General features: G+C 46.0%; 16 protein-coding genes across 24 annotated transcripts; 10 read left to right on the top strand and 6 right to left on the bottom strand.

Annotated features, from left to right (window-relative positions):
- Window positions 1–1,031: 1,031 nt before the first annotated feature.
- On the top strand, window positions 1,032–4,378 carry LOC112890695. Its single transcript, XM_025957547.1, has 6 exons — window positions 1,032–1,629; window positions 1,722–1,931; window positions 2,013–2,366; window positions 2,453–2,977; window positions 3,067–3,166; window positions 3,909–4,378. The coding sequence occupies exons 1-6, from the start codon at window positions 1,171–1,173 to the stop codon at window positions 4,127–4,129; spliced, it is 1,869 nt and encodes a 622-aa protein (XP_025813332.1). The 5' UTR covers window positions 1,032–1,170; the 3' UTR covers window positions 4,130–4,378.
- Window positions 4,379–5,069: 691 nt separating this feature from the next.
- Window positions 5,070–6,393, bottom strand: LOC112890745 (uncharacterized membrane protein YjcL-like). The gene has a single exon (XM_025957596.1). The coding sequence runs from the start codon at window positions 6,357–6,359 to the stop codon at window positions 5,097–5,099; it is 1,263 nt and encodes a 420-aa protein (XP_025813381.1). The 5' UTR covers window positions 6,360–6,393; the 3' UTR covers window positions 5,070–5,096.
- A 153-nt stretch (window positions 6,394–6,546) lies between these two features.
- LOC112890746 (bax inhibitor 1-like) lies at window positions 6,547–7,981 on the bottom strand. Its single transcript, XM_025957597.1, has 4 exons — window positions 7,739–7,981; window positions 7,238–7,660; window positions 6,919–7,074; window positions 6,547–6,816 (listed from the first exon to the last, which is right to left on the bottom strand). Exons 1-4 carry the CDS (start codon window positions 7,853–7,855, stop codon window positions 6,760–6,762), a joined length of 753 nt encoding a protein of 250 aa, XP_025813382.1. The 5' UTR covers window positions 7,856–7,981; the 3' UTR covers window positions 6,547–6,759.
- A 5,142-nt stretch (window positions 7,982–13,123) lies between these two features.
- LOC112890909 (plastocyanin, chloroplastic-like) lies at window positions 13,124–13,902 on the top strand. Its single transcript, XM_025957785.1, has one exon. It carries the CDS (start codon window positions 13,264–13,266, stop codon window positions 13,738–13,740), a length of 477 nt encoding a protein of 158 aa, XP_025813570.1. The 5' UTR covers window positions 13,124–13,263; the 3' UTR covers window positions 13,741–13,902.
- Window positions 13,903–17,558: 3,656 nt separating this feature from the next.
- LOC112889271 (BTB/POZ domain-containing protein At2g30600) lies at window positions 17,559–23,414 on the bottom strand. 2 transcript variants are annotated; one of them, XM_025955823.1, is made up of 14 exons: window positions 22,817–23,414; window positions 22,460–22,711; window positions 21,496–22,335; window positions 21,078–21,407; window positions 20,738–20,878; window positions 20,040–20,201; window positions 19,092–19,304; window positions 18,957–19,004; window positions 18,807–18,865; window positions 18,587–18,719; window positions 18,417–18,491; window positions 18,259–18,339; window positions 18,095–18,163; window positions 17,559–18,001 (listed from the first exon to the last, which is right to left on the bottom strand). In XM_025955823.1, exons 3-14 carry the CDS (start codon window positions 22,291–22,293, stop codon window positions 17,780–17,782), a joined length of 2,331 nt encoding a protein of 776 aa, XP_025811608.1. In that variant the 5' UTR covers window positions 22,294–22,335; window positions 22,460–22,711; window positions 22,817–23,414; the 3' UTR covers window positions 17,559–17,779. The 2 variants fall into 2 exon arrangements, with proteins under 2 accessions (XP_025811608.1, XP_025811607.1); XM_025955822.1 differs by having other exon boundaries at window positions 20,738–20,965; window positions 22,817–23,412.
- A 322-nt stretch (window positions 23,415–23,736) lies between these two features.
- On the top strand, window positions 23,737–26,720 carry LOC112889758. The gene is made up of 5 exons (XM_025956529.1): window positions 23,737–23,972; window positions 25,102–25,809; window positions 25,901–26,005; window positions 26,076–26,144; window positions 26,260–26,720. The coding sequence occupies exons 2-5, from the start codon at window positions 25,532–25,534 to the stop codon at window positions 26,552–26,554; spliced, it is 747 nt and encodes a 248-aa protein (XP_025812314.1). The 5' UTR covers window positions 23,737–23,972; window positions 25,102–25,531; the 3' UTR covers window positions 26,555–26,720.
- Window positions 26,721–34,166: 7,446 nt separating this feature from the next.
- Window positions 34,167–37,587, bottom strand: LOC112890181 (E3 ubiquitin-protein ligase RING1-like). 2 transcript variants are annotated; one of them, XM_025957060.1, is made up of 2 exons: window positions 36,271–37,587; window positions 34,167–34,607 (listed from the first exon to the last, which is right to left on the bottom strand). In XM_025957060.1, the coding sequence occupies exon 1, from the start codon at window positions 37,288–37,290 to the stop codon at window positions 36,316–36,318; it is 975 nt and encodes a 324-aa protein (XP_025812845.1). In that variant the 5' UTR covers window positions 37,291–37,587; the 3' UTR covers window positions 34,167–34,607; window positions 36,271–36,315. The 2 variants fall into 2 exon arrangements, with proteins under 2 accessions (XP_025812845.1, XP_025812844.1); XM_025957059.1 differs by having other exon boundaries at window positions 34,167–34,591.
- Window positions 37,588–40,916: 3,329 nt separating this feature from the next.
- LOC112889129 lies at window positions 40,917–47,885 on the top strand. 3 transcript variants are annotated; one of them, XR_003228028.1, is made up of 19 exons: window positions 40,917–42,069; window positions 42,452–42,529; window positions 42,605–42,809; window positions 42,887–42,998; window positions 43,252–43,335; window positions 43,419–43,494; window positions 43,579–43,638; window positions 43,726–43,778; window positions 43,855–44,021; window positions 44,130–44,334; window positions 45,268–45,325; window positions 45,501–45,557; window positions 45,707–45,952; window positions 46,530–46,594; window positions 46,678–46,746; window positions 46,848–46,941; window positions 47,046–47,186; window positions 47,275–47,511; window positions 47,707–47,885. XR_003228028.1 is itself a non-coding variant. In XM_025955617.1 (18 exons), the coding sequence occupies exons 1-18, from the start codon at window positions 41,050–41,052 to the stop codon at window positions 47,386–47,388; spliced, it is 2,904 nt and encodes a 967-aa protein (XP_025811402.1). In that variant the 5' UTR covers window positions 40,917–41,049; the 3' UTR covers window positions 47,389–47,885. The 3 variants fall into 3 exon arrangements, 2 of the variants coding, with proteins under 2 accessions (XP_025811402.1, XP_025811403.1); XM_025955617.1 differs by having other exon boundaries at window positions 47,275–47,885; XM_025955618.1 differs by having other exon boundaries at window positions 40,918–42,069; window positions 42,458–42,529; window positions 47,275–47,885.
- Window positions 47,886–48,743: 858 nt separating this feature from the next.
- On the top strand, window positions 48,744–51,497 carry LOC112889212 (U-box domain-containing protein 12). Of its 2 annotated transcripts, XM_025955725.1 has the most exons (5): window positions 48,744–49,219; window positions 49,316–49,432; window positions 49,524–49,940; window positions 50,038–51,130; window positions 51,364–51,497. In XM_025955725.1, the coding sequence occupies exons 1-4, from the start codon at window positions 49,016–49,018 to the stop codon at window positions 51,097–51,099; spliced, it is 1,800 nt and encodes a 599-aa protein (XP_025811510.1). In that variant the 5' UTR covers window positions 48,744–49,015; the 3' UTR covers window positions 51,100–51,130; window positions 51,364–51,497. The 2 variants fall into 2 exon arrangements, with proteins under 2 accessions (XP_025811510.1, XP_025811509.1); XM_025955724.1 differs by lacking the exon at window positions 51,364–51,497 and having other exon boundaries at window positions 48,746–49,219; window positions 50,038–51,350.
- Window positions 51,387–54,852, top strand: LOC112889214. The gene is made up of 4 exons (XM_025955727.1): window positions 51,387–51,523; window positions 53,602–53,877; window positions 54,002–54,401; window positions 54,524–54,852. Exons 2-4 carry the CDS (start codon window positions 53,668–53,670, stop codon window positions 54,541–54,543), a joined length of 630 nt encoding a protein of 209 aa, XP_025811512.1. The 5' UTR covers window positions 51,387–51,523; window positions 53,602–53,667; the 3' UTR covers window positions 54,544–54,852.
- A 310-nt stretch (window positions 54,853–55,162) lies between these two features.
- LOC112889213 (SNF1-related protein kinase catalytic subunit alpha KIN11-like) lies at window positions 55,163–57,541 on the top strand. The gene has a single exon (XM_025955726.1). It carries the CDS (start codon window positions 55,920–55,922, stop codon window positions 57,318–57,320), a length of 1,401 nt encoding a protein of 466 aa, XP_025811511.1. The 5' UTR covers window positions 55,163–55,919; the 3' UTR covers window positions 57,321–57,541.
- Window positions 57,542–58,960: 1,419 nt separating this feature from the next.
- On the top strand, window positions 58,961–72,521 carry LOC112888502. Of its 3 annotated transcripts, none has more exons than XM_025954725.1 (22): window positions 58,962–59,203; window positions 59,352–59,931; window positions 60,420–60,661; window positions 61,240–61,331; window positions 61,452–61,509; window positions 61,616–61,764; window positions 63,245–63,414; window positions 63,496–63,644; window positions 63,754–64,041; window positions 64,426–64,566; window positions 64,799–65,050; window positions 65,209–65,349; window positions 65,423–65,740; window positions 65,907–66,080; window positions 66,652–66,796; window positions 67,184–67,633; window positions 67,707–67,795; window positions 68,072–68,176; window positions 68,262–69,365; window positions 70,151–70,723; window positions 70,812–71,007; window positions 71,359–72,480. In XM_025954725.1, exons 2-22 carry the CDS (start codon window positions 59,376–59,378, stop codon window positions 72,153–72,155), a joined length of 6,189 nt encoding a protein of 2,062 aa, XP_025810510.1. In that variant the 5' UTR covers window positions 58,962–59,203; window positions 59,352–59,375; the 3' UTR covers window positions 72,156–72,480. The 3 variants fall into 3 exon arrangements, with proteins under 3 accessions (XP_025810508.1, XP_025810510.1, XP_025810509.1); XM_025954724.1 differs by having other exon boundaries at window positions 59,009–59,088; window positions 59,134–59,203; window positions 66,652–67,633; window positions 71,359–72,521; XM_025954723.1 differs by having other exon boundaries at window positions 58,961–59,203; window positions 66,652–67,633; window positions 71,359–72,521.
- A 161-nt stretch (window positions 72,522–72,682) lies between these two features.
- LOC112888503 (zinc finger protein CONSTANS-LIKE 12-like) lies at window positions 72,683–74,385 on the top strand. Its single transcript, XM_025954726.1, has 3 exons — window positions 72,683–73,557; window positions 73,682–74,002; window positions 74,118–74,385. Exons 1-2 carry the CDS (start codon window positions 72,884–72,886, stop codon window positions 73,845–73,847), a joined length of 840 nt encoding a protein of 279 aa, XP_025810511.1. The 5' UTR covers window positions 72,683–72,883; the 3' UTR covers window positions 73,848–74,002; window positions 74,118–74,385.
- Window positions 74,386–78,134: 3,749 nt separating this feature from the next.
- Window positions 78,135–79,904, top strand: LOC112888890 (uncharacterized acetyltransferase At3g50280). Its single transcript, XM_025955269.1, has one exon. It carries the CDS (start codon window positions 78,256–78,258, stop codon window positions 79,699–79,701), a length of 1,446 nt encoding a protein of 481 aa, XP_025811054.1. The 5' UTR covers window positions 78,135–78,255; the 3' UTR covers window positions 79,702–79,904.
- Window positions 79,905–80,128: 224 nt separating this feature from the next.
- On the bottom strand, window positions 80,129–85,631 carry LOC112888889 (protein MEI2-like 2). Its single transcript, XM_025955268.1, has 13 exons — window positions 85,301–85,631; window positions 84,708–84,764; window positions 84,486–84,638; window positions 83,708–84,174; window positions 83,399–83,557; window positions 83,155–83,271; window positions 82,910–83,061; window positions 82,381–82,475; window positions 81,379–82,288; window positions 81,206–81,290; window positions 81,039–81,107; window positions 80,730–80,909; window positions 80,129–80,632 (listed from the first exon to the last, which is right to left on the bottom strand). The coding sequence occupies exons 2-13, from the start codon at window positions 84,739–84,741 to the stop codon at window positions 80,504–80,506; spliced, it is 2,550 nt and encodes an 849-aa protein (XP_025811053.1). The 5' UTR covers window positions 84,742–84,764; window positions 85,301–85,631; the 3' UTR covers window positions 80,129–80,503.
- A 613-nt stretch (window positions 85,632–86,244) lies between these two features.
- Window positions 86,245–88,807, bottom strand: LOC112890938 (homogentisate 1,2-dioxygenase). Of its 2 annotated transcripts, none has more exons than XM_025957822.1 (8): window positions 88,495–88,807; window positions 88,164–88,394; window positions 87,951–88,030; window positions 87,535–87,702; window positions 87,285–87,460; window positions 87,098–87,167; window positions 86,853–87,007; window positions 86,245–86,764 (listed from the first exon to the last, which is right to left on the bottom strand). In XM_025957822.1, the coding sequence occupies exons 1-8, from the start codon at window positions 88,671–88,673 to the stop codon at window positions 86,468–86,470; spliced, it is 1,356 nt and encodes a 451-aa protein (XP_025813607.1). In that variant the 5' UTR covers window positions 88,674–88,807; the 3' UTR covers window positions 86,245–86,467. The 2 variants fall into 2 exon arrangements, with proteins under 2 accessions (XP_025813607.1, XP_025813608.1); XM_025957823.1 differs by having other exon boundaries at window positions 88,491–88,626.
- Between the last annotated feature and the right edge of the window lie 22,729 nt (window positions 88,808–111,536).

The raw sequence follows: 111,536 nt of genomic DNA, 5'->3' as shown, positions 1-111,536 counted from the left end.
CCTGGTATATCTAAAATAGATAATGAAAGACTAAACCCAGAGAAGCTATTACACGCTATCTTGCTAGCCTTTCAATCCAATTATGCCCTATTTGTCTCTATCCTTGTGATAGTTAACTTTTGCTAAAGGTATGAGAATTGTATGCAAGTCATCAGTTAAAGGCCATCTGGTAGCTTATCTCAAACTGGCATAGGCTAATAGAACAATAATGTTCCACTCTCACAAATTTCTTACATTATAACTACCTTTGCAAATTAGGTCGTTTAAGGTGCCGATTTCTTACGTTATCAGTGAATGATAGAGTTTCAGTTGTATCAACCTTAATGTCAAATATATCTTGAAGAAATCCATTCTTCTATATTTAAAAGAATGGCAAGGCTTGTCATATCATCAAGCAAATTTGACAAGTAAAAAAAAAAGAAATAACCACTCAAGAGATGAGAACATGACATTTGAGATTGACCCATTATCCACGGTTGAAAAACGATTCCCAGGCAAAATCCAGCCCATGGGCCATTTGTCCATGTCACCCATTGAAACAGTACGAAAAACCCCGATGCAGCAGTAGACGCGAAAAGGCTTCAATCGCTCCACCTGCCGCGCACCGCCCCGAGCGGCTCCACTATGCACCCGGTCGTTGCGCTCGTGCAGCTGCTGCAGCGCGCTCACCCCCTATCCCTGCCGCACGCCGTGCTCGTCTCCGCGGCCTGCCCTGCCGCCTCCACCGCGCCTACCGCCTCGCGCCGCCGCCGCTGTGCTCGCTCCACATGTGCCCGCCATCGCTGGAGAAGAAAACTAATGAACTAAAAATATTAATCTAGATTTTAAAAAAATGTTGAATTAATTCTCTTAAAATGTTAAAATAGGTTACGAGAAATGTTGATTGTAGTAATTGTTTTAAATGCTGCAGTGTGTTTCTGAAATATGTTGAAGCTATTACTTTTAAATGTTGATTCATCTTTCAAAAAATGTTAAATCTAGTTTTTTGAAATGTTGATTTAGATCTCTAATTTGGGCCTAATAGACTTTAAAGTAATATTGGTTAACCAGCTTGCACAAGTTATAGGAGCCCTCCACAAGAACGGGCTGGACAGAGAGGCCCAGTAGAGAGCCTGCCGATGCCGAGCAGAGCAGCCCGTCCTCTGCCAGCGCAGCGCAGCGGGGAAAGCGATGCCGCCGCCGCCGCCGCCGCCGCCGCCGGAGTCTCTGCCCGTCGGGTTCCGCTTCCGCCCAACAGACGAGGAGCTGGTACGCCACTACCTCAAGCCCAAGATCGCCGGACGCGCGCACCCGGACCTTCTCCTCATCCCCGACGTCGATCTCTCCGCCTGCGAGCCCTGGGAGCTGCCCGCCAAGGCCCTCATCAGGTCGGACGACCCCGAGTGGTTCTTCTTCGCGCCCCTCGACCGCAAGTACCCCGGCGGCCACCGCTCCAACCGCTCTACCGCCGCCGGCTACTGGAAGGCCACGGGCAAGGACCGCCTCATCCGCTCTCGCCGAGCAGGCACCCTCATCGGCGTCAAGAAGACGCTCGTCTTCCACAGAGGCAGGGCGCCGCGAGGCCACCGCACCGCCTGGATCATGCACGAGTACCGCACGGCCGAGCCCCAGCTCCAGCAAGGCCAAAACGTACCTATTTCACTCCTCTTACTCCCGCTACATTCCCCCGGGGCTGCTCACAAATCCTTCCCTCCTCTCTAAATATTTATATAATCCACCAGGGCAGCTTCGTTCTCTACCGCCTGTTCAACAAGCACGAGCAGGAACAGGAAGCCTCGGACGCCTCCGACACACCGTCCACATCGTCTCCTGCCTACCCGCGACCCATCACGCCGGCCGTGAAATCTGAGAATTTGAGCCGACTGGCTACCGTGGAAACGGCTCATCTTCTTACAACTGCCTGTACTAACAATGAGCCAACAGCCGCCCAGGTGCACTAGAGTATACTTGGTCCAGATCACGTACCATTTTAATGCAAGCTGCATATTGATTCATGGTGTACCATATCGCAGGGAGGCAATCTTCTTCTGGATGTGTTAGCCCAGCTTCCAGACCTGCAAACTGAGCAAACGTATGATGGATTCCCTACCATCACCTCTCCGATGCGTCCTTACACTGACCATCCTTTTCTTGGCAATGTTGGCGGGCAAGATCTTTCCGCGTATTTAGATAGTATCATTGCGCACCATGATCTGGAAGACTTGTTGGTCTGCCCTTCTATGGCGGAGACGGTTGAGCACCCCACAGGAAATGTTGAGCCCAATCCTACCCCGCTACTTATTCCAAGCAGCAGCTCCTCAAACAACAAGAGATCGACTGAAAATAGCTGGGCAAACGTAGATTCAGAAAGGTTGCTCCTAATCCAGGTTGGAATCATTTTGTCTTAGCTTTTTATCCATCATGAAACTCACATCTCAACTTATCTTACTTGTTTCCTTTTTCCCAAACAAAGGGTGCGGATGGCACAGATGCTGCTGCTTGCTGTTCTTCTGCAACCAAAATATTACAAATCGATATGGGTGATGCTAATCATGACACAGGAGCTCAAACTAACTCATCCTCCAGTGTGTCAGCTCAAGCATCCCACGTGTACAACCAGTATCAACTTCAATCTGCATTCATTCCCGAAATGGAACCACCAAATAGTGGAGCCTTATGCTCTGGTGGCTCATTTACTCCTTATCCCCAACATTTGTTCAACAATATGGTAGGACCGTCCCGGAGTGACATGGCTGATTCTGATGCCTTTAATGGACTTGAAGCCCGGGCAGAACCTTCGATGCCGCAGTTTACAGTTTCAAATTTCACGGATCCACACCAAGGGACTGCGGCAAGAAGAATACGCCTTGTGCACTCTATTCAGAGGGCATCAGTCACTGAGCCTGTACTAACTTCAAATTTGGAGGGTGAAGATGAAGCAGCGTCATGGTATAGCACAGGCAGTTCATCAACCAACAGTAATGAGGATTATGCCAATGTGATCTCCCAAACTGTAGTTTGACTGAAGCTTCCCATAATTCTATTTAATCATGCTAGTATTAACTGGATTAATATGGTCCTGCTCAGGCTGGAGGAGCATTGCATTGTCAAGGTGGAGGGGTGATACCTGCTCAAGTAGTTTCTTCGATTGAAGTTACAGAAGAGCTACAGGATTTCATATTTGACGGTAGTAAATTGTGTTTTCCATTTAAATTGTTTCTAGTGCTCCCTGGTGTTAGTATATAATATTAGTTATAGAAACTATGATTAGAGTATATGGTAGTGAATTGCAATTTCCATTAAATCAGTTCTTGTGCTCCCTGGTGTTAGTATATAACATTAATCATAAAAACTATGATTAAAGTAGTGAGGTGAAAAATGCTATGCATATTCCATGGAGCTGTCGTTCACACCTTGGGGTGGCATTTTCATCTCATTTGTTTGCTGCAAATTACAAGTGTAGCTCATCAGTGGCTTATCTTAGACAATTTGGGCAGTGGGGTCACTTTTGTTTAGCAAAATTTCAGTTGGATCACTTCTTGATACGGTAGAGTCAAAAGGTTACCTTTTTCCGTGGTTCACTAATATTGAAGAGCACGTGACCCGACATATGCCTGTTGCTCTGTATTGCCTTGGGATGCTATTAAGACCTTTCGTAAAGCCTGACCCTTTCTTTAGAATTTTGAAGTAAATATTTAAGGAAGGCATTCCCTGAAATAATGGCGGTAGAGGATGAATGCAGATGTCCGTTTGGTACATGTTCACTTTTCGATGTAGTGTTTTAGTATTAAAATTTTAACAGAGGCAAAATGCAGATGCTTGTCTAGGATACCTATGTGTTAGTAGATGGAGCCATAATCTGTTGGAGCAGATAGACATTTCACACCTGCATCCTGAGCTGTATCTGAGGTTTTGGCCATTTTGTTCAGCTGAATGTTCATCGCCGCATGGAGGCAATCTCAAGCGGAGGCTCAAGCAGGAGTGTATAGAGAGCAGTCAGGGTGTCGGGCAGCACAGCGTCCATGTACCTGGAAGACGACGACAAGAGGCTGCACGAATTGGTTCAGTTGTGCGGTTGCTTTGCCTGGCTCTCGTGGCCTTCCTTGTGTTTGTTGGCCTGGCTGGCCTAGTGGCCTATATGGGAATCTAGCTAGCTAGCTAGCTTACAAAAAGTCACTGCATCATTGTTAGCTAGCTATACCCGAGTTATTCAGTGTGATCACTGCAATATTCTGCTGGGTTAAGATAAGGTTGGAAGTGTTGAGAGAGTTGTGTAAGGTAGCCCATTGATAGAATGAAGCTTGTGTAAATATGTGAATGTTACGTAGAAGCAAGGAAGCTTGTTGACATACCCAGCTGCTTGTGGTTATATGGATCATATATCTTGTGTGTGTGTGTCTCTCTCTCTCTCTATATATATATATATAAGTTTTTTCTACGCTCACATGCAGCTACTCTCATCGTCAGTATATTACCGTGCATACTTATTTATCACTTACTTTGTTCATATACTAATTCTAAGGAAAAATTTAAAAAACATTCCTATTTTTTAAATATATCATGACATTAGTACTAATATATGTATATAAAAATGAGTATATCTATATACTTCATGTACAGTCACATACTACATACTTAAAATATATACCATCACAGATGGTCTAATATGATCATATACACCTCGTATATATCTTTTATTGGGTCAGATTCGTCCTACATCATGATATATATATATATATATATATATATATATATATATATATATATATATGTAAGAGTACCTACAATCGCGTGTAGAATGAATTTTTTTATATACATTCTAAGATATTTTAAAGGATATGTATGAAAATTTTTAAAAGCATCCCTACTTTTTAAATATATCATGATTACAGTATATCCATATACTCCATATATGATCACGTATAGTATGATCACGTAGAATCGCTAAAACGAAAATTTGGAAAAAGGAACCCATTGTATGGGAAATACTACACCTCGTACATACCTTTCATTAGGTCAAATACACCCTACATCAGGAGATACATATGTAGAAGTAGACAAAGATTATATATATATATATATATTATATATATATATATATTATATATAGAACATTACTACATGTGTTTGAGGAGGAGCACACCGAAAGCGATCCCCATGAAGGTGGCGCTGGCGATGCCCAGGATGCCGGCGAGGATTCCCGGAACCACCAAGGAGCTCCAGCCCTTGGCGGTGGCCATCCCGCAGGCGGTGGTCGGGCCGCCCACGTTGGCGTTGGACGCTATCAGCAGCAGCTTCCGGTCGAAGCCGAGCAGCCTGCCGGCGGCCAGAGTCAGCAGGAGGTGCACCGCGATCTGCACGAAGGCGAAAGCGAAGATGCTCGGCGTCGTGCTGAGGACGTTGCCGATGCTTCCATTGGCTCCCACGACGGCGAAGAACACCTGCATCAGGATCATCGCCACCGCCTCGCCCGACGGCGCCAGCTCGCCGATGCGCGAGGGGAACAGTGTTGCCAGCGCCACCACGATGGCTGTTATACAGGGAAGGCTTCCCCCTTGCACGCCCAGCGCGGCCGCCGCCAGTTTTCCTGCCTTGCAGATGCCGAATGCGGCCGCCATGGCCACGGCGGTCAGCTGCTTGTTGCTGGCTTTGTCGTCACCGGCCACCGTCGGCCGATCCGCTGGGATCTTGGCAGCCAACGCAAAGAGGCTTGTGAAGTAGAGCGCGCAGATGATGTTGTCGGCGGCTAGCCCGGCTGCCAGCACGGACGGAGAAACCCCGAGAGCTTCAGAGACGGCGACGTAGTTGACGGCGCCCCCGATGTGGCGGCTCATCAGCGCCGCCGCGATCTTCCAATTGTCCGGCCCCAGCGACCGCATCGGGAACAGCAGGAACGCCACCACCGTGCCCATGGTCGTCGCCGCAGATCCGAGCAGGAAGGCCATCAGCAGCGGGCCGGTGGAGCGGAGCACGCGGCGCAGGTCGGCGCGGAAGAGCAGCAGCGGGATCGCCAGCGGCAGCAGGTAGTCGAGCACCACGCGGTAGGCCGGGGCGTCCGCCGCCACCAAGCCGGCGCTGCTGGCCGCCAGCCCCAGCAGCACGCTCACCAGCGCCCCGCTCAGCGCCTTCCCCACCGGGGTCCGCTTCTCCGACCAGATGCCCAGCGCGGCGGTGCTCAGGAGGAAGGTCCAGTTGCCCCAGTGGTCGGACGCGGGGACGAGGGGCGCGCGTCCATCGCAAGAAGACGCCAATACCGGGCGCCGGCGGGCACTGCCACACCACGACGAGGACGACGGCCGTGCAAGGCCGCATGAGTAGTTCCGGCGGCGGTGAAGGAGCGGAGCGGTGGCTGGGGCGAAGACGGCCGTGGCAGCTGCCATCCCGATCCGACCGGCGGGAGTCAGCCAACGACAGGACAGGTGACTAGGTGAGGGTGAGCTCTTCCGACTGGCAGACTGAATGTTCAAGTAGCCGAGCAGGAACGAAACAACATTGCATCGAATTCAATGCACTGATGGATGGATGGATGGATGGATCGTGGTATGAAACAAGCAAACACTTGGCGGATAGGCCGAACTGAAGATACAGCAATTTCAGCAAATCAACACGAGAGTCAAAACAAGCATTCACTTACACCGAGTAGCCAGCAAGAACACTACACAAGCTGATCCGAGTAGCCAGCCAGAACACTACCCAAGCTGATCCCAGCTTTCTGTCTTTACTAGCACTAGATAGTAGAGTAGATAAATTCAGGACAAACAAAACAGTTTGTTTTTTCATTCAATAGCGCTTCTTCCTCTTCTTTTCCTCTTCGGATTTCTCCTGGGCATTCTTCAGCTGCGAGATTAGAACAGCAGCAGGCAGGCAGGCTTAAGTGAGCAGCAGCCATCATGGATCCATCCTAACTATATATGACACAAGCATACAACAACAACTCACCATGATGACAAGGACTCGAACAAGAACGGCTACAAAGTCGGTGAAGAGAGTGAGTGCGTGCTTGATGTAGTCCATGTCCCCATGGTGTGCCCTCTCGATGATCTCTTGGGTGTCAAACACCATATATCCCAGGAAAACCAGGAGGCCAAAGTAGAGCTGCAAGTAGTAGTACAGTAGTAGTAGTAATGATATATATATCATTATATATATATATAATATATATATATATATATGTAATGATATGTATCTTCTTACTACAGTAGCAACAAGGAAGTAGGAAGTAGTTGTAGGATAAACTGAACTACTGAAGACTACGTACCTCAAAGGTGAAGTAGTAGTGGCCAAAGATGGCAGCAGCAAATTGCAGCCAGAGAAGAATGGAGAGGGCAGAGGAGAGCAAGCCGCCGAGGTATAGGTACTCCCTGCGCTTGGCGATGATGGCGGCAGCCGAGAAGCATCCAAAAGCAATCGCGGTTCCGACGAACGCCGTGACTAGGATCCTCGGGTCCAAGTGAAGGACCAGATCGACGAGCGGGCCCACGGAGGCCCCCTGTAGGAGCGCGGCGGACATGAGCAAGGCGAAGCGGTTCCTCTCCTGATCCTGGGACGGGGGGAGGGAGATGAGGAAGGCGATGGCGGCCAGGCATCCGACGGTGGTGAGGGTGCCGCCGATGTTGAGGACGATGTGGAGGTAGGCGCCGAGCGCGGAGAAGGCCAGCGCGGAGCACAGGGTGAGGTACACCTGCAAGCAAGCAATATGGTAGAGGTGAGAGGCGCCGAAACAGAGGGGAAGGGGAAGGAGGCGAGGCGAGGGACTTGCGTGCTTGAGGTGGGACTGCACGGCGGGGGAGATGTGGCCCAGACGCTTGAGCGAGTCGAAGCCGCCGCCAGCCGTCGTCGTCCTCCTCCTCCTCAAGCCGCCGAACAGGGACTCCATGGCCAGCTCCCTCCGATTGAACCCAGCAGCAGGGAGGACAGGAAACCCTAGCCTTTGGATTGCTTGGTTTGGTGGTGGCGGCCTTGGGGGGTGGGGGTTGGGGTGGGGATTTTCCTTCCTCGAGAGGGGGAGGGGGAGCCGGGGAAGGGGATGGGGAGGTAGACGACGGACGGGACGGGACGACAGCTCGTGTTGACTGACCTGACCTGACCACACCGACCAGAAGCCAGGCCACACACAGCCCGAATTTTTTAAAAAAAAAGTTAGAAAAATTAAATTCGAAAAAGGGCGCGGATTTGCAAATTTTCGGAAAATAGGTAACTCCCACCCGATCAACGAGCGGGAGGCGTGGGTGGGCGGGAGGTTCCAAAACTTTTTCCAGACCCCTCCCGAGAGCCTCTTCGCGAATAAAAAACTTTTCTTATTCGCGAAGAGACCCTGACGCGGCCGCGGGGGCGTCCCACCCGCCCAACGGGAGGTACAGCCCTACAGTGCGTAGGGGCATCCCGCCCGTTGCGCGGGCGGGAGGTCCCCCGGGCTATATAAGCCTCCATCTGCCCCTAAATTTCCATTTTATTCAGCAAAAACCAGGGGAAAACGAAGGGGAGGAGAGGAAGAGAGAAGAGGAAACGACGAAGCTCTGTTCACACGTCGGTTTGGAGGTATATTCTCATTCTAGTCGTATAATTACTTGAAAATAACTATAATCTAGGAAATATTTGTTAGGGTAGTTATATTTTGAATAGTTTTTAGTATTTTCAATTATTTTTAGTATAATTTATATTTTGAATAGTTTAGAATGTGAAAAATATAATTTAGGAATCGCTGAAATTTAGGATCGTTGTGTATTAATACGTAGTATAACTAGTTTATTAATGATTGACAGATATGTCTTGCGAGAAGGGTACTTTCAGTATATATTACGGAGAAAGAAATGTGATTTATGGACCAAATGGGGTAGATTCAAGTGAATTCAACTGTACGGTCAAAGGAATTACCAGACCGCACGAGAGGACATTTGAATCCCTATGCAACTGGTTAATGAGCGGATTAAGGATTAATCAGGAGACACACACTGTGAGTGTTCAGTGCGTCATAAATCGTACCACTCAAGCTTTGATCTGGGAGCTGATGCCACTTGCAAGCAACGAGGACTGTTAACTTATCTGCAAAATGCAAGTCATTGGCAATGGCCGCCGGTACTCCTTGTCAGTGTGCACCAGAAGCCATTGATAAACATTGAAGCTGATTCGGGGGATGAAAATATTGATGAAGAAGTTGACGAGCCAAACATTGAGGCAGGTGGCACCGCAGCACCTCAATGCGTGGCTGATGAGGGGGAGAACATACCCCTTATTGTTGAACAGTTGTAAGACGAAGAACGTGAATTGGATGAAGTAATGAATGCCGATTCGTCTGATGATGACGAGGATGCGCCTGAAGAATGGGTAAGCAGCGATTTCAGTCATCTTGTCGTAGATGAGGGATCCAGCGTGCCTTGGGATTGCAGGGAGAACGAATTTGTCCAGGGTGCGAGGTACCACTCAATTGATGAGGTGAAGGAAGCTGTTAAGTGTTGCTCTCTCTCTTATGCGAGAGTTCACAACAGTCGAGTGCCAGTCTCGTAAGTACGATGTGGTATGTGTGAAGGAGGACTGTCCGTGGCGGGTGCATGCCTATAAGGGCAAATGAAAAGATTATTGGGAATGCTCAATTGTCACTCGTCACACTTGTCATTTGCGTTTGCAATGTATTACGATGTAAGATTGCGATGGGACTTCTGCACGCCCGGAAATTCAAGAACAAGCACCTTATGGATATGTTCGAGAGGCTATGCAAGGAAACAAATCAACAAAAATTTAACAAGCAGTGGCAGAAACTTGATGAACTGACCGGGAAGAAAAGAAACGAGGACGCAGCAAAAACCAGAACTGCACAGAATGAAGCAGAGGCTTTGTGTCCTTTGCCAACAGATACTGCACGTACTCGCAGAAGGTCTGGGTCAGCGGTGAAAACCTTTTCTGAATGGATTGAGAATAAACCGAAGGAGAAGTGGGTTGCTTTACGATACCAATGGTGCAAGATACGGCATAATGACCACCAACTTTGCCGAGGTTTACAATTGGGTGATGCGAGGTGTTCGTGAGTTTCCACTGGTTGCAATTGTGGAATTCATCGTCCACGGGTGTACCGATTATTTTAGGGATCGGTTCACTAAAAATCAGGCATACATGCAAGATTCTGACAGATAGTTTGGGAGCATGATGACAGATTATATGATCAAGAAGGCAGCTAGCGTCCAGCTACACCACGTACGGCAATGTGGTACACAGGAGCTCAAGTTTGAGGTAGTGTTATCGCCATAATTTGACTGGGCCAGAGGATGGGCCGAGAGCAACATGGGCTGAAGGAGATAATTGCGACGGTTTGCGAATCGGCGTATGTGCGAGCGTATTAAGGGCCGGGATGGTCGTGTGTCTAGAAAGAATAGTGTAAATATAGCAAGTTAGAGATTGTATCGTGATCAGTTAGGATTAGTTAAAAAGAGCAAATCTTCGGACTATAAATATGTATCATGAGATTCAATAAATAATCATTCAATTTTCGCAACGAACTCTCGGCGCATCGCCACCCCTTCACCAAGGGTTTCTCCAGGTAATCGACACACTGCTCCGATCATGCTCTGCTTTGTGTTTCTCGTACTGAAGCGCTGTTGATGGCGAGTAATACTAGTTATCTTAAACGATTATGATATTGTATCAGTTCTTGATAGTATATCTATGCTCCGCTTGCTGTTCGTAATCGTTTAGCTGCCCTTGTGCGCGATCCCGGGTGCTAGGGCAGCACCTTGCTCTGTTCTTGGCTAGTAGATCTAATCTGTTATGATAGTTCTTTGTACTACAAGAAATCGGTTTAATATCCGTATGATTAGGCCCTTCAAACGGGTTGAATGTTCCAGCTGCGTGTTTGGTGCTTTATGATGATCTAAGGAGGGATTGTTCCGGGAATCGGCTTGTTAGTTGGTTTTTAGGCCTCTTTTTAGGTTAGCGTCTTGTTATCTTTCATGTTTGTTAGGCTTAACCACACGTAGGATGTTCCGGTTGTATGGTGAAGACTTTTACCATCGTAGATTGGATTAGCTTAGTGATTACGAAGCAGGTTTCTATCTTTTCCATTGGATTCGTACGAACGTTCAAGTATTAGTAGATCCGATCTGTTAAACGGATGCAATCAGCTTCTTTTAGCCGATTCTGAGGGTTACCTGGAGGGCCGATCTAGTATAAGGACAGGTCTGACCCAGTACAGAGGCTCCATCGGCTCTTCTAGCCGATCTTGGGAGTCATTTTAAGAGCCGATCGCAGCTCGGACTAATGTTTGATGTTATTGTGCATGCAGGGAAATAACTGATAACGACTTCTACACCTCCCTGATCAGGTATAGGTCAGGTGGCACGCCTAGCATTTCACCAACCCAGAGCGTGTGCCGGACTTCTGAACCGTTGACCGAGGGACCGGGACCCACCAGCCGTCTCAGAAGCCTCCCGGCTCCTCATGTTGCCTGTCGCTGCTCGCCGGTGGGTTTTGACCGACAATAGGTAGTTCCTAGAGACAGAGCACGACGTGGCATGAGACGTCAGACTCCTGTAAAGGAGTGCATCCTCAAGTTTGATTGTACTTGTTGTTGCTCATACATGAGGCTAAAGTTGCTGCACATATTTTATTCTCATATAATGGCTGCTTGTGCGGATATTGGACATCCTGTTGTTGCTCATGCATGAGACAATTGCCAGCACCTGACAGTATGAGATCTATGGGTTCCGTATGGTTGGATCGTTCACTGAGGCAGCGAATCCTATGATCTATATTCTAGACCCGAGAACAGCTCGGTTTAAGAGAGGGCGCCGTCAGACACGGCGTATTCGTAATAACATGGATGAGTCAGAGCTCTGTACGAGGATACAGCGCTGCAGTGCATGTAATCAGAGTGGACACACGTATAAACGTTGTCCGAACAATGATGCTGGGTCTAGTTCTGCTGAAGCTGGCCCTACATGTGATGCTACAGATGGAAGACCTCCGGTTGCATCAAGGAGTGGGAGACGTCGCCGATCGAGTGCTACTACGACATCAGGCATCGTTTAGTTATAATTTTATTTGAACGTTGTTTGCTCATGTGTAATATTTGCCGCGTTGAGTTTGTATCAGACCTGGATGTGTATTTATAATTTTAACAGACCATTATGTGTATTTGTAATATTTGCCGCATTGACTTTTAACAGATTATTATGTGTGTTTGTAATTATAACTGTGACTTGGCATTTGTATATCTAAACTGTTTTTTCTCATACTATTTTATTTTTAATAGCTTAATGTATCGTACTATCGTAATATTTGGATTCTACATTGCAAAACGTTATCGCTTAACCATCTTCATACGAGTTTTAGATACCGTAATCTTCTTCGTAAAATTGAACTAAATTTTTTTATGTATATAAAAGAGTATGGCGAATAAATTTTATATTTGAAAAAGTATGAATTTTAAATAGTTTGTAAAACATAAATTTCAACAAAAAATAAGAAGGTGGGCACCTCCGCCCGTTGGACGGGCGGGATGCCTCAGGGGCCTCTTCGCGAATAAGAAAAGTTTATTCGCGAAGAGGCCCTCGTGAGGGGCCTGGAAAAAGTTTTGGAACCTCCCGTCCGTTGGATGGGTGGGAGGTCCCCGGCCCCACGTCTCCCGCCCGTTGATCGGGGGGAGGTACCCATTTTCAAAAATTTACGAATCGGCACCTTTTTCGAATTTAATTTTTTTAACCCTTTTTGAAAAAAAATCCACACAGCCCAGCCCACTGTTCGTTCGTTCGTTTCAGCCCGGCCCACTCTGCTGCTGCTTAGCCCATCATACTGCTACTGGGCTGCATGCTTGGCCCATAACTCATCCTGGATTATCTATTCTCCTTTCCATTTTTTTATTTTAAACAAGAAAAAGGAAAAAAAGAAGAGCGAGAGTGAGAAAGAGAGGCTGAGGGACCTGCTGCCATATGGCATTGCTGACATCCACCACACATCATTCATTCAGATGGAGCGGAGCAGATGGAGAAGATGGATGGGAAATCTCATCTGGAATGGAGTGGAGAGGTCTATCTATCCGTGGGCATGCAACGCAAGCACGGCCATAAGGATCGCCGGGATAAGGATTTCTCCCTGGCCACCCGTTGCCTCATCCTCCCCTGCCACCTCCTCCTATTTCTCCCTCCTCTCCACCTGCCGGGGCCTGGCTAGCTATAGGCTATAGCTTGCTCGCTCGCGCTCTCTCTCTCTCTCTCTCTCTCTCTCTCTCTCTCTTGCTTTGCAGTTGCAGTTGCAGCTTTATTTGCTCGGTCTAGTGAGTCTACCACCAACTTAACAATGGCCTCCCTCTCCTCTGCCGCCGTCACCGCCCCTTCCTTCGCGGCTGCCAGGCCAGCCCGCGCCGTTGCCAGCAGGCGCTCTGCTGCTGCTTTCACCGTGCGCGCCTCGCTCGGCAAGGCCGCCGGCACCGCCGCCGTGGCCGTGGCCGCCAGCGCCCTGCTCGCCGGCGGCGCCATGGCCCAGGAGGTGCTGCTGGGCGCCACCGGAGGCGTCCTCGTCTTCGAGCCCAGCGAGTTCACCGTCAAGGCCGGCGAGGCAATCACCTTCAAGAACAACGCCGGGTACCCACACAACGTCGTCTTCGACGAGGACGAGGTGCCCAGCGGTGTCGACGCCGCCAAGATCTCGCAGGAGGAGTACCTCAACGCGCCGGGAGAGACCTACTCCGTCACGCTCACCGTGCCGGGAACCTACGGATTCTACTGCGAGCCGCACCAAGGAGCCGGAATGGTCGGCAAGGTCACCGTCAACTGATATATATATATCTATCTATCTACGTCTGTACTGCTATCGATAGATCATCAGAGTCATCTCGATATGATCCATCCATCTTGTACCAAGTTCCATGCATGCTTTGTATGCATGCTATTATATTGCTTCAGCATATATATATCATCGGCAATTGAATTCGGCATCGCCTACCTTCTGATACTTTTTTTTCTGTTTAACTAAATAATTATATTATTGAAAACTGCATATGGATTATTATAAGCTAAAAGGTTTACAAAATTTTTTGGATGCAATTAGGATCGAAAGACCGAATAAGCTTACCCGATCGAGCCTACCTCATTAGCACAATAATAACTTTCATGAACCAAAGAAAACTCCAGACCAGCGATCTAATATCAGCTATTTAAAGCCCGCTGTAGTTCTATATCTAACAGCAGTGACAGGTGCATTTGTCTTCAGAATTAAGGCCAAGCAATCAGATTGCAAAACCATACTATGGAAACTTTCTTCGAGCGCAAGAACAACAACATATCGTAGAGCAAGAGCCTCTGCAATTTCAGATGAGCTGATGCCATTGCGTGACTTATGATAAGCCAATAGACGTGCACCCATATAATTTCGAAACGCCACCTTAATAGCCAAACTCGAAGAAGAGGCAAAGATTGTTGCATCAACATTAACAAACCAAATTAAGCAACTTGGTTTCAAACAATGTATAACAATCATCTCCACATAAGCAACCACACTTTCTTAACTGCTGTTGTCGAGCAAGCTTTAGCATCAGAATTTCTCACTTCATTTCGGACTTCCCAAATATGCCAACACACTATGGAAACCTTCTTCGAGCGAGTGTGTAGAACAAGAGCCTGCAACTTCAGGTAAGGTGATGCCATTGAATGACATACGATAAACTAATAGTCATGTACCCTTAGAAACACCAACTCAAAGGCCAAACTAGAAGAAGAGGTAAAGATTGTTGCATCAACATTGATGCTAATAAGTATGCCAACGCACTACAGCAACCACTCCTGCTTGTATTTCGTTACATCTATCCAACAGATCAAACATCCACTGGTTTGTATTTATTATGTATCTTCTACCAAGATGTATATCAACCTGACTTTTCACTCCTTTCCAGAAGCAACAAACTAGCACATAACAAAGCAGTGTTCCATTCTTTCAGTTCTGCGCGCCACAGAAGCAACAATCGGAAGTAGCCAAGATATGACGCCGTCTCTGCAGCTGATAACCTGTAGCAAGATAATCATGCGCCGTACGTCACAGTATAATTTTCATTTTCCTTTTTTGAAACAGGGTTCACCCAGCTTTTATAGAAAGCGAATAAGAGTTTGGATACATAGGTTTGCTGGGCCTTTGCAAACTGGGCTAATCAGAAAAAAAAAGGCGCAAAAGACAGACATCAGATGAAATCGTCCTCCAACTCCCCCCAGCTTCTTATCTGTGTTGTCATTTCTTCTAGTTTGTCGAGGCCATCAGCCCTCAACAGTACCTTCCATTTCTGCAAAAACATGTTAGATTTGAACAGTAGGTCAGCGGGACATCGGGGGAACCTCCCCTCAATTGCTCTTTTTGTTGCGTGACGTCCAAAGCGACCACATCACAATAGTAAGTAAGAAAAGTTTAAGGCCATAGTCTCTGCACCCCAGAGGTATCCAGCACTCCAGGAAGTCCTGCATCCCTATAGGAATCCTATCCCACCCCAAGGCTTCTTTGAAGCATGTCCAAACGAATCTAGCAACTATGCATGAGAAGAAAGTATGGTCCCCAGTTTCAGGACACCCACAGATATTGCAGTTTTTGCTTCCTTTCCATTTTCTTTTTTTTTCAGCTCAACCCCTTGGAAGGCCTGCCAAGCAAACACCTTCAATTTCAACGGTAGCCTGCTCTTCCACACTTTTTTCATTGCGGCTGTTGACCACCCCTCTATGTCTATGCGACACTATCCTATACATGGATCGCGTGGTGTACTGTCCAGATTTTTCAAGCCCCCATAAGACCGAGTCTCTGATATTGTTCAGCTGAACCTCCTCCAGCAGTGATAACAGACCCTCCCATTGCCTTACTTCAGTGTTTCTAAAAGATCTTCTAAAGGATATCTCCCATTCCCCTTCACGGAAACAATCACTGACCAAGCAGTTTTTGCTGTTACAGTATTCGTACAACTTGGGATAAGCCAGCCTCAAGGGAACGTCTAATAGCCATACATATTCCCAAAATCTGGTGTTTTTCCCATTATTTACTTTGAAAGTTGCCCCCCAACTAAACAAATGTTTGATCTTATTCACACCCCTCCAAAACTGTGAGCCAGTAGTCCCTTTGCACAGCAGCATAGGTTTATTCCTTAGGCACTTTGCTCTTAACAGCTGGCAGCATGCATCACCCTCATCCTCTTTGTAGAACCTCCAAACCCATTTAACCAGCAAGGCTTCATTTAAAGCCCTGGTGTTTGTGATTCCCAAACCCCCAAAGTCCTTGGGCAAACACACATTATCCCATTTTACCATATGATATTTAAACTTCTCACAATCCCCCCTCCAAAAGAATCTGCTTCAGATGTGTCCATCTGGCTGTGTATAATTTCAGGAATATTGAACATTCCCATCATGTAAGTAGGCATGCTGCTAAGGGAAGAGTTTGTCAGAATAAGGCGCCCCCCATAGGATAGGTGTTTACCTTTCCATGGCTGCAGTTTCTTCCTCATCTTTTCCACTATGCTTCCGAATGCCCCAGCTCCTAGGGATCTGTCACTTATTGGGAAGCCTAAATACTTCATTGGCATCTGACCCATCTTGCAATTCAACATGTTGGCCAGCACATGTTTCTCCTCCTCTTCTGCTCCAAAAACAAGGATCTCACTTTTATGATAGTTAATTTTCAGCCCTGACATCCATTCAAAGCAGTATAAGAGGAACTTCATGTTCTTAACTAATTCTCTGTCAGATCCACTGTATCATCTGCGTATTGCAAATGGGTAATCCCCAAGGAACCAAGTGAGGCACCACCCCTTTTACCAACCCCCGGCCTTTTGCTTTGTCCATAATATGTGCAAGAGCGTCCACTGCTAAGTTGAACAGCAGGGGGGACAGCCTGCCTGAGGCCTCCATGTGTCTTGAAGTAGGGACCATTTTGGCCATTGATGTTGATACACACCCTCCCCCCTTTGACAGTGTCCATGATCCACCCCCTCAATGTCTCAGAGAAGCCCTTCCTAATCATAACTTCTTCCACAAAGTTCCAGTTGATACTATCATAAGCTTTTTCGAAATCTATTTTCAAGATCACTCCAGACATCTTAGAGTGCAGTTCATGGATCACTTCATGTAGTATAACTGCTCCATCCAGAATAAACCTATCTTTAATGAAAGCAGTTTGACTTGGTGAGATAAGTTGTTTTGCCACCCTGGTAAGTCTCCCCATGATTAGCTTGGTGAATATCTTAAAGCTGACATTTAGCAGACAGATTGGCCTATATTGCTTAACATTATTGGCATCATGAACCTTGGGAATCAGTGTTACCACCCCATAGTTAAGCCTGGCTATGTCCAACCTCCTCAGGTAGAAGTCGTTAACCATTGCCATCAGCTCCCCCTTGATTGTTTCCCAACATTTCTTGTAGAAAGTAACTCCAAAACCATCAGGCCCAGGAGCTGTATTGTCTTTCATACTAAACACAGTTTTCTTCACCTCCTCTTCAGTGAAAGGTTTGGTAAGATCATTGTTATCTTCCACACTTTTTCAAAAAAAATTATTTTAAGTATACATATATCTGAGCGTCTGCTTTTGTATCATATGTTTTAGAGAAACAAAAAAGAAAACGACCGTGGAAACAATCTTTGTTATTCATTTGATAAGCTCGATCAACACTGCCAGCATGTTTTCCCTCGAGTATATTTATCTTCAAACAAAAGCATATATACAGCATCTTTTGATATGCAACAAGAAGACAGCGAAATTCAAGCAAGCCCGTATGTCCAGCAGTACAGAGCTATATATGTACACGGTGTAAGTACAAAGCCAATAAAAAAAATGGCACGGTCCTCTTCTAACGGAAGTAGCCGTAGAGCTCGAGGAAGCAAATGCAGAGGTTCCAAGCGTTGGAGACGCTGCCGGCGGCAGGGCCCGTCAGGGCCACCCTGAAGAATCGGAAGGGCAGCAGGGCCGGCGGGCCAACGATGGGCCACGACGCGAACTGCCCGGGATGGCAAATGGTAGCATCACCGTCGTGGACGCGGAGGCTCGTCCAGTTCCGGCCGTCCATGGATCCCTGCGATGCAGACTCATCAGCTTCACTATGTAGTTCAGCCTCTCTCTCCATTCAAGATTCCGCAAGGAATATAATTGAAAGTACTGCAGGTACCTGAAGAACCCAGGACCTCATGAAGGTTGTGGAGCCATCCTGTCTCACCGTGTAGCAGTTGCACATCAGCTGCACAACAATTCGTCACTTCACTACTGTATGTCTTGTATTAGCAAGCAACGCAAGCAAGCCAACTGAGGCACCAACAGATCCCAGAAGCTAACCTGATGGTCCTGCCCGATGTCTACCATCCACCAAGAAAGCTTCTTTCCATCTTCAATACAAGGCCCAGCAAAGCATGTCCCCTAGAGTCGCCACATGCATATCATGCTTAATATTGTTCTCCATTTATCAGCCATAATTCCCAATGATATCATCATACCTGGTAATTCTTTGAAACCAAAGCCTTTGGATCCGTGTGCCTGGAATTCGGGCTGCTTGCCACCACAGTGATATTCTAATTGCAGAAATAGATAGATGCTCATCAGTGAATAAACCAGGCTTATTAGTTACTGCACTGAATCACCTCAAGCACCCCCCCCCCCCCCCTACCTTGGCTAATACAGGATTCATCCATTGATGTTTTCCAAATGATGTTCCGGCATAGTAGATAACACCATTGCTATCACCATCAGAGATATACTGGAGCTCTTTATAGCTTGAGCGCCTGTGCTGAAATCTCTCACTGAAAGATTTAGGTTTCACATACAAATACCAGTCAGCAATACTGTCAATCCTTACTCCAGTCCGATTCAAGTCAACACATACTCACCATTCATATGACGTAGGCGTCCATTGTCCAGCATGAGAGAACTTGATGGCTTCTGCAACCTGTGGTCCAACAAGTAATCAGGTTGTACACTTACAGTCCAGAAACATGCACCAACTGAAAAGATTAAACTCTGGAGCAAGCAACACTAACCAGCTGTCTGAATGCTTGTATGCGGTTCGCCAGATTACTTCTCTCCATCTGCAGAGAAGCAGCAAGCGCTATAAGAATCCATACAAATTATTCAGCACAAGTTGTTTCAGGTATAACACAAAAAGCAACACGTACCCTCTTTAGCATTGGCAGCTGCATCAAAGGGAACCTCACAAATGGCAGTAAAGTACCGACGGCGGAAAGCCTCTTTCCAAAGAGTTGCTCAGGTGTTGAAGTTCTCAAGAGCTTATCTACTGAAGTCCAGTAAAAAGTTTCACAAGTCCCCATGCACCATGTTAAGATGGCATCCAGAACCCTCTCTTCCAATGTTACCGTCATATCGCCATGCTGCAAAATTACTACTAGTATGACCAATGCCAAAAGAAATGCCTCACCACTAGTTTCAGTGTTTTACAAATGGTGTGCATCCTCTTTGCAAGTACATCTTCCCACACTTAGGCTGTAGTTCAACACAGATTCATTTATTTATGTAAAATAATAACTGAAATGATAATATATAAACCAGAAAATCTTAACCATGTCCGAACCAAAAGAACTGGAGAGCAAATTTTACTTCCATTCCTATCCAAACTCATAATTCCTTTTTCCCTGACGTTTAATGAATGTACAGGTTCATTAACAGAGTACGCATGAAGATATATACAATTATTAATAAGGAGATATCAGCATAATTAATTGGCAAGCCTTGCGACCAGAAAAGGTTACCAAGGGCTAAAGCCACAAACTAAGAAAGTCACATTTGTTTGTCAGGAAAATGCAACAACAGAACTGATAAAAGTGAAGGGCTTCAGTGGATACAACTACAAAACCATAAGTTTCTTTTCTCATAAAATTGCCAAGCTTATGTGAGGCGGCTCCTGGCAATCTACTATAGCTTCAAGATATTACACATGGCATTTAGCATTAGACCACTAACATCTTGATTATCTGGTAATGCTGAATCGTGATAAACATCTTAATCTATGTCTCAAGGACACCAATGTATTTAGTGAGTGCAGTAGGATGATGTACCAAAAACAGTTCTCCTCAAAAAAATGTACCAAAAACAGTTATATTACTTGCCTGAAGAATATCCTTAAACGTTGCCTCATCTAACAAAACAAAGTCCGTGCAAGCAGTTGTGCAATAGTCAAAGTGCGTTGCAAAATTCCTCTTGCAAACTTCCTCAAGCAGTTTACAAGATGGGATTGATGAAACCGCCTGTAAGACTGAACATACTGTGTCCTGCAAGAACTTTCAGGGGTCAGTCTACACTGAACCAGCTACAAGTTCACCCAAATTTGCAGAAGCCATTTCCCTTAAATTTGGAATAAAACTAGAAACTAGTCTTGTTGGATGAGCTTCTTCCAGTAGGACACGCGAGCCCTGCATGTATAACGCATGTGGAATGTATTAATATCTCATATACTTTATTTCTGAGACTAATGGCCCCACTACATATTGTCACGACTACCACATGCCACTGCAAGTCTTGAGTAGCCAAGATATAGCTTTTACTAATTGCAAAACGGACAATAGAAAGGCCTGAAACTGTAGCAGAAGTATAAAGACATGAGATATTGCATAAAAATAAAATTTTACTTTCTCAATATGCGGATGACAATGCATGCAGAATGAAGTGTCACAAGTGCCTTTTTAAGAACAACACAGCTATACAAACTGGTGAAAATGAATTACTCATTATAAGCAGTCTTTAGTTCCACTAAGTTGTACCAGCAAGTTTTCTTGGTGTAGTTTCTATTGGAAGAAAACATAGGTACCTCTGAAAGGCATTCCATTATTTGTTTACAGCATTCAAACTGAAGAACAGTGATGGCGAACTGATCTGATAATAGAAGCAGCTGCACCAACACTGATGTAATATCCTGGGTATCCACCTTAAGCTCCCCGTGGTACATAAACTGAAGGAGGAGAAAGAATGCTTCAGGAGGAACATCTTTGAAAAAGACATCGGAGGCACTACTTTCCTTCATCCCGTTTGTGAACATCTGCATGTTTGTGCTCATACTTTATTTATGCAAATATATGCATGATGCATAGCACTTAATGACCCCGAGATTTGAATCTGACGCAGGAAGTAAAAAAGGAAAACGAGTCTACCTTGGCAAGCGGCATGCTCCACAGGCTAAGGATAAGCTTGTGACCCTTGGCAACAAGACCATGTCCATTAACATAGATATTTATATCACTATATTTGCCATTTGCAAGGAACTGTCCAATTTTCTGTGAATTAATTGGGCCTTTGAGAGGGGATGAACCAAATTTGTGATCTTGAAATCCGCTACTTGATAATTTTAAGAGTTTGCCAGATGCAGAAAAATTCTTATCCACTTCCAAAGAGATGATGATTTCTTCACAACACTTCACCAATGGTTTGACTTTAAAATGCGAGCTCAACTCGAGCAGAGAACTTAGTAGCCATTCAGCAATCTGAACAGACAACAAAATGAATGCCTTTCAGTTTCCAGACTTGGTCGATTTTGAGAAAGAGCAGACATAGCAGGTCAAAGCAGCTTACCTGTGTGGAACCTGTGTAGATATACTCAAGAAGGGAGTGGAGAACTGGGTAGGATACTGATGGAAGTTCAATGGTAGCTCCATCCACTAGTTCAAAAGGAAAATCTCCAGAAGCACAGAGGACAACTTTGTGTGCAGGAACAACCTTTCTTTCAGTGCCAACCACAAATATTGCATCAGAGAAGTCCCAACTCTCCAGAAAGTCTGCAAGTAGCCTTTGGTCAGATTCAGAGTCATCTCTTGTGGCTCGTTTCCCACAGCATAACCTTTGCTCCGAATGAACGTAGTGGCTCCAAAGTATGCTGTTTTGGGGAGCTGATGGGAGAATGCTTATGTTCCTGTACCCTACGTGCTTGTCCCAGCTGGATAGGCCGACGTACTGAACATTTGGGTTGGGATCGGGATCGAGCCACTGGAACAGGAGATTGGTGTTGGGATGCCTTCCTCGGCCGATGCTGATTAAGCCGTCGTAGATGCTGATCCAGTAGGCCTGGAAGGAGGAGGAGCAGCACAGGCCGAGGGCAACAACATCAACAACGGTGCTTCCATCCACCTCGATCCTGAGCCGTTTGTTCCTGTGGCTGCCCAAGATGACAGTGTAGTGGCGGCTGCTGTCCATTTTGTAGTGGTAGTGCTGGCTCCCAGGCTGCTGGCGGAACACCAGGGTGACGTCGTTCTGCGCCGATGCCTCGAAGGCGACGCAGCCACGGCCAGGCTTCCCGAAGCGAAGCTCCTCGCCCCAGGCGCACTCAAAGGGGGCAACCGTCAGGGATCTCTTGCTCTCCTCGACAAATCCCATTGCTGTCCGGTGGATTGAATGAACTGAATGGCTCCCAAGATGCTAAAATAAAAGGGCAGAGCAGGGATTAACAGCAATCGAATGGACAAGTACGCAAGGCGTCGAATTGCTTGCTGGACTGAATGGCCGATTTGGAATTGGATCCGATTAAGAAGCAAGGCGATACCTTTCGAGACGAGCCCTTTCCAGGCAAATCACTTGCCAAGAAGATGAAAAGAAGGTCCGGTCCGGTCCAGATGGGAGGTCAAAGGAGCTCGATTGCAGTTTGGTTTGTTTGCAGCTGGAACTCGATTACCGTCAGTCTGTCTCTCACTCCCTCTTTAAGTCTTAAGTCTCCATCCAGCCCCGTTTGATCATGTCCAAAAATAGCTCCGGCTTCTCCTTCTCCGGTGGAGCAGTTTTTTTAGCTACAGATTATCTGGTTGTAAAAACATTCGGTAAAATAGCTTCTCTAGTTATTTAAAATGATGAAATATTCATATTGCCCTTATATTTTCTTTTTTTATATTTCTTTTCTTTTTACCTTTTCTTCCCATTCTCCATCCTCCTTATCCCTCCCCCCTCTAGCTCCAAGCGCCGCTGCTCCCGTCATCGACCGACCGCCTGCTCCTGTCGCCGCCCGGCCTCCCGCTGTGGCCCGTAGCATCATGGGCTCCCGCCGCCACCTCCAGCTTGGCCTCCTCCCGTGGCCCGCAGCGCCATGGGCTCCCGCAGCCACCTCCAGCCCCCCGCGGCTGCTGCTCCCGCAGCCACCCGGCCTCCTGCACCCGCCCGCCCCGCCTCGGGTTCCCACCGCCGGCCGGCCGCCGCTTAGCCTCCCGCACCCGTTCGCCACCTGCAGGCGCAAGGGCTCGCAAGGCAGAGCGCGCGAAGAGGCTGGTGCCACGCGCGAGAAGGCGGAGCCCGGGGCAAAAAGATGGTAGGCGTGGTGGAGGAGCCGCGTGAGCTGGTTTTTTTTTTTCTTCTCCTCCCTCTTCCAGCTCCTCTCAGGCCCCGTTTGGAATAAGGGAAAATTCGTTGGAAGGCCCTGAAGCAAATAACGTTTCCTTCCGTGGCCCTGAAAAACCAAGAGCCCTTCTGTGGCCTCTTTTTTATTTTCATTCCTTTCTATGGTCCTCCCGTTACATCTGTTAGGCCAATCTGTTAGGGTTTGATGGTTGAGGTGAGGAGCCAAAATTCTTGTACCGAAATACCCCTCCCACTCCCACACACAGCCCCGATCCCATCTGAGGCCCTCGTCTTCTCCTCGTACTTCTCCTCGTACTGAGGCGCGCGGAGGAGGATCTGCCAGGGCGCGGCGCACGGAGGGCGGGCGCGGAGGGGCGGCGCGGCGCGCGGAGGGGGGCGCGGAGGGCCGGCGCGCGGAGGCGCAGCGCGCTGAGGGGGCGGGCAGGGGCAGCGCGCGGAGGGGGGCGCGGAGGGGGCGGCCAGGGGCCGCGCGCGGAGGGGGGCGCGGAGGGGGCAGCCAGGTGCAGCCAGGGGCGGCGCGCGGAGGGGGCGGCCAGGCGCGGCCAGGGGCGGCGCACGGAGGCGCGGCGCGCGGAGGGGGGTTACCAGGCGGCGCTCTACCTCGAGGCGCTATCGCGCTTTGTGCTATCCATGCACGACCCCAAGGTGCTCCGCCGCTTTGACCAGTGCCGTCCCTCGCCCGGTAGCTAGTCCCCCTTCTTGCTCCCCAGGTTCGTGGCGTTTCTTTTTCTGTTTCGTCACTTCTTTCGGTCGTGCAAAATCTTGGTTTCCGCATTGGCGGGATAGCAGGTCTATGTAAAAACTTATGAAGATAGTGTTTACGAGCACAATGTAGGTCCATGTAAGATATTTGAAGAAAATGCTGCAAAATATTGCGCAATGGTATCAATGAAGTTGTTATCTGTGTAGTGTAATTCCAGTTTATCTATGACCTTATCATTTCCTGAAACCATCAATGAACTGTACAAGGGAATGGCATCAAGATCCTCACAAGTAGCATCTGTATAGTGAGTGACTTATACTTGGTGAAATTGCAGTGTGACCTCACAAGTAGCATCTTTTATGTCTAAAATTGACGGCAGTGTTCCAGATCTATCAATTTGAATCTAAATATTATTACCTGTTTGATATATTGTTTCAATGCTCTAACATGTTAATGGTATTGTGAAACAATCATTTATGCTTCTGATGGCAGATAACTTAAGTGTGATTTATAGTATTTGATATTAATGCATGAATTGAAAATAGCCGGTTATCAGATTATTATAGGATCTAGAGGCTAGATTAGCTCCCTACTTCAGGATGCGGAGACTGGGGTTGGAACCCTGGCTGGTCCACCCACAACTGTAGCGAGGGTGGAACCACGTTTCCAGTTATCAGATTATCATCAATTGCATTTTGGCAGCTAGAACCTGTACTTGGTGAAGTTGTTGGTTTAGGGAATAACGGTTGCTTCTATGGTTCTACCCTAGTCATGTTTCGTAATTAAGCACATAATTCTACATTATCAATTGCGAAATTGTGGGGGCAAAAACTTTTCAGAATGAGCAATTTTATTAGAATCACGCCATTATCAGCTGAGCTGCACATTGTCTGTCCTACTCCATCAGCACACTATTGCCTGGGTTGCAACAGATCTGAAATGTAACATGCATCCTTAGATCTAGACTTTACATGCAAGACTTCCAATGGATATAAATAACTTCTATAATTATGTTCTAGAAAAAAAAAATTCTCTTGATTCTCAGTGTTGCTTTGACCTGCCCACTGTGCACTTGCTTACATGTGAAGCTCTTGTTTCTAACTGTCTGACCAGGAACAATTTGCTCATGTATGTAGGATAATATAATTGACAGGATGGATCCAAACTCAACTTATTTGTTGGAAATTAAGCTTCTTGGCAATCCAAAAAAGTCAGAAAGGATGTCCGTTGTTTTTGCTTTGATAAGGTTGTTGACAGTGATACAACAAATTTGAAAGACTTGGTCGATGAGATCACAGATATGTATCCACCAGGTTATCTAGAAGTAGCACATGTTCAGTACTACGATGCAGATTTAAAAAGCTTCCCAGTAGTTAATACCGACCAAGAGTTGATGTTAATGTTTCAGAAACATATTGACAGCAAGGTTGTGCACATGTTCATTGCATACAGTGATCCATCAGGATGCTATGAGCCTATCATTGAGTGGGAGGGTTATCCTAGTAATAGCAAACAATTTTCTGAGCCAACCATACCTAGCATGTGCCTCTAGAGAACCATGTGGACATGTATTACTCAGTTGAAAAATTTAGATTAGCTTATGCTCAACTAATCCCAGCTATGGAGGACAAGTCACATTGGCCTCAATCTTGCCATGGGTTTTTCATGCATCCACCTTTGTTAAAGGCCACAGCTGGTAGGAGAAAGACAGAAAGATACAAAGGTTGTACGGAGAAGATAAAGAAAGGACAGCACAAATATCCTATCTGTAAAGATTATGGGCATCACTGGCCAAGTTGCAAGAAGGGCAACCCAGAGGATATTGCAGCACTGCTGGCTGTGAGGTAATAAACTATACTTTGTTTTAGTACTGGGCTAACATGAAACCAATTTGTACACAAAAATGACACCTTTGTTTATCCCATACTTCTGTAGAGGACCACCAAAGAAGAAGAGAAAGACTACCAAGGTATCAACTGAGGAAAGTACAGTACTTTTTGATGGTGAAGCACCAGCATCCTCTATGACTTTTCCACCAAGGTTCTCTCTTTCACAATCTTTTTATGTGCATCTTAATATTCATCTAATTATCTCTCTTTATTTCCAATAGCCAAAGTGTGCAACCTACAACTAAGAAAAAAATTAGAAAAGGCACATTAGATTCTGGAGACTCAATCAGGTAATATATGCTTCTAATTCTGATGTATTTTATTTTGCTGCAATCAGCCTTGAATACAAATCAGTCTTATTTTATCTATAACACTTGATAATTTTTATTTGTTATACATATATAGATCCAAGTCAGCAGGTAGTGCAGGTAGTACAGACCAGCCTGAGCCCATTAGCTCTGAGTTTCCCATGGCTAGGGAAAATCCACTTGTTGCAGCTAAAGAAAAAGGGAACAAGCTAGCTAACAAGGCTAAACAAAAGGGAAAGCTCATGAAGCCCAAATCCAAGAAGCAAACTGAAGACAAAGGAAAGAAGAACGATGTGTCATTTGAAAGCCCTGCAATGGCCACAAGAAGCAAAAAAGTTGATTCTTGCAGCCCTGCAATGAGCACAAGAAGCAAAAGACAGCTCAATTTGTGATTTACCATATTCTGAGCTTGTTGAACTCGTTTTGTGGAGCTGTATGTTGAACTCGTTTTGTGGAGCTGTATGTTGAACTCGTTTTGTGGAGCTGTATGTTAAACTCATTTTGTGGAACTGTATGTAAAATTGGCTAAACATTCACTGCAATGTTCATCTTGCTTAAGGTTTACTATTGTTATTTCATATGACATTTCATATGTGCGTACCGTCTTATAGTTTTTTCTCAAAATTGTGGGAGTGTGCAGCTGAACAGAAGGATTATTTTTGAACAATTCATCACCTGCAAAGACAGCTGTCATTTGATTATTTTTGAACAATTCATCACCTGAACAGAAGGATTCAGAAGCTATCACCAGTGCTAAAGGCTATGCTGCCCCTGAGCTTGCTGATCCAGGAGCAGATGGCATCAAAGCTGATATTTACAGTTTTGGTGTGATTTTACTAGTGCTTTTGACTGGGCAAAAGGCTTTTGACAGGTATGTATTGCCTGCTCTCACACTTTTCAAGTTTTGTACAAAAGTTGCAGTTGGGATTTCTAACGGAACTTTACCTCTTCAGTTCAAGGAAGCAAAATGAGCAGTTTCTAGTAGATTGGGCAGCTCCTCATCTCGATGACCTTGATTCTTTGGAAAGAATAACTGATTACCCCAAAGCTGCTGTGTTGCAACCTGATTACCGGAGGACTTAGGGTAGATTCCACTATTATCTACATAAAAAGGAGTGATCAACAAACTGCAGTCTCTTACTCATGCAGAAATTGGTGAGCTCATCGGGGCCAAATAAGGAAGTTGCTGTTTTTGCAGAGCCATAGAAGGAAGCGTGATTTGTTTGAGAGCCTCGCAGGGGGATTTCGCCCAGGGGTACTACGGTCTTTTCACACTCACTTAACTGGGACTTAACTGCAGATATAATGGGAGGGCCGTGGAAGGGAACGAAAATAAAAAGGAGGCCACAGAAGGGCGTCTCGGTTTTCCAGGGCCATAGAAGGAAGCGTCATTTGCTTCAGGGCCTTCCAGGGAATTTTCCCTTGGAATAAAGGAATGAAAAATACAGGAATAGGAAAAAACGTAGGAATCAAGAAGATGAGAAAATCACAGGAATTCAAAACACAGAAAACTAGAATTGTTGTTGTTTGGATTGCAGGAAACCAGACGGAGAGAGAACGTGAGAGACAGAGACGGAGAAAGAGCGAGCCTTTCTTTCCTTTGACTCGGAGTGGATTTTTTGATTCCTGTAACATGCACACCCGTAGTTTCCTTTCCTGCGGAACGGATCGCCGGTTTCTTCCGTTCCAAACGTAGCAGCGTGTTTCCTTTCCTATGGATTGTATTCCTACAAAAATCCTTTGATTTTCCTTTGATCCAAACGGGCCCTCAACGGGAAATTCGAGGCTCTGTCGGTGGAGCTGCTCTGCTTCCATCACTTTGGCAGGGCTCTGGCTCTCGCTTCTCTGGCGAAGGGGTTTTGTAAAACGGCTTCACCCTGGCTTTTATGAATGAATTGAAGAGGTCAACTGTCCAATATGCCTTTAGTTTGTTGACATGTCTATGTGTTTATATTTATGTTTGCACTCAGTTAACATTTTTAATTAATATAAAAATAAATAAATAAATAGAAATATTAGTTGCCTAATAATCATTGTCTTGTTATCCTAATAGAGTAATTTTGAAAAAAAACTCAATCCTCACATAAACCATATAACCATTGATACATGCTCATGATGATCTAGAAAGAAAGATTGACCATGCAAGGTCATCATAAAATCTATCCATGGCCCGATCATTAGATTCTGGAGTTGATGTATCTCCTGCATAACGAAGATGTTTTGTATATCTTGCCAGTACAGTGGGCACATAATCAGGATTCTGATCACATCTGCGAAAATCTTTATCTTATGCATTGTTCTCACGAATGAAGCTATGAAGGCACATGGTTGCGGCAACAATTATTTTTTGCTTATCCAATGGAAAACTCGGCATTTTGATAAGTATTCTCCACTTTATTTTTAACACACCAAAGGCACGCTCTACCGCATTTCGAATACTTGAATGCAAATGGTTAAAGTGTTCAAGCTCACCATTTGGAGCAAGACCCCTCTTCCAATCTGGCACATGATATTTTGCTCGCTTGTATAGTGCCAAGTATATAGATCTATTTGGACATCTAGCATCAACAGCATAATATTTTCCTAAAATCACATGCAAACTTATATGAGTTACAAGTTAAATATTTTCATGTACACACTTGTTCGCAAAAGCAAGGATATATGAACATACCAGAGTGCGGAAACTTGTCCTTATCATGCCTTAGTGCATGAAACAACACATTAGTGTCATGCATGATCCAGGTTGCCTAATCGATGCATATGTGAATCGCAAGTCAAAATCAACAACAGCAAGAACATTTTGTATCTCTTTGCCACTTCGGCGAATGTATCTGATAAGGTCATGTGGAGGTGGTGTAGCTGCAATGTGAGTACCGTCCAGCGCTCCAATACGATCTTTAAAATATGGCATCATCCTACGATCATTAGCAATCCTTGGATGTGTAGTACGAAAATTAGGATCAATTTGCCCGATATAGTCATCATACATACCCACCACACTATTCAAGACTTCGTCAAATTTTCTACTAATGGTCTCACCAGAATGATTGAAAATACCATGCATTGCACTGTTGGACATACCATGCCCACAATAAAAAAACATAGCAAGGGATTCTATTGAACTCATAGCAAGGGATTCTACATAGCAATGACTGGAGTATCTACTCACGAGCAGATCATATAGCTAGTAAAATAGTTGTGAATCCATCTTGAACAACTTGTAGCTTTGTCCAGTGTTAAGTCTTTCCAGTGTCCAACTAAAGCCACTCTTATGGAATTATATGATCATTCTCATCATGATATCATGTAATATTTAGAGGCAACAAGAGCAGTAGTAAACAGATTATTCTGAGCAGTCCTCATTAATACCATAGTTTTCATAGTCCAATCCTCATCAGAACCACTATCATCAGTTTTAAGAGAAGAAGAATCAGATCTGTGCATGAGATAAACAACACTCATTAAAATAATATCAGTATTACAACCTCACAGAGTCGAAATTATTACAACATATTAAAAAAATATTCCAATTGCAAGGATATAGCGGTGATGCTACAAGCATCTTGCCAAGACAAATAGGATGCTTTCTACTTAGGCATATCATTTCTTATCATCCACTCATGCTTCTTTGTCAACCATTTAAATTTCTCCTTGGGAGCGTCCAAAGTCATAAACATTTCTCTTTCAGCCCTTTGGGTAAAAACAAGAGATGCTATAAATGCTCATTGGTCGATGGAACAGCACCACATTCCTTCACCAAAAGCATGACATCCTTCATGGACCAACCAGAATTATCCTCCCTCTTTGCAATGGACTCACAAGATGCAGTTGTTCTCTCATTTATCTCCACAATCTTACCCATCTGTTTATGAAACCAATGATTAGTACTTGTTTTCGGCTTCTTCCCTTTGGTGTTGTAAGCCCCTCTACCTCTCTCCGCCCTCCCACTTATAGGTGTCACCTCTGTCGATGTTTAACCGGCTGCCCACCGAGGGGTATGCCCAAGGTGGTAAGTTTTGGGTGAGGGAACGCCGAGATCAGGAACTCGAAGGTACAAGGAACACAAAGCTTAGACAGGTTCAGGCCGCTAGGTGCGTAATACCCTACGTCCTGTAGTGGTTTGTATTGCCTTAGGTGCAGAATGATCTAGAGATCGTATTTTGAGAGGGGTCCCTATCCTCCCTTATATATCCGAGAGGCCAGTGTTACAAAGATATTAACCAACACCAGCTAAGGAACCGTACCAGAACATATCTTGAGTAGATTCCCCCTGTATTGGTTAGCCTTATCTCCTATTTAAACGGAATAAATAAGAGATAAACAAGATGAATAAGAGATAAGACGGACTTAATCTCTTAGACCTCTTTAAACTACGTTATGTACCCAGTCCCGTGGCCCCGGGTCTGACAACCTCCTCTGGCTCACTATCATTTTATTCATTGAAGGGTTCATCTTCACCATCAACAGGAATGGGACAGGTACTACACCACTAGAAGCACACCAATGATTATCACCGTTGTTACGACGGTCTTCAAACATAATTTCCAATTGTTTCTCATTCTAGATGCCTCTGTTCTTAAATCTGGTGCAGCCCTTTATTTTCTGTAATGCAACAAATATTCTTGAGTCACTTAAAAAGCATGACAGTGGACAAACAACTAATTTTAAGTCTCATACCTATGTTGTTTCCTTCCACCAGGTCCCTGTCATAACAATATCCTTTCCTGATGCACTCCATTCTAAACCAGTCTGCTTAGTAAGTTGCTTCCAAATATCATAATCACTTTTCAACTTATCCTATTTATTCTTGAATTGTTTTCTATATACACAAGTCCAATCCTATCCTAAAACCTTCTTATCATATTCAAGTACCCAGTCTTACTCAAATGCGTGGTTGAACGATTTCCTTTTTGCACTTCGTCTGCAAAAAGCTCACAGGCTATTCTAGTGTTCTCATCACACCAATCAGCTTCTCTGTTGCCAACAATATCAGTACTATCGATACATACAGATAGAGGTACCTCCTACTAGTGTGTCCAGGTCAAGGAGAGCGCGGTTATCCGTAACCACGCGCTAAACTTCTGGGCAACAGGGCGTACGACCCAGGCCTGATGGCTGGGGGCACGGTCGCCGGACCTCCCTCCAAGCACTAGCAGGTCCGGTGCCTCCGCCTGCCCGCAAGGACAATGTGCTCAGGAACGGCTGTCATGAGGTCGGACCACCGCGGGATGGTCCTGGGCCCCCACGTGAAGAAGTCGGACCCCCAGGGGGCCTGAGCGTCTGGGCCTGCTAGGGGGCCCGGACCTCCTATCCCTCTGGGGAGGAGGTCCGGTGCTGCCACGTGTCCCTGCGGGAGCGCCTGCTAAACCAGCGCCGCCACGTGTCGGAGGGTTCCAGTCTTCTGCGAGAAGGCAACCCAACTACCATATTAAATGCGAGTGGTTGGGGTGAGAGTGCCTGAGATAGGGTATGGGCTGCCCTCTGACACGGCGGGCAGGTATGGCCGACATCACGGTAGCCCACCAGTTACCGAGGCGGCGCGTCATGTCACCGCACCGCGTGCATGGGCGAGGGACAAATAGTCACATCACAGCGCCGCGCGCGTGAGCAAGGAGTTATTATGACCTGCTATAGGAAGACCACGGTGTGCACAGCAAAGGCTACAGCACGGCAGGTCAGTGTAGCCCTCTCGCCTGTCAGTAGGAGCTGACTCTACAGCGACAGCACGACCCCCACTATGCTGACAGGACGGCACAAGACCAAATCCAGACGGAGGACATACACGGAGGCTGATGAGGACGATCTCCAGATCTGAGGCATTAAAGGCTTCAATGTGTACGTATGTTGCCGGATCCACTTGTCGGGACCCCGCTTAGTGTACGCGCTCCCCTTGAGCCTATAAAAGGGAGAACGCGCACGTTAGAACAGAAGTCCCAGAGGCTCTAAGGTCTTCACACACACAAGTTCCACGAACACACAAGATTCACAAGCTCAGGCAATACATCTCACAGTGGACGTAGGATTTTACACTCCGGCCGCCTGAACCACTCTAAATCCTTGTGTGCTTTTCGTGTTCATACGCCTGTTGATCTAGCATTTCTTGGCTTCTCCCAAACTCATCCTAAACTAGGATTAGGCAGATGCATTCCGCCACCCGGCTGGAGAAATCCTCCGACAAGTACCATAAGTACAAAACATCAAGTAGCTACATGTTCCATTTCAACTCAGGTATATTGTCCATTCCATTTTAAATCAACTATGCTAGACATTCGATTTTAAATCAACTATGCTAGACACTGCAATATTATCCAGGAATTTGGTAGCAAGAGAAGTATTCTTATATTGGATTGGTAAGGTCAACATCCACGCTTGCAGGGGCAGCACGAGCCGGCGCCTGCGGCCTAGGAGCATGGCCACCGCGTCCCCCGCATCGGTGGCTCCTTGAAGTGCAACAGTTTCTTCGGCATGTTCTTCTGCTACCGTTGTCTGGTTCCCGGTAGATGTCGAAGCCGGCGCCGTATGTGCTGCCAGCACGCTAGCGAGCCACTCCGTCACACCTAGCCCTGCCGCCATGCCATGCCTTGTGAGGCTGTCGTGCCTTGCCAGGCCGGCGCACCCAAGCCGGCCGCCGTGCCAAGCTCGGCAGCCACGCCCTGCCCCGACGCGCTCAGACCCGCCGCCGCGCCCCGCCCGGCATCAGCCTCCTCCTGAGTGGATCCGTCGATTTCGCCGCTCGGAGTGGCCTCCCTACGCGCCGAAGCCGCCGGCCGCCGGAGGGGATTTATGCCGCCGCCGCTAGATTTTGGTGAGAGAGAGAGCTGCCACGGCCACTGCCCTGCCCTGACTCGGCGCTCCGGCCCTCCGCACCCGCCCTTCGCCCACCCCGACCGCCACCCTTCTCTCGCTGCTGTGCTGCCGCGGGCACCTAGGGTCAGGGTTGGCAAAGGGTGAGACGGAGTCGGACAGAGCCACGTTTTCCGGCTCCGCCTCCCCCAAAGTGATCCAGAGAGTGTCTTCATCCCGTTTGGCGGGGCTCCGGCTAGAGCCGGTTTTGGAGCCGCTCGTGGAGCCTTGCCAAAGGGGTCCTAAGTAGGGTAGTCTACTATTTTCAAAAAAAAAATATTTCCGTATTAAAGAAATAGAAAGAAATCAAGCTACCGTGATGCACTCAAAGGGAAAAGATAGGAGCAACAAGACGTGTCGTGCTGGAAGAATCCAACGCTACCAACGAATGGTGCTACTTCGTTTTCTTCCCATTGGCAGCACGTGAGCATCCGAAATATCTGCAGACACTGGAGGTCCAGACTTTGCATTTTCCAAGATCTGAAAACAATATTTTGGTTTTGGAAGGCTACTGGCTATCTGCATGCAGCAAGATTTTTGGTTTCGGTGGGATGCGTTTATCGAAAACCTAATGCCATACTCTATCTCTTTGTGTTGAAACTTTAACGGTGATTCTTGTAAAACTAGTTATTTAAGATTTAAGTGCTTCAGCAAACCCATGTCCCTGATAATTATTAGCATCGTCAATAACCCATCGTAACTTCACACCAAAATGAGAGGGCACAATACTTATTCCTTGACGCGAGATGCAACTGCCAATATCGTGATCGTGTTTGTTTCAACTTCTGATCGATTCTAAAGGCTCGATTAATCCGCCGTGCATCCGGCCTCCGGCCTCATGGCTCGTACCTATCGTCGAGACCGTCCTTATTCTGCCCTATTGCCATGTGCACGCCACACCGTCCACATTCGATGCCAAGAGAAAGAAAGGCAGGCAAGAAACAGAGGAGAATGAAAGAGGGGGGAGAGAGAGAAGACCACTCTCATGTCAGTGTGGATACTAGGAAGGGACTTACTAGCCAAGCAACCAAACATAGCCTATACTCTCTGTACACCACCCTCCCCCAACATGGCAACATGGGTTTTTTTTCTTAATCGAGGACTCGAGGTGGAGAACAAGAATCCGATCATTCTTTGCCTTTATTGGATTTGCACTAGAAATTAAGGAATAAGTATGGTATAACATGATCTTTGCTCAAACATAATCTCACAGCAAAATCAGCATCATTACAACAGAATGACCTTATCCCCATGGCATACTGTGTTGCCCTTAGAAATCCTGTTTATACACTAGTCAAGTCGAGAACCAAACAGAATGCAACTTTGATCATCCATTTTTTTTCCTTTTTTATCCTCCATCTACGGCAGCGAAAAGGTAGTCATGCTCCTAACCACCCTAAGAGGAAAAAAAATAATCCCTACACCAACATCCAAAGTACCAAAATTCCATCTTTCTATTCTTTACATCCAGGTACCAATGAGAAATCAAGCAAAAGCCTTCTCTTCATTAAGGCAAACAGGTTACAGTACCGCACCGGTCTTTTTTGTTGCATCGTATGTCCCCTACCAAGCATCGTTATCTTGCCCTGAAATAGAAACCACCTGCCAATCAGTAAGGCATCCATCTATGTACCACCCAGAAATTGCAAATGACCATTTGAAAATATCTACAATCCACAAAAATTAGACAGCATTGAACATCTAATGTGAAGAAATCATGGTAGGCAAATTTTAAAGTTCACTACAAAAAAAATCAGTTCACTCCATGCTCCTCCCATCCATAAAAGAACTACTACCTCCATCCCAAATTACAATTCGTTTTGGCTTTTCTAGATACATAGCAAAAATTATGTATCTAAAAAAGTCAAAATGAATTGTAATTTGGGACGGATGGAGCACAAGTGAATGTGACATTGAAACTAACAGGGTCTCCAAGACACTGTTTACTGATGGAATTTTCCATGTTCCTCCCATCCATAAAAAGAACTCCTACAAGTGAATGTGACATTGAAACTAACTGGTTCTCCAAGACACTGTTTACTGATGGAATTAACTAACTGATGCAATACAAAGTCCCAAGCTTGATAAAAAGCAAAGGAACCCACATGAAAAAAAGTAACAGCTATAGATGCCTACAGACTTTAATCTTAAAGGAAAATAAATAGCACAACTGCTTGGTGCTTGAACAAGCAGGCTAAGGCTTTAATTCTATATTTCTTTCTAAAATACAAAATTCTTTGTAGTTAATGATGAAATTCTAATGTTCCTTAATAGCTATTACTCTTTTAAGTTAACTGTCATTTTATAAGGTAGCTGCCATGGTAAAACTAGTACACACGGTGAAGCACTAAAATTTAATTATAACTGAAAAGGAAAAACAAGACCATGACATGATGCTAAGCTAAAAAAAAGACTAGATAAAGCATCACTTCGAGTAATGCTCCCGAAACATAACAAGAGCCAGGGTAAACTCAACCTTGAGAAAATACCCAAGGGTAAGCACTTGGCAGGGTGTACACTTCCTAAATGACTCCACCTTTTGGTCCGCATTTAGCTAGGTGTACAAAGGAGATTACCATTCATTTTGACCTAGTTACAACATCAAGCCATACAGAATTACCAGACCAAAAGGAGGATATGTTTTTAATATCTACGGCATGACATCATAAGACATTAACCTATGATATAAGTATAGCGGTCAATAAATTGCAGCCTACTGCAGCTTGCAGGGTGCAACTCCTTTCAAATCAAGCACTGCAATGCACTTCTTTTTAACAAAACTATATACCTCAATTGAGTATGAACATTGAATCAAACTAAGTGAGGTAAAACAGAACGTCCATAGGCACTGGTAAACGTGAAGGAAAAAAAATGTAAGCTGTCTGACTGCTTAGTAAACCATTTTCCCGACAGAGGGTCCATCAGCAGTTGTGTACTGGCCATCGGTTACTAAAACTGGTTCCATCCCATGTGTGCTGGCCATCAGTTACTCTAGACTCCGACTACCATCCATGCTGGTACTCACCAAATATAGAATGCCGGGACCGGGAGAAATTACCCACGCTAAGGTTTGGTAAAAATAGGAAAACAATGGCATAGAAGAACAGAGTGCAGTTACAAGTAATCGCCAGTAACCGCTAAACATAATCAAACACAATAGTACATATTGCTTCCTGATTCCAGGACTAGGAATGGGGCAACACCAATCGTGTTACAGGAAGCAAGCAACGGACATAATAGTAGTTACTTAAAAATGTAGGTTTACCTCTTTGTTTTGCAGAACGGGTCTTTACCAGAAGACTTTGAGGCCTCAGTCGAGATCATCATATCCGCTTTGAGTTTGAGGACTGCCGCCGCTTGCACCATGGTCGTTATTGTTGGCACCAGAAGGAGGCACGTCATCATTGGTAGGATTGCTGGACTCGGCCTGGGCAGCAGCACCGAAGGCGGCCCTGAGAGGCCAAGGCAGCGATATCCTGAACCTCCTCTCGGCCACCCTGGGGGAGGAGGCAGCGGGAGCGGGGGCGGGTGCGGGGGCGAGGGCGAGGGCAGACGACGCGCGCTGCTGCTGGTGGTAGTCCGGGTCGTCGGTTGGCAGCTCGAAGCGGCAGACGGGGCAGGAACTGTGGAGATCGAGCCACGGGAGGATGCAGTCCTTGTGGAAGACGTGCTTGCAGGGGAGCTGCTTGGCGGCGGCCCCTAGGTGGAAGTCGTCCATGCAGACGGCGCACTGCGCGCCCCCGTCGGCCTGCATCATGTCGGCGGAGACGGCGACGTCGGGGAGCGCGGCGACGGCGGACTTGGCGGCGGGCGGGGTGCCGTAGCGGTTGGGGTCGTTCTCGGCGAGCTGCTGGATGAGCTGCTCGAGGCCCGAGGGTCCCATGAAGTAGTCCGCGAGGCTGACGCCCGGGGCGAGGAGGGGCGCGGCGCTCCCGCCCTCGAGGACGATCTGGATGGTGGCGCCGCCGGAGAGGAGGCCGCCGAAATGGTCGTGGAGGAAGTTGGAGGGGTCGAAGAGGCCCGGGACGGGCGGCTCCGGGGAGGGCGGGCCGAAGAAGGCGGAGAGGTCGCCGGGGTGGCGGAGATCGAAGGAGGGCGGCGGGGGGAAGAAGGCTGCGGGGGCGGCGGGGCTGTCACCTGGGTGAAGCTCCTCGACGAAACCGCCGCCGCAGCGGGGGCAGAGGACGTCGTCGTCCGGGGAGGCGGGCGGGGAGATGGAGACGGTGCGGTCGCACTGGTGGCAGTAATAGCGCAGCGCCGCTGGGGAGGACGACGAGGACGACATGGATGGATTTCCTTTAGGGTTTGGTGGGATCCGATGGAATCCGATCGATCGATGGGAATCAATCCGATCTCACCTCCTCAATCCCCTCTTCCTCCCTCGAGCTCTTATTGCTACTGCTACCCTACTGGCTACTACTACTAGGTTGGATGGGATGGGATGGGATGGGATGGGTGAGATTGTTGGGGAAAAATTGAAGAAAACACCCCTCCCCCACCCCTACTCGGCAACTCTTCCAAACCTTGGAACGAAACCAAGAAGAGCAAGCAAGCAAATCGTCTTTTTGTTTGTTCACCACTTCATCACCGAGTCCTCGGATATTTTATTTCGATATCGTACGTGTCTGCCTGTGGGTCCCGGCGTGGACTGGGCTACTCGGTCTACTCTCAAGCAATTTTGGGTTCATCGGGAACTCTCTCGAACCAATCAACATTGTTCTGTTCTCGCAAAGCTATACTCCTAGTTCTAGAATTTTTTCAAAATTTATCTAAAAAGTAAATTACATTTTACCCTATTTTGAAAATAGGTGTGCATAGAAAAATCAATTAAAGCTAAATATAGGTAATAAATAGAGGCAAATATAGTTATTATATCTCTAATATGCATAGAATTTCTAAAATAATTTATAGTGGAAACATAGGGAGCACTACAGTTTTAAAAAAAATTGCTAACATATTATTCAAAATGTGTAGGTTCCATTATGCGTACGCGGCCGTGGTGTTATTAGATAGTGCTCATTTTTTAAAAGGATAATTAGTTGATGATACCATACATACTGCACTAGACAATAATAAATTTTGGTGCATCATACTTATAAGAATTGAAACGGTCACGTCGATTCCGAAAATGGCCGGCAGCTAAACCTACTTGAAATGTGTATCATGTATTATGATCGGAGATGACCTAGCACACAATGATTTAAGATTTATACTGCTTCAGGCAAACGTGCTACGTCCAGTCGGGGGTCAGTCGGATATATTGATTGAGTCCAGCTGCTCGTGAGGGTTGGAGAGTTACAAACTTTCGAGTGGAGGATGAATCTCTTGGATTTCGGTCCGGTCCCCTTTTCTAGACGGCTGATCCTTCGTTTTATAGTCAAGGGGTCCTCCTTACAGGGAACTAAGTGCAGAGAAGGAGAGAGAAAGAGAGAGTTCCTTGCCCCGTCGATCGGGGTCATCAACCCAGTCAGTCGGAGTCTTCGGACGGCCACTGTCCATGTCCTGTCCCGGAGTGGCCATCTCGTTCTGCCCCTTGTGTCGTACTTTGCCAGTCGGAGGAGGAGACCTGCGCTAATAAGCGCGGTATGGCAGTCACGCTCTATCCTCAATATTACACTCCGTCATTCCGCCATGGTAGAGGCGTGCCCGCCGCATCGTGATGATGTCGTTGTGTCCCGTCCACTCATAAGGACGGTCAGGTGAAACAGTGCCTCTTCGCTTTGGCAGCGAGGGGCACGGCAACCTCTGTGGGGGGAGTGGTTGGTCTGTATAGCAAGTTGACTCCGGTGTGCATCTTTATCCGTCACACCTGCTCCCGGGGCCAGCTAGTACGCAGGGTCTGGCTGTCCTCGGCCTCGCCGGTTGGGGATAGCGACACGCATAAGGCGAAGCCTGGTCAGGGGACCTTAGTTGGAGCTATGGTAGGGACACAGTCCCCAATCGTCTTCTAAGTCGGGGACGTGAGCCATACTTTTTCCAACCGGCCGGTTGGTTGGGATCATGAGCCTGGATAGCCTGAACGAAGCCGCGGCCCGCGAAGGTGGGCATTCGTTCTGGGTGCTATATTTAGGCTAGTCTGAATATCAGCGAGAGGTAGTTTTAGGGTTTAGGGTCCATTGGGACCTCAGGTCCCTGGACCCGTGGTGAGAAAAGAGATAGAAATATAACAAAGAGAGAGAAATATAACTCACGAACAAATTTAAAAATCAGGCAAGATAAAATTAAAAGACAACCATCCATTATCTATTTGTGCCACCACTTAGGGCAAGTACATTGCTACACATCAGCGGTGTCATAGATCGTCTCATACAAGTTCACGTAGGATTTTTGATTAGGTGGCGGACAGAGAGTGAGGAGAGAATAAGGTGGTTGTTTTGCGAAACAACTGTCTCGTAGACTAAAATTTAGGACTATAAAACCATTTTCTCACCATTGTATGAGCTGTTGCTGCCATGCAACTCACAATATTTTCTTTTTCTATGCAAAAATTATAGAATTATGTATTTACTATGAGACAACTTATAAAACAACCCATTTTGTTACATCATCTAAAGATAACGTGACGATGCATGAGACCGCCACTTAGATTAGACTAATGTACATGCCCTCCCTTATGTACACGCGTTTCCATTATTACCCTGCATCTTAGGGAACACCTAGCAAAACAGGAAGTAAAAATAACAAAGGACACCAAAGCCGAATCTCATTGGCATTCGCCCGCAATTAACCTTCCAACACAAATAATAAGTATGCTATATAAATTACAAACATAATTTGATATGTATATGTTTTATTTTAGATTTATAGTCACAAATTGATATTATATAAATAGTGTTTTTTCAATTATAAATAGTAACTATTTTCTAGACATGCACAAAATATGTGGGCGCTCACAATCGATAACCCCTTTTGACCCATAAAGTTGGCTCTTTGCTCCCCTTAGGCTGATCCACATAGAGTCCCAAGAGTCAGAACCTCTCTCGATTATTCAAAAGCAATATGTTACTATAATTATATTTTTCAGAAATATTGCAAAGTTATATATAATTATAATTTTAAAGGTATATCACAATCCTACCGTCTTATTCCGACAGGTAAAATATGATTCCGTATAAAATCTCATTTTCTTGTTTGATCTGTGCCTGTGCTTCTAAATGGAGTTTCATTGCATCATAAAATTGTAGTGCTATTCTTTTTACACATCAAATATAATCCGCTAGCATGTTTAGTTTTTTATTTGGGAAGCCTTTGTTTTGCATATGCTTATTCCCTTCCTTTCATTGGATGCAGCTATACTTTTGTTCTTATGCTTCTTTTCTCGTGCTTCATTTCATCTTGTAACCTTAAAATAATATATTTTTTCGCACTTTTATTACTGTATTAAAAAACGATCCCATGGCAAAGCATGGGCATAAAACTAGTCTACGAAAAACACTACTTGTGCATAATTAAACAAAAATGATGAATCATGTTAAGGGTAAATTAGACTAATTGACATAATTGTAGGAACACTTTGAATAAAAAAATAGTTTAAGGGATTACCGGAATGACTAATTTGATTTTTTTGCTTTCTACAAATATATTTTGTAACAACAAAATAGTGAAAGTAATGCTCCACGTCCACACCTAAAGAACTTCATTTTTCTAAAGGCTAATGATGAAAATTAGTAATCGAACAAGAAGTATGTTTGACTAGTTTGCAGAAAAGAAGGCGAAAAGGCCTAATTTTTAAATAACACAAATAATACAAAACAACAATTTTCGCGCACAAACCAAAGAAGTCATCGTCATTGATTTATTATAGTGAGAAAAGTAACGGTGGCGAGAGAGGAGGGACCACCAAGTAAATAAAATAGAAAGAATTAATTAAGAAAGGTAAATACGGCGACGCGATTAATTGGTTTGCCTCATCGTCTTCTTCTCCGATCCCTCCCCTCCCCTCCCCTCCCTCCCCTCCCCCGTGCTCCAAACCCTAGCAAGCAGCCATCCAGACATGGAATCGTAGTTCGTCTCGCTGGCCATAATCCCTCTCCGATCTCATCCGATGCCTGCGTCCTCCTCCTCAGGTGGCAACACCTGTGCCTCATCCCCGCCGCCGCCGCGGGCCATGAAGCGCGAGCTCGCGTTCGCGCTTCGGTCCCTCTCCGAGATCTCCGCCTCCCCCGGCCGCACGCGCTCCGGCCGCCCCATCTCTTCCCTTCCTGACCCATCAGCATCAGCATCTCTCAAGCGGCGCAAGAGATCCGATCCACCACCCGCCGCCGCCGCCGCCGCCGCCGTAGATCTCGTCTCCCCGCCCACGCCGCCCATCGACGCCGAGCCGCCCACCCAGCCCCTTCGCGACATCATCGAACCGGTCGATGGATCCAATCCTCCCACCGCCGCTGATCATCAGTCCAATTCCAATGCCGCCCAAGAGGTCATTGCACAAAAGATGCTAGAAGCCCCACAACCATCGCACGCTGAGGCTGAGGACTCGCTGATTGCAAAGCCGAATGTGCCCATGGAGGAATGTGCTGCTGCGCTGTATGCAGCACCAACTCTGCCGGAATCCACCTCTGCAGCTGGAAACGACCAGTGTAATAGCTCTAACTCAGATGGAGGAAGTCTACAGCTGCAGGCCGCGGACAATGCATTAGCCCCCGCTGCTCTGCTAGTTGAAGACACTACCACACCATTGCCTGCCGCCGAGCTCAAGCCTGCAAGGCGCTTCACTCGATCCCTGCTCAAGAATAAACCAGAGAAAGAAGACTCTGCAGCTAGTGGAAGTCAGGCGACACCAGATGGCAGCAAGGAGGCCTCATTTGATTTGGCTTTGCTGCTGGAGAAGTCTCAAAGAAGGTTCACAAGGTCGCTGCTCAAGACAAAGGTTGAGAGCAGTTTGGTTGGATCTGATGATGCGCATGACAGTGCATCCGATTCCCCTCCGTCAGTGAAGAAGATGGAGATGAAGATGTCAAAGAAAGTTGCCTGCCTCACAAAGCACCCTGGAAACATTAGGGAGCTGCTCAACACCGGCCTGCTTGAGGGAATGCCAGTTATGTACATCATTCCTCATAGCAAGGTATGCGAGAATCAGCTGTAATGTTTTTTGAGCAGTTCTTTTAAATCTGTGGTTACTGCCATGTTAATCGCTCACAGATTCATGTGATTCACTCTTTTGATTGATTAGCATAGTCTAGTAATATTTAGATAGAGTTTTCCTTTGTTTAGGCAGTATGAGTATTTGCATTCGCTAGACCTTAAACCATGGATCATGACAAAATGAATGCAGTTTGAGGACTAGTTCTGTTATCTATCACCGCAAAGGCTGCTTTCAGGGAGTATTGTGTTATCTTCCTAAGAAAAATAGGAAGAATTGAACTTGCTTTGATGACAGATTACTCTGGATTGTGGCCTATCTTATTTTTGTATCTCATGCAATTAACTTAGGTTCTGTTTGCAAGTTGCAGAAGGCTGTGCTAAAAGGAGTGATTACTGGTTGCAATATACGTTGCTTTTGTCCGTCCTGTAATGGCTCCAAGGTTGGTGTTCCCTAGTCTACAAACCATTAAAGGACACAGACTGTTTACATTATGCCATTCTCCGTTTTTTTACAGGCTGTTTCGGCTTATTACTTCGAACAACATGCTGGAAGCACAAAAAAACACCCTGCTGACTACATTTACTTAGGTAATGGCAATAGTTTGCGCGATGTGCTGCGTGCATCAGAAAGATCTCCCTTGGAGGCTCTGGAAAAAACAATTCGTTCCTCTATTGGTCCAGTGGTTAAGGGGAGCCATGTTAATTGCCTGAATTGCAACGGTAAGGACTTCATGTTAGAGCATTTTTTTTAAGCACAAATTCTCTATGTACATTTGACTAATCTTCTAATGCTGCAGAGCATGTTCTTCCATCATCACAAACTGAACATGTATTGTGTCAACGTTGCCTCGAGTCAAAGCAAACTCAAGATTATACCACCCCATCATATCCATGTAAGAGCAATTCCAGGTAAGCAGTTTGAGTAAATAATGTGCTACATCATCTCTTGTGCCCAATTAACTATGGCCTCACCACTGGTTAGATAATTAATTTTGTCACAGCGATATCTGCCTGATATGGTTAGATGCTACTTTTGGTTGTTCTGTCTAGGTCGTAGTTTTGTTGAGTTCTGATTGCAAAATTTTTGCTTTTTTTTAAAATCATCTTTAGGTTCTCATATTTAGATCTTAGCTCCTTACCTTTTTCTTTTGGGGGGCTGTAGCCTGACTGCAAGTTCCAAGGTGGCTTTTCTAAAGAAGATATCATCAAGCAAGAAGGGTGGAAGTGCTGGCAAAGTAACAAACAAGTTGGTACACTATAAGTGTGTTATCTTACCTTCTCTATTATGTGTGCACGAGCTCATTGGTATTGGTTGGGTACTCTCTTCAGGGATAATGGACTACACAAATTGGTCTTTAATGTCTTGCTTGATGGCACAGAAGTAGCTTACTATGTTGATGGGCAGGTTGTTAGGCCAAGAGCTATCTCCTGATTTTGTTCAATTCATCTTGTATTTTCTTTGGTTTATACTTTGCATTGTATAATGCAGAGAAAGGTTGATGGGTATATCAAGGATCAAAGAATCTACTGTAATCACTGCAACAGAGTGGTCTGACTCTTCTCTCATCCAAGCTATTTCTTCAGGTTCATCATATATGTTATGAAACAATTCATCTTTTTTGTGTGATATATTCAGGTTAGCCCATCAGCATTCGAAGCTCATGCGGGTGAGGGATCAAGGCGCAAGCCGTAAGCATTTACGTTCTCCTGTTTAACTTATGCCAACACTATCATGGGTCGTCCTTACTGTGTTACATGCTGTCAGGTATGATAACATCTTCACATCTAATGGAGTATCATTGCATGAGCTGGCAATGAAAATATCAAAGGATATGGAACGGTCAGAACGCGAAACGGATGATCTTTGCAGAGAATGCGGTCATGGGGGAGATATTTTCCCATGCAAAATTTGTCCAAGGTCATTTCATCCAGGTAGTTTTGCAAGTCCTTGAAATTAATTACAACGAAAATTTCAGAACGGTCTTGTTTATTTATTTATCTGTAAAGTGTTAACAGCCAGATCACTTGTACCAATTGCAGCTTGCGTCGGACTGCCTGAAGCCCCCTCAGAATGGTATTGTGATAATTGCAGGAATCTTGTACAAAAAGAAAAGGCTTTGGCAGAGAACAAAAACGCTAAAGCTGCTGGGAGGCAAGCTGGAGTTGATTCCATTGAACAGATAATGAAGAGGGCTATACGAATTGTCCCCATGTCTGATGATCTTGGAGGCTGTGCTCTATGCAAGTGAGTACTGAGTGCTGTTTGTTATAGCTGGTTCTCATGTTTGCTCATATTCTTGATTTGAATAACTGCTAGTGCTGGTACGTAGTGATTTGAATCAATGAGCACTGACTTTAGTATCTTTGTGCTGACTTGTTGATGTGGGAAAATGATGAAAGCCTTTGTATGATGTTTCCACTCGCTTTCTGCACTTTGCTTGAAAACAGAAAACCGAACCTACAAAACTGAAAACTGAAGTTGTCGGTTTTGGTGTTCTTTACGGCCTTACAGGAGCTTCAGTTCCTAGTTTCTGAGCACCAAAATTATCCATACACTGAATACAGTGAACTGATGAAACCGAACTACCAGTTGTCCAGGCCTATGTCTCTAAGCTGCTGATACAGCGGTACCTAGCACCTATAGCTATCTGGGTTAGCTAGGTATTTTTTAGGCAGGATGGTGTGGTGGCTGGAGCGTAGGCATTCTTTGCACTTATAGTTAGAACGTCCCACCTAGCCAACCCGACCATAAAACCTAGGTGTTATAGTGGGAGGGGTGGGGGCCTTTATCCTTGGTCCAACATTCCCCCTACGGCGTGCGAGCCCGGCGTAGCCCGCAGCAGGTCTCAGCACACGAGAGACGCAGGGGAAATCGCGCAGCGGAAATGCGTGGCCGGGAGGGATCGAACCCAGGACCTCGGCTCTGGTACCAAGTTAGAACGTCCCACCTAGCCAACCCGACCATAAAACCCAGGTGTTATAGTGGGAGGGGTGGGGGCCTTTATCCTTGGTCCAACACTTATCTCTTAGAACAATGAAATATGTCATAGTGTTTTTTAACGTATGTTGTTATCAGTAGGCTAGCCTCCAGAACTGCTTGCTGTGCACTTTTCTTCATGCTTGTTGCATTCGCAAACTCCATTCTTGCAGCATTCTTACTCAAAATTTCTCTTTGCAGAAAGAAAGACTTCAATAATGCTGTATTTGATGAGCGCACTGTGATACTCTGTGACCAAGTATGCTATTTCTGTGATGGCTAGATATTTCTGCTTGTACATCGTAATCTATAATCCAAATACTCTTCAGTTGGTTCAATTTCCTCTTAGTTTTTAGCACTAGGCTAAAGTGCAATATACACGTGCAAGTTTACTGTTATACTTGGCTGACATACTTCTGTTTTGTGCTGCTCAGTGTGAGAAAGAATATCATGTAGGATGTTTGCAGAGTCAATGGCAGGTAGAACTAAAGGTTAGTGCAGAACAACATTTATTATTTGATCGAAATCTGTTATTATTCCATCAAGTTTGATTTGCATGATATACTCACTTCAGATGAAGAATGATGTCTTTTGCCCGGGCGAATGCTAACACAATACAATGCATTTTCTTTTTCTACAGGAATTGCCAGAGGGGGAGTGGTTCTGTTGCGGTAGTTGCTCTGGGACACGACTTTCATTGGAAAAGATAATCTCCGATGGAGCTCAACCGTTGGCGGAGCCAGATATTGAAATCATAAGGATGAAACATGAGATTAGAGGTTTATGCATGGATACCAGTACAGATCTCAAATGGCAATTGCTTTCTGGTAAAAGAGCTACTGAAGATGGAAGGATATTGCTCTCAGCTGCAGTGCCGATTTTTCATGTAGGTCCTGTATTCTTTGATCTAATTCGTTCATCTTATGCATAATTTTCTGTTTTAAGTATCTTTGTTTTGTTTCCCCCTTTTAATGCCTTTTCATATGGCCATCTGATGGTAATTTGTTCTTATATTGGGTGGATGCACTATATCATAATAAATTTGGAAAAACTAGTTCATCAATAGCAGAACTGTGTTTGCCCCGTGTTACTACTGAGCTTGCCAGCTTTTGCTGAGTTTTCCTTTTGTTCTACTTTGATACCATTTTAATGTCAAACAGTGGGCTTCTGGATTTTTTTTTTGGGGGGGGGGGGGGCGGGGGGTATTTTCTAAAGTAGCGAAGGTTCGCTCTGCTGCTAAGAAATTATGGCTGGATTTGGATACAGTTTTGTTCACACTGGTTACGGGTGTGTGGGCCAGAGAAATGTAACAGTGGCCTTATGATCTGTACACCAAACATTAAAAAAAAAGCCTGATCATATGCAAGTTCAGAAATTTAGTTGCAAGCATGGTATTATAGTGGAGGGGCATTAAGACTTCTTAGCATCGAGTCTTTGGTTTCTCAATAAGTGTTGTCTTGCAGCAATCTTTCGATCCAATTGTTGAAGCTCACACATGTAGAGATCTCATTCCTGAGATGGTTCATGGGTAAGATAACCAAACAGCTATTTGCTTTAGAGGTATGTAACCGCCTCTGTTAAGATTCTCATCTCCTCGTTTAAATCTACCAGGAGGGGGCCTAAGGAGGGAATGGCTGGCCAAGATTACAGCGGAATGTACTGTGCATTGTTGACCGTGGGGTAAGAGTTGTTTCAGGAAATTGAAAATTTTGCCTTGCATCCAATGGTAGTCATCCTAGTTATTTGAGAAAACAATACTGAATCCTAGTTGCTTGCTGCAGCTCTACTGTGGTGTCAGCAGCACTTTTGCGTGTCATGGGAGGTGATGTGGCCGAGCTACCCCTGGTTGCTACAAGTCGGGATGTTCAAGGGCTGGTGGGTATTCAAGGGCTGGCTGAGCAGCACTAGATTTTGATCCTTGGCCGTCCTGGTTGTTGTTTTTATTGTTGGATTGAGTTTGACCCATTACTCTGATGCAGGGCTACTTCCAGGCATTGTTCTCATGCATAGAGAGGGTGCTAATCTCGCTGAAGGTGAAGCACTTTGTGCTTCCAGCTGCCCATGAAGCTGAAGGAATATGGATGAATAAATTTGGCTTCTCCCGGATCCCTCCAGAAGAGGTCAGCTACGAGTCGGCCATTGTGGTGATTTGATGGTCAGGGCGGAATGCTGTATGATGTAATTCTGATTGACCTCTCTGTGTTGCAGCTGGAAGCTCATCTTAACGGGGCGCACCTGACCATATTCCAGGGGACGTCGTACCTGTATAAGGCTGTTCCTCTGCCATCATCCCAGGAAAAAGAGAGATCGGAGCCGGAGTAACTAAGCTAGCAGGATTTGTCTGTCTTTTGAAGTCGCGATGTACATAAGATGATGAAGCATGTCAAGCAAGACAATGGATGGTATACAATAGCAAGGGGAAGAAAGGAGGAGGGTACTAGACAAGTAAGCTGGGTAATTGATTTTGGATGATGCAGTGGAGAGACAAGATACGGTAGCAATTTGATTTAGCAAAAATGCTTGGGGGGGGGGGGGGATGCCGTTGTCTGTTGTTTGTTTCTCTTCTTCCTTGATGTTGATGACTTGATTTAGTCGCGCTGGGGCTGACAAGTTGGTGGCACACCTGTTTTTGATGTGTAGATGCAGCCCCATTCGGAGACGAAGTAGCCAAATTTTGATCTGTTTGACTGACAAGTGTTGGGCGCGCTTGTAATCGGTGGTGTTGGTTGAAGTTGAAATGTCCAAACGATATCCTTTGGTTGAACACATATATCCTCTGCAGAAGTGCAGGGATATGCTTTCCGTTCGTTTGCTTGAAAGTACTGTATCTCGATAGTATTGGCTGGGGTATGAAATAGCTATTCCATACCCATATATATACTCGCGTATTTCCACCACGAGTATCCTAAATAGTAAACTACCACGAGTTTTATCACTTTGAGTATGTTTATATACTAATTCTAACATATTTCGTAATTCTAAGATACTTTAAAAGAATATATACAAAAAATTTTAAAAACACTTCTATTCTTTAACAACACCCCTATTTTTTAAATATATAATTATTTTTAAAAAACACTCCTATTTTTTAAATATATTATAATTATACCTTAATACTAATATATAAAAATTAGTATGTCTATGGTTATATACTCGGGATCCCTATATACTCAACATGTATACCATCATAGATGTTCTGTTACATTGGGTTAGATACGTCCTGCGTCAGCGTCATGAAATAGTAGCTACAAGTGTGTGTAGAATGAATTATATATATATATATATATATATAATTTTATCTGCACTCGCGTGTAGCTACTCTCATCATCTGTCACTTTGAATATATTTATATACTTATTCTAAGATACTTCAAAGAATATATACGAAAAATATCAAAAGCATCCCTATTTTTTAAATATATATTATTATACCTTAGTACTAGTATATAAAATTGAGCATATTCACATATGTATGGTCACGTACCCAACATATATACCATTAAAGATGATGTGGTACGATCACATGCACCTCGTACATTGATCGGATACATCCTACATTATGAGATACATATGTAGGAGTAGCTACATATGAATAGATTTTTCATATGTACGCACACATAATTTTATAGAAATTCGCTATTATTAGATTGGTGTTAAAAAAGCAACGCATCTTTTTGTAAAAAAAAAAGAAACACAAACACACGCCGCAAAGTTGACCTTGTCTCCGGAGTCCGGAGGGAGGGATGGATGTCTTCCTCGAATGAGGAGAGGAGAGTTGGAGAGGAGAGACAAGTCGAACGCGTCCGTCCTGCGTTGGGTTGGTGAGGGCGGCGGCGGCGGCGGCGGCGGCGGCGTAATTCAATTGCATCGGATCTGATCTCCATTTCGCTCCCGCACCGCCGCCCCTCCATCTATCACCCACCACGGCTGTGGCTGTTGCGGCAGAGGCCATGCCTGCGCGTGTGGCGGCGGAGATCGCCGCGCTCCCGGAGCCGCGCGGGCCCATGCGCCGCCTCTGCGGCGACCTCGCGCGCCGCATCCGCCTCCTCGCGCCCCTCCTCCAGCAGCTCCAGGGCGCCTTGCCTCTCGCCGACGCACTTGGGGCAGCGCGCGACCTCCTCCGCGCAGTTCACGACGGCAGCAAGATCTACCAGGTACCTTGCTCGTCTCGTCTATCGAGAAACCAAACTACAGCTTTTGTGATCATCAGTTCAACCTATGCTATGCTATGCTATGATTGAATGGACCAGGCGATGCGAGGGGATGGCCTGCTCGACCGCTTCGCAAGCGTCAACAGGCAGATTCAGCTGGCCCTGGATGCCTTGCCTTACCACACCTTCGACATGCCTGAAGAAGTGCAGGAGCAGGTGGGCTGCCTGACCAACTCCTCTTCCTTCCTTCCTGCCTTCCTCATGCCCTGACTCACTAATAACGCCGATTTCTACTCTGTGCATTCAGGTCGCGCTTGTGCATTCTCAGTTCAAAAGGGCTGCAACCAGAACGGATCCACCAGACGCGCAGCTTTCAAAGGATATATCCTCCGCTCTCGCTGACAAGACCTTTGATCCTCTGGTCTTCACAAGGATCTCAGAGAAGCTGCAACTGCAGACCATGGCCGATATCAAGAAAGAATCAGTCGCCCTGCACGAGATGGTCATCTCCAGTGGCGGAGAACCTGATGGCTGCGTCGAGGAGATGTCTTCCTTGCTCAAGAAGCTCAAAGATTGTGTCATCACTGAAAAAGCTCCCGCACCAGAGACACTCACCGCCAGGTCTGCCTCCATAAAGCACAGATCTCCAATCATCCCCGATGAATTCAGATGCCCGATATCCCTTGAGCTCATGCAAGACCCTGTCATCGTTTCCAGCGGACAGGTAGGCATTCACAGTGTAAAGTTCGAATTACGGCTCTACTCCTTAAATACATCAGTTTTGTTATTAAGACTTTTCTTGTCTACTTTTCACTTTTCAGACATATGAGCGATCATGCATCCAGAAATGGCTTGATTCTGGACACAAGACGTGCCCTAAGACGCAACAGCCTCTCTCACATACCTCACTGACACCAAACTTCGTCCTCAAAAGCCTAATAGCTCAGTGGTGTGAAGCCAACGGCATTGAGCTTCCGAAGAACAAGGCAAATTCCCGAGATAAGAAATCAGCAAAAAGCTCTGATTATGACCATGCTGGTCTAGTCTCGCTAATGACCAGGCTGAGGGGTGGGAACCAAGATGAGCAGCGGGCTGCTGCTGGTGAGATCCGTTTGCTTGCAAAGAGAAATGTCAACAACCGGATATGCATTGCTGAAGCAGGAGCAATTCCCTTGCTTGTCAATCTACTCTCCTCTTCGGATCCAAGAACGCAGGAACATGCTGTCACAGCGCTCCTTAACCTCTCCATACATGAGAACAACAAGGCAAGCATTGTGGGCTCTCATGCTATCCCTAAGATTGTGGAGGTGCTCAAAACTGGGAGCATGGAAGCCAGAGAGAACGCAGCCGCCACACTATTCAGTTTGTCAGTTGTCGATGAAAACAAGGTTACAATTGGTGGTGCTGGTGCAATACCTCCACTCATTAATCTTCTGTGCGATGGGAGCCCAAGAGGCAAGAAAGATGCAGCAACAGCAATTTTTAATTTGTGCATATATCAGGGAAATAAGATCCGAGCAGTCAAAGCTGGAATCGTCATCCATCTGATGAACTTCTTGGTGGATCCTACCGGGGGAATGACTGATGAGGCACTCACTCTTCTGGCTATCCTTGCTGGTAACCCTGAAGCCAGGGCTGTAATTGCGCAGTCGGATCCGATCCCCCCACTTGTAGAGGTAATTAAAACAGGGTCTCCTCGCAACAGAGAGAACGCTGCAGCCATTCTGTGGTCGCTTTGTTGTGCTGATGTTGAGCAAACGAGGGCTGCAAAAGCTGCTGGAGCGGAGGATGCACTCAAGGAACTGTCGGAGTCTGGCACGGACCGTGCAAAGAGAAAATCTTCTAGCATTCTGGAACTCATGCGGCAAGCTGAAGAAGCGTGAACCTGACCATTGTAGATTTTCTGAATTGAGGTTGTGGCTTTGCTATATTGTACACAAAAATACTAAATGCCTCTGAATAGTGTTGACATTTGAGATATATCTGTAGGCAGGTGTGTTAAGATTTTAAGAATTTTCTGTAAACATATAAATTGGTTGTATAGTATTGAAAGTCAGCCCAAGATGTACTTCTTGATTTTAAAAAAAAGGATACTGTAGTAAATACATCTGTATGTGATTCAATTTGGTGGTTATTATTGTTTCAAGTTCCATGCATGCAAATCCATTCCCCTTTATGGAACATTTCAATACGTTTAGAACCGGGAAATCCGGATTGAAGCTTCGGTTGCATAATAAGAGAAAGGAAACCGTTAAGTTTTTTGATGGCTCTGCTCATTGGTTGGTACTTTTGGTGGCTTCATTTGAAGTAAGTTTGCTCTCAGCAAATTGTTACTGAGTTGTTGAATTCTTTTCAAATTGTTTCATGAAAGTTTAAGCATTCATTACAAGGATTAATCTAGTTTGGTTTCCTTAGAGGCCCATTCTGCTATTATCAGAATATCTGATTTGTTGGAAAAAGATTGTGCTCATTTTCTCATTGATTTCTAGATTCCAAAGATTAACATGATATCCCTTATTATCTGTCCTTTCGTGGTACCTTCCATCCCTTTTTGAATGTCATCTCTGAACTCCTTTTATACCATGGGAATATGCATATAACCAACAAAGAGCTCAGTACCGTCGCTGTTGATGTTACTCTTTACTTGATGGAGTCAAACAAGATTTGGATGGGGTCATTGCATATGCAGCTAAATGCTAAATCTATTTTGCAATCAGAAGATTCAGAAAATTTTTGGAAACTATGACGGCTATGCTGAAAGAATAAGAAAAATAAAAGTGAACAATCCAGAAACTCAAATCATTGTTGCACTTGTTTCTGGTTCTAATTTTCACGTCACTATGCCACATACAAAGTTCAGATGCAAAATGGAAAAGCAGATGGCAAACCAAGTAGACAAGATGGTTATGCTGCACATGGATCGTATCACCTGTTGGCAGCTACTTGCATGATATAATTATTCTGGAACAAACTACAAACATACACACTGACTATTTTGGTATGAAGATGACAAGGGAAAAGGCATAAAGAAACATTTTAATGGCCAAGCTGAGCCCACTGGACCGATAGGTCATGAACCATCATTACATTGTGGTATGCCAAACACACAACATGTTGATACCATAACTAGATGTCGAGAAAATGCTCAGTCATGTCTTGTTATCCTTTTTCTTTTTGGGGGACTTAAGAAGATCTGGTGTTCTGTCGCGGACAATGGAGATTAGGTAGAGTACATCACAGGCATGATGCTGCTCATCAGCTCGTGTGATGACAAGTGTCCCTGTTCTGTGGATTCGTTTGCATTTCTGACTAACTCAAATCTAGCAGGAAGCCATTTCCACAACCTAAAACTATTTATAATAGATTCATGTGTAGCTCACAATGGGCCAGATAACTTCAGCTTCACGAGCCACCGCGTTTCTATGATGAGAAACTCACCTGGATGGACTGGTTGGCATTTGGCAATGCAATTCGTGTTCTACTGAAATGTCTGACACATTTTATTTCAGAGAGGGTTTTCTCTTTTGTTTTCTACTTTCCTCGGATGAGGTCCGGGTAATGCTTCTGGTAATATATATACTTTCAATGTTAGAATAAATCATGGATTGGTATATCTCTCTTGTTTCTCGATCCGTGAACAATCGGTGCACTTTTCGGTTCAATAGGAGCTGAGCTATCCATGCACCACGCATGGTAAATAGCAAATACGATATAAAGTAGCTAGTGAGACAAGCGGTACAGAAGTATAACAATAAAATAAGCCTTCTCCTGCAGTATGTCAGTACACAGTAACATGCCGCAGCCCAGGGGCACCGTTCCTCTGCATGCATCACATGGCCAACCTAAGCAGCGCGAAGGACAGCGTTCCAACTAATCATGCATGCTCATATCATTTGCTTGCTTAATCTATCTCATCTCATCTGTCTTTGATCCCTTTAAATCAATAATCAAAAGATGCATGTAGCTAGTGTGATGACACAGCTTCTATCTAATCCTTTCGCTTAAACTGCTAAACAAATATGCAAGTTGGTTGAGGAGATCTAAAATGCTACTGCCCTGTAGTAGTAGTATTCAACTTTGACCGCAACTGCACGCACCTAATCAAGATTCTTATACTTGTTACAGCCAGAACATCCATTGTGATATTATTCTATCTCCACATGTGATGTTTAACTAAGGCAAATTCCAGCTTAGCTTATGACATTGCCCACCATGTTGCTACAATGATAGGATAGATGATACTGATCCATCTCTTGGGATCCCATGTCTGATACGATCACAAGCGTTGGCTCTTTCCCACTTGTTTGATCTCAGCCGTTGATTGCCTAACTAAATCGACCTGCCTCCGCTTGTAATAAATCCTTATAAACACTGCCCATGTGCAGGGGATGCGATAAAAGTGAGGTGTTTGGGGTTGCAGCAACGAGTCTCAGCCCTGAGGTGGCATTAGGATGGGTCATATTGCCGAGCCTGCAGGCCCTGTAGTGATCGGCTGCAAAGTGCTGCCAATCTTCAACGAGCATGGCATAGTTGAGGGTGCAATGAAGAAGATGGTGCACAAGATCGACGGCAAGAAGGCAGTTGCACGGGTGAAGGAGCTTCTGAAGCTGGCTGCTCAGGCCAGACCTCACGGCGCCACAGTCAGTGGCAAGAAATGGAAGGTATGTACGGTTCAATTTGTTGATTATCTCCCCACGCTGGACTCGGATTAGGAGCTAAATCAAGATTCGGAGGTTTTGATCCAGCGTAGATGCTTGTATGCTGAAATCAAATGTGTTCTTGCAGAAGGTTCTGAGCTTCCACGCAAGGGACAGCGCTGCAGCCGCAACAGCTGCAAAGGGAGGGTGCAAGCAGAAACAGAAGCAGCAGGAGGCGAGCGACGAGATGAGCTGCAGCTCGAGCAAGCTGAGCTTCAAGTGGGATGTGGGCAGCTGCTCTTCAGCGTCGTCGGTTGCATATTCACCATTGTCGTTGATGTCAGCGCCGGCAAAGGCGTCAGAGCAGACGCCATCTAGAAAAGACTACTACATGTCAAGGTTGTCGTCCATGAGCCAGCAGAGTATGCTGTGCAGCGGCGGCGGCGGCAGCAGCAGCCCAAAGAGCATGAAGAACATGGATGGAGAGGAGGAGGAGGAGGAGGAGGGGAGCTGCAGGATAGGGCAGTGGATCACCACGGATTCAGATTGTAAGTTGTGTCTGCATTATTCATTTGCTTACTATCTGGTAGTAGTCTTCCTTAATCATATATTGCTGAACCTGTCGTATGCATTTACACCTCACCTCACCTGCTTCTCGATTGACTTGCAGTTGTGGTGTTAGAGCTGTAATAGCATAACCTAATGTTCATCCATCAAGGAAGATGTGAGCAGAGGCGGCGAGGCAGCAATGGTTGGATCAGCGACAGGAAGCCTCTCTCTTTCTCAGTTTCTCGTGAAGATGGATTGGATTCAACAGCTGCCGGGCAGCCCACTGCTCAACCTTTTTGTTTCGCTGCCCCATTTCCCATGTGGCGTCCAGTACTCGGCTAATCTATTGATAGGGATTATTGATTGACTGAGCATGCAACAGCAACGCAAAATTCTGACGTACGGATAATATTGTGTATATATATATATGTTGTTGCCTTGCTCTTTTCAGGGATGAAGTCGAAATTGGGATGGTGGTTAGGTTAGTGTGTGTATGGATGCATTATTACTCATCTCCATATATGTTGGTTCATGGCACATCACTGTTGTTAACAGACGGCATTGTGTTACTTACTGTCGCCCTATTTGATTCCGCTTCTAAAACTCTCTTATTTGAGAAGTAGACTTTTCTGATAAGCCCTTTTCTGGAGAATCTTGTCTTGGTAAGCAATGTTGCTTATTGGAAACGCGGGGATGGACACCTGTTGTTTCCTGCTTCTATGCTAAGTGGCTTTTGTGGTATGCAAAAGATAAACAAAGTGTTTGGGTAGGATTTTCGCTTCTCATTCATTCACATATAAGCCGGGTATAAGAGGAACCAAATTAAATAGGACCACATCTTGGAGAGAAGAGGAAATGAACTTGATAATTGGTTTTGTGATGTCCCTAAAAACTATAGGGATAAGAAAATTATGTTGGAAAAAATCTATATGTACGCGCATCTAGAATATTAATAACTAAGCTGATGCATGCATGTAGAAAATTAATAAAAAGAAAAGGTAGCCATTAGCCAACATATATATAAGAAGATACAGAGCGTGCAATGCATCATTTGGACCGATGGTTTTCTTGTCTGCTAGTGCTAGGTACGGTCGTCGTCGTTGCAGACGAGGGATGCAGACTGCCTTGTTGCTGCTGCAGCAGCAAGCAGTAATTCCTTCCTTTTTTTTAGTTAGAAAATTACAGTAACTAATAACAAGGAATTACGTACGAAGTAGACTGTAATTTCCTCCCTCCCTAGTTTGCGACGAATTTGGGCATCGATATATCCATCCGCCCGCCGCTGATCTCTTGCTTGCTACTGCCTACTAGTACTAGCTGATCCCTGATAGATCGTCTCCCTTGGCCATCTTCAATTCCTCCCGCCGGCCTCTTGCTTATTGCCTGCTGGCCGGCGGCATCTTCAATTCCGATCCATGGCTGCAGTACGCTACGTAGGTGCCTGCAAGTTATTAACTGCTCCAGCTAGCAGCGGCTATTATATATAAATATGATCAATCAATATATGAATTACTCCAATGCAGAGGTCGCAGCAGCAGGAGGGCTCATCATCGACACCACCACCATCATCACTAGGCAAGAGGCCAAGGACGACGGCGGCGGCGGCGAAGCCGCTGCCGGCGACGCTTCGTGGGAGGTACGAGCTGCACAGCCTGAGAGGGGAGGGCAAGTCCGCGGAGGTATGGGAGGCCAGGCATCTCCGCACGGGCCACCCGGTGGCCATCAAGATCATCATCCTCAAAGGCAAAGGCAAAGCTTTGACGATCAACAAAGCGGTGGAGCGGGAGGTTTTCGTGATGCGTCTGCTCAGCCTCCGGCAGCCGCAGCACCCCCACATCGTCCGCTTCTACGAGGCCGTCCGCTCCGGCGACCACACCTACATCGTCATGGAGCTCGCCGAGTCAGGGCAGCTCTACGACCACGTCGCCGTCCGGGAGAGGCTGCCGGAGGCCCCGGCCCGCAGGCTCTTCCAGCAGCTGGTCGCCGCCGTGGCCTACTGCCACCGCAGCATGGTCGTCCACCGCGACCTCAAGATGGAGAACGTCCTGCTCGACTCCCGGGGCGACGTCAAGATCGCCGACTTCGGCTTCAGCGAGCTGTGGGCCCCAGGGAGGCTGCAGACGGAGAGCTGCGGGAGCCCGCAGTACGCGGCGCCGGAGTTGCTGGATGGCCGCCTCTACGTGGGGCCCGAGGTGGACGTGTGGAGCTGCGGCGTCATCCTCTACGCCATGCTCTGCGGCCGCTTGCCCTTCGACGGCGGCACCGACGACATCTCCGACCTGCGCAGGAACATCAGGCGCGGCGACTTCCGGCTGCCGTCCTGGGTCTCCGACGACGCCCGGGACCTCATCTCCAGCATGCTCATCGTCGTGCCGCAGAAGCGGGCCACCATCACCGAGGTGAGGGAGCACCGCTGGCTACAGCCGGACATGCCGCCGTACCTGGCGATGCTGCCGACGACTAGTCCCGCTCTGCGACGACCAGCCGCGGTCGACGCTGGCACCGTGGAGCTGCTAGTCACGCGCCACGGGTTCGAGAGGGCCAGCCTGCTCCACCACCTCGACGACGACGACGACGGCTCCTCCGGCTCCGAGGAGGCGGTCTCGTACCAGCTGGTCCTCAGCGAGCAGTACGACGCGGCGGCCCGTTATTACCAGCAGCTCTCCATCCCCCCCCCCCCCCGCCGCCGCCGCCGCCGCAGTGGGCGCTGGGAGGAGGCTTGGACGGCGTCGAGCTCCTCCTCCACGAGTGTCCGCGCGAGACGATGCGGCGCATCGCCACGGCGCTGGGGCAGCTGGGCGTATCCATCCTCTTGTACCACAGCCACCGCCACCGGATGGTGTGCGTCGTCCCGCCGCCCGGCGTCTCTAGCGCCTCCGCCCTGGGAAGCTTGGTCTTGTTCGAGATCCAGCTCTTGACGGCCGGCCGGGGAATTGAAGAGCAGTCCCGGTACGCGGTGCATCTCAGGAGGACCTCCGGGCCGCAGCTTCCCTACCTCCGTGTCTGCTCGCAGCTCGCATCGAAGCTCAGACGACCACGCATGCATCAATAAATAAATTCCATCATCTATCACTGACCATCAAATATATATTATGCTCAATCTTACTATTACTATTTATTAAGTGGAGCTTTCTTTTAACCTTCCGCATGAAATCACCTAGAATTCCATGTGGACATTTTGAAAATAAAAAACTCTAAAAATTCTCAAGAAAATCAGAAACATCCGGTCATCAATCCGACGACTCTAATTATAATAGTCATTAGATCTATTATCTTTTCTAATAAATTATTCCCCTCTACCATTATAAAAACAGACTAAAGTAACTCCTAAACATGTATCTAAATTACCCACATCTATCATTATTAAAAAGATCTAGAGTAACACTCTAATCTTCGTATAAATTACCCATGTATGCTATTATAAAAATAATGCAAATAACCTCCTAAATAATTATATTAATGTTAAAAAGTTAAAGTAACCTCTAAATTTGAATCTAAATTATATAATTATAATAAAATATTAAAATACACCAATATAAAATTCTAAATTACTATTTCTATCGTTATTAATATATTATTTACGTTATTGTTTATATAAAAAGACTACCCAGGATATGTATCACCATGTATTTATGTATGATGAAAGAGATAAGAATACCAATTTATAAATAAATAATTTAATTAAATATATATCAAACACTCATGGAGATGTGATGCAAAAAGAAATCTATTGCAACTAAATAATAATAAACATATATTTTAGAGTATGCGTTAGAATATTCAATTGATCAAAGAGGGCGTGGGATAGACAATTATAATTATTAGCTCTAATCCTTTTTTTCATATTAATTCTAGTGGTTGTAAATTAATGTTTGATACCTGCATGTGCCGTGCCACTACCCTTTGTTCCTGTCAGATTTTCAGATCGACCCCCCTGTAATTTTCCTGCCAAGCATATGCATGGCGCTATAGGAGTGGCGGGAGGGGAAGGTTGCCGTCGAACGGATTGGGCCGGGATGGCGTGGCGCGTGCGACAGATCGAGAGTAGGAAGGAGGATACAGCATTAGAACACGAGGGAGAGACGTGGAGATGTTTCTGGATGGCTTTTTTGTTTGCTGATCCGATAAATATATACCCCCGATCGTCATATGTTAAGGCTACGCTACAGTTGATTGTCGTTGGAAAGAAACTACAGTTGGAGCGAGGAAGAAGAGACGGAGTGGCGGCAAGCAGAGGAGACAGCCAAGAATAAGAATAAAAAGAGACGAGAGACAGGAGAGAGGCAGGGGCAAATTGGTCCATTAACTTGAAAATCGAGAAGAAAAAAAAGGAAAATTATAAAAAGGAGAAGAACTCCTCCAAATAAAAAAAATTCACATATTTTGAAAAGTTTACGAATTGAGGGTTAAAAAATACGAGAAATTTCTTTTTTTACGTAGAAGCCGCTCCACTCTTATGCTCTCCGTCCAAACACATGTAAATTTGGGATGGGCCGGGGAGTAGCTGGAGCCTGGGCAGAGGTGAGGGAGGACCCCCTTGTTCTTTTCGTTGCCCCCCCCCCTCCCCAACCCCACCTTCAATTCCGTCCTCCTCCCTTCACCGCAAAGCCCCTCCAGACGCCGCCACGCCGGAGGAGGAGGCGGCTCTCCTTGGGGCTAGGGTTTGGGCACTCCGGTGCCAGTGTTGCTCCAGCGCCGCGCAAGCCCCGCGTCAGCTCAGCTGCCGCTTCCGCCGGAGCGGATTCAGGACCGATTTCTTCTGCTGCTTCTTCCATTGCCGCCTCACCGCCTCGCCTGGTTGGTAAGTAACCAATGACTTCTCCTCTGGTTCCATTCTGTCTAAGGCCCTCGATCCATCCCTTGTCCTCTGCTTAGAATTGGACTCAATCGAATTCGCGCCTCGGAGGATTCCTTCCCTAAACAAACGCCTAATGAACGTATGTCCCCAGGTGCTGATGCGCTTCTACTGATCCATGGCCAATACCCGATCAGGAGGACGAGGAGGAGGAGCTGCTGCCTCAGGGGCACCCAGAGACGGACACACCGCTCCTCCTCCTCCTCCTCCTTCTGCTTCTGCAACTGCCACGAGGAAGCTTCCCAATGCCAGAGAGACCAGGAGCACCACAGCCGCCGCAACCAATGCGCAGACACCAAACCTCAGGAGGTCTACTCGGGAAACCAGAGGCAAGAACAAATATAAACATCTTCCCGCCACGACTTCCTCCCACAGATCTGCTACAAGGCTCACCAGGGATGCCACTGCCATTGCTACCCCCATATCCGCATCCTCGCCAAACAAGCCAAAAGACTCAACAAAAAAGTCCGCCAGAGCTAGGAATACCAGCGGCTCACCTTCTCCCCCGTCGAACCAAGATTCTAACGGAACCTCAACGTCCGCCCCAATCGCCAAAAGAAAAACTGAAGATGACGCTCAGACTGCCACCACGCCGTCTAAGAAGCAGAAAAGGCTCATGAACACAAAGAGATATATTGCACTCTTTGGTCCTGAAGAAAGCCCCAAATCGCCAGGTACGGGATGTCCGTGCCATTTCATTTGACTAATGGCCTCTAAAGCCTGAGCAGGCATCCTAGTTTTGTTATTTTCAGCTCATTACTTGATTTCTTTATTGCAAACATCGCATCTTTCAGAATGTTCAGGATTATGTAAAAGAAAAACAGTTGCATCGTTTAGGCTTCTTTGTTCTTGAGTGCAATGTATTGACGAATCCTTAGCTTGCTGCATGAAATCTTAGCTTGCTGCACCTTCTAAAACCAACTGATATCATGGTACACCACGCATAGCAGTAATGATTAACCACCCTTCCATTGCCATTCCAAGAGGGCTTATAGCTTCTTCGAGATCAATTTAGGATTAGCGTTTCAGGACAAAGGTTTCGATCACCTCTCTCTCTCTCTCTCTCCCCCTCTCTCTCTGGATGCTGATGGTGGCGTTCCTTTTCTATGCTTAGGTTTCATCCTAATGCTAACTTCACTTATCCATAAATTTCCCGATGTAGTGCTTGCTACTCCTCTCAGGGAGGACGAGGAAAATGCTTCCAAGGTGCAAGCGGAAGATGCTGCTGCTGTTTTGGTGGATGAAGAAAGTAATGCACAGGAGCAAGTCAACAGGGAACCTTCAAGTGTGGCTGATAACAAGGTTTTGGAAGGTCACTCTTCTGACTTGCATGAAATGCCTGAGGTGATATTGGAGGGAGATGAATTGAAGATTGGATCTCATCAGTCTGATCTTGTTTCAGAGGTTTGGCTGCCATTTCCTTCTCAATAATCTGAGATTCAAGCATGCCAGCCCTGTGTTTCTGCTGCTGATGGAACCAGTGCAGTAAGCAGTAGTTGGGTATCTACTGATGAAATTGATGTACCAAGTATTATGGAAAGTTTAGTAGTGTTGCCTTCTTTCATCCTTCATTGGTATTTACTCCAAGTAGCATGAAAGAATTGCATGCATGTTCCAGTTACCCAGTATTCACACTTGCAAATGTTATACTGCTTCCACTGCTACTTACTCTTAATGGATGCAGTATCTATCATGTACTCTTTTACCTGCTTGACTTCTTATGTCTGTTAATTTTTTGTGACATCCTGCTATCTTTGAGTGTTGTATTTTTTCGCGCCTGCAAATGTTATACTGCTTCCAGTGCTACTTACTCATAATCTCTTTTACCACTTGGCTTCTTATGTTCATTAGTCTTTTACGACTTCCTGGTACTTTGGAGTGTTGTATTTAATAATTTCATGGAAGTCTTGGTTATTTTCTCTTATTATCCACTGATGTGTATTGGAGACTTAAAGCGACATTGCATTTTGTTTTTTGTACAGTCATGTATGCCTATTGAGATGTGCTTACTAAATAAGGCAGCGGAATGCATCTCCATATTGGACATTGGAAAGCAAGCTGCTTGTGATTCAAAGTACTCCAACTAACCTTAGCAAATTATTTATACTATTTAGCTTTATATATTCTATCTAATACCACTATGCATGCAGTTGGCAATATTTAATTGATTAAGTTTTCACCTTTTGTATTGCAGCCAGAACTCTCTACCAGAATTGCAAAATAGGGATTGCTCTACTGCTCATCATGAAGAGGTAGTAATCAAATAAAGCTCCTTCAATTTCTTGTGCAGCATATGTGTTTTCATTGCTAGTTTTATTTGGTGGGATATAATCTTATGCCTGCAGTTAATGTTCTTAGGCCAGCAAGGCAATCAAAGATGGTGATTCCACTGGGATTCAAGGGGCATGCATTTCAAGGAATATTGAAGCTATCCAATGTGATGAAACAGATTACAATGACGACATGTGTGTTGGTTGCAGAAATAATGAAGCCTCAGATATTCTCAAGTAAGTTACTCTGTAATTTATTCAAGTTGTCTTTTTTTCTTCTATGTTATTTTCGTAATACTGAAATTATGGAAATATCAACCCAGAATCGGAAAAGGAATATGATCATGCTAAATGAATTAGCTTGTCATAAATACTTCTTTTCATTCTGCCAGTTGATGACCCAAGGACAGATGCAGTGTTATTTATTTCCTAAGCCTTTACTAGTGGTATTCTACATCTTCTAATTTTCTTGTGTTCCACTAGTATCTGCTTATTTCACTCCCATCATTGGTTGGCATTATTTATTATAAGTGACAGAATGAGCTCTAATTACTATGCCTATTTCCAGTGTATTTATCAGTTTACTCCAGATATCATGCCTTTTATCATATACAGTTGAAAATGCTGTCCTTACAAAGTCAGAAGTGTTCATAGTTTGATCTTTAGATTAAAAACTATGTATGTAATGCTATCACTCCCTCTGGTCACGAATAAATGTTATTTGGGATGGTTTTCAAAGTATCCTTGACAACAAATTCTTTTTGTAGTATACTTTTAGACATAGTGCAATTATGGTGTTATGGACGTATTGTTTGACACAGCTATATGCCTCTATTGTTTTGATACGATAACTTTAAAATCACAAAGATGCTGTTTTTCAAACTTAAAATGGTTTGATGGCATCCTGCGATGACACTTTTTTTCTTACTGGAGGGGAAGAAGTTGTAGGTTATTGCTGTGCTGAATCCTGGAAGAATATGAAGTAATGAAGCTATGTTTAGAGCTGTTGTAGGCTAAAGCTGGAGCTTGATTATTGAAATGTGATATTTGTGATACTAGTTCTGTATGTTCTGCATCTACCTGTACGAGACTAGGGCCTGTATAATGCCCTAGCGACTGAAGCTCTTTTACGCTTCGCTAGCAATTTTTGACATTTGGATCTCGATTTCATCTGTACATTTGTTATTTTTGTTATTAAAGATGTACTGAAATAAGGAATTATTTGAACCTGGATGAGATAGGAAAAACTTGGTGAACCTGTATTTTATGGAAACAAAAAAAAGAATTTATAACATAGAAAAAAATTAAATGTAGGCAAACCCTAGCAAATGCAAAAATAAGTAGTACAAACGAAATCCAGTAAAGCTTTCCTAAATTTTCATGCTACTTTCTACCACAATTGGCCTTATTTTTAGATGGATGGTAGGATTCGTCAGTGAATGTTTTTCCAAGGTGACAGAGCCTTTTTAGGTGACTAAAAGATGCAATTTCAGGTGATGGATAACTAGTGGTTTAGTATCTCTCTACTCGGCTGTGTTAGATCGTAGAACCTGACACCTTATAGTCCTTGTAGTTAATGCATCTTTCAAACATATGCTTTGTGGAGCAATTCATCTCTAATACCATACTGCAAATGTGAAAATTTTGTTCTCGAATTCATACTTGATGTGCAGGGATACTAATAAAAACTAAACTCCATTTTTTTATTTGGTAACAGGTCTTGTGATGGAAAAGGATGTAAACGACATTACCATCTTTCTTGTATGGATCCTCCCTTGGATGTGTCCCTAGGAATATGGCTTTGCATAGTGTGTACAAAAAAGAGGATCCAGTTCGGTATATATTCAGTCAGTGAGGGAATTGAGTCTCTGTGGGATGTCAAGGAGGGTAATTATCAAATTAAATGTATGACAGTATGTCTTCGATTGCTGTCATTCATTTATTAATTGTATTGCTTGTCCATTTTAGGAGCCGATAACAGCAAGCAATATTTTGCGAAGTACAAGAATCTAGCTCATGTACATAATCGATGGGTTTCAGAAAGTGATATAGTCGATAGCGCCTTGCAAGGTCGTGATCTTATCTCCAAATTTAGTAAGAGAATTCATAAAGAAAAGGTGATCACTCGCGCGATGTATCCTCTTGTTTATCTTTTTTTTTCAGAGACTATTTAGACTCTTCAAAAGTATGTCTGCTGATCCATTTCTTTTTGTATGTGATTCTTAGACAATAAGGTGGAAGCAGGAATGGGCTGAACCACACCGTCTGTTGAGGAGGAGATCACTTATGCCACCAAAAGAAGCTGAAGTTTTTTTTAATTCACTAGGTGACAAAATTGCATATTGTAATGTCGAATGGCTAGTGAAATGGAAAGGTTTGGGCTATGAACATGCTACATGGGAACTTGAGACCTCATCTTTTTTATGTACCCCTGAGGCTGAGGAGCTCAAAAGGAGCTATGGAAACCGCCTTGAAGCTGCAAGAAGAGCATCTGATCCAGCAAAAGTAGACAAGGTGTGCCACAGAAATCATTTATTCGTATTAACTGGCACACTGCCACTTCACTTGGCAAGGAAAATTATTGTAGTCTATGATTTTGAGCTTGGGCTATATGCGCATCGCTTTGCTAGTCCACCACAAGTAATGAGCTCTATTAGTTCCAAGCAAGTTTGTTTTTCTGCAGTTGTCTGGACATTGCTTTGCTAGGCCACCTCACACAAATAATGAGCTCTCTTAGTTCTTTGTTCCTTCTGCAGTTGTCTGGACATTAAACCATTTGAAATATGGGTTCAGACTTCATGTTAAATGTCTGTCATAGTCTTATATTCCAAACAGTCCCTAGATTGTTTAAAGATTTCACAGTTTTGAGTAACTGCAAACTATCCCTGGTCTATACAGGTTAAGGGAGGCATGTTTCAGAAACTCCAGAGACTGCCAGATGGTTGCCCCCCTGGTTTAGATGATGATCATTTGAGTTCGCTCAATCAGCTTCTTGAGTTGTGGCATAATTCTCGTGGTGCTGTTTTCATTGACGATCAGGTAGAACTATTTAAATATTATAGCCGCCATGCATGGCAAAAAAAAAATATTTGGAAGGTGTTTTATTGGTACCTTCCACTTGAGTTCTTGGATTCTCTCAGAATTTAGTTGTGCTTAGCTACCGGCGTGACTAATTCTGCTGGTGCCCTTGTATGATGGCTGTTTTTAATGCAGTATGGTGGATGCTTCCACTGATTTCATGATTTAACTAATTAACTTGTCTATTGTACAGGAGCGAGTAATTAAGACAATTCTTTTTGTGATGTCCATACTGCCTCACATCTGCCGACCAGTCCTCATTGTCTCTGCTTCTGCTTCTCTCTCCTTGTGGGAGACGAAGTTCAGTCGCTTGGCAGCATCCATCAATGTTGTTGTATACAATGGGGAGAAAGATGTACGCAAATCAATTCGAGATCTGGAGTTTTATGAGGGTGGTTCTGTGATGTTGCAAGTTCTCTTGTCCCACCCTGATGCCATCTTAGAGGTAATATTATTCTCCTAGTCTAAGCTCGTCTAGCTTACCAATTAAAAGAACACCAGTTCTATCTTTTGATACATTTTGCATCAATGTTATGCAATCATGGAGCTTCCTTGCAAGTAATTATACCATGTAGTTTTATTTTTTGCTCTATTGTTATACAGGACATTGAAGCCATTGGGCGAATTTGTTGGGAGGCAGTTATGGTCGATGATTGTCAAAACTCAAGAGTTTCAAAATGCCTTGAACAACTTAAGGAACTTCCTACCAATTTTAGGATGGTTTTATTGAGTTCCTCACTGAAGGTGCTGCCAACAACCTTATATAGAACTTATTTTGTACCACAAGTGGGTCATATTGTCTTGTTTTGTCTTGCAGGAAAATATTCCTGAGTACATCAATCTGCTATCTTTCCTCAACCCTGAAGAAAATGGTACATTTAGTGTTTCAAATGGTGTTTCTTTTGATACAGCTGGCACCCTAGCAGTGCTGAAAGCAAAACTTGCCCGTTATGTTGCATTTGAGCGGAAGGCAGATTCTTCAAAGCTTTTGGAGTATTGGGTTCCCGCTTACCTTTCACCGGTGCAATTAGAGATGTACTGTTACACGTTACTATCAAACTCCCCAGCACTTCGATCACATTCAAAAACTGATAGTGTTGGTGCTCTTCGCAACATTCTTGTATCCCTCCGGAAGGTTTGCTTTTAAAACTTGTTACAACATTCTTGGTAGTGCTGCACACATGATACAACTTGTTTTAAATTAGTGATTTCGCTGGACGAGGTGGAATCTGCATGTACAATTACTTATTATATATAGCTGCAGACAATCCTACTGATCTTCAGCTAATCTTATGCAACAGTGTTGTGACCACCCTTATCTCGTTGATCAAATGTTGCAAAGCTCTCTTACCAAGGGTCACACTGTAACTGATATCCTTGATATTGGAGTGCGTTCATGTGGCAAGTTGCTGCTTCTTGACAAGATGCTCCAGAAGATTAGGACTGAAGGTCTAAGAGTTCTTATTCTTTCCCAGGTGAGACATCCACGGTATTATGCTTCCATTATTTTTTTACTTGCACTATTTAATTTTGGTACAGTTTATGCATGTTGATTCCAGTAAAGAGCAATTCATTTCTACTTAAGCCTGAAATTTTGGCAGCCTTTAGCAATTTTAAACTTTTTACCTACCTTATGCACCGTACAGTTTCTTTCATTTTCCAGGTTAGTTAATCTTCTGAGAAAGTTCATAACTTATTCACATTTTAACACTTAAGTTTATTGTCTCGAGTAGGTGGGTGATACCAATTAGTTATCTGACTTGCGTCAGTTACAAAATTATAAGAATCACAAATGCAGCATGGAGGTTATTGACAATGTTATGTTGAGTTCTTTGCAGTTCAGGAGAACTGAATAATTTCTAACACGCATCTGGTCTTCTTAAAGTACATACATCTATAGTGATTATTGTGGTCATTTGTTTTGATATGCTCTGTATTGTTATCGTGACGATCAATTAAGTATGCTTATGATGCCTTTGTAATCTCCAGTTATTGTATTAGCAAAGCTTTTGATTCAATTTTATTCTACTTTATTTCATATGGCAGTCTGGTGGTGGGTCTGGCAACCCTATTGGTGACATTTTGGATGACTTTGTTCGTCAGAGATTTGGTTTTGAGTCATATGAACGTGTTGAACGTGGTTTGCTACTTCAAAAGAAACAGACAGCAATGAATATGTTCAATGACAAAAGTAAGGGGCGATTTATTTTTTTGATTGATAGTCGTGCATGTGGTCCAAGCATTAAGCTATCATCTGTTGATGCCATAATCATATATGGTAGCGATTGGAATCCCGTGAATGACTTGAGAGCTCTTCAGAGGGTCAGCATGGAGTCACAGTCTGAACATGTGCCTATTTTTCGTTTATATTCATCTTGTACAATTGAGGAAAAGGTTCTTATTCTTGCAAAGCATGGTCATATTCTGGATAGCAATATCCTGAATATAACCCCTAGCCTCAGCCATTGTCTGCTCAGTTGGGGTGCATCATTTCTCTTTAATAGACTTGAGGAGTTTCAGAACCCTAGCCACTCATTTAAAGGCTCTGATGCTGATGAGCTTTTCGTGGATAATGTAGCTTCAGAGTTTTCAACAAAATTACCCAACAAGGTTGAACTCAGCAATGAAATGGACAATGCAGCCATATCACAAGCTTATCTACGCGGATCTTTCTATTTCAGAGGCACTGTCGTAGTAGGTGAGAGGGAGGGAATCGCATCAGTTGAGGGTGATCTGCCAAAGTTCTGGGCCTACTGGTCAAGTTTACTTAATGGAAGGTCTCCTCGCTGGCAACATATATCTGAGCCAGCACAAAGAAGCCGCAGAAAGATACAAAATGTAGAAGAGCAATTGCCAGGTGGGACTGAAGAAACTGATGAGGCTAGAATAAAACGTAGAAGAATTGGTGAAGTCATGGATTCATCTCCAAAAGTCCCACCTGGCAAAGACAACGACACTATATTGTCTGGAAACAATACCCCATCAAGTTCTCATCAAATATCAGTTGAAGATACATGGCAGGAACTAGGTATTACAACTGTAACAGAATTACTGTCTTTAGATGTGGATACTGCATTTTGCTAATACAGTTCATTATGTAGAGAGAAACAATCTTCATGGCGCACAAAAAGGTCTACACGTGCAACTCAAGCCAGAACTGTCAAAGTTATACAAGTTGCTGCAACTGCCGGTACTGCTAAACACATTAACTTCATTACTCCCTCTATGACTTTATACAAGTTGCTGCAACCCTCTATAACTGCATAACATCCTGAAAAGGTAGTTGTGTTCTATTGCATAACATATGAAAGTTCAAACCATTGTTTTTAGCAAAAATGCAGCCAGGTCAAAGATTTTTTCCAAAAAAATATGAAATTGTGAAAATCTTAAAATAACTTCATTTTGTGTACTCATTTTTCAGTCCAAGTTGATTGCTTTCATGGATGGGTCATAACAAATTTTGCAGGAGAATGTGAAATCCTTATGTGAGGAATTTCTGGAGTATATTTTGAAGAATCACCAAATCAGCCAGGAGCCTAAGGGCATTCTGCATGCATTCAATATAGCTCTGGTTAGAGGAAAAAAAAACCTTTACTTGTTTGACTTTATACACGCTTGCTGCTAAATGCTGTTATTTTTGTAATGCTCTGCTACAGTGTTGGCGTGCTGCTTCTCTCTTAAAGCATAAGATCAATCGTACAGAATCCCTCACCCTTGCTGTAAAAAACTTGAACTATGAGTGCACTGAAGAACTAGCTGAGTTTGTCTATGGAAAGCTAAGGATACTAAAGAAGAAGTTTGCACGCAGAGCAGGCGAAATGAGCAAACAGAATCATACGGCTTCAGTAAGCAACATATCAACTTGTGAACAAGAGAATTCAGTTAAATTGAGAAATGATGAGTTAATCCCTAGTCAGCTAACTTCAATTGATGGTAACTTTGAGACTGATTCACATCGAGAGGCTGCAGGTGATTTTTGGACTGAGCACATAGCTTCAGGAGAGAAAGAGCTGCTATCTGACCCAGGACCCCATAGAGAGGAATGTATATCGAGGGATGAACTTCTTAGTAGAATAATGGAAAAAAGAATTAAATTAGTTGATAAAGTGTTCTCCTTAAGAAGAAAGAGTATCGAGGATAAGCATTCAAATGAGGCCTCGTTTTTAGACAGGCACAGGCAAAAGGAAGTCGTTAAACTCAGAGAAGCATGCAGTTTAGTTGTGGAACATCTTCGTAGAAGTCAAAATCATATTGCTCAAGAGGACAGGGATGTGAACATAAAGCTAGTAATTGGATGGTTTACTATGCTTCTATGTGCATTTTTGAATCACATGAAATGCCAACGCAACAGGCTTGATATGCAGCAATCAGCTACCTGGACAAAGGAGTCTCAGTTGAAGGAGGAAATCCTTCAGGCAGCAAAGTCTGGCCAATTAGACCATACTTTTGATCAATACATTCCTTTACCAGATTCAGAATTTGTTATGGAGGAATTTAGTCACTTTAGGGAAGTTGTTGGTAACTGCCATGTTCATGCAGCTGCTCCAACAACACCGTCTTTGGATGAAAATTCAACAATGGAAATTACATTGGTTCGAAGTGTAAATGCATCTGAAGTTGTTGAAGAAGAAACGCAGAATAGACCTGAAGTTCTTATTCAAGGTCCAGCATCATTTGTCAGTCTGTCAGTGAATGGAATCTGCAATGTTTCTGATGGCATTGCCTCACAAGGAGATGCATCTCTGGCTGTTCATTCATTGGTTAGTAATTATTTAGCTGGAAATACAGTTAACACATGTATTGCATGTTTTTCACATGCAAAATGCTGATAGTGCTTATTTTTTAGTAGTTTCCCAGTGACAAATGAGTATTTTTTTGGCATACAAATTCATCACATTCAGCCTGTGAATTATAACCTATTTTCTGAACAATATCACACGTATATAAGATCATGAGAAAGAAATGTGAGATCTATCTAAGTTTTCATCAGCTCTGCTGTTTTATCCTTTGGTAGTTTTCTCAGTTAAGTTTATCTCTGTTGTGATATAGTACAAGGTGTAAGAAATATTTGTACACCTTCTAGTAACCTAATCTAGGGTTTGTGTTTTTTTTTTCCCTTACTCTTTCCATGTTAGCAATGCAAATCTTGACATATTTACCACGTAATCCTGTTAGTCTGTTTCCCCAAGGCATGAACAGCTAGAACTTTATGTATCATGTTGCGTTTCGCATAGGACAGTCCTGAGTATTCTAACTCATTTACTTGAATGTACTTTATTAGCGGATATCACTATCCTTCTTTTTCTGTACAATTTGCTTAAATATACTTGACAAGTGGATGTCCTGCTTTTTCTTTGCATGAGGGTTAGTGCTTAGCAAATTGTGTTCCATTTTGAACTAATCGTATTTCACTACTTCCTCGTGCTTGTTTTCTTGTGATGTTTTGTGCTTACACATAACATTATCGTCTAGGATCCTTACTTTCATTGTTATCGCATAAGCTTATGATGCAGAATAACTCATTATGTACCCACCATTATATCAGGAACCTTCAGGTGGTGACCATAGAAGTACTGAACATGCTGAGGAGAGTGCTGTTTGCGTGCCACTACAAGGTGGTACAAGTGAACGTTTAGGTGATGCTGAAGTGGAAGTTGACACAGAAAATAGGAGCACCGATTTTGCCGATTCACCTCACTTGGACACACCAGCTTTGACTGCTCCTTCCAGACAGGCCACATTGCCAGTTTCTGAAGAAGTCGAGATACAGAACAATCTTGTGACTCAGTGTGCACAACAGAGTTTAGTGTCATCACAACTTTCGCAAGGAGAATCAGAACAAGCAGACTTGTCTGGTGTAGCATCATCTCAGCCGTTGCAATCTGAGAGGCAACAATCAATCCCTTTCTCCAATAACTTGCTTGAAAGAGCACAACCTGATGATAGTCAACCAAGTCATCAGACAGAGGTGGCATCTGGTTCTGTGCAGTCTGCAGAACTCTTTCCAGTGGCATCAATGATGTTTAATCACCCACCTATTGATGCTGAACCACTGAAAAATGAGTTGCACAGATTAAGATTATACATGGACACAGTCAATAAAACTCATGAACTGAAGGTTCTTATTTTCGTCCCTTTTTTGTCTACCCTTATTTGTTTATGGTAGTTCCCATATCACCATGTCTTATCAGTTCCACTTTGGACAGAAAACACAACTTCGGATGGAGTGCAGCCAAGAAATAGAGAAGGTAAAGCAAAAATATGATTTGTTAATTGAAGAACATGACTCCACCCATCTTCAGCAAAAGAAGACACTTGATAATTTTTATGAGAAAGTTCTGCGCAACCAATCACTGGCTGAGGATTTTCGGGCCAAATTCATATCACCATCTGCAGCACAAGGTATGGAGCGTACTCATTCATACTTTGTGCCTTCAAAGTTAATTTTCTCGACACGATTAGTATTTGGTATGAAACACTGATAAATTTCCATTTCATTAAATTTCTTCTTTCTTTAAGATTTACATTGGAAGGTGCAGTAGATCTTTTTTTTTTGAAAACCTTGCAGCAGTAGATCTTCTAAACGAGATAAAATGCACAAGAACCAAGTTGTATGCAATGCTTGACACCTTGCTAATCATTCTGAATGTGGACGTACTGAACGAATAAATAAAAAAGGCGGGCTCCAAAACTTGTTAATACAGCTGTTTCTCATAATTGTATTTAACATCCATTTATTTCTTTGAGCTGCAGCAAGAGCCCATGCCCCTACAGTTCGTCAGACACCTCAGGCTTCTCAGCAAGTACCGATGAGGCCTTCAGGGATGGGATCCTCAGCGTCATCATTTGCCTTGCCATCAGCCTGTCGACCACCAGTACCAAGGCTTAGAGTCCAAGCACCACTGGTGGAACAACCATCATCGTCACTGTCGCAGTTGTCTCGTTCGTCATCGCCGTCCTCACAAGTGGTCCAACCTCCCCCCTTGATACCAGGCAATATTTACAGAACATCGTCAGCACCTCTTAGTCACATGCCTACACCACGTGGGAGCTATGGAGCTCAGAGTGAATTGGCTCCTCGTGCACCTGCTCCTCATCTCCAGTTCAAGTCACCACTGGCAAATTCAATGCCACCTGGAAATCAGCAGCAGCTTCTGCCAACTAGGGTGGAGGCGACGTCCCCGAGGACACAACCAGTGCTGGGAGCAAATTCATCCCCATCAGATTCACACCATGGCCCCGTGGCAACCTCAGGCATGTCAAGTTTACACTCAGCCCTCCCAGCAACATCATTGCCCTCAAGCTCGCATCCTAGTCACCTGGCACAACGTGTGCCACCAGCTCCAAACCCAGCTTTACAAATAGCAGCACCTCCAGGCTCGAATACAGCAGCACCTTCCATCACCGCAGGAGAGCAGCCGTCATTATCGCTGGATGCATGGCTTACAGCCAGTCTTGGGTTGAGCGGCGATGAGCCTAGGGCGACGGCCCCTGCTACAAATGGTTCTGGTATAGATGTGGTATGCTTGTCTGATGATGAATCAGAGTAGTGAAATGCACAAGACTGACAGTTAGAGTTGACTGCTTGAAGCAAATAGGGGTAGCGCGATTCATTCTAGCTTCACTGTAAATTGGTACCGTCACCAATGTCAACCAACTGTTGCTGTAAATCGCTGCCAACTGAGAGTAGAAACACGTCTCTAAGATTAACCTGTGGTGTGGCGTGCGTGGTGGGCTTCTTTTCTGTTCTGGTCCACTTTTGTAGCCTAGCGCTCTCTGAGCATGCTGTACATGGTGGCACACGCACGTATCCATCCATACATAACCTGCTGAGGTGTTGGTTGTATTGTATGCTTATTAGGTGTTTGCATTTCATGTACAGTTGGAGTAGCATATGCAAAGAGATTCAGCACAAATCCAATCGCCAGCACAAATTCATGTAAATCAAACTTTTTTTTTGTGGGAACGTAAATCAAATTCTTGGAAACTAAGAGAGAGATCCGGCAGAATTGAAGCTGGCGTTTTTGGTTTGAGAGGAAAATTAAGGTCGTAGCCGGATTGCTTCCAATTGTATTGTGGTAAGCCAAATTGCTTCCAAGCAAATTCTGAGGAGTCTGGTGATCCATGCACACGGCCGGCATCGTCGGGATCGGCTGCCGCGCGGCGATCGATCCAGTCCAGCACCAGCGATCCCACAACCAACAACGTAACACCGCCATTTCGTTCCTTTATCATCCTCCTCGCCGCCGGCTATATCGTTCCTTCCTCGCCGCCGGCCATGCCGCTGTCCGCCTGCCAGTCCTGCGCCACGCATGACGCCATCGTCTTCTGCCTGCTCTGCGGTGCCAGGCTTTGCCTGCCCTGCGACGCCGCCCTGCACGGGGCCACCGCCGCCGCGGGGCTCCACCCGCGCGCCCGGCTCTGCGACAGATGTAACGTAGCGCCAGCGGCGCTCCGTTGCGACGACGCCGGCGCAGCCGTTACGCTCTGCGCCGGGTGCGCCGGCCGCGGCCCCCCGGCCGGCGCCCTCGTCACCCAGTACACCGGCTGCCCCGCGCCTAAAGACTTGGTGCGCATCATCTCCACCGAGGTGCCACAGCAGCAGGATGCGTTGGAGGTCTGGCTCGCCGGTAATCTACCATACCATTTGGAGGATGGTGAGGATGATGCTCAACTGATGGAAGGATGGGATGTGGCTGAAGAAACTGCCAAGCTTGAGAAGATGCTGAATGATCTCTCCTCATCATCACTGGTGGCCTCGTGTCAGTTGCAATCTTCTCTTGTACAGCCCTGGCAGAGCAATGATGCGAGCTTCCCTTTCTGTACCATGCCGCTGCCAGAGAATATCCAACCACCACAAAAGCCGCAGCAGGATGACAACGCTATAGTGAAGAAACGGCAAGAGAGGGAGAGAGCCAAGCTCCGATACACCGAGAAGAAAAGTAACAGAAGGTTGAGCCTTTTTTTTATATATATATATATATGCATGTTTAATTACTTATCAATCTTTATTTGATGCCAAATTAAATATACACTCGATGATCCATCATCTTATGGATGCGCGTGCTTGTTGCAGATTCTGCAAGCAGATCATGTACGCTTCCCGCAAGGCCAGAGCCGACACAAGGAAGAGAGTCAAAGGCCGATTTGCAAAGGCTTCTACTTCTCATGATCCCCATAATGAGATCACTCTCGTCCATGAGGATCCATCTAATACAGAGAAGGGAGAGACAGGAAGTTGATGCAGATGACGCACACGGCTTTCATAAAAAGAGAGACAGGAAAAGAAAGAAAAGAACACATCAAAGCTCAACCCTCCTTATATAGCTGTGACTGCAACTTTCAACTTGTGATTTTCACTGCTTAATCTCTGCACTGAGTCATGCTTATTCTTCAGGTTGCACTGCACATTCCCCACGCCTCACAGCTAGCTTTTTTTAGCAAGGTTCGGTTATTTGTCTCTTAACCTGCTGATCGATCTGACAATTTTGCTTTGTGTTGTCATCTTGCAGTGCTACGGTTTGCTCATAAGCTACGCAGAAAGAAAAATTGTGAACAGGCTGAGTTAGTACGAGATGTGGCTTCAATCCCTACCGCTGCAAAATTACCTAGCTAGTTCCTCTTAGGTATTGTTTTCTCGAAAAGGAGTATTATATTAGAATGGGAGGACAGCTTTTCCTTTATTTGTTGCAGCCATCGAGATTTTGTTTTTCTCCAGACTGCACGTATTTTTTTTCCTCATCAGACTTAATATTAGCTTTTGCTTTTTCTTCGTTTCCCCTTTTAGTTCAAACAAAAAAAAAGATCTAGACATAATTAATGCCAGCGGCATCTTTCTTGCCGAATTCATTCATGTTCCGTCGTATAACAAAAGGCAAGATCCTTGTCTGTAAATAATTAATATTTGCAGGTTTGAGACCAATGATTAGTTTATTTCTTCTTCTAGTTTGGAACTCTTGCTCCTTGTTTGAACTTGAAAAAAACATAGTACATAAATGACCCTTCACAAGTGGAAAAGATCACGGATGAAATGCATTGCCAGTTTCCCCTATCCCAGAAACCCAGGCATCGTCAATACGTATCTCATGATGTAGAGCGTATTTGATCCAAACGAAAGGTATGTACAAGGTGTATATGATCATACTGGACCATCTGTGATGGCATATACTTTAAGTGTGTGTGTGTCTGGATATTGACAATGATACTGTTACATATCTCTAGCAGTTCAATTGGCCGTTCATGTTTATAGAATAATTTGTCTAAGAAAGTCTAAAAGTAATTATATTAATATTCAAGATCTAAATGAGTACAATAACAAATAAATATGCTACCAAAACATATTGTATGCATGGTGGCTTCAAAGAAACTAATTTAATTTTTAGATGTTTGTGCACTTTTATGTGAACTTAGTCACAAAGTTGAAAAGTTTGTGCTACAATGCAACAAAATTAAAATACCTTACATTCTAGAGCAGATGGAGAAGTAAATCTTGTGTAAATAAAGCAAAGAGAGGGTTAGCGATTGATTTGGAGCGAAGAGATCAAATTAGGAAGGTAATTTTCTGAAGCAGAGCAGGTACAGTATACACCAGGAAGATGTGAATATGTATTCCTTGATATATAGGAGAAAAGAAAGTAAGACATATCTATCTATCTTCTATATATTCTCTATATACTATAAAGATCCTATATATTCTATATATACTATAAAGATCCATTTCTTTTAAATACAATTCTCATCCAGATATATGGGATAGTACCCCTTACGTTGGGCCCACTTGACAGACCGAGGAGGGTTGGAAAGGGATGAAAACAACCATTTAGAAAATGATTCTGCCCTTTCTCTCTGTTTTCTCTCACCATTTGATTTAGAAAACAACCAATCACTTGCCCGACAAATCAGCAGCCTCCTCTTTCATTCTTTGTTCGATTAATTTCCTTCCTCTACCATATGTGCATGACGTTTATGGAATTAAATATTCCTACGTGCATGGATTATCTGACTGGCTCCAAATCAAATCAATACCCGTTGGCCACAGATCAGGCTAGCTAGCTAGCTAGGGTTATTTCCTTGCTGCTCCCTACAGAGTATTCTATCATTTTTATAACAGATCAAGAAGATGATAAAATGACCTGCCTTGTTTGGTTATCATTTCGCTGATTCCGTAACCCAAAACAATCTTGGATGCTTTATATTTAGATACAAATTTTCAATTTTTCAATACCTTATATTTCAGAATGGATAAAGTATATATTAGCTGCTGCTACGAACCACACATGCAATGCACGCTCCCGATCCAGCAGAATGCATGTTCCTTCATTAGTGTCGGTCGATCAAGGTCGTGCGGCACGTACCGCAGGGTTCCACGACACGAGGGCTGCCGGATCGATCATGACTTAGCTCGATCTGCCACGAGTTCCACCACAACACGATCCAAGGTGGTGGTTTCTCCATAACAACAGGGGGTTTTTGTTTCATGGATATTATATTGCCCCTTTGTGGATCCGATATTTTCATATCTCAATTTATCATATTGTTGTTCAAGTTGTGTTGTTTTTCCATGCATTATTCTAATGTTCATTCAAATATTGGTCTTGTTTGCTTACTACTTGAAAATTTAAAATTGGATTACCAAGTATATATGCAGGTGGTGAGACATTATTTGATATGTATGTGATCATTGCGGTTCAGTTTCTATTGATCAGCTTAAATTAGTGGCGGAACTGGAGAAAAGGCTAGACAAACATATGGAATATTTAATTTCATCCTCAAATCTTGAGCCGAAGCTCAACTTCTTTCCTAAACTTCCAAAACGACCATTTCAGCTCTCAAACTTCTCCTTCCGGCTCAATTTAGTCATTCGTTCTATGTGGCATGCCAACACATCACATCTAGTCAATTATGGTTAAAAAATTAATATTTCTATAAATTTGATCATTAAAAAGTTTCAGTACAATTTTTAAAGAAGGGAGTTGAACCCGAACATATTTATTATAAACGTGTGAAAGTTTCTTTTAAAAAAAATCATATAGACACAAGTTAAAGTTTTGCTATGTTATCTTTAAGTATATGTGTGAACCAATATATGTTGCTGTAAAAAATAAGAACAGTTACATGCTGACATGGTATGCCAACGTGGCAGGACACGTAGAACGAACTAAATTAAGGTGTGTAAAAAAGGTTGAGAATTGAAACAGTTATTTTAAAAGTTTAAGGACGAAGTTGGGCCTCAACTAGTAGTTCGAAAATAAAATCAGCTATTCTGCCATAGCCCCTGCCAGTCCCCCTCGGTTCCGCCACTAGCTTAAAACATTATAGTAAAATATTATAGGTTCTACCGACTTCATTAATAATTCACTGATCTCACAATTCTAATTGATAACTTATTGCAGTGTTATCTTTATAAAGCATCCATTTTCCTCCTGGTGGATCGTCGTCCTCTTGGTGGTGATGTGCCAAATTAACACAGCAAGGCATGTGTCTGAAGAGTTTGGTTTGTTATCATCAATTGTAGAAAAAAAATTGGTTCTGGTATTTTTGTTTGTTACTTGATTTGGTTTTGAATTTTCCATGTTTAGTTATTGATAGCAAAATTACAGGTGGTCATGTCATTGAAAATCTTGATCCAGCAGAACGTAGAAGGCAAAAGGTAAGAGAGAAATATGCAAATTTGACCGAGAAGCAAGCAAAAGCAATAGGAGGAGAACCGGGCAAAAGTAAGGGAAAACAACCATCATGTCCCAACACATGGCTGGTATGACATCAACCTGCACATTATGATGGTTATTTTAACAACCATTTTAAAATTAGCATTCATGCACAGGAGCATCCTTGGAGGTCACACCTTTTGATGAAATAACTCACATCGCCCAATTAGGTTCTTATCATTATCTCCAAATTGATACCACCCATTCTGTTATCACACCATCACAACCAACAAATTTAATTATTCCATGAGCTTGTACCAGATGATGGTGACAGAAACTGGCTTCATAGAAATGATACATATACAAGGGAAAAGGTGAGAACGAAGGGAAATCAAAGTTGTCAATTAAAGGTCACTATGTAAAATAGGTTGGTTTGTTTATTTCTCTCCTCTAATAATATCATTAATTTTCAGAAATATAAATTATTTTCTATTACTTTTAGACACGTGCACCCTACTGGTAGCCTAAAGGCATGAGGCATGAAATTTCCTGAGGAAGCTACGGGCAGGCAGCCATGAGAGGGGCCAAGGCCATCTCGGTCAAACAAAGGAAATCTAAGGTAAGAAGAGGGGGTTGAATTAAGTCAAACTGTTCTTAGTTTGATCAATTTTATGAAAAAAGTAATAATATTTTAAATTTCAAATGAGAATAAGTAGGTGGTGAATAATAATATTGATTTCCTGTCTCAAGGATGATGGAGGATTGATTCGGTGGTGAATTATTTATTATTATATTATAAAAAAAGAGATTAGGTGCCGAATGAGGAGGTAGGAGGGAGCGCCGCCACCAACCGCAAAACCCCTCGTCGTCGACTCTTCGTCGTCGTCTCCTCCTCCTCCTGCTCGGCTGCTGCTCCTTCTATAAAGAAAGGCAAAAGGAAAAGAGTAGAACGAGCGAGGACAGAGAGAGAGGTCTGCGACGGCGGCGGCAACCAAGGCAAGCAATGGCGGCAACCTTGGTGCGCGTGGTGTCCCGTCGCACCGTCAAGCCGCCGCCCCGCCCGCGCGAGCGCATCCCCCTCACCACCTGGGACGTCTCCATGCTCTCCGCCGACTACATCCAGAAGGGCCTCCTCTACGCGCCGCCGCCCTTCTCCACCGCCCGCCTCCTCGACCACCTCCAGGACGCGCTCGCCGACGCGCTCGTCGCCTACTACCCCGTCGCCGGCCGCTTCGCCACGGAGCAGCACCCCGGCGGGGGCTGCTCCGTCTACATCGACTGCCACGGCCAGGGCGTCGACATCATCCACGCAGTGGCCGACGGCGTCGCCGTCGCCGACGCCATCCCTCCCGACGCCGACGTCCCGCGCCTCGTCCAGTCCTTGTTCCCCCTCGACGGCGCAGTCAACCACGACGGCCACCACCTGCCCCTCTTCGTCGTCCAGGTCACCGAACTCGCCGACGGCGTCTTCGTCGCCTTCGTCTACAACCACGCGCTCTCCGACGGCACCGCCTTCTGGGACTTCATCAACGTCTGGGCGGGGATCTCGCGCGCCCGCCTACTCTCGCCTATCTCCTCCGGCGGCAAGGACCAGGACCACAACCAGAACCGGTTGCGCCCCCCGCTGCTGGAGCGCTGGTCCCCCGACGGCCTGCCGTCCTCCCGAGCCGTCGTGCTCCCGTACCCCGACCTCACGGGGCTCATCGAGAGACTGTCCCCGCCGCCGCTGCGCGAGCGCATGCTCCACTTCTCCGCCGAGTCCCTGGCAGCGCTCAAGGAGCGCGCGCGGCAGGAGCTCCTGGTGGCCGGGGACGCGGCCGGCGCGGCCGCCGTCACCAGGTTCCAGGCGCTGAGCTCGCTGGTGTGGCGCTGCGTGACCCGGGCGCGGCGCCTGGCGCCGGAGCAGCCCACCGTATGCCGCGCCGCCATCAACAACCGCGCGCGGCTCCGGCCGCAGCTGCCGCCCGAGTACTTCGGCAACACCATCTACGCCATCTCGACGGAGGCGGTGCGCGCGGGGGAGCTGCTGGAGCGCGGCCACGGGTGGGCGGCGGCGGCCGTGGGGCGCGCAGTGGCGGCGCACACGGACGCGGACATCCGGGCGCGCGTGGCGGCGTGGACGGCCAAGCCCATCGTCTACACGCTGCGCTACTTCGACCCCAGCGGCGTGATGATGGGGAGCTCGCCGCGGTTCGACATGTACGGCTGCGACTTCGGGTGGGGGGAGGCGCTGGCGGCGCGCAGCGGCAGGGCCAACAAGTTCGACGGCAAGGCGTCGCTGTACCCGGGGAGGGAGGGCGGCGGCAGCATCGACGCGGAGCTGGTGCTGACGCCGGAGCACATGGCGCGGCTGGAGCAGGACCAAGAGTTCTGGGCGGCCGTGACTCCGGACAAGCCGTGTTCCCCTCCGCCGGCGGCGGCGGAGGCGCCGGCCATGGGGAAGAATTGATTGGAAGACATCCATCCATGCCTAGGAGGCTTGCTTTCTTATTTTTCATATATAATAATAGTGTTTCGTTAATTAAGGAATAAATAAACAGAAACATCAGTCAAATGGAGTATGATGGATGTATCATTTTATTTTTTGAGAACTTGAATCATTTTCCCCAGCAAAGAAAGAAAGCAGTGCTCTTTCTCCTCCAGATTCCGAAATGCACTCAAATTCTTCCTCTCTGATCTGATACAGATACAGATACAGATACAGAAACAGATACTACCCACACTGCATCTCTGTATTATGGCTGTAGCCTCTCAACTATGAGAGGTCAAGGCTGGATTTTTCCTTAATCTAAAAAAAGATACTACCCACATTGCATTGTTTGTACCAACAAAGAAAGCATGGCCGGTCGCATACGATACGAGGTGTGCAACATACATAGGAGTAGTAGCTGCTAGTAGATGAGAATTCTTGCAGAATCCAAGATCAACACAAAGTTTTCACTGTACAGTTTGTTTGTCCAAATGTCATGTCTCCTTACAGCACGACAGACAACCAAAAGCAAGCGAGATCCAATCACCATCTACTATCTGTACTGTACAGAGGGGTGCGGGGGCCGGCCTAAGCATTAGCAAGCTCCCAGCTCCAGCTTCAAGCTCGCTTCCAGGCTTCAGCTTCTGCTTCTGGGGGCGACATCACAAAAACCACTAGATATCCCATGCCACGCCACGGCACAAAATCCACCTCATTCTTTATACAATTTGGGGGTCGACACCTTCACTCTAGACAGTTATATTTATATTTATGGTTATCATCACAAGCTCCCGGCCATGTGCATGGAGCTCTCTCCTCCCGTCTTCACGTCGTCTTCATTGTCAAGTGAATCACCTGCCCCATCTTCCACAGGCATGTGGATGCATATGCCATTGATAGGAAATGCTTCCTGGGTTTCATTCGTGGTATTAGTAACACTAGATCTACCTACTTTCAACAGGATGCAATTATCTTCTTCAACAACATGCCAGGAGCTGGCTGTTTACCTGATTTCCAGATTCCAGACCGTTGGGATGGAAAAGAATGGGCCGGCACCTCTTATCCTCGTTCATCAAGCTTGAATTCTGAAAATGTGATATCAGCGCAGTCCGTCCTTGGATTCTAGCATAAGCCAAGGAGGCTACTTTCTCACTGTTGAACTTCTCCCATTTCTTACCATTAAATGCCTGCGGATTAAAGGCAAGACATCTTTCAAGATTCACTCTACTGATAATCTGGATTCACTAAGCTACAACATCTTAACTCTGGTATTAACATTCATAAACAGAGGAGAAGGGCCAAGAAACAAGGCACACCTGGTAGAATGATATAATGTGTGTGGGTGATATCATGTTAATGAACGCATATCCAACATTGCATTTGTTCTGCATAGGCACAACATCAAGTAAATTAAAAAATAGTTGCTGGCTATCAAAATATACCCGTGAAAAACAGCAGCGCAAATCAATATGAAGTCCAGTACCTTAAAATCAATTGGCAGGTAGAAGAAATCATAAGTTCCTTTGTGAAGTTCATCAATCGCGGCCAAAAGCATCTTAGATGTATATCTATTGGATTCAGGAGTTAAAAAAAAAACTGAATAACACAACCAGCTAGCAAATATTCCAAATGAAAATACGATTCGAAACTGCATACTTGTTTGGAATGTTTTTAATCATCAATGTCGTCCTAGTATCATCGCCTTTGCGAATCTTCTCCAAATCAAGCTGGTACTGCCTCTTGCTATCGACTTGAAGCGCACTGCTGTCAACTCGGCGGTTACGGGCACGGTCAATGGAACTGTCAAGTCCGAAAGAGCCAGGACCTTGGTATGTGGGGTTACTGTAGAATGCATGTCCCAATCTTGGTGACAGCATTGGTCTGAAGTTACTAGAACTATTATCTGTCAGACTTCCACTCAGAGAAGAAACAGGACTCAAAGAAGCACGGCCAGCCAAGTTCAGCATGAGGCCTGCCCCGTTTCTGCCAGTACCAATATTTCCCATGTTCCCGAACCTGACTTGCTTCATAAAAGATGTCTCTGGCGATTCAGGTAAAAAGCCAAAATGGCTCTCAAATGGAGCACCTGAAGGGGCAGAACCAACATGATGATGGTGCTGCTGGTGCTGATCTGAAGACCCAAATAATGAAGCCTGACGGCTGCTATGCAAGAAGCCTTGCCCCTGAGAGCGGCTATTAGTTGACAATGCAGACCCAATTGCTTGTGGACGCCAAACAGGGGATTGAGAGGTTTCTGAATAGGGCTTTGGACTACCCCAGAGAAATTGGGGCCCAGATAAAGTACCAGGACTAGAATTCAAATGTTCACTGTTGCGATCCTGGTATGAGTGGGAGTGCTGAAATGCAGTTCCCAGGGACTGGTTGCCATTTGAGAATAGTTGATCATATTTAGACCGATTGCTATCCTTCCCAATAGGTGCAATCTTCACAGCATTTGACATTAGTGAAGGCATTCCAATGGGACTTATTCCATTTCCGGTTGGAGACCTGTTGAAAGCCTGCAACATATTGTTATCTGTTGGACTACTATAGTGAGCCCATACCCCTGCCACACAAGGATAAATAAAACTTTATTAACTTTTATAAACAAGTGATTGATTGCAAAATACATGGGACAGCAAGCTCCAACAGAGGTACCTGGAGGAGAGTTAGCAATAGGTGAACCAACATGAGGATGTCTATAGCTTCTGGGCTCCTCTTGGTCCAAATCATGACCAAGTTGCTGCATCAAGCTAAATCAGAAGATGACAAGAAAACCTCATTGGATCAGTAAAGTACACCAGAAACATTCCTTGAATTAAGTAATGAGTACCACATGTATGACAAATAAGTACAAACATATGCTGCCTAAAACTCAACGAAGATCTCTTCGAGAGAGACATGCATACCTACAGTTTACACATTGTATCATTCCGTGTAAAAATGACTCGGTGGAAAGAATTACAGAAATTGTCAAATCGAAAATGAATTACTCAAAGAAACTGAACATGAGATCAGTGTTGTAAAATTATCGGAAGTAACTTTAAACCTCCAAAGTACCATCATGAGTATGTGGTTTCAAGAAACACAGAAAATTAAGACAATTCTAACAAAACAATATTATTCAGAAACATGGGCAATAACTGAAGAGACATATAAACAAATGGAAAAGTAACTCAAATCATACTTTCTACGTGTTCCACCAGGACGACTTGGTTCCAACTTGATTCGTTTTCCAGCTATCTCACTTTTATTAAGTGACCGAAGAGCAGCCTCTGCTGCTCTTACATCATAAAACTCTATAAACTTATGATGCTTTTTGTTTGGTGTCTCTCTTATCTGCAAACAGAAACCAGAACACCATTGACTTGAATACAGAAAGAAGATTGGAAGCAGAATGAAGGGAAATAACACTTTGAGTGGCATCCTAACCTCTTTTACTTCCCCATATGCCCCGAAAATCTGGCGAACCTCTTCATTAGAAACTGACGGGTCCAAGTTAAATATAACAAGAGTTCCCTGGTTTAAATCTTTGTCAGATGGATTCTCCTGCAAAATCAACACAACAATCATTCCAAGTACTTTTGTTGGTGGTTTTGCAAAACAAAAACAATCATCCCGAGAGGTACTTTTGTTGGTGGTTTTGCAAATAAAAAACAATCATTCCAAGAAGTACCTTTGGTATGGAAAAATGGATGTCCAGCTTTCTCCTCCTCAGAGGCTTGTTCTGCAACGCACGCATTGCGTTGCGTGCAGACCGGATATCAAAATAAGATATCATCACAAAACCCCTGTGCTTTGTTGCAGTGTAGAGGGTTCTGATATCCCCGTATTGCTGAAATGGCAATAATAAACATCATCAGGCCCATACAACATAAGTGTGAAGATTCAGTATGGGAGACATGGCATGCACGAGGAATGCCACGGGGTTAGCATATACGGCATAAATCATGGAGCATCTACAACCATTGTGGTATTTTAATACCTCAAACAAAGAGCGCAGTTCAGAGTCCTCAACATTGCTATTGATGTTCCTTACAAACAATGTTCTGGAAGGGTGTTCTCCATATGGATGCTCCCCAGCCACAGTCCCGACAGCGCTTGGGACACCAAAAGGGCTGATCCCATTGCCTCTAGCCCCATCAGCAATACTTGAATTTGCGAAACTAGCCGTGACGCTCTCCAAAGGATCCAAGTCCAGCTCCATGCCCCCTCCGCTGCCAAATACATCAAACTCTTCCAATTCCTCCGTGTTATTTGTCTTCCCAACTGGTTCGATCTCATCTGTGATCCCAGCGAAAAACTCATCTTCGTCAGGCAGCAAGTCATCTATCTGGCGAAGATCAAAATCGAACTTGTAGTCCTTCTCTTCTGGGTCATCACTAAGCACTTTCATTTTGGCAGAAGTGTCATCCATTGATGGGGTACCATGTGCAGAATCAGGAAAGTTCACTGAAAGGAGAAGGGCAGGAGACGTGGTCAGGATATGGAAAAAAAAACATATAGGCATTAATTAAAAGGTTAGAGTTATTAGGTTTCTGACGCATCACAACAAACGGGGGCAGCATGAGGCTGCATATTTAACATTTGGACTCTGCAACAATCATTTGGACCCTCTTACCCCTTTGCGTTATTATCTCTAAGACATCCAGACACATATGTTGAGACAAGAAAGCTACTAAATTTCAACACCCAACCGATAGCAAAGCACATGAGCACGTAGTATGCGAGTGCATTAAGAAGATGGGAAGCAGCACACATACATTTCTCATGAGGAAGAAGCGGCAGCGAGGTTGAGAAGAGGCTTGCATCGCCCAAGCCAGCGCGTGCATTGAGCAGCGGTGGTTGAGGTATCCTCCAAGGGTTGTTACTTGCAGCCATCTGCCTCGGCTTGGAGGCAGGGGGCACCGCAGGACCTGATAGAATATGCGGTAAATTAGCAGAATATGGAGGCAGGATGGATGATATTTGCAGAATGCACTGACCTGGCAGGTTGAAAGGATACTGTGATGGGTCCATCACAGCATTGCGCGGAGGGTTACCTGCAGAGCAAACATAGGGAGGTAATAAGCAATTGAGTTGTGGCCACGAAGTTGAGCAGTGAGTAGAAATCATTCACAGTTGCAATCTAATAGGATAGGACGGAGAAGTTGGTCTGGTGGACGAGCGGTGGATAAGTCAAACCGTGGAAGGTGATGCTATCGTATCGTATCCTATAAGCAACGAAGTTTGACCCCAAGACAAGCCGATACTGGAGGAGGAAGCAATCCAGCTCAGATGAATCTTATCTTACAGTGCGTGCGTGTAAGAGTGAAATTACTAAGACCTAGCGATGATTGATAAGCCTCTGTACTGGAGGAAACGGAAGCGATGAAATACCATACCATAAATATTTAATACTAGATAAAATTGGGGGGAAATACACTAGAGCATAGGACATGATAATTTTTGCAAACGAAATCGAAGTTAGTAGGTACTCCTAGGTATATTGTAACTGGATTCAGATCCGAATACAAATTAATAGTTTTGTTAGGGTTTGGGGTGCTCCGTCTCGCACGGCACAGGGAAAGAGAAATACCTGGAGGATGCGCTCGTCGCCGGCAAAGGGGGCTGGGCGAAGAAGTGACAAATTGCGCCGCCGCACGCCCAGTCGTCGCCGCCGCCAGGGAAGGAAGAGCAAGGAACGGGGAGGAGAGAGTCCACCGGGCGAGAGGCGGGCGAAATCTTGCAGTCTCTTCTCTCCTTCTCCCTCGTGCTGCTGCTCCTCCCACCGGCGCTCCCTTCCCTCCCTTTTATATATATGTATATATTTATAAGAAGAAGAAGAGGAGGCGGCGGAGGAGGTGGGGGAAATCGCGGCGCTGCGCAAGCAATCAACAAGCCATTGCAGTCGAGTCGAGCCGAGCCCAGTTGAGAAGAAATAGTAGACTGATTTTTTATTATTACTACTACTACTACTACTATTTATTTGTTGATTTATTTATTAATTATTATCCCTGCCTGTCATCAAGTGAAGGTAAAAAATTAATTTCTGAGCGAGAGCGAGAGGGAGGAGAGGGGGGGGGGGGCGGATAGCGACAGCGATGATGATTGGGGGGCGGGTCCTCATCTCTTCCGTCCGATGACACGCGGGCCCCGTGCCCACTGGAGGCTCACATGTCAGTAGGGCTGGTACGGCTAGTGGACATGTGGGGTCGCATGTGTCAGTGACTGACCAGCAGTCTAGTCTACTCTAGTGTCCCTCTCTCTCTCTGCTGCATTGGAATGGCGGCTGGCGTCCGCTACGCTAGGCCGGCCCCCGGAGGAGTTGAAGGTTTATTGGGGCAATCAGCAATGAGCAGATGATAAATCAATCAATACACCTACCCTCCCAACACAAGCAGATAAGCTACTAGCATTGCCTGCAAAAAGCTTGTGAAACCGACCGACAGCTAAAGCATCACATTCCATCCATGCCACAACTTTTCTCTGCCTTCCTCTCACAATGCAAGTCCGAACCCTTCTCTCGATCAGCATGGCATGGCACCACAAAAACACCAAAGGAGCCATTGCTTGCTTACTTGAGACATAAAACATCAATCATTCTTATGTGCAATCTATCTATCTACCTGCAGATGCAAACTGCTTTGCTTGCTTGCTTGCTTCTGTTACAGTATTCTATTCTACATACTGCAGCTTATTATTACATACAGATTATGACCACCCTAGCTCGGGTCTCTATTATTCTGCCTTTTACACAACACGACTATGGACTTGCAGCAGGCTCGCTGGCTGTGGCTCCATTATCATGTGAGAAGTGGGACTTCAATCCAATCCAGCACTGGTAGTAATCAAGGTCTCGACATGGCGAATCAAGAGCCCACCTGCACACACGAGGGATGAGCGAAGACTCGAACATGAACGCCAGCGTACCGCTGAGCCTGAATGGCTCATTGGCATCGGCGCGGCTGATCGTTGCCTCGTATGTCTTGGTGTCTGGTCCATGTGGTGTCATGCAGCTGTGAAGGCTAGCACCTCCGGGGAGAAAACCATCAGCCTTAGCCTGCATAAGACCAGCTCATTGCATTGTGTGTCATCCTTGAGCATAACATAACAGCTGGTTAAGAGTCATTGATCCAGATGCATGTTACCTCGTATATCCCATAAATCAGGCCCATGAACTCACTCATGCAGTTGCGATGGTAGTATGGAGGGCGGAACGTATTTTCAGCAACCAACCACCTAGGTGGGAATATTACAAAATCAAGTAATGCGACGCCAGCCTTATCAGTTGGCGCGGTAAGGACTGCAAATCAAATGACCCTCACACATGGTTAGTAGTAGGCCTCAAGATGCAGCCAGGAATGAATTATGCCACTTAGGGAAATTCAGTTACCTGTGTTTACTGAAGGGTCACCATGATCAAATAGGACCGTATTAAATGGGCAGAACCTACTCAAATCATACTGAAAGGAACGAAAAAAAATAAAGTCAATGTAAAAGAAAAGACACAGTTTATTATACATAACAAGGGGGGAAAAAAAGGACTTAAAGAAGCCACCAGCACTGCTACAATTGGCTACCTTGTATGGGACATAATTCCCATGCCATGCAACCACATTGAACGGAGAAAAATCCTGCGTGGCAGTGAATAGTTCACCACCGTACTTGTGCACTATTGTGTATCCAGGGCGGTGGACCTGCTCAAACCATGCTGTGGGGGAAAGGAAATCCCTTGGTGAAGCCAAACCATTGGCACCTGCATACATAATTAGATTCTGATTCCGATACAATTGGAAAAGGGAAGCCGAAAAGGGCATGTGGTAGTATTACCGATTGGGCCAAGATCAGGGAGCTGAAAGTGGGTGCCGAAAATCTCAGAAACATAGCCTCGTGAGGGGCCATCAGGCAAGTCAATGGCAAAGCGGAAGCCTTGAGGAATCACAACAATTTCGCCAGGTGAAACTAGCATCTTTCCACATTCGGTTGTGATCAACAACCCTGCGCTTGATAGCAAAAGAACAGAGTGAGCATGTGTTGGGTTTGTTTGTTTTAATTTGAGGGAACAACATCGGGGCATGTGATCGGATCGTTACGGCTATTGGTGGTTGTTGCGTTGGGTCTGATGATGAGATGACAAAAGAATATGCGAATGCATTTTCAAAAAAACGAAGTTATTAGGTGAGCCTATCTATCAGAGGAGAAGAGATTCTGAAGGTAGGAAGGCAATCTATCAGAGGATGACTTACTTCCTTGCTGGGGAACAATGAGGAAATCACCGTCTGCGTTGCAGAAGGCGCATCCGTCCATGGACCTGTTAGCAGCGTACCTAGAGTAGAGTAGAGTAGAGTACATGATGGAATGAGGAACTTAACCAGCAGGAGAGTGATTGTGAACGAAGGAGCAGAGTAAAATTAAGGGAGGGGGGAGGGGGCAATCGCAAGGAAGCAGAACAAACTAACATGTGGATGGCGTATCCGTGTCTGAGGAAGGAGCTCCCGGCGCCGCAGACGGTGTAGAGGCCGTCGATGAAGTCGAGGGGCGGGTCCAGGGGCACCTCGGGCGGCCTCCAGCGCAGCTGCGTGGGCGTGGCGGCGGTGGTGGAGCGGTCGAACTCCCCGACGAGGCGGGCATGGGCGGGGCGGGGGTGGAAGGGCTCGTGGGTCACCGATGGCTTGATCCGGTAGAGCCACCTGCACGCAGCGGGCGGAAGAATCTGATGGATCAGCGAGGAGCGAGCGATTGCAGAAGGGGAGGAGAAGGAGAGCTGCACAAGGGGAGGAGCGTACATACGTGCGCAGGTTCTGGGCCCGCGGGGTGGTGAAGGAGGTGCCGGAGAGCTGCTCGGCGTAGAGGCCCCGCGGGCACACCAGCGGGCTGTTCTGGCCGACGGGGAGCGACCCCGGCACCGCCTCCGACGAGAAGGTGTTGCCCAGCCCGGAGAGGTAGCGCAGCTCCTCCTGCGCGCCCATGGCTGGGCTGAAGGCGGAGGGAGGATCGTCTTCTTCGGAGGAGGAGACGGGCGGGGCAAGGCTCCTGCTGTGCTGGCTCTGGCTAGAGCAGCTTCCTTTCCCCTCTCTCTCTCTCCCCCCCCAGATGGATTGGGCTGTTGCTTCTCCGGCATTCCTTCCATTTTCACCACAATTAAGAGTTGCATTATTAGAAAACTTTTGGCAACCTATTTCTTTTTTATTTAAACTGAATTACTTATAAATTTTTTAGTTTCAATTTAAATATTTTTAGTTCTCATAAAATGAAAAACCACCTTCGGAACCATCTTCAGAACCATCGGCCAAATTTTCCCGATTTTGATAGTTAGATAATATTTTGTAATTGAATATTGAAAATCGGACTTTTGTAACAGCCTAAGAGTGTAAATCGGATATACAGAATTTTAGCCCGGGTTAAATTATTGGGCCTTTGCCGCCCCTGCCGGGTCCCGGAACAAATATTGGACTTTTTATAAGAAAAGGGTTAAAAAATTAAATTCGAAAAAGGAGTTCCGATTTGGAAAATTTCCAAAAAGGGAACCTTCCTCCCGACCAATGGGCGGGAGGCGTGGGGCCGGACACCTCCCGCCCACCGCCCATCCAACGGGCGGGAGGTGCCAAATCTTTTTTCTACGCCCCTCCCAAGGGTCTCTTCGCGAATAAGAAAATTTCTTATTCGCGAAGAGACCCCTGACGCCGCCGCGGGGCATCCCGCCCGCCCAATGGGCGGCAGGTGCGGGGCCCCTACAGTGCGGTTCCCCTCCCCCTATATAAGCCCCCACCTGCCCCCTAAATTCCCATTTTATTCAGTAAAACCAAAAAAAAAAAGAAAAGGAGGAGAGGACGAGAGGAGAGGAAGCGGCGAAGCCCTGTTCACACGTCGGTTTGGAGGTATATTCTCGTTCTAGTCATATAATTACTTGAAAATAACTATAATCTAGGAAATATTTCTTAGCGTAGTTATATTTTGAATAGTTTATAGTATTTTCAATTGTTTTTAGTATAATTTATATTCTGAATAGTCTAAAATCTGGAAAATATAATCCGGGAATCGCTGAAACTTAGAGTCGTTGTGTATTAATATGTACTATAACTAGTACAATTGTACTATAACAGATATGTCTTCCGAGAAAGTTACTTTCAGTATATATTACGGAGAAGTAAATGTGATTTATGGGCCGAATGGGGTAGATTTAAGTGAATTCAACTGTGCGGTCAAAGGAATTACCAGACCGCACGAGAGGACATTTGAATCTCTATGCAACTGGTTAATGAGCGGATTAAAAATTAATCAGGAGACACACACTGTAAGTGTTCAGTGCGTCATAAATCGTACCACTCACTCTTTGATCTGGGAGCTTATGCCACTTGCAAGCAACGATGACTGATTAAGTTATCTGCAAAATGCAAGTCATTGGCAATGACCACTGGTACTCCTTGTCAATATGTACCATAAATCTTTGATAAACATCGAAGCTGCTGCGGGGGATGAAGATGTTGATGAAGAAGTTGAGGAGCCAAACATTAAAGCAGGTGGCACCGCAGCACCTCAATGCGTGGCTGATGAGGGGGAGAATATACCCCGTATTGTTGAACAGCTGCGAGACGAAGATCGTGAGTTCGATGAAGCAATGAATGCCGATTCGTCTGATGATGACGAGGATGTGCCTGAAGAATGGGTGAGCAGGAACTTTAGTCATCTTGTCATAGATGAAGGACCCAGCGTGCCTTGAGATTGCAGGGAGAACGAAGTTGTGCAAGATGTGAGGTACCGGTCAATTGATGAGGTGAAGGAAGGTGTTAAGTGTTGGTCTCTCTCTCTCTTATGCGAGAGTTCAAAACAGTCGAGTATAAGTCTCATAAGTACGATGTGGTATGTGTGAAGGAGGGTTGTCCGTGGTGGGTGCATGCCTATAAGTGCAAATGGAAAGATTATTGGGAATGCTCAATTGTCACTCAGCACACTTGTCATTTGCCGGGCGTGCAGAAGTCCCATCGCAACCTTACATCGCAATACATTGCAAATGAGATGTACGGCCAACCTGTCATTTGAACCAAAGTCTATTATCAGGCATATTCAGGAGAAGTACAAGTATACCATCTCGTACGGGAAGGCGTGGAGTGCAAAACAGAAGGTGTTAGAGATGAGATTTGGCACGTTCGAGGCTGCATATGATAATATTTCTCGATTGTTGGCCGTCATTTGTCAGAGAAATCCTGGAAGCTATTATAACTTGAAAAGTCTAGACAGAGGACAAGGTCCGCCCTTCATATTGCAACGGGATTTTTTCAGTTTGGGTCCATGCATTAACGTATTCCAACACTGCCGGCCTATCCTGTGCATCGATGGGACCTTTCTCACAGGAAAGTATAGAGGGCAAATGCTGACAGCCATTGCAGCGGATGAAAATAATCAATTGCTTCCGGTTACTTTTGCTTTTGTTGAGAGCGAGAACACAGACAGTTGGTACCGGTTTCTGGAACGGGTTAAGCTTGCAGTCGTTCGGGACTAGGAAGATGTGTGCCTGCTACATGATCATCATGCCGGCATACTAAGGGCAATACTAGATTTGCAGGAGGGGTGTGTGGAGACCGGAGAGCCGGCCAAGTGGCGTGATGTTCGCAGTAGGTGGTGCATGAGACATATCGGTGCAAACCTTTTCAGGCAGTTCAAGAACAAGCACCTTATGGATATGTTCAAGAGGCTATGCAAGGAAACAAATCAACAAAAATTTAACAAGCAGTGGCAGAAACTTGATGAACTAACTGGGAAGAAAAGAAGCAAGGACGCAGCAAAAACCAGAACTGCACATGAAGAAGCAGAGGCTTTGTGTCCTTTGCCAACAGATATTGCACGTACTCGGAGGAGGTCTGAGTCAGCGGTGAAAACCTTTTCTGAATGGATTGAGAATGAACCGAAAGAGAAGTGGGCGTTGCTTTACGATACCGATGGTGCAAGGTACGACATAATGACCACCAACTTCGCTGAGGTTTACAATTGGGTGATGCGAGGTGTTCGTGGGCTTCCACTGGTTGCAATTGTGGAATTCATCATCCACGGGTGTACCGATTATTTTAGGGATCGGTTCACTAAAAATCAGGTATACATGCAAGATCCTGACAGACATTTTATGAGCATGATGATAGATTATATGATCAAGAAGGCAGCTAGCGCCCAGGTACACCAGTATGGCAATGTGGTACACAGGGGCTTAAGTTTGAGGTAGCTCCTAGAGACAGAGTACGACGTGGCATGAGACGTCAGACTCCTGTAAAGGAGTTGAAAGGATCGATGGACCAAGAGGGGGGGTGAATTGGGCCTTTTTCAATTTCTAAAACAAGATAAAACAACCTTAACCTATGCAAGAACTAGAAAGGCACCAATTCACCAACCGGATAACTAGACAACCTACACAAGCAAGATAAGATGAAAATAGATAAAGCCTAGCAAGGTAGAGCTAACTAGTGATTCCTAAATCAAGCACATGAGTGAATTGCATGAAAGATAATGCTTGAAAAAGTAAAGTGGACAAGGGACAACCGGATTTTTTCCCGTGGTATCGATGTGTTGGCACACACCCCTAATCCACGTTGTGACACTCACAAAGAGTATTGTCACCTCCCAAGTCACCAAGACGAGGGCGCTCACTAAGAGTCTCCGTTCACCATCCCGGTGTGGTGGAGATCAAGCCACGTACAAATCACTTCTCCGGGCTTCCACAATCCTTGGCAAGCTCCGCAAGAATCACCTCGATCACCAAGATCGCCTAGGTGATGCCAATCACCAAGAGTAACAAGCTAAGGCCTTCACTTGAGCAAGAACCAATCACAAAGAATGGATGCACACAAGCTTCTCTCTACTCAAATCCTTAATCTTGCTTCTTGAATGATTGAATGAACAAGTGTATGAAATGTTGAAGCTCAAAGTGGCTCTTGACTAAAGTATATGTGTTTGGATGTTGCCTGGTGTCAAGAGTAGTAGAATGACCCATTGGAGGGGTATATATAGGCAGCTCACACGAATAGAGCCGTTGGAGAAAAAGCTGCCAGAAAAACTGCGTAGCAACGGTTAATCCGATGTCCCTCCAATAGTCATCGTCGGTTTAACCGGTGAATGTAAACTCCCATTTTTGAAAACTAGCCGTTACTGTTTGGGAAGATTAACCGTCGTTGCATCGGTTTAACCGGTGATTGTAATCATCCATTGAACAACTGAAAGACCAAGTCACTGGACAACTGCACCGACGTCAAATTTCAAATATCGTCGGTTTAACCGGTGAGTCTATTTGTCCTCTGATCAACTGAAAAACCGAGTCTCTGGACAACTGCACCGACGTCCAATTTCAAATAACGTCGGTTAAACCGGTGTATTGACTTGTCCAGACCTGCTGACCTCGTTTAACCGACGTATAGAAAACTTTAGACGTCGGTTAATCCGGTGATAAGGTTTTTTCTGAATTTGCCTTTTCTGACTTGAGTCTTGAATGAAATCCAAATATTCTTGAGATATAAGTTGAGAACCACTTATTTGAGCTTCTAGAAACCTGAGTGACCATTGTGTGCATCCATTTTCAAATGACCATGTCCATGCTCAAGTTACTAAGCCTAAACCCCTCTTAATAGTGCGATCACTACAAAACTACAAAACCTATACTAACCTAAGTGTCCTTCTCAACCTTATGACACTTAGGACTAGAAAGATCCTTAGTCTTGACACATTATAGAGTTGAATGCCGAGATCGCCTTTTTGAATAATGAAAATTAGGGGCCTCTTTTGACAAATAACCAAATGAGCAATAATGATCTATAAAGCTGCACAAACTCATTAGTCACAATAATGGTTGTCATTAATCACCGAAACATACCTTAAGGGCCTAGATGCTTACAATCTCCCCCTTTTTGGTGATTGATGACAACACTGACATAAATAACGAGAGAGCGAGAAGGATATGGCAAGAATAAACACAGGCAAACTCGAAAGAAAGGAACCAAAAAGCTCAAAGGCTCAAACGAAATCCATAGATATGTCTCAAAAGCTCAGCATGCTCAAATGACAAATGTACATATCCATGAACTAAAACCAAATGTAAGACAATATATAATACAATAAGAGACAACAAAGTCCTGATCGAGCTCTCTCTAAAGCTACCCTCCCCCTGACTCCCTCTCCCCCTTTGGCATCAAAGCACAAAAAGGCTAGCTACTGATCCGGGTGCCGCGGGACGGCGAGGAAGCGATCCGGGTCATCATCATCGTCGTCAGACAGTGGGTCCTCGGTGACAGACGGAAGCTGCTGATCTGAAGTGCCGGTAGGTGCTGAGCTGACGGGAGGTGTAGCTGTCGTCGAGGCTGTCGTCGAGGCCCTGGTGCTAGCACTGCCTGGGAGAGGGTCCGTGGAAGTAGTAGCCGGCTCAGCAGAAGATGTGTCAACATCTGAAGTAGTAAGAGCTGATGCTGCCGGCTGTGACGACTGCTGAAGTAAGGACACCTCTCCGCCTCCCCCTGAAGGTAATGGCTGTGGTACGCGGGGAGGCCAACTGACTGCACAGCTGAGGGTGACTCCTGGAAGAGTGAGGTCGCAGGCAGAGGAGAGAAAAGAGGACGACTCGCAGACCCAAGAAGTGCTGACAGTGAGAACATGATCTCCGGGGTCGCGGAAGAAGCTGGAGCAGAGGAGGCCGGAGCAGGTGTAACTGCAAGTGGTGGTGCTCCGGCGCCCTGAAGGTCTGACTGTGCTGGCTGCTGAGGGGCGAGTCCGGTGTGAGAATATAACTGTGAAATCATCCCGAACATCGCCATCATGCCCTGCTGCATCTGCTGAAACTGAGCGTCCGTCCTCTGAGAGACTCTGTCAATAAGGCCGACGAAACGCTCCTCGGTAGCAGCTCGCTCTCGGGCAGCCTCCCTCTGAATCTGTGCAAGCTGGGCCTCATGGGCTCTCCTGGCCTCCTCCTGTGCCCGGCGGTCCTCCCTCTGCTGAGTGACCAGCTGCTGTAGAAGTGCGGTGAGCTCAGACGGCTGAGACACCTGGGACTCTGAAACTGTAGTAGCAGCAGCTGTCACTGGAGCTGGCTCTCCTGAACCCCCTGCCTCGTGATCATGACTAGCTGGAGCAGGTGCAGGGAAGTATTCCTCGTCCTCGGAGGAGTCTGACTCTAGGTCTGACCAATGAATCTCATCATCTCCTCCGGGAAGCTGTGCCTCAGCGGCAAGTAATGCCTCGTCCTCCTGGGCCACTCGGGCCTGTACCTCCGGTGACAATCGTGCCATGGCAGCACGATCGGCCTGTCTCCCTCTCCTCCTGTCAGAGGGTGCTGTCGGGCGGTAGACGGGGAACCAGGGACCTCGTCCTGTCTGTAGACAGCGCTGATGGGGACTCAGCTGGCACAATCATGGAGCAAATGAAACTGATCCAGTGAGCATATGGGAACTGACGCACGACTCCCATCCCGTCAGTGATGACATCCTCAATCTCAGCCAAATAAAATCAACAATATCGAACGGCTCGTGAGTGAGGATGTGAAGTAGTAGCAGCTGCTGCAGACCGTGAACCCCTCTGGGTAGCCACTCCTCGGGAGCAAAGTCCTCCGGAGTGCCATGTGAACTGCGTAAGCCTCTGGGGTCAGCAGGCTGGGAACTCTGGCGTAGGAGGCCGGAAAGGGCTGGCGGAAGCACTGAGAGATCGCCTCGTGTGAAGGTGCTATTCCGCCAATCATGGCCTGCGAGGTGGATCTGCATCACCGTATACCATCTCGTGTAGGGAGACGTCAACCAAGTCAACTCCAGAATCCCTGCGAGTGTCGCTCTGGACAAACCAAACACCTGCCCCCAAACATGAAGTGAACTGCTCTGCGCTCTGGGGCAATCCAAGCTGTGGCGTAGAAAACTCTGACCCAGTCCTCATATATCTGTTCCTCTCAATCGAGAGCAACCTGGGCAGACCTCTGAAGTGTCGAAGTGCTCCGGACATCGGCTCCCCCTGCAGCTGTCCTCAGTGAAACCCAGTCCAGTACGCGGTGAGGGAAAATCCTGTGGCCCCGCCTCTGTAGGTCTTGTAGAAACTGGCCTGAAGGAGCGTCCAGAATCTACGATCGACCCGCTGTCTCGTGTCACCGGGAAACCACTCCTCCTCCTGTACACTCCACCTGAGCCTCTTGACCTTCGCCGCATTGGCCTTGGTCAAGTTCTGGAGCAGTACACCTGGCTCCAGGCGCACGACAGTGTCCATGCGGAACACTGCGCGCTCGGCCGCTAGGGCCTCGGCTCGACGAGCAGCTGCTGCTGCTGCGTGGACCTGCGAGGCTCCTGTGGCTGGTGCCTCCTCGCGTCCTGGTCCAGTGCGACGCTCGGTCGCTGGTGAAGCTGCTCTGCGGGGACGTCTGCCGGGTGCGGCCAGAACGTCGTAGAGCTGGTGACTGAGTGTCCTGCCCCTGAGACTGCTCGGACTGCGCTGTCTCTGCATCTGAATCGGACTCTGCCGCTGAAGTGACTGCCCAGACTCAGACTCTGCTGCTGCTGCTGTCACGGCTCTGGTGGCCCTGGCACCTCGACTCTGCCCATCCTCTGCCTCTGCCTCTGCCCCTGGCTGCCGGATCTCTGATCGCGAACGGACGAGCACGGCCAGACGCCTGCTCCTCGGCGGCCTTAGCCACCATCTCGGCCCTTTCGGCCTCTCTCGCTGCGCGAGTCCGCTTGCGCGCGGGCTCCTCAACCACGATCTCCTTCCCTTCCTCTTGTCACGACCCATCTCGACAAACAACGGAATCAAGAAAGCGGAGCGGTGAGTAAGGGCGTGAATGCGCGAGAGCGATGCAATGTGCGTGTGCAGCGGCTCGGTGGAGGTGCAGTGATGGCACGGTGGAGCGTGGGCGGCACTGTGGTGGTGGCGACGGCGCGTGGGCGGCGCTCGGGCGCAGTCGTGAGGGCGGTAGTGCGCGGGCGGCAGTGCTGGTGGTGCACGGGCGCGGCTGGGCGTGCGGTGGAAAGCGGCGGCGGCGCGAGGGCGGCGGTGTGACGGCGGCGCGAGGGGATGCACGGGCGGCAAGTGCGAAGGCGCGCGAGTGGTGGTGCGGAGCGAGGCGGCGCGGGCGGCGTGCGGCGGCGCGTGTGGGCGGCGCAAGACGGCGGACGACGGCGGCGGTGACAGCGGAGGCGAAGAGTCGAGCAAGACACGAATGCGAGAGAGTGGTCGTGAGCCGGCAAGAGAGAAATATGACATGTGGACCCCGCAATTTTTCTTATCGTCGGTTGATCCGACGCTTAGGTTTTGAACGCCGGTGAATTGCGTCGGTGTATTTACCAGAAATTCTGCCAAATCAGCATCAGTACGCCGGTTGAACCGATGATCTGAAAAGTGAACTCGTCGGTTGAACGATGCAAATAACAGTTGATTTTCAGGCAAACTTGTGTTCTGTTCATCGGTTGATCCGATGCTGCAAACTTTGTATACGCCGGTTGAACGCCTGAAATGACTGAGCTGTGGCTGACACTTAGTAACGCCGGTTAAACCGATGGGTATAGATCCGTTGAACGTCGGTTTAACCGGTGAACCCAAAAACCCTCTCTCAGCTCACTTTTCTATGCTGAGTCCAATGAACTTATAAGATTCAACTAAACTCAAGTTAATGGACTTGCATAGGCGACTTTACCCCTCAAAATAGGATAGCTTAATAACTTAAATAGTTTTTCTTTTCAAAATCAAGGATAAGTCGCAAGAGAGACAAAGCGCCAATTTAAAATGTATGAACCATGTCATAGGAATATTGAAGGAGGAAAGCTTCAAACTCACAATGACATTGCTCACTAGGCAATAACGCACCTAACACTTTACTCTCTTCACTTCTCATGAATTAAGATCTTGCATGTAAAACAAGTCTCATCTTCATCAAGTGATCTCCTTTGTGACTTTTACGCATGCAATGATAATGCAAATTACAAACACATGCGAAAGAAAGGTAAACATGAGATGCACAACTATATGACAAGAAATGCATAGCGAGAATTTAAGATCTACTTGTCAAGTTTGATCCCACGGAAAGCTTCATCATGATGAGCCTTTCTACAAGCCTAGAGGAAAACAAGTGGACCACCACCTCTAGCTAAACCCTTGCTCATCACTATCTTGCCATGGTTAGACAAGTGTCCTATATGTATGCATTTTTCTATATGACATGGCAACTTACATGACGTTTGCCGCATCTAACACATTTAGCTCATTTCTTAGCCTAACAAAGGTACTCTCGTCTAAAGGTTTTGTGAAAATATCCGCCAATTGCTCCTCGGATCTCACACCTTGAAGGGAAATGTCCCCCTTGGCTTCGTGATCACGCAAGAAGTGATGGCGAATATCAATGTGCTTTGTGCGAGAGTGTTGAACCGGATTCTTGGCAATTTTTACGGCACTTTCATTGTCACAAAGGAGTGGTATTCTTCCTAGTTTCACACCAAAGTCCAAAAGGGTTTGCTTCATATATAGAATTTGGGCACAACATGCACCGGCAGCTATATATTCCGCTTCCGCGGTGGACAAAGCCACGGAATTTTGCTTCTTACTCGACCAAGAAACTAGAGAACGCCCAAGCAAGTGGCAACCCCCGGAGGTACTCTTGCGATCGACACGGCTTCCGGCAAAATCCGAATCCGAGTATCCCAAGAGATCTAAGCTAGCGCCTTTGGGGTACCACAAGCCTATGCTAGGAGTGTGCTTGAGATACCGAAGGATCCTATTCACAGCCGAAAGATGTGATTCCTTAGGGTTAGCTTGAAAACGGGCACACAAGCACACGCTAAACATTATATCGGGCCTAGATGCGGTAAGGTAAAGCAAAGACCCTATCATTGAACGATAGAGGGATTGATCAACAGGTTTACCGTCCACATCCAAGTCGAGATGCCCATTGGTTGCCATGGGTGTCTTGATTGGCTTACATTCATCCATCTTGAACTTCTTCAAGATATCTTTAGTATATTTTTCTTGATAAATGAATGTCCCTTCCTTCATTTGTTTGACTTGAAAACCAAGGAAGAAGGTCAATTCGCCAATCATGGACATCTCGAATTCCCTAGACATCATGGTAGCAAACTCATGGCTTAGCAAATCATTAGTTGAGCCAAAGATAATATCGTCAACATAAATTTGACAAATGAAAAGATCCCCGTTGACGTCTTTTGTGAACAAAGTGGTGTCCACCCTCCCGATCTTGAAACCTTGCATGATTAGGAAGTCACGAAGCCTCTCATACCAAGCCCTTGGTGCTTGTTTGAGTCCATAGAGTGCCTTGTGCAACCTATAAACATGGTTAGGATTCCTCGGATCTACAAACCCGGGAGGTTGCTCAACATAAACAAGTTCGTTAATAAAGCCATTTAAGAAAGCACTTTTCACATCCATTTGATATAACTTGATATTATGATGTGAAGAGTAAGCAAGAAGAATGCGGATAGCTTCAAGTCTTGCGACCGGAGCAAAAGTTTCACCAAAATCCAAACCTTCGACTTGAGAAAACCCTTTTGCCACAAGTCTTGCTTTGTTGCGTACTACCACCCCATGTTCATCTTGCTTGTTTCGAAAGACCCACTTTGTGCCGATGATGTTCTTGTCTTTCGGAGGAGCTTCGAGGACCCATACTTCATTGCGGGTGAAATTGTTCAACTCTTCTTGCATGGCCATCACCCAATCCGAGTCCTCAAGTGCTTCCTCTATGCTAGTGGGTTCAATACAAGAAACAAACGAGTGATGTTCGCAAAATGAAGCATGCTTAGAACGGGTTCTTACTCCTTTGGAAGGACTACCAATGATTTGACCAATTGGATGATCCTTGGAGATGCGACCATGCTTCACTAGCGGTGTTTGCGTGGATGCTTGTTGAGGTGGATCATGAGTGACTTGTGCTTGTGGTGGAACATTTTGCTCTTCTTGTTCTTGGACTTGGGGTGTTGGCGTTGACACATTTTCTTGGGGTAGTGGATCAACTTTATCTTGATCTTCATTCGCTTGGGGTGCCGTGGAGGTGTTTGGTAAAGATGAGGAAGTTCCTCCCCCTTGATCATTGTCTTCGTGCACCTCTTCCGGCTTGATATCCCCAATGGACATCTTCTTTAAGGCTTCTTCAATCTCTTCATCCCCTACATTTTCATAGCCAACAACCTCCTCTTGGGAGCCATTAGATTCATCAAACTCCACATCACATGTTTCTTCAACTAACCCGGAGGTTTGATTGAATACTCTATATGCTTTGGAGTTTGATGCATAACCAAGAAAGAAACCTTCATCACATCTACTTTCAAACTTGCCGAGCCTTTTCTTCTTATAAATGAAGCATTTGCAACCAAAGACTCGAAAGTATGATATATTTGGTTTCCTCCCGGTGATGAGCTCATATGGGGTTTTCTTGAGGAGTCGGTGAGGATACACACGGTTGGATGCATGACACGCCGTATTGACTGCTTCCGCCCAAAACTTCTCGGACGTGCCATAATCATCCAACATTGCTCTTGCTAGGGTGATGAGTGTCTTGTTCTTTCTTTCCACCACACCATTTTGTTGGGGCGTGTAGGTGGCGGAAAACTCATGTTTGACTCCTTCTTCATCGCACCATTCTTCAATCTTCATATTTTTGAACTCGGTGCCGTTGTCACTCCGAATCTTCACGATTTGGGAATTATATTCCCTTTGAGCTTTTCTTGCAAATGTCTTGAAGATTTCCGGAGTTTCACCCTTATCGCCTAAAAACATGACCCAAGTGTAACGTGAAAAATCATCAACAATTACTAGGCAATAGAGGTTACCACCAATGCTCTTGTATGAAGTTGGACCAAAGAGATCCATGTGTAGTAGCTTGAGCGGCTTGGAGGTAGACAACATCGTCTTGATAGGATGATGAGTTGCAACTTGCTTCCCGGCTTGACATGCTTTGCATAGCTTGTTCTTGTCAAAAGTGACGTCCCTTATGCCGGTGATCATCCCTCTCTTGTGGGCTTTCTTGAGGTTGCTCATGCCAATATGAGCAATTCTTCTATGCCAAAGCCACCCAAGAGACGACTTGGTGAAGAGGCAAGTCATGGTGCTTGTTTGCTTTGAAGAGAAATCCACCAAATAGATATTGCCATGCCTAAATCCCGTGAATACCAATGACTTGTCTTTTTCATGAGTCACTACAACACCATTCTTGTCAAAGGCACACGTTAGTCCAAGATCACACAATTGTGCAATAGAAATGAGGTTAAAACTAAGTGCTTCTACAAACAAAACATTTGAAATGGATAAATCTTTTGAAATTGCAATTCTACCCAAACCTAAGACTTTCCCCTTAGAGTTATCACCATAGGTGACATGTTCATGATCGCCGGGGTCTTCAAGTGAGGTGAACATGCTATCATTGCCGGTCATGTGTTGAGAGCAACCGCTATCAAGTACCCAATGTTTTCCACCGGCTTTGTAGTTCACCTACACACATGAGAATTTATTTTTGAGTTTTCGGAACCCAAACAAGCTTTGGGCCTTGCACATGTGTGACAAGAGCTTTTGGGACCCAAAGTTGCTTGGGGAGCTTCTTCTTCGACTCCTTAGCAATTTTGCCAATGAACTTGGCCTTCACCTTGCCCTTCACTTTACTCAAGAGAAAATGATTATTTTGAAACATTGATGAGTAATTCTTGGGTAATTTAGGAAGAGGACGTGATGGTAAAGTGCACTCCCTAGTGTGGTGCCCGGTGACTTGGCAATGTTGGCAATATGACCCAACTTCCTTGATGAAGCTTGTCTTGATCTCCGGAGAAGGAATTGTAGCCATGTTTGGCTCCGGAAATGAACCAAGACCTCTCTTACCATAGTCACGGGCATTGTTAAAGAGAATCTCCTTGTGGATGTATTCTCCCCTTGAGAGTTTCTCCACACTACTCTTGAGGCTTGCCACTTGATCCATCAATTCCTTTTCCCTAGAGGAGGCAAGCTTGGGCACAACATTAGTGGCATATGCATCAACGAGTAGGTCATCACATGAAGTAGAAGCATTGACCTTTTCAAGAACAACTTTCTCAAGACTTGGGTCAATTATTTCATAAGCAAATTCAAGTTCTTGATACTTGTGAGCCAACTCCCTATGCTCTTGTTTGAGCTTTTTGTGGCTCTCTTCAACTTGCTTAGCAAGTACAAGTGACTCATTGTGCTTTTTGAGCAAGTCATTGTACTTACTAAGTAAGTCGGAGTGGGTAAGCTCTAACTTAGCATGAGTGCTCTCAAGAACTTTAACTTTGCCCTTTTCCCTCTTGATGACGGATGTATACTCATTGATGAGGTTAGTAAATTCATTAGGATCAAGCTCTTCATCACTATCATCTTCACTATTTACCTCACATACCTTGGTGTTACCTTTTGCCATGAGGCACATAGGAGGCGGAGGTAGAGATGGTTCTTCATTGGTGAGAGCGATGGTGACAATGTCTTCTTCATCACTTGAGTCTTCGCTTGATGAGACATCGGTCACCCATTCTTGTTTCTCCACCAAGAAACTTTTCTTGGTATGCCCTTTCTTCTTCGGGAAGAGCTTGGTCTTCTTGTCATGGGTCTTCTTCTTCCCAAATCTCTTGTTTTTGTTCTTCCTCTCCTCTTCTTCATCATCGCTTGAATCATGGCGATGCTTACTCTTGTTGTCCTTGCTTCTTTTGTCCGGCTTGGGGCAATTTGGACGGATGTGTCCTTTTTCGCCACAATTGTAGCAAATCTTGTTCTTGACATCCATTGGCCGGAACATTCCCTTCTTGGAGTCAAAGTTGAAGCCCTTCTTATTGATCTTCTCGTTCAAGCGTGTGAACTTCCTCATCATGAGAGCAAGCTCTCCATCATCTTCAACATCGGATGAGCTCTCATGATGATCATCTTCTTCATTGCTTGAGCTTGAGTCTTGTTTGACCATCTTGAGCTTGCGGGATTTGTTTGTCTTGGTCTTTAGAGCAATTGACTTGCTTGAAGTTGGCTCTTCGGTCATACCAAGAATGCTCATTTCATGAGCGCGAATTTCGCCCACAAGTTCTCCTACTTCCATTGTGGCGAGATCCTCCTTTTGAAGCATAGCATTGATAATGTTATACTTGGGCTTCGGGAGGAGCATGAGGATCTTGCGGTTGATGGATGCACTGTCAATTTTGGATATTTCAAGTGCATTAATGTCCTTGACAATGACATTCAAGCGAGAATACATATCATTGCAATTTTCATGAGCTAGCATTTTGAAGGAATCATACTTAGCTCTAAACAAGTGATATTTTTGTTCACGAACTTTGGTGGAACCTTCATGTATTTCAATGAGCTCCTTCCAAATATCACTTGCTAGGTCCATGCCATTTACTCTAGCAAAGACCTCCTCACTAATAGCTTCGAAAATTGCATTTCTAGCTCTAGCATTCCATTTTAATTGGTCGGGGGTGGGATCTCCGGTGAACCCGACTTTAGTTGCCAACCACACTTCGGGGGCAATCGCATCGAGGTATGCGGCCATGCGAACTTTCCAATAGGCAAAGTTCTTGCCCTCGAAGTGAGGCGGCGAACCACCCATCTTGGCCATAGCTCTAGGCGGTGAAGCCTAATGATCCAAATGAGCAACGAGGCTCTGATACCAATTGAAAGGATCGATGGACCAAGAGGGGGGGTGAATTGGGCCTTTTTCAATTTCTAAAACAAGATAAAACAACCTTAACCTATGCAAGAACTAGAAAGGCACCAATTCACCAACCGGATAACTAGACAACCTACACAAGCAAGATAAGATGAAAAGAGATAAAGCCTAGCAAGGTAGAGCTAACTAGTGATTCCTAAATCAAGCACATGAGTGAATTGCATGAAAGATAATGCTTGAAAAAGTAAAGTGGACAAGGGACAACCGGATTTTTTCCCGTGGTATCGATGTGTTGGCACACACCCCTAATCCACGTTGTGACACTCACAAAGAGTATTGTCACCTCCTAAGTCACCAAGACGAGGGCGCTCACTAAGAGTCTCCGTTCACCATCCCGGTGTGGTGGAGATCAAGCCACGTACAAATCACTTCTCCGGGCTTCCACAATCCTTGGCAAGCTCCGCAAGAATCACCTCGATCACCAAGATCGCCTAGGTGATGCCAATCACCAAGAGTAACAAGCTAAGGCCTTCACTTGAGCAAGAACCAATCACAAAGAATGGATGCACACAAGCTTCTCTCTACTCAAATCCTTAATCTTGCTTCTTGAATGATTGAATGAACAAGTGTATGAAATGTTGAAGCTCAAAGTGGCTCTTGACTAAAGTATATGTGTTTGGATGTTGCCTGGTGTCAAGAGTAGTAGAATGACCCATTGGAGGGGTATATATAGGCAGCTCACACGAATAGAGCCGTTGGAGAAAAAGCTGCCAGAAAAACTGCGTAGCGACGGTTAATCCGATGTCCCTCCAATAGTCATCGTCGGTTTAACCGGTGAATGTAAACTCCCATTTTTGAAAACTAGCCGTTACTGTTTGGGAAGATTAACCGTCGTTGCATCGGTTTAACCGGTGATTGTAATCATCCATTGAACAACTGAAAGACCAAGTCACTGGACAACTGCACCGACGTCAAATTTCAAATATCGTCGGTTTAACCGGTGAGTCTATTTGTCCTCTGATCAACTGAAAAACCGAGTCTCTGGACAACTGCACCGACGTCCAATTTCAAATAACGTCGGTTAAACCGGTGTATTGACTTGTCCAGACCTGCTGACCTCGTTTAACCGACGTATAGAAAACTTTAGACGTCGGTTAATCCGGTGATAAGGTTTTTTCTGAATTTGCCTTTTCTGACTTGAGTCTTGAATGAAATCCAAATATTCTTGAGATATAAGTTGAGAACCACTTATTTGAGCTTCTAGAAACCTGAGTGACCATTGTGTGCATCCATTTTCAAATGACCATGTCCATGCTCAAGTTACTAAGCCTAAACCCCTCTTAATAGTGCGATCACTACAAAACTACAAAACCTATACTAACCTAAGTGTCCTTCTCAACCTTATGACACTTAGGACTAGAAAGATCCTTAGTCTTGACACATTATAGAGTTGAATGCCGAGATCGCCTTTTTGAATAATGAAAATTAGGGGCCTCTTTTGACAAATAACCAAATGAGCAATAATGATCTATAAAGCTGCACAAACTCATTAGTCACAATAATGGTTGTCATTAATCACCGAAACATACCTTAAGGGCCTAGATGCTTACAGGAGTGCATCCTCAAGGTTGATGGTACTTGTTGTTGCTCATGCATGAGGCCAAAGTTGCTGCACAGATCTTGTTCTCATGTAATGGCTGCTTGTGCGGATATTGTACATCCTGCAGATCTCCTTTCTGCTTGTACTTCAGAAAGGAGATAATTGCGAGCACCTGACAGTATGAGATCCATGGGTTCCATATGGTTGGAGCGTTCACTAAGGCAGTGAATCCTGTGATCTATATTCCAGACCCGAGAATAGCTCGAGTTAACATAGGGCGCCGTCAGACACGGCGTATTCGTAATGATATGGATGAGTCAGAGCTCCGTACGAGGATACAGTGCTGCAGTGCATGTAACCAGAGTGGACACACGTATAAACGTTGTCCGAACAATGATGCTAGGTCTAGTTCTGCTGAAACTAGCCCTACGGGTGATGCTACAGATGGAAGACCTCCGGTTGCATCAAGGAGTGGGAGACGTCGCCGATCGAGTGCTACTACGACATCAGGCATCGTTTAGTTGTAATTTTATTTGAACGTTGTTTGCTCATGTGTAATATTTGCCGCGTTGAGTTTGTATCAGACATGGATGTGTATTTGTAATTTTAATAGAGCATTATGTGTATTTGTAATATTTGCTGCAGTGACTTTTAACAGATCATTACGTGTGTTTGTAATTGTAACTGTGACTTGGCATTTGTATACTCTCTGTTGTATTCGTTAAGTATGTTTCTAATATATGTATCGTACTTAATTTTTCATGCAGATATGGCGCAGACACCGAAGCTCCTTGACGCGAGCACCGACGTACGGCACAGATCGTACCTGGCAGCGGTGGAGGGTAGCAGCTTCACGAGTTGCGCCCTCGTGTAGCAAAGGAGTTGTTGCACTTGGACGACCGCTGGCTGGACAGGTGATACTTTGTATTTTTTTACGGAATGAATGTATTACTTGTACGATAATTGTAACCATAATATAAAATATACAGGTTACGTGAGGTTGGTTTGCTGCCACTCGCACGTATGCTTCAGGCCGGCAACGGCCAAGACGGTGGCGCCAAGAAGCGGATGTAGCTCGACCACACTCTACTTGCGGCGTTGGCAGACAGGTGGCGTCCGGAGACGCACCCGTTCCACTTGCCGTGCGAGGAGATGGCCCCCACGTTGCAGGACGTGTCGTACCTGCTCGGGCTTCCCATTTCGGGGGAAGCCGTTGGCCCAGTTGCCGTGCCACCTACCTGGAGGGCGGAGCTTAAGGAGCGGTTTGCTCCAGTGAACCTGCCATATTTTTTGGACGTACCTGACGCGCCCGGCCCCGCCAAGGGTTGGTTAATATAATATAGGGTACGTAAAATTATTTTTAATTAATATTATTGAATCATATGTGACTACCTCTAAGCATTGAACAAATATATTTCAGGCTCAGGATCTCCACCTTCTGGCTGGGCAGTACGAGGTGTCGCGCTGCCTGTAGGCATATCTATTGTGGTTGTTCGGCTGGGCTCTTTTCTGCAGCTCTAGCGGCAACTATGTGGACAAGATTCTCATCCAGTACTCGCTCGTGATTGCGGATACGGAGCCGGGCCAGGTACCTGGGTGGAGCTGGGGATCGGCAGTGCTTGCTGCCACGTACCGAGGCCTTTGCCAGGCCTGTTTCAAGACGGAGAGGACTGCCGTCATCACAGGCTGTCCACTTCTGCTGCAGCTATGGTCCTACGAGCGATTCGCCATAGCACGCCCCATAATCAGCGAGGAGCCTTATCCGCCCGAGATGAATGGGCTGTGGCGCGAGGACAGACCCACGATGGGTTCGCTTTGGACCGATCGACGGGTAACCTCTTTAATTTACTGTTGCACATTTCTGTATATGCAAAGTACCGACGCAGTTGTGTAATTTTGCAAATGAGCTGGGCACATCGGCAGGTCCGAAAAGCATACCCGCACTTCGTGTCCGAATTTGATCGGTTGCGGCCACAGGATGTCATCTAGACCCCGTACACCGCTGCGGCTGTCCAGACACGTGCGCCATACGGGTTGTCCTCCCTGTGGACGCGTGACGAGGCGTACTGGCTCACAAAGGCGAACATAGTGTTCGATATTGTCGTGGAGCCGTATTGCGTCGAGCGAGTGATGAGGCAGTTCGGGCGACGACAACACTTCCCTCTTCTACCCCAAGCGTTCCAGGCCGTGCCGCACAGCGTGTACGAGTAAGTTTGTGATAACTCGTTTTCTATTAATTATATAAGCGTTATCATGAAATAATATTGTCTTCCAAATGTTTGCAACAGATATTCGTGCAAGAGATATCATGGCAACGAAGTCAACTGGGTTGTCAAGCTGCAGGAGTACGTAGGAGCGTGGCTAGACGCACCTGATGATGTGTGGGACGAGCCGCAACCACACATAGAGGCGTCTTACGGCGCATACCTCCGCTGGTACCTCACGCACACGCATCCGTACGTCACTCTTTCACGTATTGATGACGCGGAGCATCAGCACCCGCCGACCATCTCGGACACGTATCCCTTGTACCATGATTAGGCGCAGCGTGGCGCGGTACGTCTTTCGCAACTTCAATTATTAAATCTTTTTTAAAAAAAATCGATAAAAATATTACTCTGCTTCCCATTACTCATGCAGATCGATCTGATCAACTGCGCGGAGGTCGAAGCTGCATCTCAGATCACGTTGTTTGACCGTGGAGTACATGTACCGGAGGCACAATACAAAGAGTGTTTTCGTTAGATTCATGACAATTTGACGCGAGCGTTACATGCACTGACGTGTTGCAGCAGAGATGACGTGGGGGCCTCCAATTCATCTCAGGCGTCCGCCCACGTGTACACAGCTAGCCTATCGATCTCTGCAGCACCGCACGCAGCGTCCAGTGGTACTGCCGCCAGTTCGAGCTGTAAGTCCTTTATAATTGCCATTTCGATAAACTTTGATTTACACGACTAATTTCGTTTATTTTTATAGTGATGCACTCGACAGCAATGGGGTCTCCTCCTGCAAAAATGGAGCCTCAGACGTTTGGCGTCTATGCTCCAGGAACGTCTCTCCAGCCGGGTTCGACGCCAGCTGCTCCGTATTCTCAGGGCTTTACTCAGCATGCGTGGTCGATGGGAGCTCTTGTACACGGTGGTCTGTTCGGTGTGCCGGACTGGAACGGCGGATGCGTCAGTTTGTCGGAGTTGGACGGTGGCGGCGCCGGGGCAGACATCATTGGCCCCTCCTAGACGTATGACGCTCCACCTCTACAGACCCAGGATGACCCGTTCACGCCGGCGCCTCCTCCGCCTCGTCCTCACCGTGCTCCAGATGCACTCACGTACTCGGAGGGGCACATACGCCGACGGACTAGGACTAGGGGGGAGGAACAAGAGAGCGCGAGAACCGGGACAGGCGGAGTAGATACTCCTGATTCGGTGGACTCTGTATATTTAAACTATTTCTTTATCATACTATTTTATTTTTAATGGTTTGATGTATCGTATTATCGTAATATTTGGATTCTACGTTGCAAAACGTTATCACTTAACCATCTTCATACGAGTTTTAGATACCGTAATTTTCTTCGTAAAATTGAACAAAAATTCAGGGGAATTTAGGGGGTAGGTGGGGGCTTATATAGGGGCAGGGGAACCTCCCGCCCGCCCAACGGGTGGGATGCCCCTCCGCACTGTAGGGTCCCCGCATCTCCCGCCCGTTGGGCGGGCGGGATGCCTTTGCCACTGCGGGAGGGGTCTCTTTCGCGAATAAGAAAAGTTCTTATTCGCGAAGAGGTCCTCAGGAGGGGTCTGGAAAAAGATTTGGCACCTCCCGCCCATTGGTGGGCGGGAGGTGTCCGGCCCCACGCATCCCGCCCGTTGATTGAGCGGGAAGTACCCGTTTTTGGAAATTTTTCAAATCGGCACTCTTTTTCAAATTTAATTTTTTGGAACCAAATATTTGGTTCGCCCGAACTGCTTCCTCGTGCGCTCTTCTAGGTTTGGTGGGCCAGGTCAAAATCTCGGGCCTTATGGGCCATCAGCAAGCAACCGACCAAAAGAAATGGTGGAATTTGCTAAAATAAAAAGGAAAAATCGGAATGGTTCAAAATCGGACGCGTGTCGATCAACGCGTGAGGGCGCGACGAGAGCGTGTCGCTCAACGCACGAGGACTGGGCGGCCTGAGCGCGGGAAGCGTGCGGAGGCCGCGCATCAGCCTTATCCTTCCCCCTCCCCCTTCCTCTCTTCTCATCTGAGAACCAAGCAACCCCGATTCCCAACCTCTTCCTCTCTCTTCGCTCGCTCTCAGATCCACGATAGGTGGCGGCGGTGCGGCGGTGGCATTGCCTGGCGGAGGAGGGGGTGAAGCTCACGCTGCTGCCCCTCGCGCTCTGCTCGATCCGAGGCTGATTACTCCACCCGTAGGAGCTGCTCTCCCTCGCCGGAGCTGAGGAAGAAGACCTGGAACGCCCAGGAACACCAACGCACGCGAACACTTGGAACTGGGAAAGTTTTTGTGCGGCTAATTCAACCGCGTTTTCTGTTATCCATTGACACATTTATAGTTGAAAACAAAAGAGGGCCATGTGGCCACTAACTCGCCCAAACCACTCCCCACGACGTTCCTTAACTCGCGCCATCCCACGAGCCTCCATCGTGCCGAGTAATCTGGGCGATCTCGACGCGTTCCCGCGCAAAGACAGAGCGCGCGAACTCTACTCAAACTAAACAGACCGGCTTAAGCTCCCGCGCAAGCATGCAGGGAACTTGGCCACCAACAGCTATCCTATTTTGTACATAAGCAAATATGTAGGAGCAGCACTTGGATTACCTAACAATCTCCCCTTAAACTATGTGCTGCTCATGATAAATTGATGACGCCCATTTTCTCCCGCAATTCTTGAAACAGGATCTTCCCGAGAGGTTTCGTCAGGATGTCCGCGAGCTGCTCCTTGGTTCCCACGAATTCAACATTGATGTCACCACGATCAACACATTCACGAATGTAGTGAAACTTGGTGTCGATATGTTTGCTCCGATCATGAAGCACAGGGTTCTTGCAGAGTGCTATTGCTGCCATATTGTCCATCTTCAGGCGTGGTGGAGATGCCTTCTTCCCGGTCACATCCTCAATCAGGCGCCCGAGCCATGTTGCCTGGCAGGCTGCTGCCGCGCCTGCGATGAATTCAGCCTCGCAGGATGAGGGCGCTACTACGCGCTGCTTCTGTGAAAGCCAGGACACGGGATTAGCGCCGAGATAGAAGATAATTCCCGTCGTGCTCTTGCGATCGTCCACGTCTCCGGCCAAGTGTGACGCCCTGAAAATTTACCAACTTAAAACATGCGTTAAAACATTCCGATCAACAACTTAGTCGTCGTCGAACCCTAGCTCTAACCCGCTACCTTTCCCCGCCATCTTGACAGCGCCGGCGCAAGTCCTATCTCACACAGCGCGCGAATCCCGCGCGCGCGTGGCCGACCGGCCGCGGCTGCGGCCGCGATTGGCGCCGGCGCATCTTCCTTTCCCCTCGCTGTTTTCCTCGCACCACGCGCTTCTCCGCGCGTGGCCGACCGGCCGCGTTCACCGCCGCGACCGGCGCCGGCACCCCTCCCTCCCTCTTGTTCCTTTCTCTTTTTCTCCCTATTCCTTTTCTTTTTTTCTCTTTTTTTTCCTTTCCTTCCCTTTTCTTTCTTTTCCCTTCTTCTTCTTTCCTCCCTTTCCTTTTTCTCCTTCCTTCCTCCCTGTTTCTTTCTCCCTGCTCCTCTGCTCCCGAGCGCCACCCCCCGCACGCCGCTCCGGCCTCTGGCGCCCCTGTCCTCGCGTGCACGCCGCCGTACGCGCGCGCGCCGCCGACCCTCGCGCGCACGCGCTTCACGCGCACGCGCACGGCCGAGCCGCGACGCGCTCGCGCACGCGCCGCCCGCACGGCCGCCGCGCCGTCCGCCGCTGCCGCGCCCCACTCGGGCCCGCGCTTCGCCGCGCCGCCCGCTGCGCCGCGCCGCGCCCCGCGCCGCGCCGTCCGTCGCCACGCCCTCGCCCTGGCCCGCACCGTGCCGCGCCGCGCGCGCACGCGTGCACGGACGCTGTGCCGCGCGTGCCGCCCGTCACTGCCCCGCCCCGCCGCTGTACCGCCTCGCCCGCCGTGCCTCCCCTGTGCCCGCACACCGCCGCCGGCCCCCCCCACGTGCACGGCTGTGCACGGCTGCGCCCCGCCGCAAGCCACGGGCGCCATTAATGGCCGCCCGTGGAGCCGCCCCGCCGGCCACCGCCTCCCCGTGCCGCTCGGCCGCCTATAAGTAGGCCGGCCGCGGCCTCTCACCCCCCACAAGACTCCACCGCAGCCCCTGCCTCTCCCCCGCGCTCCACCGCTGCCCCCGCCGAGCTCCCGAGCCGCCGCCGCTTGCCACCGCCGGCCCGCCGCCTCACGCCGCCCCGGCCCGAGGTAAGGCCGGGTATCGAACCCCCTCTTCCTTCTCTCCCTTTTCCCCCACACGCCCGAGCCAAATAGGCCTAGGACCGCCGGATTTGGGGGCCGGCCGAGCCCCCATCCCTCCTCTGTTTCACGCGGTGAGGGGGAGGAAGAAGAAGGGGCGATTTTGCCCATGGCCCCCTGCCCTTTCCTGTATTCTTCAAAAAGAACC

The sequence above is a fragment of the Panicum hallii genome, chromosome 4, assembly GCF_002211085.1.
Source record: "Panicum hallii strain FIL2 chromosome 4, PHallii_v3.1, whole genome shotgun sequence".
NCBI classification, from domain to species: Eukaryota; Viridiplantae; Streptophyta; class Magnoliopsida; order Poales; family Poaceae; genus Panicum; species Panicum hallii.
Note: the sequence above shows the minus strand (reverse complement) of the source record. Positions and strands in the feature narration are given on the sequence as shown.

Excerpts from the sequence above, each read along its gene's own strand:
- LOC112890695 (XM_025957547.1), top strand. The coding sequence starts at position 1,171 with ATGCCGCCGCCGCCGCCGCCGCCGCCGCCGGAGTCTCTGCCCGTCGGG. Across the intron at positions 2,367-2,452 it reads AAAGGTTGCTCCTAATCCAG|GGTGCGGATGGCACAGATGC; the intron begins GTTGGAATCATT and ends TCCCAAACAAAG. Across the intron at positions 2,978-3,066 it reads GTAATGAGGATTATGCCAAT|GCTGGAGGAGCATTGCATTG; the intron begins GTGATCTCCCAA and ends GGTCCTGCTCAG.
- LOC112890745 (XM_025957596.1), bottom strand. The coding sequence starts at position 6,359 with ATGGCAGCTGCCACGGCCGTCTTCGCCCCAGCCACCGCTCCGCTCCTT.
- LOC112890746 (XM_025957597.1), bottom strand. The coding sequence starts at position 7,855 with ATGGAGTCCCTGTTCGGCGGCTTGAGGAGGAGGAGGACGACGACGGCT. Across the intron at positions 7,075-7,237 it reads ACTACTACTTCACCTTTGAG|CTCTACTTTGGCCTCCTGGT; the intron begins GTACGTAGTCTT and ends TACTACTTGCAG. Across the intron at positions 6,817-6,918 it reads TTCGAGTCCTTGTCATCATG|CTGAAGAATGCCCAGGAGAA; the intron begins GTGAGTTGTTGT and ends CTAATCTCGCAG.
- LOC112890909 (XM_025957785.1), top strand. The coding sequence starts at position 13,264 with ATGGCCTCCCTCTCCTCTGCCGCCGTCACCGCCCCTTCCTTCGCGGCT.
- LOC112889271 (XM_025955822.1), bottom strand. The coding sequence starts at position 22,293 with ATGGGATTTGTCGAGGAGAGCAAGAGATCCCTGACGGTTGCCCCCTTT. Across the intron at positions 20,966-21,077 it reads GGAGCATGCCGCTTGCCAAG|ATGTTCACAAACGGGATGAA; the intron begins GTAGACTCGTTT and ends ACAAACATGCAG. Across the intron at positions 19,005-19,091 it reads AGCTGCCAATGCTAAAGAGG|ATGGAGAGAAGTAATCTGGC; the intron begins GTACGTGTTGCT and ends GCTTCTCTGCAG.
- LOC112889758 (XM_025956529.1), top strand. The coding sequence starts at position 25,532 with ATGTATTACTCAGTTGAAAAATTTAGATTAGCTTATGCTCAACTAATC. Across the intron at positions 25,810-25,900 it reads GCAGCACTGCTGGCTGTGAG|AGGACCACCAAAGAAGAAGA; the intron begins GTAATAAACTAT and ends ATACTTCTGTAG. Across the intron at positions 26,145-26,259 it reads GATTCTGGAGACTCAATCAG|ATCCAAGTCAGCAGGTAGTG; the intron begins GTAATATATGCT and ends ATACATATATAG.
- LOC112890181 (XM_025957060.1), bottom strand. The coding sequence starts at position 37,290 with ATGTCGTCCTCGTCGTCCTCCCCAGCGGCGCTGCGCTATTACTGCCAC.
- LOC112889129 (XM_025955617.1), top strand. The coding sequence starts at position 41,050 with ATGCCTGCGTCCTCCTCCTCAGGTGGCAACACCTGTGCCTCATCCCCG. Across the intron at positions 42,810-42,886 it reads TAATTGCCTGAATTGCAACG|AGCATGTTCTTCCATCATCA; the intron begins GTAAGGACTTCA and ends CTAATGCTGCAG. Across the intron at positions 45,558-45,706 it reads AATGGCAGGTAGAACTAAAG|GAATTGCCAGAGGGGGAGTG; the intron begins GTTAGTGCAGAA and ends CTTTTTCTACAG.
- LOC112889212 (XM_025955725.1), top strand. The coding sequence starts at position 49,016 with ATGCCTGCGCGTGTGGCGGCGGAGATCGCCGCGCTCCCGGAGCCGCGC. Across the intron at positions 49,433-49,523 it reads CTGAAGAAGTGCAGGAGCAG|GTCGCGCTTGTGCATTCTCA; the intron begins GTGGGCTGCCTG and ends CTGTGCATTCAG. Across the intron at positions 49,941-50,037 it reads TCATCGTTTCCAGCGGACAG|ACATATGAGCGATCATGCAT; the intron begins GTAGGCATTCAC and ends TTCACTTTTCAG.
- LOC112889214 (XM_025955727.1), top strand. The coding sequence starts at position 53,668 with ATGGGTCATATTGCCGAGCCTGCAGGCCCTGTAGTGATCGGCTGCAAA. Across the intron at positions 53,878-54,001 it reads TCAGTGGCAAGAAATGGAAG|AAGGTTCTGAGCTTCCACGC; the intron begins GTATGTACGGTT and ends GTGTTCTTGCAG. Across the intron at positions 54,402-54,523 it reads GATCACCACGGATTCAGATT|TTGTGGTGTTAGAGCTGTAA; the intron begins GTAAGTTGTGTC and ends ATTGACTTGCAG.
- LOC112889213 (XM_025955726.1), top strand. The coding sequence starts at position 55,920 with ATGCAGAGGTCGCAGCAGCAGGAGGGCTCATCATCGACACCACCACCA.
- LOC112888502 (XM_025954723.1), top strand. The coding sequence starts at position 59,376 with ATGGCCAATACCCGATCAGGAGGACGAGGAGGAGGAGCTGCTGCCTCA. Across the intron at positions 60,662-61,239 it reads AGTCTGATCTTGTTTCAGAG|TCATGTATGCCTATTGAGAT; the intron begins GTTTGGCTGCCA and ends TTTTTTGTACAG. Across the intron at positions 61,510-61,615 it reads CTACTGCTCATCATGAAGAG|GCCAGCAAGGCAATCAAAGA; the intron begins GTAGTAATCAAA and ends TAATGTTCTTAG.
- LOC112888503 (XM_025954726.1), top strand. The coding sequence starts at position 72,884 with ATGCCGCTGTCCGCCTGCCAGTCCTGCGCCACGCATGACGCCATCGTC. Across the intron at positions 73,558-73,681 it reads GAGAAGAAAAGTAACAGAAG|ATTCTGCAAGCAGATCATGT; the intron begins GTTGAGCCTTTT and ends TGCTTGTTGCAG.
- LOC112888890 (XM_025955269.1), top strand. The coding sequence starts at position 78,256 with ATGGCGGCAACCTTGGTGCGCGTGGTGTCCCGTCGCACCGTCAAGCCG.
- LOC112888889 (XM_025955268.1), bottom strand. The coding sequence starts at position 84,741 with ATGGACCCATCACAGTATCCTTTCAACCTGCCAG. Across the intron at positions 83,558-83,707 it reads AACTGCGCTCTTTGTTTGAG|CAATACGGGGATATCAGAAC; the intron begins GTATTAAAATAC and ends TTGCCATTTCAG. Across the intron at positions 82,289-82,380 it reads TATTGCTAACTCTCCTCCAG|GGGTATGGGCTCACTATAGT; the intron begins GTACCTCTGTTG and ends CTTGTGTGGCAG.
- LOC112890938 (XM_025957822.1), bottom strand. The coding sequence starts at position 88,673 with ATGGGCGCGCAGGAGGAGCTGCGCTACCTCTCCGGGCTGGGCAACACC. Across the intron at positions 88,031-88,163 it reads CACGGATACGCCATCCACAT|GTACGCTGCTAACAGGTCCA; the intron begins GTTAGTTTGTTC and ends ACTCTACTCTAG. Across the intron at positions 86,765-86,852 it reads TGATTTATGGGATATACGAG|GCTAAGGCTGATGGTTTTCT; the intron begins GTAACATGCATC and ends GGTCTTATGCAG.